This window comes from Quercus robur, chromosome 8 (genome assembly GCF_932294415.1).
Source record: "Quercus robur chromosome 8, dhQueRobu3.1, whole genome shotgun sequence".
NCBI classification, from domain to species: Eukaryota; Viridiplantae; Streptophyta; class Magnoliopsida; order Fagales; family Fagaceae; genus Quercus; species Quercus robur.
The window spans coordinates 34,779,393-34,904,289 of NC_065541.1; the positions used below are offsets into that span (position 1 = coordinate 34,779,393).

Genomic DNA, 124,897 nt, shown 5'->3' on the forward strand with positions numbered 1-124,897 from the left:
CATTTGGAGATTTACATTTGGTGTGCTCTTTTAGTAAAAACAATAAAATAAAGAGTGGGAAGATATATAGACACAAGTCTATGTATGTCTCAAGATCAACAAAACCATTCACTAATCATTCATGGCAAGGTTGAAAATCTATTTACAACAGTCACATAGATTTCAAGATTTCTCCCACAATAATATGAGTGCATAGGGAACAAGCTATGCTCGTAGATTGACAAAGCCATTTGCACAAAGGTATAAGGTAAAACATATTGTGAGACAAAACTCAACAATGTCGATCAAACTTTTGAGATTTTCTACTTTTTATGTGGTTTTGGATTTTTGACACACAAGAAGGAAAAGATTAATCAAAAGAAACAATGTAAAAACATTTTAAATGAAAGAAAGCAAAGACAAACAAACAATTTTCAATTCTCATAATTAATAAACAAACCAACAGTCACACAACATAAGAAGTATTAATGCATGGACATGTTGTAATGCTTATGCATGAGTACCCTTCATCACCCACACGTCACATGAATTTGGGTGATATCTTTATGGGATTGGGTATGAGAGTTAGGACTTTCAAACCTTCTAGTGAAGCTTTCCAAGCAGTTGGTGAATGCACCAATCATTTTCATCACGTCATCATTCCGGGATCACCATTTCAATCTCTTGATGGCTCAATAGCCCAAGTCCTCTTGTCATTTATTGACCTTCTTAACCTTTGATCACTTGCATTCCTCAATGCTCTCAGCTTATGACAATTGGGTTGGGTGTGCCCTTGAAGTCCGCAGTGATGACACATATGGTTCGTTCTAGGACCTCTTTGCGATCGTGGAAGAGATTTTGCTCTGGCTTCAAACCTGACCACAGATTGATTACAGGGCTTGTTCAACACCCGCTGGTCAGTCACATTCTTCTTCTTCTCAACATTTGCCTTTTAAACAGTAGGGGCAACTACAACCGGCTGTTTGGCCTTCTCAAACTTCACTTCTTTGGAGATGTTCACAGCTGAACTACCTTCTCCGGTGTATCCTAATCTGGTTTTGTCAGAGAAAGTCTTTTGAGAGGAAAGGACATCATCAAGCTTCTTTGTGGAGACTCGCTCTACCTTGGCATTTGTTTGAACCACCTCAAGCTTAAGGAATTTCACCTTGGTGTAAGCTTCAGTTAGCTTGCCATTTAGCGTCTCTATCTCACACTTGGCCTCCTTATATCTCACTAGAAGACTTCTATAGTCCTCATCAGCTTTCTTCATCTTTTTCACAGCTGCGTTGGCCACCCTTGCATATTCTCCTAACTTCTCAAGTACAGAATTGTAGTTCTCTTTAAGACCAGCTGTATCTTCATCTTCTTCAACATCTGATTCTTCTACAATTCCCATGAATTCCTCATCACTATGCTCCCCAAGTTCTTCCACAAGCAAATTCAAGTCCTCTGAAGACTCAATATGAGCAACAGTCATGAATGCTGAGAAATTCCCTTCTTCATCACAGCTTTCTTCCGAATCAGAGGTGGAGGAATTTGAGTCACTGAGAGTGGTGACATACACCTTGCCCTTCAATCTCAGGTAATTAGGACATTCCTTTTGAAATGGCCCTGTCCATTACACTCAAAACAAGTGACTTCTTAAGTAGATTAGGACTCCTTCATTTCTCTCTTTTTGAAGTCCTTCTTCTCCTTTCCGGAACTCATGAATTTCCCTTTATCACCAAATTTCTCACTGTTCTTGAACTTTAGAAATTTGTGAAAATTCTTTGCGAGGTAGGCAACATCCTTTTCCACTACATCCTCATCCGATGAACCATGACCTTTTACCCTTTCATTTATTGTCTTAAGAGCCAGTGATTTGCTCTTTCTTTGATTTGGTAATGAAAGCTCATACGTTTGGAGAGAACCAATCGGCTCCTGGACTTTGATTTCATCAAGGTCTTTGCTCTCCTCAATTGTAGTCACCTTTGCACAGAAGCTCTCCAGCAATGAACGAAGAATTTTTCTTACAACTTTTGAGTCCTCCGTTTTCTTTGCCAAGTTAAACTTGCCGATGACCACTTCATTTAGCTTACTATAGAAAAAGTCAAAGGAATCACCCTTGCTCATCCTGAGCTCCTCAAATCGGGTTGTCAGCATTTGTAGCTTTGTGTCCTTTACTTTCTTTGTACCCTCATAAGTGGTCTCCAAAATCTGCGATGCTTCCTGGGCAACGGTGATATAAGAAATCCGATGGAACTCATCTGGGGACACACCACAAAAAATTGCGTTAAGTGCTTTACTATTAGCATTTGACGTCGCGAGGGCTGCCTTATCCCAAATGGATTTGGTTGCCTCCGACTTTGGCCAACCTATTTCAACAGCATCCCGAACAACCTCATCTATAGAACACAAAAATGCTCTCATCCTCACCTTCCAAAAGGCATAGTTGCTACCATCAAAATATGGTGGAGCATTTAAAGATTGAGGCCGGTCCATCTCAATTTGGGGTCAAGAATCACACTAAGGTAATGAAACCAATATAAGTGAACCCATTCTGATACCAATTGAATGTTCAATTAGTGTATAAAACACTATGAACGTTTAGACCCGCAATTAACAAATTACCAATTCAAGCTTAATATCAAACAATTAATGTGCGGAATATGAACATAAACTTAATACAAAATTGATAAACAATCTAAACCAAATAAAATCACATCCATAACAGAAATTCAATGGCAAAGATTAAGGGAAGAGAGATGCAAACACAAGGACAACACAACGATGTGTTATCAAAGAGGAAACCGAAGCCCTCGGCGTAAAACCTTTCCGCCGCCCTCCAAGCGGTAAATAATTCACTAAAGAATGTAGTTGGAATACATGAACAGCCGAAGACCCTCCAAACCAAATCTATCCAATGTACCTAAGCCCTCCATGCTCCTATTTCTTCTTTAGCTTACCGAATTCCGCTACTTGACCATAGCATAAACCAATATGAAATTGGTCCCATCTTAACTGCTTTCCAAAGCACCAAATAGCTTTCTCATAGATATGGGTATGGTGAGAAAAGGTTTTGGTAATGTACCTCTCAAGGATGTTACAAGGAAAGGAAGGGAGTAGAGGAATTTGAAGAGTCTCTATGTGAAGATTGTGGATGAATCAATCTTTTTTTTTCTCTTAGGTTTCTCTCTCAAAATTCTCTCTAGAAGCTCTCATATTTTGTGGGTATAAGGGTCTATATATAGTGAGGTGAGAAAGGAATGCGAAGTGTCAGTTTTTCCTAAACAGGTTGGTCTAGCAACTTGGCCTCGCGACTGGATTGAGTCGCGAGTTCAAGTCGCGATCTAACGGCCTGGCCAGCCTGGGATTTTTGTCCTGTAGTGCAACAGCTGGCATGACTCTTCAGCTTCCCTGCATGCTTCACACGTGTGCCAGCTTTGGCGGCTTACCAGTCGCGAGTCCTAGCCACGAGTCTCTGCATCTTTGCATAATCTTGAGCATTTCTTCATACTCTTTCACTCACTACCCTTACATGATTCCCACCTAAATATAGGGTTACTAATTGCTAAAATAGAAGCAAATTTGGCATGGAATAAAACCAACAAGATAGTTGATAAAATTCAACGTTACATAATCTACTAAAGAATGTAGTTGGGATACATGAACAGCAGAAGACCCTCCAAGCCTAATCTACCCAATGTACCTAAGCCCTCCAAACTCCTACTCCAATGAGGTTACGCCGAACCTCTTTCTTCTTTAGCTTACTGAATTCCACTACTTGACCATAGCATCAACCAATATGAAATTGGTCCCTTCTTAACTGCTTCCTAAACACCAAATGGCCTTCTCACAGATATGAGTATGATGAGAAAAGGTTTTGGTAATGTGCCTCTCAAGGATGTGACAATGGAGAGGAAGAGAGTAGAGGAATTTAAAGAGTCTCTGTGTGAAGATTGTGGATGAATCAATCTTGTTTTTCTCTAGGGTTTCTCTCTCAAAATTCTCTCTGGAAGCTCTTCATATTTCGTGGGTATAAGGGTCTATATATAGTGGGGTGAGACAGGAATACGAAGAGTCAGTTTTTCCCAAACAAGGTGGTCTGGTGGCTTGGCCTTGTGACTGGACTGAGTTGTGAGTTCAAGTCGCGAGCTAACAACCTGGCCATCTTGGGACTTTTGTCCTGTAGTGCAACAGCTGGCATGACTCTTCAGCTCCCCTGCATGCTTCACACGTGTGCCAGCTTTGGCAGCTTGCGAGTCGCGAGTTTTTGCATCCTTGCACAATCTTGAGCATTTCTTCACACTCTCTCACTCACTACCCTTACATGATTCCCACCTAAATACAGGGTTACTCTTTGCTAAAATACAAGCAAATTTAGTACGGAATAAAACCAACAAGATGGTTAATAAAATTCAACCTTACAATCTCCCCCTTTGGTTATTCCGTGACAAAACTCTAAAACAAACTTTAGACTTAACGTGTGAGTTGGGAATAGTTGAACAAAACTCACTCACACCTAACTCCAGAATCTGATAAGCTCTTGAATCATATGAACAAGAATCTCCTTAAACACAATAACACAATATGATCATTGTATATAGAAAAACGTGCAATGCATATGAGGCAAGCACAATGCGATCAAGCAAAATGGAATAAAGTAGTAAACCATGGCCTGACCAAACAAGCAATCACTATATAAATAGTGACCACAATGCTCATTCACACTTGGAATGAACATCCAGACATGCAAGCTAACAAGCTCAATGCAAATTACTTGCATGTCCAATACTCAACCAATGCACAATACATAAAGTATATGCATCTAGGAACAAGATCCTACTAGGGCACAAGAGTGAGAGTACTAAAAGAAAATGCATAACATTTAGCTAGAAGTACTAGGCAACAAAACAAAAAGGCTGCATAAGCATTGTACAAACCAGAAAAACCTACAAAACACATGGAAACAAACCCTAAAAGCTTAAAAAAGCAACATGGATACACAATGTACCATAAACAAGTTCCATAAAATGTTGAAATAGCATATGCTAATATTAACAAACCAAAGTATCATAAGTGTTTTAACAGTAAAACAAAACCATGAGTTTTAAACCAAAAAAAAATATTAACCAAAGTGTTTTAACATAGCAAACCCATAAACCATAATACCATAAGAAACATAAAGTAAAACTGAAAAACACTGTTTATGACATGCTCCCCCTCAAAAGCTGCCCCTCAAAAATTCTCCCCCTTTTTTACCAGAATGGCCAAAGGGTCACTAGTGGGTGTTGATGCTATCAACCTTGGCTGAAAGTATGTTGAGCTAATCCTGAATTGCTGTCATCCTATCAGTATGCTCATTCTAGACCTCTCTGAGTCCATCAATCCTCTCCAGGATGATCTGGAATGCATCAGGAGGTACCTCTGATGAGGTTGAAGCTCTACTCCTCTTGCCTCAGCTTCTAGGTGTTGAAGTTTGTCCTGTAGTCACTGTCTCAGTCTCCATTTGGTCACCTTCACCTTGATCACCTTCCTCTTCATCACCTGGAAGACATACTTGTATCCTAATAATGGTTAGCTTGTTGATGGCTGAAGGTGTAGGCATAGGGCTGATATCTTGAGGGATTTCATAACTTTTTGCTCTGAAAAAACTCATAAGAAGGCTAGGAAAGATCAGCTTGGGCCTAGAGGTGGTTTTAGTCTCATCCACAATAGTGTCAAAGATGTGAAAGCTGATGTCAATAAATGTTTTCTCCTTGAGTTCCATGAGGAAGATAGCTCTGGCATTGTTGATTGTAGTTAGCTTCCTCATTGGGTACAAGTTGAACATCATGATGGTGGTTAGGCACCTCATGTCAGTTGGAAATGCTATAGTGCTGAGGCATCTCCCCTCTCTTTGTCCACCAATGCAAGTTTGGACAGTTTCTATAGATAACATCCTGTCCTTGTAGTTGGTGAAGTCAAAGTCCTCTAAGCCTTTAAGCCCTAGCACCTCATCTATGTCATGGGCATCTATAGTGAATTCCTTTCTTCTAACCAAGTAGCTCAACTCATCCTCCTTCTTCAAGAAAGAATCTCTATATCTCTCAAAGTGTTGAACCGACCTAAATAGGTTATGGTCCATTTTCACCCTTTTGTCAGCTTTCTTAGCAGGAGTCTTCTTCTTTGTAGGAGATAGGGCCATCTGTAAACAAGCAGAAAAGGCCACAATAACAGAGCATAATAGATGAACACAACCATTAATAACAGGTTAGTAACAAAAAAATATTGCACCAAAACACTTAGTCTAGACACAGTTCAGAGTCAGAAGTTGAATGAGAAAGCTCAAATCAGAAAGGTATAGAACAACTTATCAACACAACAACTCAAACACAAACACTTTAGGGCACATTCCCAAGCACAAACTTCAACAACCAATACTCAGCTGTATTGAAGCAGTGTATACCACATTTATCCAAAAAAATACATGTCTATGAGACATATCTTAATGATTATGATATGATCAAACCAACACAAACATTAACCACAGGGCATAAGCAGCAAACATGATATCAAGAAACTATAGCAACTAAAAGTCAAAACATTGTAACCCAACAATCAGAACTCAACCATATTGAACCAAAAATACTCACAAATAGAGTATATCACCCAAAAAAAAAAAAAAAAAACAAAAAACAAAACAAATATCATATTACATTGAGACCAATAAACATGGGTATGAGATTTGCCAACCAGCATAGATCAGTTTACAAACTCTAATAGTGAAATTAAACATGAAGGCAACTGTATTTAGCATCCTAGAAGCAAGATCAACCAAGCCCAAACACCCAAACTCATCAAACATGAACCCAGCCCATAACCGAAACCACCGATATCACAAAACTCAATAACGACTCACAAATCCAAGAAAACAAAGCTTGAAACACGAAATATGAAGTGAGAGAAAGAAAACCCATACCTTTTTCTTGAAGATTTGAGGTTGAAATGAAGCAAAAATAGAGGTTTGTTTAAGAGTGACACGGTGAGTTTGAGAGTGTTTCAGGTAAGGAAGAAGATGAACAGTTAGAAATGTTCGAGAAAAAACTGAGAAGGTTTAAAAACTGACCAATTTTGCGCAAAACACGCGATTTTTGCGACTGAATTAAGTCGCGTGCAAGTTGCCAGGGCCACCTGCCAGAACACTTGAAAGGAAAACTTTTGAAAAAGTTTCTAAGTGTTTTTCACGACTGGAAGTTCCAACGTGAGAGAGTCACGAACTGAGCCACGAAAATCTCTGTGTACCCCTCACGACTGGACTTTCCACCTGCGAACAAGTCGCCAACCTGAGCCGCGAAAAGCATGAAAAACTATATTTTTGAAAAATATTGTAAGTCTTTTTCGCGATTGAAGCATTTACCCGCCAATGAGTCGCCAGTGAGTTACGAAAAATCTCTGTATTGATTCGCAACTGGAGCATGCGACTGATTCTACCCGCGATTGAGTCGCCATAATAGGGCAACACAGTTTTTGAATTTTTGACAACTTTTGTAAAACAAAATACTTTCCAAAAACAACTAAAACACTCAAAAATCTTTTTGTGAATGATCAACAAAGATTGAGCATGTGAAAGCACATTTAAACAAGTACAATCACACGAATGAATATGGCATTCATTGAACGTAGACATGTGTGTTGTGTGTGGATATAAAAAATAAGATAGTCCTTAGTCTAATGTGAAGCTTCAATGATCAATTCAATCAAGACATACACAACTAGCACTAGATAATGTGACCCATCTCAATTATAGAAATATGCATATATGACTTCCCACAAAGACTTAAGTACAATATCTTTGAAGCTTTACATTTGGCTCCATGTTTGAGATATCATTTGATCTTTTTGAATCAGCACATCTCATTGTGAGATTGATGCCTGAAATTTTGATGAGTTAGCCTTTGGCTTTTTGGGCATCATATAATTTCAATTTTTGGTCGCTTTCCCTTTTTCCTAATCAAATTCTAGTATGTGCGACAGGCTTTTGCAGTTCAATATCTCTTTTCATTTGGAGATTTACATTTGGTGAGCTCTTTTAGCAAAAACAATAAAATAAAGAGTGGGAAGATATATAGACACAAGTTTATGCATGTCTCAAGATCAACAAAACCATTCACTAATCATTCATGACAAGGTTGAAGATCTATTTACAACAGTCACATAGATTTCAAGATTTCTTCCACAATGATATGAGTGCATAGAGAACAAGCTATGCTCGTAGATGTACAAAGCCATTTGCACAAAGGTACAAGGTAAAACATATTTTGAGACAAAACTCAACAATGTCGATCAATCATTTTCAATTTTCTACTTTTTATGTGGTTTCTGGATTTTTGACACACAAGAAGGAAAAGATTGATCAAAAGCAACAATGTAAAAACATTTTAAATGAATTAAAGCAAAAACAAACAAACAATTTTCAATTCACATAATCAATAAACAAACTAACAGTCACACAACATAGGAAGTATTAATGAATTGACATGTTGTAATGCTTATGCATGAGTACCCTTCATCACCCACACATCACGTGCGTTTGGGGTGATATCCTTATAGGATTGGGTACGAGAGTTAGGACTTTCAAACCTTTTAGTGAAGACTTTCAAACCTTCTAGTGAAGCTTTCCAAGCAATTGGTGAATGCACCAATCATCTTCATCACGTCCATCATTTCGAGATCACCATTTCGATCTCTTGACGGCTCAACAGCCCAAGTCCTCTTGTCATTTCTTGGCCTTCTTGACCTTTGATCACTTGCACTTCTCAATGCTCTCAACTTATGACAATTGGGTCAGGTGTGCCCTTGAAGTCCGTAGTGTTGACACACATGGTTCGCTCTAGGACCTCTTTGTGATTGTGGAAGAGATTTTGTTCTGGCTTCAAACCTGACCACCGATTGATTACGGGGCTTGTTCGACACCCGCTGGTCAGTCACATTCTTCTTCTTCTCAACATTTGCCTTTACAACAGTAGGGGCAATTACAACCGACTCTTTGGCCTTCACAAACTTCAATTCTTTGGAGATGTTCTCAGCTGAACTACTTTCTCTGGTGTACCATAAACCGGTTTTGTCGGAGATTTTCTTTTGAGGGGAAAGGACATCATCAAGCTTCTTTGTGGAGACTCACTCTACCTTGGCATTTGCTTGAACCACCTCAAGCTCAAGGAATTTTACCTCGGTGTAAGCTTCTGTTAGCTCGCCATTTAACGTCTCTATCTCACACTTGGCCTCCTTATATCTCACTAGAAGACTTCTATAGTCCTCCTTAGCTTTCTTCATCTTTTTCACAACTGCCTTGGCCACCCTTGCATATTCTCCTGACTTCTCAAGTAGTGAATTGTAGTTCTCTTGAAGACCAGTTGTATCTTCATCTTCTTCAGCATCTGATTCTTCTACAATTCCCATGGATTCCTCATCACTATGCTCCCCAAGTTCTTCCACAAGCAAATTCAAGTCCTCTGAAGACTCAACATGAGCAACAATCATGAATGCTGAGAAATTCCCTTCTTCATCACAACTTTCCTCCGAATAAGAGGTGGAGGAATCTGAGTCACTGAGAGTAGTGGCCTACGCCTTGCCCTTCGATCTTAGGTAATTAGGACATTCCTTTTTGAAATGGCCCTGTCCATTACACTCAAAACAAGTGACTCCTTGAGTAGATTGGGACTCCTTCCCTTCTCTCATTTTGAAGTCCTTCTTCTCCTTTCTAGAACTCATGAATTTCCCTTTATCACCAAATTTCTCACTGTTCTTGAACTTTAGAAATTTGCGAAAATTCTTTGCAAGGTAGGCAACATCCTTTTCGACTACATCCTCATCTGATGAACCATGAGCTTCTACGCTTTCATTTATCGTCTTCAGAGCCAGTGATTTGCTCTTTCTTTGATTTGGTAATGAAAGCTCATACGTTTGGAGAGAACCAATCAGCTCTTGGACTTTGATTTCATCAAGGTCCTTTCTTTCCTCAATTGCAGTCACCTTTGCACAGAAGCTCTCTGGCAATGAACGAAGAATTTTTCGTAAAACTTTCGAGTCCTCCATTTTCTCTCCCAAGTTAAACTTGCTGATGACCACTTCATTTAGCTTACTATAGAAAGAGTCAAAGGACTCATCCTCGCTCATCCTGAGCTCCTCAAACTGGGTAGTCAGCATCTATAGTTTTGTATCCTTAACTTTCTTTGTACCTTCATAAGTGTTCTCCAAAATCTGCCATGCTTCCTTGGCAACGGTGATATGTGAAATCCGATGGAACTCATCTGGAGACACACCACAAAAATTTGCGTTAAGTGCTTTGCTATTAGCATTTGACACCGCGAGGGCTGCCTTATCCCATGTGGATTTGGCTGCCTCTGGCTTTGCCCAACCTATTTCAACAGCATCCTAAACAGCCTCATCTATAGACCACAAAAATGCTCTCATCCTCACCTTCCAAAAGGCATAGTTGCTACCATCAAAATATGGTGGAGCATTTAAAGATTGAGATCGATCCATCTCAATATGGGGTTAAGGATCACACTAAGGTAATAAAACCAATATAAGTGAACCCGCTCTAATACCAATTGAAAGTTCAATAAGTGTATAAAACACTATGAACATTTAGACCCCCAATTAACAAATTACCAATTCAAGTTTAATATCAAACAATTAATGTGCGGACTATGAACATAAGCTAAATACAGAATTGATAAACAATCTAAACCAAGTAAAATCACATCCACAATAGAAATTAAATGGCAAAGATTAAGGGAAGAGAGATGCAAATACAAGGACAACACAACGATGTGTTATCGAAGAGGAAACGGAAGCCTTCAGCGTAAAACCTTTTCGCCGCCCTCCAAGCGATAAATAATCCACTAAAGAATGTAGTTGGGATACAAGAACAGCAGAAGACCCTCCAAGCCTAATCTACCCAATGTACCTAAGCCCTCCAAGCTCCTACTCCAACGAGGTTACGCCGAACCTATTTCTTCTTTAGCTTACCGAATTCCGCTACTTGACCATAGCATCAATCAATATGAAATTGATCCCTTCTTAACTACTTCCCAAACACCAAATGGCCTTCTCACAGATATGGGTATGGTAAGAAAAGGTTTTGGTAATGTACCTCTCAAGGATGTGACAATGGAAAGGAAGAGAGTAGTGGAATTTGAAGAGTCTCTATGTGAAAATTGTGGATGAATCAATCTTGTTTTTCTCTAGAGTTTCTCTCTCAAAATTCTCTCTGGAAACTCTCCACATTTCGTGGGTATAAGGGTCTATATATAGTGGGTTGAGAAAGGAATGCGAAGAGTCAGCTTTTTCCAAACAGGGTGGTCTGGCGACTTAGCCTCGCAACTAGACTGAGTCGCGAGTTCAAGTCACGAGCTAACGACTGGCAGCCTGGGACTTTTGTCCTGTAGTGCAACAGCTGGCATGACTTTTCACCTCCCTTGCATGCTTCACATGTGTGCCAGCTTTGGCGACTTGCCAGTTGTGAGTCCCAACTGCGAGTCTCTGCATCTTTGCACAATCTTGAGCATTTCTTCACGTTCTCTCACTTACTACCCTTAAATGATTCTCACCAAAATACAAGGTTACTAATTTCTAAAATACAAGCAAATTTTTCACGAAATAAAGCCAACAAGATGGTTGATAAAATTCAACCTTACATAGTGGATAAGGGAATTCCATGCTTTCCTTTCCCGAATAGTCCTTTCAAAAATGGCCAAAAGCATAGCACCAACCACACACTACACAAGACCTCACCTAGCCCTGAACCAAGCCCATCATGAGCTGGCGGTTGCAGATTTAACAAGCTCACAACGAGCATAGTCAAGTGCACCATTAAAATGGATGTGCCTAGCACAAAAATTGGGGACTCGTCAAAGGTGAACCTACCAGCATCTACATCATGAGCGCCATTACTAGAAGTGGATTTGTCTTTCTTTGTAACTTCAAAGACTGTCTCGGATATTCTTAAGAGTTTGAGAATGACACTTAGAAATCCAAACAACCATGCAGTCATTGTGGTTATTCTTGCCATTCTCTGGTTGTTCCACCAAGCTCGGACTGAGAGGCCAGCTCTTAGGTACTCGGATAGAGTGTAAAGGTGGTAGATGACAAAAACAACTATTGCTATATAAAAGGCTTGCTCTTGGACCTGCATGAACACAGTTTTAGCTTCCAATAATGTAAATAGCTGTATCAAGTTGATTGACCTCTATTTATGACATTAAAATGAGTGATTTATATTTCCATTGTCACAGCATCAATATGATTTGTCAAATTTGGACTTATTCCACATGTATTCTATTACTATATGATGAACATGATCATTATGCATGATATAAGATATTAAACAACTTGTTTAGCAAAAAAAAAAAAAAAAAAAAAAAAAAAGATATTAAACTACTTTTTTTTTTTTTTTTTTTTTTTTTGAGGAACATGATATTAAACTACTCAAATGTATATAAAAAGAATAAAATGCATGGGAAGTACCTTGGGCAAGAAATGGGAGTTTGTGATGATACAATACGCGGGCAGAAAAGCATAGCATAACTCTGGGATAGAGCGTAGGCCCCACGTGAAGATCCATAGATAGGCCAAGCATTGCCTCCAATGGAGCTTTGCAAAAAGGGTGGCCAATATGGGACAGTCTTTGCTTAAGAGAACTTCAAGCAGACCGGTAGCCCACCTCTTCTGTTGGGTCATTGCTGCAGGCCCACCAGAAGGTGCACACCCTAAAAAGGCCTGTGGGTTGGGGCTTAGTAAAGCTGACTTCCAACCTTTACTATGAATCTTTAGCCCAGTGAGAATATCCTCTGATGTGGATCCATATAACCAACCCAGCTAGAAAAAATTATAATAATGATGAGAGTGGCCCAACCAAAAGAAAAAACTAACAAAAGTATGAATAATATCACGTCAAACTAGATTTCGAAAAAATAAAAAATTGAATGTTTACAACAATGAGAGTGGAGGATTCGACTCTAAATCTGTTTATATAAAATAATAATAGGCAATGACACTAAACTACAAGATTTTTTACTAAATTAATTCAACCATAAAATAAAATAAAATAAAAACTATTCATTAATATTGTAGGGACAAAGGCTCAAAATCATGTAGTAGGCTTTGGGCTTCACCCAGGGCAATTGACAAGTCCGAGGAGAGGTAAATGGTTGTAAAAGAGACTCACAGTTAAAGTCCCATAAACAGGAAATACATGAAAGATGATCCAAGGAATACCTCCACGAATGCGATCGATGTAGCGCAAATACGTAACTCTAGAAATTAGAGGGCCCCTCCGAAAGGCCCTAGTGATGGGAGTGTGCCATATAAACATACAGGGAATAAAGAAACACAAAATATCTAAGGAAAAGTTGCTACCACCGCATTAAATGTAATACAGCTACTTTTCTGACCGCATTTATGTGGAGAGGATCTCTGAACAGTGTTGCCTTGGCTACCACAACTCACAGAAGGCTGAAGGGGGTGTCTGACGGGACGGATACTCAAGTAAGAATTTGGATGATCAACAAGTGTGGGATCAAGATGGCTCAAAGAATGCTATACAATGTGAGAGATCCCCATGAGATAGGGATTGGAAAATAGAGAGAGTACACTGTAACAATCTAAACTGTCTTAGTATCCAACTGTGATCAATATACAATACCTGTGGCCTCCTCAAACTGAAAGTCCATTGATATCAACATTTATTATTTGTGTTTGATTGTCATTTAGTCCAATACTAGCTGTTGTCCAATTCACTAGTACCTAGTTCTTTGACTCATTCTCTACAAATTCATTGTATTGGGCTCATTGGACCAAGACTCCATACAATTTGGGCTTGGGCTCCAAATTGTGACCCTACAAATATAATGACTACCAATTCCAGGTGTTTCTAATAGTGATAACTAGAATTTAAAAATGAGGGAAATTTTAGATATGAATATCAATGGTTTCTATATTATGTCTTATATAAAAATAAAATAAAATAAAAATGTAAATTTATAATGCATAGTTAGTATTTTTTTTGTTTTTGTTTTTGTTTTTTTTTTTTTGGTAAACGCATAGTTAGTAGTTAGTACCATTAATTTTATTCTCTAACCTGTCTACCCCAGCTAGTACCATGCTCATACCCACAACCGGCAACTTGGTATGCTGTGTCAATTGAGTTTGAAAGATGATCTGGTGAATTTGTCTTTCCCTTCAAAGCATGAGCAACTGATTTCATCAACTCCTTTGAACTCCCAACTCTTTTTAGTATTTCCTCTGCCAAACCCAATGTATTAAAATATATATACAGTTGATGATGCTATAAAAAATTTAAAAACAAAAAAAAGAGAATAGAAAATTACATAACTAACCTTATGCTTATCATTTCTAGTGTTACCAATAAAATTAATTCACATAAAACTATTAAAAATAAATTTTCTATTTATTTTGTTTGTAGAGGAATGGTAAATGAAAATGAAAATTTATTTTCTTACCATTTACTGAATCTATATTATCTAGCTGTAAGCCATATATAACTTTTCTTCTATGAAAACATCCTGTTCCCCCATAGAAGAATCCTTGCAGTCCAGAAAATCCGCATGCCATATTCTAGCTATACCAAACCAAACCATTAGTGAGTACTTTTCGTTAGTGCGTATATAGCACGCTATAATCTATATAGGGTACAAATTACATTGTTTGTAGTTAGGAGAGAAGGAAAAAGACTCTTGTTTGTAAAGATTTGAAAATTTGACTCACTTCACGCATAACCACCAATTGATTGCCATAAGGATCGTCCTTTAATCCATCATAGAAAGCCTGTGAGAACTGAACAAATGCTATTTCTTTTTCACTATTCGAGCCAAGTAGGAGGCACATTGCATAAAGAACAATCTTTGGATTATTGGCATACATATCGCAGTCTACATTCAGCATGTAGGGGCATTTGTCATCAACCCAGAGACTCTGGTCTAATCACAATATAAAAACAATAAAATGGAAATTAAATAAATATCAAAGCTATTAGGTTTTATAAAAATCATATAAGACGTTTTGAAATTTCTTTGGCATAAGAAACATCTTACTAAAACGTTCACAGCACCCGCTTTATAATGATGTGAATGATTTGGCCTCTTCTCTCTGGATAGATAGACCAAATCTGACAACCCATCTAAAAGACCTTTCTTGTTCTCCCATATAACCTACAATAACAAAACCAAAATAAGCCTTTTAGATGGTTGGCTTCATTACCATTTTACTAGTGATTCTTAACGTAAATTTGAATTCAATTTGAGTTTGTGCACTTTCATTCAGTGTTAACCATGGATTTTTGTTTTAGGGTATATATACATATACATAGTGTGTATACACGTCTTAGGGCTAGCTCGATAGAGTTAGGGCTTAAGATGATAAATTTAAGTGGTGTTTTATATTTAAATATCAATAAAATAAATTTATGTAACACTAACTAAACAAAGTTTAATTTGATATTGAGAAGGGGTTTATCACTTGCTCCGCGACATTAACTGTTGCATGTAGTTTTAGTGTTGGCGTGTGAATGTATTCCCTTATCTCATCCCCTTTTCCCTATATATATATGTGTGTGTGTGTTTCTCAAATAAAAATAAATAAATAAATAAACTATGCAAACTAAATTTAATTTTATATAGGGAATCAAATATCTTGATTCAATGGTTTAATAAAAAGAAATAAAAATTTATTATTTTTAAAGAAAAGATGTTTACTTTATCTTAATTAGATACGATGATGCATTATTATAACTTTTGATGGTGTTAAGAAAGAGATAGAAATTGTCTAGTGTGTGGCCATGTAAAAGATGAGTCCAAATCTTCTGTCTCACTTTTCCTGCTTCACTCTATACTTCACCAATAAAAACTTACCACGTGTTCACCTAATTAATTAAATACTATCATTATTGACTTATTAATACTGTCGTTATTAATTAATAGTAGTATTTAATTAATTAGGTGAACACGTGGCAAGTTTTATTAGTGGAGTATAAAGTGGAGCAGGAAAAGCAGGACAGAAGATTTGAACTCATAAAAGATTAGGTGACTAATATTGACAATCTACCATATATAATATTGATTTACAAAATTTAAAGCCAACATTTTTTCCCCAAGGTGCTTATGGTTTTCAATTGAGTTGAGTTTTTATTTTTGAGAGTTTCAAATATTTCATCAACCCTTTTGGATTTAAGAAAAATAGTAGATTAACTCTTTTTTTTTTTTTTTAAACCAATTATTATCATTAAATTTTGGAAAATGCTAAGGTCATTAAAACTCTTAGGATAAATTGCAAACCACACTCCTAAAGTCTACATGACTACACTTCTATAGTGTGTATATAAATCTTAGGGCTAGCTTAATGGAGTTGCCTAAGATGATAAATTTAAGTGGTGTTTTATATCTAAATATCAATAAAACAAATTTATGTAACACTAACTAAAAATAACCACTCTACATCTAAAAATAAAAATAAAAATAAGAATAATCACACACTACATCAACACTCTATAAAAAATATTGTAAAATAGTTAGTGATTTTAACATTTTTCATATTATTTTATAAGTAATACTACAACCACAAACTATTTTACAATATTTTTACAAATTGTTGTTATGACTAATTTTTACTGGTTTTCATATAAACCCATCACTAATATCACTTTTTTCAATTATTAATAACTACTCACTATATCAATAATTTGTAAAAACATTAGTATTTCTAGCATTTTCCGTTTTTTACACTAAAGAGGACGTGTGTCCTAAAATGATAGCATATTGATCCGGAATACTACCTAATGCTAGAGAAATTATACAATCCTCATGGTGAACCATGTCACTTGTCCACCATTCCACTAAAAAACTCACACCTATTTAAATTTCCAAGTTAGTTGATTTTTGTTGAAAATTTTTTTCTAATCCATTATTTTAAAACAGGAAAATATCTTTTAATGGAACAGTGTACAAATTACTTGGCCTATGAGGATATTATAATTTCTCCTAATGCTATATGCATGCACGCACTGGACGAAAGCCTAACTGCCTACACCCTACACTATAAAAGAGTACCTTGAGTATAGATGGATGATTTTTTTGTCTATTTTGGAGAAAATTGTTAAATCACATGGCACAATGTTTTGGTTTTGGACAACATCCTCGATTTTCCTATGATCAATGTAAATTCAATTGAAAATTAATAAAATGAGGAATTTTTCAATTTTGGTTTTCTTATTTTTCCAATAATTAAATAAGTGGTGACTCCATTGTAAAACCCTTAATTTAGAGGGGAAAATATAACTAGTCGAACCTCCATTTTGAGAGGCAATAACACAACTCCACCCATTCACGTGGGTTTGACCTAACATCCTATAAAACGGGCCGGGGGCGCGGTCTCTCACAGTGGCGACTCCACTGGAGACATTGAGGGCTAAGTTTCAATTAGATTATGGTGGCCAACCATGTCATTGTTTGTTTATTACTTTTTTTGTATATAATATGTCTAATATGTCATTATTTTGCATGTCATGCATTATTTGCTTGAATGAAATTTATTTTATTTGTGTGCTAGCCCGAAAGCCCAGTAGTATTAGCCGTGGATTGTGGTCTTCCTGAGACTCACATACCCAGCGGTGAACCTACCACCCACCGCGACAAGGATCATCATGGTTATACCATGGTGGTTCATAAGGACAAACTGTACCGTTCGGACTAGCACGGCACTCCTGACGTCACAAGTTGGGAGGTACGACGTCCTAACTTGTGGGGACCTTTAAACTACCTTCTACCCATGTTCTAATGACCCATAGAACCTATCTTTAGGTTGGTCCATGTTAATTGTATTGCATTATGCATGTGTTTAGCCGTTGTTTGAACCATGATGAGCCCAAGTCCAACGCTTGAGCCCATCATAATTGTTTGAACCTTGTATGCTATAAATGAACTCAAGCCCAAAGGCCTGTGATTGAACTCTACTTGGTATAGAAATCGAAAATTGTTTCTTGAATCATTTTAAGCCCAATACTCGAGCCTATCAAATGTGTATTCGCATGATTAACATCAAGGGCCAAAAGTTCACAAGATACATGCCTTCCAAGTGTAAGGTCAAGCCATTTCATCATAATCAAGGTTCAAGCCCACTAAGCCTCAAGAATCCTAAATGGATCAAGAGGAAGCAAGTGGCCCAACTTTGCCTCAGTCTACATTTGGTTTGCAACATCATGGTTAAGCCTAAAGTTTGTTTGTTTATTCCATGTTTCTATGTTTCTTTGAATTCAACTTTTTCATGTAGCATTTAATGAGCTTTGTTTGTGTATATATATATATAAAAAAAAAAAAAAAAAAAACAAAACAAAAAAATTCAAAAAAAAAAAAAAAAAATTCAAGATTTCCAAATCTTTCCCAAAAAAAGAGAAATTTTTTCAAATGAAAAAAGTCTTTGGACTAGGGGCATTGAGCCCTTAAGTCATTTAAAAAAAGAATTCCTTGAACTATGGGCATTGGACTTCCTAGTGACTTTTTTCAAAAAGGCCCTTTTTTTTTCTTTCAAAGATTTCAAGATTCTTTGAAGTCTTCTTTTCAAAATGGTACATGAGGATCCCTTGGACAAAACTTTTTCAAAATTGTGATGTTTAAAGGCTTGAACAATCAACTTGTATTGAGAAAGGATTAATTTCATTTGATTCGTGTAAACACTTTTGCAAAATTACTTTGAATAAAAGAAGAAATGGTCTTACAAGGCAATCAAAGAAAATCTATCCATCAGAAAATTCAAAAAGCTCATGCATTCATTCCAAATTTCTGAAAACTTTTGTGTCTCCAATAGAGCATTCATACTTTTTCTTTTAAGATGAATTTATTAAAAGAGCTTGAATCACTGTGCCTACAAGCAAGCATTACTAGGGATAGGAGGTCATCTTTGGTTAAACCAAATTATTTCCTATTACCTATAATGTTCATCATCCATTGCTAGCCCATTTGAGTCTTCAAACATTTAGCCTTGATTTTACATGAACCCACTAAAATCTAAACTTGGGGTGGGAAAAATTCAAAGTATGCATGCTTAAATCTCATGTTGAGGAGGAATCGACCTTGTAGCTTTGAAGCTAATTGATAAAGCTCTCCTAGAAGACATGAAAGACAAGTAGAGAATTCATTAAGCTAAAGATAAGAGATCATCAAAGTAAAATGAGTTTTCACTCAATCAAGGAAAGAGAAATGAAATTCCATCAATGTGAGAGAAAAAAAAATGTGCATCAAGTTTGAAGAACCTAAAATTCATCATGCCAAGAAGAGTAGAAGGTTCATCCAAAAGAAAGTTCATCAAAAAAGGAAAAGATTCATCAAGCACAGAAATGAATTGAGGCAAGAAAGAAGTCTAAAGAGTGCATCAAAATGACCAAAAATCATTAAGCTGAGAAATGCAAGGAGGGCAAAAGGTCTCCAAAAGTTCATTCAATTAAGAGATGAAAGACCAAAAAAAAAAAAAAAAAAAAAAAAGCTCGCTAGGCTGAAAACCCAAATGGGTGGTCTAGGCAAAAGTTAGGGCCAAAGAAAAGAAGAAAAAAAAAAGGGGGGTAAAATCCTAGCAAATTGGAAACTTGAAGATGTAATCTAAAAAGAAAAGGATTTTACAAGATGAAAGTCTAGAGGTATGATTCAAGATGAATGAGCATAAAAACAAATGTTGATAGAAATGACCAATGAAGACTAGTGAGAAGATGACAAAGAAGAAATGGGACAACTCCTCCAATACTTGATTTTTGAGTAATGCATACTTGAGGGAAACATCATAGGGAATTTTGAGCCTTTTATTTCTTTCATTTCATAACCTAAACCCGGCCTACATTACAACCCATGAATAAGTCCTCCTTGAAGTCTTGCTAATTGTAGGCGCATCTTAAACTCTAATAATATTTTCTCTTGAATTAAAAAGGAAAAATGCTTAAAATTGTCAAACCCCACAGGATGACATGTCCGAGAAAAAATTTCTCAAATTCTCAAATCCTCAAAATGACTCAAAAGAACTTCCAAACTTGGAGCACTCTCCTTGTTTGCACCCAACAATGTGATTCATAAATATTATCACATTTCATTTCTTGATTGCCTTTGGAGACTTAATCTGACTATGTTCAAAAGGATGAAGCAAATTTGATTACATGAGTTTAATGATCATGATCCTTCCTAATCAAAGAGATTTGTTTGATTCTTAAACATTTTGATTTGCCAAAATGGTTGTTTAAAGGATCACCTCTTGTTCAAAAAAATAAATAAATAAATAATAATAAAAATAAAAATAAAAAATAAAAAAAATAAAAAGAGAAGAAGAAAGAAAGAGAAATCTCATTTCCACAAAAAAAAAAAAAAAAATCATTCTTTTTCAAAATCCAGTTATCTTGAACTACGTCTTGACCTGATCCTCTATGAGAGAGGTACGTAGGCAGCCTTGCAGAGGCTCGGTCCCATTCACCCAAACAACCTTGGAGAACAAAGTCAAAACAATGTGACAAAATTGTTTGGATGCATGTTAGGCTAAGCTCATTTGTTTTGCTATAAGCATGTTTAAACTTAGAGCATTGGCCTATTTATATTGTATGCAAGTTTTCATGATAATTGGTTTCTAACAAGCTAGAGAAAGAAAGCCTTTTTTGCAGGAACCAAGGATGGTGGACCATGATCTTCTTTCATGTTCCCCAATGGTCACAACATCAAATGAATTTAGCTTCAATCTAAGCATGGAATATGCCTCAAACTAGGGGCATTGGGTAAGTACTTCCAATTCATTTCAATGAATAAATCCATTGCTAATTGAAATTATCTTTTTGCAAGAATTGAGCAAGGACTTATCTAGCAATCCGCATCAACTTCCAGCCAAAATTATTCTCATTCAAAGGATAGGTTTTTCAAAAAAAAAAAACAATCATCATGAAAAAATCTTCATCACTTTTACTCCATCTTCATCTTCATCTTCATCTTCTTCACTTTTTGATAATGAAAAAATCTTCATATTTCAAAAAAAAAAAAAAAAAAAAAAAAAAAAAAAAAAAAAAGGGAAGAAGAAGAAGGAAATTTTCAAAAAAGGCCTTAGGACTAGGGGCATTGGGCTTGTACTTCTTAGGTTGCTTTCAAAAAAAAAAAAAAAAATCATCAATCAAAATTTTCAATTCCTTGAAAAAAATTCAAGAGTACCAAATTTTTCAAAAAAAAAAAAAATTCATCACTCAAAATTTTCAATTCCTTCAAAAAATTAAAGTTTTCCAAATTCAAAAAAAAAAAAAAAAATCTTCATTAAATTCTTCTTCAAGAACAGAAAGCTATGATCCTCTTCCATATTTTCCAATGGTGCAACATCAAGTCAATTGTCCACCCTCAACATTCATCGAATCATGAAATATGTCCCAAACTAGGGGCATTTGCCAGGTATGCCAGCTTCTTTTCAATGAATAACTCCGTTACTAATTGAAAATATTTATTTTGCAGGTACTAGGTAAAAGGCCCACACACATCGGCATGAGTCAAGATCCCAAACCTTTGGTCCTTTGAAAACTTGAGCCAAAGCCCAAAAATCCTAGGTCCTCTAAAAACATGAGCTAGGATCAACCAAAGCCCAAAAAACCCTTGGTCCTCTGAAAACATAAGCCAAGATCCAAAAATCCTAGGTCCTCTGAAAACATGAGCCAGGATCCAAAACCTTTGGTCCTTTGAAAACATAAGACAAAGCCAAAGCCCGAAAAACCCTTGGTCCTCTGAAAACATGAGCCAAGATCCAAAAATCCTAGGTCCTCTAAAAACATGAACCAGGATCGAGAACCTTTGTTCCTCTGAAAACATGAACCAAAGCCTAAAAATCCTAGGTCTCTGAAAACATGAGCCAGGATCCAAAAACCCTTGGTCCTGTGAAAACATGAGCCAAGATCCCAAACCTTTGGTCCTCTGAAAACATGAGCCAAAGCCCAAAAATCCTAGGTCCTCTGAAAACATGAGCTAGGATTAGCCAAAACCCAAAAAACCCTTGGTCCTCTAAAAACATGAGCCAAGATCCAAAAATCCTAGGTCCTCTCAAAACATGAGCCAGGATCCAGAACCTTTGGTCCTCTGAAAACATGAGACAAAGCCCAAAAAACCCTTGGTCCTCTGAAAACATGAGCCAAGATCCAAAAATCCTAGGTACTCTGAAAACATGAGCCAGGATCCAGAACCTTTGGTCCTCTAAAAACATGAGCCAAAGTCTAAAAAACCCTTGGTCCTCTAAAAACATAAGCCAAGATCCAAAAATCGTCGGTCCTCTGAAAACATGAGCCAAGATCTAAAAATCCTAGGTCCTCTGAAAACATGAGCCAAAGCCCAAAAAACCCTTGGTCCTCTAAAAACATGAGCCAAGATCCAAAAATCCTAGGTCCTCTGAAAACATGAGCCAAGATCCAAAAATCCTAAGTCCTCTGAAAACATGAGCCAGGATCCAAAACCTTTGGTCCTCTAAAAACATGAGCCAAAGCCCAAAAAACCCTTGGTCCTCTGAAAAACATGAGCCAAGATCTAAAAATCCTAAGTCCTCTGAAAACATGAGCCAGGATCCAGAACCTTTGGTCCTCTGAAAACATGAGCCAAGATCTAAAAATCCTAGGTCCTCTGAAAACATGAGCCAGGATCCCAAACCTTTGGTCCTCAGAAACACATGACTAGAATCTCCATATATTCTTGACCTTAGGTAAGCATGTCTTGTACTCATTCAAAAAAAAAAAAAAAAAAAAAAAATCGCATGCATGAACTACGTTTGGACCTGATCCCCTCACCAAGAGGTACGTAGGCAATCTCCCCTGAGATTCAATCCACATTTTGATCGACTAAATGACCATCTGCATTTTTATCTACATGCATTCACCATTTTTAAATACTAATTGCAAAGTTAAGTATCTCTTTCATACATTGACATTTGCTTTTCAAGCTCTGCCAATGAGGGGCATTCTGTTGACACCCCATTTTGCAATCCGTATTTAACCTTACATAGAGGGTAAAAGCATAATTTCACCTTGGGCATATACATCTTGATTCTGGTCATTAGATCCTTAATCTCATTTCACCAAAATGATCTTGATGTTGTAACGATCAAATCGACAGTCATAAGCCCTAATCAGACTATCAGATTGAAAGTTATCATCAAATTAAGTTTTAATGGCTGAGATGCATTATCACAAATTGAGTCCGACTATATGAGATTATGAAAATTTGATTTCAATTGGTTATAAGTATAATCAATTTGAGAATGACGATGTGTCATAATTTGATTGGTTAGGATTACATTTTATGGTAGGGTTGCACACACCTAATTAACTAGATAGTTAAACATTAATTATTCAATGAGTAATTTGTGCAATTATCTTTTAATTAGGATAAATTTGGAACCAATTAAGTCTGAAATGGGAGTGATTGGAGCCATTTAATGTTAATTGGGAGCTAATTTGAGACATATTAATGTTAATTGTGCTGAAACTATTTTCTAACAAATGACCTCTGCTCACTATTTCATCAATATCTCTCAGAATATTTTGAATATGTAAGTAAGGTTAATTTTCTTAGAAACTAGACATCCGGGGCTTTAATTTGAGTACAAGAATGAGACAATTTCAATCAAAATTGAGTCAGATATGGTTTTTCGAAATTGGCTCTACAGGCTGTTACAACAGCTACGGGAAAACCGAACTTTGCTTGCTTCTCACTCTCATCAATCTCCACATTTAATGCACCAAATTTCCCCAAAGGCTAAAATGAGATCTAGGTTCATGATTCTTTATTAACTCTCATTAAATGACCTTCCATTCATATTTCCTCCACCACTACTATATAAACCCCTCATCTCCTTCATTTCAAAGCACACAGAAAAACTCCCCTCTCTTCTCTTCTCTTGAGTTTTAGTGAAGTTGAATAATCTTGTCATATCTTGGTCTTCCGAAGACTCAAGGTATTGAGTAAAACTCACTCTCCCTCTCCTAGCTCTTCTTTTCCTCCACCCTTAAGACTTCCATCAAGAGTCCCCTCCTCCACCATATAGATCTTCCATGAAGGTATAATCCTCTTCCCTAACTGTTTGTTTATGTTGCCATGATGAGAATATAAGATTAAAGCATGATAATCCCCTTGAATATGTTTGAATGTTCTTATGTTTTCTTCACATGTTTTTGGATTGTTCATCACATACTCATGCATATCACTAGATTTAATCTTAAATCCACATCAAAAATATGAAAAACATGTTTGTTTAATGATTCTTTCAAATCCTTGAATCTATCTATGATATCACGATCCACACACATTCACTAGAATTTATTTGTCAATCCAAATAAAATGCTTAATAAATTGAATTAGGGTTTATCACATGAACACACTTTAAATTCAACATGCAAATTGATTGATAGCATATTGGATGATATGATATGAATGTTGGCCACCATAGTCTTGAAGATCGGTTTTACCAAGCAAAGTGAGTGCCTAACACCTTCCCACCTTATAACATAGCCTCCGAGCTTAGATCAAGGATCAGTAGATCAAATGCTTAATCATGTAATTTTCGATTTTTAGATTGTAACTAGGAAACAAAACTATGTACTTTATCTTAGATTGTATCTAGGACCAAAGCTATGTAATTTTTCTATGATCAATGTAAATTCAATTGAAAATTAATAAAACGAGGAATTTTTCAATTTTGGTTTTCTTATTTTTCCAATAATTAAATAAGTGGCGATTCCATTGTAAAACCCTTAATCTAGAGGGGGAAATATAACTAGTCGAACTTCCATTTTGAGAGGCAACAACACGACTCCACCCATTCATATGGGTTTGGCCCAATATCCTATAAAACAGGCTGGGGGCGCGGTCTCTCACACTTCTTAACTGCTTCTTAAACACCAAATGGCCTTTTCACAGATATGGGTATGGTGAGAAAAGGCTTTGGTAATCTACCTCTCAAGGATTTGACAATGGAGAGGAAGAGAGTAGAGGAATTTGAAGAGTCTCTATGTGAAGATTGTGGATGAATCAATCTTGTTTTTCTCTAGGGTTTCTCTCTCAAAATTCTCTCTAGAAGTTCTCTACATTTCATGGGTATAAGGATCTAAATATAGTAGGGTAAGAAAGAATGCGAAAAGTAAGTTTTTTCCAAATAGGGTGGTCTGGCGACTTGGCCCTGCGACTGGGCTGAGTCGCGAGTTCAAGCCGCGAGCTAACGGCCTGGCCAGCCTAGCACTTTTGTCCTGTAGTGCAACAGTTGGCATGACTCTTCAGTTCCCCTGCATGCTTCACACGTGTGCCAGCTTTGGCGGCTTGCCAGTCGCGAGTCAGCCGCAAGTCCCAGCCGTGAGTCTCTGCATCCTTGCACAATCTTGAGCATTTCTTCACACTCTCTCACTCACTACCCTTATATGATTCCCACCTAAATACAGGGTTACTAATTGTTAAAATACAAGCAAATTTGGCACGGAATAAAGCCAACAAGATGGTTGATAAAATTCAACCTTACAATCTCCCCTTTTGGCTATTCCGTGACAAAACCCTAAAACAAATCTAGACTTAATATGTGAGTTGGGAACAGTTGAACAAAACTCACTCACACCTAACTCTAGAATCTGATAAGCTCTTGAATCATAGGAACAAGAATCTCCTGAAACATAACAACATAGTATGATCATTGTATGTAGAAAAACTTGTAATTGCATATGAGGCAAGCACAATGCGATCAAGCAAAATGAAATGAGAAATAAACCATGGCTTGACCAAACAAGCAATCACTATAAAATAGTAACCACAATGCTCATTCACACTTGGAATAACATTCGGACATACAAGCCAATAAGCACAATGCAAATCACTTACATACCCAACACTCAACTAATGCACTATATATAAGGTATATGCATCTAGGAACAAAATCCTACTAGGGCACAAGAGTGAGAAGACTAAAAGCATAACATTTAGCTAGAAGTACTAGGCAACAAAACATAAAGGCTGTATAAGCATGGTATAAACCATAAAAGCCTATAAATCTCATGGAAACAAAGCCTAAAAGCTTACAAAAGCAACATGGATACAAACAAAAAAAATACTGAATAACGACTTTAAATATTAATAATATCACAGTCAGACACATCCATGAGTTTAAACCAAACTATTAGAACCATATCCACACAAAAGTAGAGTTTATATAAACAACTATAAACATGGAAGAAAAATTAGACTACTTAAAAGTATATGTGAGTGTATATATGTATCAGCCTCTTCTTGAGTATATAACTCCCCCTTTTCAGTGTTCCCCTTTCAAAGTGCACATTGCTATCTCCCCCTGTCTATATGCTATCTCTCACCCTTTTTGGCACGAATAGCTAAACGATTTCCTCGAGATTTTGTTGAATAGCATTTAACTGTGCCTCAATTGTAGTGAGATGCATTTGAACATGATTGTTGGTGGAGTAGAGAGATCTTTCTAATCTGGAAATACGTTGATGTAGCCCCTCAAATAAAGTGCTCAATCTATCATCTTGAGAGCTAGGTGCAGATGGAGTGCTGGTAGTTTGCTTCTCAGAAGGAATGGATGAAACAGTTATGGTATGCACCAGTGTAGCAAAATCATGGCTGGATGGAGTGGCATGGGAGAATGGCTCACTCTTAGGTGATTTAGAGGAGTGACTCTTGCTTGCTTGGAGAGTTTTCATGGAAATTGGTCGGGGATGTGAAATAACTTTTCCATCTGTTGGTGGACGAACACCTTCACAAAGCAAAATCTTCATGATGAGACTACAAAAAGGAATATTGGTTCGTGTTGTTGATCAAGCCGTTGTTTTCCAAATTTTCTGAAAGATGTGAGCACAAATGTCAATTGGAACTCCGGTAATGAGATCACACAGAAATTGTGCTCTTCCAAGATTTATGAAGGCGGTGTTAGATAGTGGGTAGAGATTTGAGAACATGATCAGTTTTAGAGTCGTCAGTTCAGGCAATAATTGTGCAGTACTGATAGATGATCCTTTGCTTCTAACCTCATGATCAGGCCCAAGTACCTGGAGAATGTCTTGTACCTGAAGTGATATGTCATCATACGGAGTGAGGTTCACATTTGCTGGTCTAGTAATGCGAAGAACCTGTGCAATGTAGTCTGCATTGATGGAGAACTCGGTTCCTCTAACCCAACATTTCAACTCTACTCCTGTGTATCTGGCATTAGAGTAAAATTCCTTAATTAGTTCATCAACTGGGTCCTCGAAATTCCCGAACAGATCAGCCCAATCCCGTGCTTCAAAAATCCTAGGAACAAACATTGTGCTCAAGGTATCGAATTTTACTACACGTTCCATAATAGGAGTAGCATCTATAAAAATGCTTGAAAAGGTCTGTGAATCAAAAGGAGTCCTAAATCTCTCATTGTTTGAGACCTGAGACGACTGAGTCGATTGACGAGTCCTCTTAGCCACAGGGGATGGAACATCAGTGTCAATCTCCTTTCCATTAGATGAACGACGTGACATCTGCAAAAGACAAGACACACAACAGAGAACCAATTGCAACAGCACATGACACAAACATCAACTTGATTAGATTCACAAACAAAATGAAATTCAGAGAGAGAACTCACTCAATCAATCACAGAACTTGAAACAAGTCAGCAACAAGAAATCATAAGCAACACTTATGGATTGTATATTTATGAATTTAGTAGGTATCCAAAAATGATGATTGATCAATTACAATTCAGTGCAAAGTAATCAATGAGCATTACACAATCACAAATATCTATCATGGTGACATTCCACCATGAACATGATATGAACAGAGCAACACAGTCATTCTGAACCAATCATACTCACACTTAGAGTAAATCATAGAGAGCCCAAATACATATCTTATGGGTATGACATATTTCAAATAATCAAGGTTAGATAGCAAACTAGCTCAATGAAATATAATCATGATAGCAAACATATTCAACAGTCTAGCAACAAAAATAACCAACCCCAAACAACCAAAACCAATATTTGAAGCAGACCCAAGTTCGAACAATACAAAACACACAAACTCAAACAAAATCTCACAAAATGAGGAAATACACGGATAAATATGTAAAATAGAGTGAGAAAATAAAAAACCCATACCTTTTTTCTTGAAGATTTGAGAATGAAATGATTCAAAAATGGAAGTTTGTTTGAGAGTGAGACGGTGAGTTTGAGAGTGTTTCAAGTAAGGAAGAAGATGAACAGTCAGAAATGTTCGAGGGCAAACTGAAAAGGTTTAAAAACTGACCCATTTTGTGCAAAACACACGATTTTCGCGACTGAAACAATTCACGTTCCTGTTGCCAGGGCCAGCCGCCAAACACTTGGAAGAAAACTTTTGAAAAAAATTTCTAAGTGTTTTCGTGACTGGAAGTTCCACTCGCGAGAGAATCGCAAACTGAACCGCGAAAATCTCTGTTTACCCCTCGCGACTGGACCTTCCACCCGCAAACAAGTCGCCAACCTGAGTCGCGAAAAGCATGAAATTCCAAAATTTTGACAAATATTCTAAGTCTTTTTCATGACTGAAGCATTTACCCGCCAATGAGTCGCCATTGAGTCGCGAAAAATCTCTGTTATGGACTCGCGACTGAGGCATACAACTGGTTCTACCCGCGACTGAGTCGCCAGAATAGGGCAACATAATTTTTGAATTTTTGACAATTTTTGCAAAAACAAAGTACTTTCCAAAAACAACTAAAACACTCAAAAATCTTTTTATGATTGATCAACAAAGATTGAGCATGTGAAAACACATTTAATCAAGTACAATCACATGAATGAATATGGCATTCATTGAACATAGACATGTGTGTTGTGTGTGAATATCAAAAATGAGATAGTCTTTAATCTAATGTGAAGCTTCAATGATCAATTCAATCAAGGCATACACAACTAGCACTAGATAATGTGACCCATCTCAATTATAGAAGTATGTATATATGACCTCCCACATAGGCTTGAGCAAAATATCTTTGAAACTTTTCATTTAGCTCCATTTTTGACATATCATTTGATCTTTTTGAATCAACACATCTCATTGTGAGATTGATGCCTGAAATTTTTGATATTTCACTTTAATGAGTTAGCCTTTGGCTTTTTGGGCATCATACAATTTTAATTTTTGGCCGCTTTCCCTTTTACCTAGTCAAATACTATTATGTGCGACAGGCTTTTGCAGCTCAATATATCTTTTCATTTGGAGATTTACATTTTGTGAGCTCTTTTAGCTAAAAACAATAAAATAAAAAGTGGGAAGATATATAGACACAAGTTTATGCATGTCTCAAGATCAACAAAACTATTCACTAATCATTCATGACAAGGATGAAGATCTATTTACAACAGTCACATAGATTTCAAAATTTCTCCCACAATGATATGAGTGCATAGAGAACAAGCTATGCTTGTAGATGCACAAAGCCATTTGCACAAAGGTACAAGATAAAACATACTTTGAGACAAAACTCAGCAATGTTGATCAAACCTTTTGGATTTTCTACTTTTTATGTGGTTTTTGGATTTTTGACACACAAGAAAAAAGAGATTGATCAAAGGCAACAATGTAAAAACATTTTAAATGAATGAAAGCAAAAGCAAATAGTTTTCAATTCACATAAAAAAAACAGACCAACAGTCACACAACATAGGAAGTGTTAATGCATGGACATGTTGTAATGCTTATGCATGAGTACCCTTCATCACCCACACGTCACGTGCGTTTGGGGTTATATCCTTATAGGATTGGGTGCGAGAGTTAGGACTTTCAAACCTTTTAGTGAAGCTTTCCGAGCAATTAGTGAATGCACCAATCATCTTTATCACGTCCATCATTCTAGGATCACCATTTCGATCTCTTAATGGCTCAACAGCCCAAGTCCTCTTGTCATTTCTTGGCCTTCTTGACCTTTGATCACTAGCATTCCTCAATGCTCTCAGCTTATGACAATTGGGTCGGTTGTACCCTTGAAGTCCGCAGTGATGACACACATGGTTCGTTCTAGGACCTCTTTGCGATCGTGGAAGAGATTTTGCTCTGGCTTCAAACCTGACCATAGATTGATTAGGGGCTTGTTCAAAACCCACTAGTCAGTTACATTCTTCTTCTTCTCAACATTTGCCTTTTCAACAATAGGGGCAACCACAACCGGCTCTTTGGCCTTCACAAACTTCACTTCTTTGGAGATGTTCATAACTGAACTACTTTCTCCAGTGTATCTTAATCCGATATTGTTGGAGAAGGTCTTCTAAGAGGAAAGGACATCATCAAGCTTCTTTATGGAGACTCGCTTTACCTTGGCATTTGCTTGAACCACCTCAAGCTCAAGGAATTTCACCTTGGTATAAGCTTTGGTTAGTTCGCCATTTAGCGTCTCTATCTCACACTTGGCCTCCTTATATCTCACTAGGAGACTTCTATAGTCCTCCTCAGCTTTCTTCATCTTTTTCACAACTGCCTTGGCCACCCTTGCATATTCTCCTGACTTCTCAAGTAGAGAATTGTAGTTCTCTTTAAGACCAGTTGTTTCTTCATCTTCTTTAGCATCTGATTCTTCTACAATTCCCATGAATTCATCATCACTATGCTCCCCAAGCACTTCTACAAGCAAATTCAAGTCCTCCGAAGACTCAACATGAGCAACAGTCATGAATGCTGAGAAATTCCCTTCTTCATCACAGCTATCCTCTGAATCAGAGGTGGAGGAATCTGAGTCATTGAGAGTGGTGGCATACGCCTTGCCCTTCGATCTCAAGTAATTAGGACATTCCCTTTTGAAATGGCCCTGTCCATTACACGCAAAACAAGTGACTCCTTGAGTAGATTGAGACTCCTTCCCTTCTCTCTTTTTGAAGTCCTTCTTCTCCTTTCCGGAACTCATAAATTTCCCTTTACCACCAAATTTCTCACTGTTCTTGAACTTTAGAAATTTGTAGAAATTCTTTGCAAGGTAGGCAACATCCTTTTCTACTACATCTTCATCCGATGAACCATGACCTTCTACCCTTTCATTTATCGTCTTAAGAGCTAGTGATTTGCTCTTTCTTTGATTTGGTAATGAAAGTTCATACGTTTGGAGAGAACCAATCAGCTCTTGGACTTTGAATTCATCAAGGTCTTTGCTCTCCTCAATTGCAGTTACCTTTACACAGAAGCTCTCCGACAATGAACGGAGAATTTTTCTTACAACTTTCGAGTCCTCCATTTTCTCTCCCAAGTTAAACTTGCCGATGACTACTTCATTTTACTTACTATAGAAAGAGTCAAAGGACTCATCCTCGCTCATCCTGAGCTCCTCAAACTGGGTAGTCAGCATTTGTAGCTTTGTGTCCTTAACTTTCTTTGTACCCTCATAAGTGGTCTCCAAAATCTGCCATGCTTCCTTGGCAACAGTGATATTAGAAATCCGATGGAACTCATCTGGGGACACACCACAAAAAATTGCGTTAAGTGCTTTGCTATTAGCATTTGACGCCGCGAGGGCTACCTTATCCTAAGTGGATTTGGCTGCCCCCGGCTTTGTCCAACCTATTTCAACAGCATCCCAAACAACCTTATCTATAGAACACAAAAATGCTCTCATCTTCACCTTCCGAAAGGCATAGTTGCTACCATCAAAATATGGTGGAGTATTTAAAGATTGAGGCTGGTCCATCTCAATTTGGGGTCAAGGATCACACTGAGGTAATGAAACCAATATAAGTGAACCCGCTCTGATACTAATTGAAAGTTCAATTAGTGTATAAAACACTATGAACGTTTAGACCCCCAATTTACAAATTACCAATTCAAGCTTAATATCAAACAATTAATGTGCGGAATATGAACATAAGCTTAATATAGAATTGATAAACAATCTAAACCAATTAAAATCACATCCATAACAAAAATTAAAAGGAAAAGATTAAGAGAAGAGAGATGCAAACACAAGGACAACACAACGATGTGTTATCGAAGAGGAAACCGAAGCCCTCGGTGTAAAACCTCTCTGCCGCCCTCCAAGCGGTAAATAATCCACTAAAGAATGTAGTTGGGATAAATGAACAACAGAAGACCCTCCAAGCTTAATCTTCCCAATGTATCTAAGCCCTCCAAGCTCCTACTCCAACGAGGTTACGTCGAACCTATTTCTTCTTTAGCTTACAGGATTCCGCTACTTGACCATAGCATCTACCAATATGAAATTGGTCCCTTTTTAATTACTTCCCAAACACCGAATGGTCTTCTCACAGATATGGGTATGGTGAGAAATGTTTTGGTAATGTACCTCTCAAGGATTTGACAATGGAGAGGAAGAGAGTAGAGGAATTTGAAGAGTCTCTATGTGAAGATTGTGGATGAATCAATCTTGTTTTTCTCTAGGGTTTCTCTCTTAAAATTCTCTCTAGAAACTCTCTAAATTTTGTGGGTATAAGGGTCTATATATAGTAGGGTGAGAAGGAATGCGAAAAGTCAGTTTTTCCCAAATGGGGTGGTCTGGCGACTTGGCCTCGCGACTGGGCTGAGTTGCGAGTTCAAGCTGCGAGCTAACGGCCTGGCCAGCTTGGGACTTTTGTCCTGTAGCACAACAGCTGGCATGACTTTTCAGCTCCCCTGCATGCTTCACACGTGTGCCAACTTTGGTGGCTTGCCAGTTGCGAGTCAGCCGCGAGTCCCAACTGCGAGTCTCTTCATCCTTGCACAATCTTGAGCATTTCTTCACACTCTCTCACTCACTTCCTTTACATAATTCACACCTAAATACAGGGTTACTAATTGCTAAAATACAAGTAAATTTGACAAGGAATAAAGCCAACAAGATGGTTGATAAAATTCAACCTTACACAATCATTAGAGACTTTACTAATAGAGCTAATTGGAACCCATGAGATTTGAAATTCAAATGATGTTTATAAAAAATAAACTAATTGGTTTTTTTTTTTTTTTTTTCTGAGAAAATCTAATTAGTATTTTAGCATGATGATAAAGATCATTTATTATAAAGTGGATATTATAAGTTAAAATCCTATTGTATTTATAAAAAAAAAAAACAAAAAACAAAAAAAAAATCATTTATCCACTTGATCAAAAACCTACTTTGTCAAAACCTACACATATAATTATAAAAAATTAAAACAAATCTACAGTTGCATTTGACATCGGGTTAATTTTTTTTTTCCTTTTTACTATTTAGCTTATTTATACTACTATTCATAGGTCTCATTGCATTTTTTGGTACTATATGGGTCCCACTGACTATTTCAGCTACCTTTTAGTTTTCACTACAATACTTTCAGTAAAAAGTTTCCAATTTCAGCTAGATAAGCCGTTCCCAAACGGACTCGTATACAAATCACATGCTTTTAAATGCCTTGGACCTCCTAGATTAATCCTTGCTGGTACAATTTGAGATATGAATGGTCCAAATCTCTTTTGTATTTGTTTCTTCCTTTCGTCTTTCTCATTAAAGAGGAACTATTCACCAAAGAAGTTTTTTTTATTTTTTTATTTTTTTTATTTTTTTATTTTATGTAAATTTTTTATTATCTACTTATGATTTAAAAAATAGTGATGCTAGAGATACAACAATTTTATTACATAGTTACAAATTGATTTGTCACAAAACATTAAAAGAAAAAAATTATACATTCATATATTAGGTAGTTGAAGCTTACCAATCATATTTGTTGTTATATAATATTATTTTGTAAGTTCTATGTGGTAAAACTTTGCAAAAATGGCCAAATACCAACTTTGGCCGAAATAATTTGCATTTTACCATTGTTTAAGAAATAATCAGTAATCTACCACTGTTTTGAAACTCGAGTTCAAAAAGGTCAAGTTCTACATAAAACTCGAGTTTATAAAAATCGAGTTCCAAAAAAAGAAAATGACATGGTGGCACAAGCTAACTTGGAATTAAAAAATATAAAATGCCACTAGAACTTGAGTGGTACAAACTAGATCTCTATGAAGGGTGGAACTCACTTCTATAAAATTGAGTTCCATTCATACGCTTTCATTAAACACTCATTGACTCACTAACACACACACTTTCTCTCTCTCACTCTCCCTCTCTCTTTAGAACCATCACTCTAGTTCTTTCTGACTCTTATGGAGGCCAATGCAAGCTATGCTTTCAATGGAAAGATCATGCTAGCCATAGTGATCACTTTCTTCGTTGTTGTAGAAGTATAGTTGAACAAATTTTTGGCTGATAATGAGTGGGAATATGTACTAAGGTTGAGAATGACTAGGGTTGTGGTATAGGGTAGTTGGAAAGAGGTGTAAAAGTTATCATGTCATATGTCTCTTAATGAAATGTGGCCTTATGCTTATGTGTGTGGGACAAGCTAAAGTGAAAGAAAAAAAGCTGAAAGAGGGACATGGCATAAATTTGCTGCCCTTTAGGAATATGGACCTCGGTTTTATGGTACTCGAGTTTTATGAACTCAAAAAATACATTACAAATAACTCAAGTTTCACAACCTCGAGTTTCACGTGGCATTTTTTAATTAAAATAATCCAGGTCAGCGGGTGCCACCGTGGCAATTTTTATGGAACTCGAGTTTTAAAAAGGTGGTAGACCTCTAATTATATCTCAAACAATGATAGAACACAAATTATTTCAACCAAAGATGATATTTGGCCATTTTTGCTGGTAAAACTTATAGCATCTTTAGCATTTTTCTTTTGGAAAATTGTGAAGTACACCCCTAAAGTTAGGGTTATTTGGATTTTACATCCTGAAATTTGAAAAGTTAAATTTTACATCTTGAAGTTCCCAATTGTTAGCAAAAGTAGCCCTCCAATTGCCTTCATGTTTTTTTAGGGTAAATACAAAGTGCACTACTAAATTTTGGAATTGTTTAGATTTTATACTATGAAAATTTGAAATTTTGGATTTTACACAATGAAGTTCCCATCTATTAGCAAAAGCAAACCCTCTAATATTGGACTCGCATACATGACCATCAAGTGAGACATTGGCTACTAAGGGATATGACTGAAATAACCATTTTATCTTCTTTAGACCAACATTTAGTTTGAAATCTCAAGCCTTTTATTCCAGTGAGACTAAATATGAATTATTTGAATTCAAACTTTCAAATATTTGTTTATATATTCGAGCAACATTCAAGAAGGTGGATGGTCTCATGGTCTTCATGGTCCCCCTTGGTCCAAACTTCCCTCCATCCCCGTGAATAAATTTGTAAATCCTATAATTGGATGTATCACGTGGTATATTCCTCTAGTGTTATATTGTAATCAAAGTTCTATACAATAGTGGGTTCCAATTAACTCAACTGGTAAAATTTTTGATGGTTGAATAAGATATCTAAGATTCAATTCTCACTATGTACACCAAAAACTGATTGGTGTCTGGTTAAAACCTCTCCGCCGCCCTCTAAGCGGTAAACAATCCACTAGAAAATGTAGTTGGGATACATGGACAGCAATAGACTCTCCAAGCCTAATCTACCCAGTGCACCTAAGCCTTCCAAACTTCTTGCTCTAACGAGGTTGCGCCAAACCTTTTTCTTTTCTAGCTTCCCGGATTTCGCTACTTGACTATAGCATCAACCAATGTAGATTGGTTCCTTCCTAACTACTTCCCAGAATACCAAACAGCCCTCTCACAGTAATGAATATGGTGAGAACAAGGTTTTGGTAAAATGTCTCTCAAGGGTTTGACAATGGAGAGGAAGAGAGTTAAGAAATTTGAAGAGACTCTAATGTATAGATTGTAGGTGAATCAATCTTGTTTTACTCTAGGGTTTATCTCTCAAAATTCTCTCTGGATGCTCTCTTTCATTTGTGGGTATAAGGGGTATTTATACTGAGGTGAGAGGAGAATGTGAAACGTCAGGTTTTTCAAAATAGGGGTGGCTCGCGGCTTGGCCTCGCAACTTGACTGAGTCATGAGATTTAGTCGCGAGATAACCGTATAGCCAGTTGTCCTATTTTGTCATGTAGTGCTCCAACTAGCATGACTGTTCACCTTCTGGCATGCTTGGCACGTGTGCTGCATCTGGCGGCTTGCAGCCGCGAGTCACCCGCGAGATCAAGCCGCGAGTCTCTGTTTTATTGCACACTCTTGAGCAATCAACACTCTATCTCACTCACTACCCTTACAACAAAACCCACCTAAATACAGGATTACTAAATGCTGAAATACAAGCAAATTTGGCACAGAATAAAGCTAACAAGATGGTTGATTAAATTCAACCTTACAATATCTTAATCCTGATTTTTTGGATATTTTGATAGATGGTTGAGAGGGAATTTTAATCATAGATGTTTCCATTGAAAATACCAAGAAGTACAAGTTGAATTTCAAAGTTCTACCCTGATCCATTGTTGGTTTATTGGACCAAGCCTATCTGAACAAGTGAGATCGTGTTTAATTATTTCTCAAAATGTTGACCTGACCATAAACATTGTACCTCCTACATCAAGAGTTATAATTTTAGAGTCTCCACTTAATTAAATTATAAAAGAAGAAGAAAATCATACAACAAAAGAATTTTCATTTTAATATTGATTGAAAATACTTTAAAAATTTTAAAAAAATTACATGGCTTGGGATCTTAATTACATTATAAAAAAGGAAAATTATATGATAAGAGTTGGTCTATTAACTATGTTCTGATTTAAAAAAAAAAAAAAAAAAAAAAAAAAAAAAAAAAAAAAAAAAAAAACTATCTTCTAAGATACTAGGTGAGATCAATCTTTTATAGTACGGTAGTCACCATCATTACATGTCACCCATTCCCCCAACATGTCTAGAAAAAACATAAAAATGACATGTCATTCAATCAACCTATGTGCATTCGTACTTTTTTTTTAATTGAGAAAGAGGCTACTAATATTATTAGATGAAATCGGCAAAGAGAACAGAAGAAAGGTGAAGGGGAGAATCCTTTAATCACACCAACAAACTTCTAATATGTGTAGTTAGGTTATGAGCTACTTTGTTATTAAGTCTGCCTATATAAGAAAAGGAGATACAAATATTGGTAACTAATGTGGATTTAGCCAAAGTAATAATGCGACCCAAAGGAAGAAAGGGAGTCTTCGACAGAGTTGAGAGTGTTGATCACGGATTCTGAATCTCCTTCGAGGATGAAGGGTTTGATGCTAAGCTCATGAGCAAAAGAAATCTCCCTAGTAGCAGCCATGGCTTCAACAATATCTAGTGAGAAAGGGAGAGGACCTTGTTCCGAGAGTGATGCCACAACATTTCCTCGCCAGTCTCGAATGACTACTCCCAACCCTGCCCTGCCCAATTCTGGAAATGTAGCCCCATCGAAATTGATCTTGAAGCAGTCCCTTGGAGGAGGAAGCCATTGAGACCAAGCCCAAGAGTTGCTAATGCCGTCCTGTCAAGATGGGAGAGAAACATTAAATTGCTTGATATCTGAGAGAGCTTGCGAGGCTTGAGGACCTCTTGGGAGATGGGAAAATCCTTTGAACCAACTCTAAGTCGATTCCTTCAGTACCATATTGTCCACAACACCATTGCCAACAGCTCCAGATTCTTACCTTCCGCTTGTACGAAGAGAACCAGGTCCCTGAACCATGGGAAGTTATGGAGCTAACGAAACTCAAAACCTGGTATAGCTTCCCAAACTTCTGTGATCTTCGGACACTCCCCAAAAAGCATGGCAAATAGTCTCAGGGGATAAATGACAGTGCTCGCAAACATCATCAGTGAGGATTTTTTTTTCTTCCATAGACTTCGCTTGACAGGGATCTCTTCTCGACAAGTATGCCATAAGAAATTTCTGACTTTGTTTGGGACAGAGTCCACAAATCCGTTTCCAAATGTCATCATGCTGCGATTGGTTGACCCGCAGAGCTAGAAGAGTGGAATCTTTGGCTAGGAATTTTGTACCTAATTTCAGAGAGTATACAAATATCTAATATCTAATATTGGGCAAGCAATTATAAGTGCCAAAACATTGGTCCTCCCTCTTCTCTTCTCAGCTTAGTTTTTAATATTAAAATGAAGACATGTTAGTACACGAGAAAAAGTTGCTACAAACACATTTATAAAGTAACTAAAACTGTGACTTGAAGTTACAATTTTCAACAAACTGTGTGTAACAAACACCATTCTTAATATATTACCATGCTTCATATAGCTAGTAAATGGAATATTATATGCTGCACCAAGTGCAACTGCCCTAAAATAATTGCACACCTAACATTTTTTTTTTCTTTGATAGAAACATTTTCATTTACCTTAATTATTAAAGAATGAATAGATCATATATAGTTTGATGCGACTCTATGTATCCAACTATGATTAGGGTTTCAATTTAAGACTTTAGTATAAGAATTGCTTTGATAAAATGGATGAATCTTTGGCTGGGTGTTGGTACATTATCATTGCTTGCCACCCTCAATTTGGTGATCCATAGTTGGATTTAAATTCAATTGAAAAATTTTATATATCTTTAATGCAAGACTAAACGGTCGGATCTTAAATTAAATATAGGCCGTCAAAAATGGTTAAAATTGGTTAAAGTTTGGTCAAACTTAGTTAAACATGGTCAGACTTCATTTTTTATTCTAAAATAATTCTTGGATTTGACACAATTTGAGTAGGTTTAGCCCAATGGAGTTTTTTGAGTGGGTGGCATTTGGGGTGGAACTAGCTAGGGTTTTTTCTTGGTTTTCTTGCATTGAGAAAACTTAATTTATGGTAGGGTAAAATGGGGTCATAACACTCCTTTTTTGGAATTTTGTCCAATTCCATTTGGGTACTTTTCTGCTTTTTTTGTTTGGTTTTGTATGATCGTTGCTGCTATCATTTTCTATTGTGATTTAGCAACACCTAAACAATCCATTAAATGAGTCAACACTTTTGTATGTTGGCATTTTTTGGGAGATAGATGTTGAGAACAAAGTCAAAAAATATAGACAAAATTAACACAACAAAATTGAATTAGTCCTAAAATTGAGGATATCAAAAATACGTTGAATATGTCAGCATTTTATGTGAGTCAAATAAGGGTATGTACGTTGAAACTTGAAACAACTAAAGACTAAATTGATAGAATTAGCTTTGTGGCAACTAAAACAAAATTGGTCTTCAAAATTAAGGTCCATAAAGTAGTTTTTGCAAACAACAAACAAAATAGAGGGAGGGTGGTGAAAATTTTCTTTATGAAACAGAATTTTGTATCGAAGCAAGAACAAAACAGAGATTGACTTTGAGTATAACAGAGAGAGATAGAGAAAGAGAGAGCTGAATGAATAGAAAAATTGTATTTCTTGCTGATTTACAAATTGAAGCTAATCTCACTTTTATAGTACAAAGCTTATGAGAATAACTGAATTACTTTAGGTTCCACATTATGCGGATTAGCTCCGTGAAACCAAGGAGAAGAAACTATTTACTCAACTGATTTTCGAGCCATCTTCAACTGCTCTTCAAAGGCAGACACACGACACCATTTAGGTAGAGTTATACACAATCAAATGCATAAGTGAAAATGGGCATTTTGCATTAGATGCCTTTAGTAGAATAGTGCATTTCATTAAATTAGAAACTTCCTTCAAATCTCAACGGTAACTTCTGATTTCTTCTTCCTCCTTGGGCTATTCTTCAACCCAGATGAAGCTTCATCTACAACATCCCCCCTCAAACGACAGGAGGAAGAATCTACCAGGAGTTTATGCCGTTGATGAAGGAAAGAAGGAGTAGGTAGGGATTTAGTGAAGATGTCTGCAAAATTATCTTTACCAGAAACAAAATGAACACATAAATCTCTTCGCAAAACTTTCTCACGAACATAATAAAAATCGATTCCCATATGCTTTGTGCGAGAGTGAAAAACAGGATTAGCAGATAACACAATAGCAGAGATGTTGTCTCACTAAAGGACTAACACATGAGGAAGAAAATTCACAATTCCTTGAACAAAATTCAAAGCCAAGAGATCTCTACAGCTGTGGTGGCTAAGGCTTGATATTCGGCCTCTGTGGAAGAACGAGATAAAGTACTTTGCTTTTTGGCGAACCATGAAATAGGAGAGGGACCAAGAAACAAGAAGACCAGTGGTCGAGCAACAGTCAGTGGGATCTTCGGCCCAATCCACATTTGTAAATGCTATGAGAGTCAATGGACCAGGTGTAAAAGAAATGCCATGATGCAAGATTCCTCTAATATATTGGAGAACACGTTTTGCAGCTTCTAAGTGAGTAGATGTGGTCTACTCATAAATTTGCAAAGCTGGTGAAAACTAAAGGAAAGATAACATGTAAAAGTCAAGTACTAAAGAGCACCCACCATACTTCTATACTCAGTGGGATTAAAGAGAGAAACACCATCATGAGGAAGTAATTTGGTGGTGGACAGCATGGAGTCTTAGTAGGCTTCGAATTCTCCTTATGAAATCTATAAAGGATATCAAAAGCATACTTGGACTGAGTGAGAGTAATGCCAAATTTAGAGTGAGAAATCTGTATGCCCAAGAAATAATTGAGTGATCGGAGATCCTTCAGTTCAAAAATAGTACTTTAGGCTACAATAAGCTGAGCAATATGAGCAAAATTGTTCCCAGTTATAATGATATCATCTACATACAGTAGCAGATAGATGATGGTGCTTGTAGAATGAAAAATGAAAAAGGAACTGTCAACCATAGAAGCAATGAATCCAAGATGGAGAAGAAGAAATGTGAATCTCTCAAACAAGGCCCGAGGGGCTTGTTCAAGACCATAGAAGGACTTATGCAGTTTACACACAGCTTGGATAAGCAGGGTCCACATACCCAAGAGGCTGTTGCATATACACCTCTTCCTTGAGAAATCAATGCAAGAAAGCATTAGACACATCTAGCTGTCATAAAGGCCAATTGCAACTAGCAGCGACTGCCAAAACAAGCCTTACAGTAGCAGGCTTGATCATTGGACTGAAAGTTTCAGAATAGTCTATGCTTGCCTGCTGATGAAAAACTTTTGCTACAAGCCTTGCCTTGTAACGAGCAATTGAGCCATCACTGTTGAATTTAAGCTTAAAAACTCACTTGCATCTACCAAGTTTGCATGAGGAGGAGCAGGAACTAAATTCCAAGTTTTTTTGTTTTTTTAAGGCCTAAAACTTAGCATCCATTGCCTCACACCATTTGGGGTATTTAGATGCAATATTGAAGGACGGGGGTTCTGTGTAGGTGTAGTCCAAAATGGTTTTATAGCATAATTTGGTGTTAGGCTTAGTAATGCCATTCTTGGATCTAGTTTCTATAGGATACAGATTACTGACAGTGGTAGTGGAAACTTCAAGCATGATAGGAGGAATAGATGAAATAGCAGAGGAAGAAATTGTAGGTAATGCAGCAATAGTGACAGGGACAATAGGTAAGGTATCTATAGGAGTATGCGATGGAGCAGAGTAAGGGAGAGATGGGGTATTAGGCATAGCAAGAGGAGTGGATTGTGTAGTAGGCAATGAAGGAGTGGTTGGTGTGGCAGTCACAGAAGGAATAGATTGTGGTATATAAGGACCCAATAAAGAAAGTTGATTTGAAGAGTGAAGATAAATAAGATTTGATAACCAAAGTGAATTTAATATAGTTGAAATTGGAGAAGATGAAGAAGTAAAAGAAGTAGAAAAAGTAGTGAAGGGAAATTTGGACTCATTAAACAACATATGGCTAGAGGTGTAAAGATGCTGAGATTGAACATCAAGACAGAGATACCCTTTAGAATTAGAGGAATATCCTAAGAATAGACACTCCTTGGTTCTAGGCTCAAGCTTATGAGTAGTGTAAGGTCTGAGACATGGATAACATGCATAGCCAAAAACTTTTAACCATGACAAATCAGGATGAAAGGAATAGAGCTTGTACCAAGGGGAAACAATGTTCAAAACAGAAGTCGGAAGTAAGTTTATTAGTGAAACTGTTGTAAGAACAGCATATGACCAGTATGTAGTGGATATAGAGGCTTGAGATAACAGAGTTATTGTGGTTTCAATGAGGTGCCTAAGTTTCCTCTCAACCAGACCATTTTGCTATGGGGTGTAATGACAAGAGATTTGATGAATAATGCAATGTTGTAGAAGATAGGATTTAGAGGCAGATGAAGTATATTTACCACCTCCATCAAATCTGAATGTTTTGATTTTGGAGGAGAATTAAGTTTCAATCATGGCTTTAAAAAGAACAACCTTGAAAAAGACTTCAGCTTTAGACTTAAGCTGGTAAATCCAAGTAAATCTTATAAAGCGATCAACAAACAAAACATAATATCTAAAACCATTTTCTGATTGCATAGGTGCAGGACCCCACACATCAGAGTGTATAAGTTCAAAAGAAGAAGATGCAATAAACTAAGATTTTGGAAAAGGAAGATTATGCATTTTACCATACAAACAATGTGTACAAGAATAATTCAAATTAGTATACTTATTCAATATGGACTTGAAATCAGGAAAACGAATTCTAAGAACTTGATCATGAGGATGACCAAGCCTCATATGCCAAAGTGTTTTATTGAAAATAGTGGACTTAGCAACATTGTTACAGACTTTTGAAGACAAAGTAGTTGAGAAGCTTTGTGAGGATAAATGGGGTAAACTCCATCTTCAATCTTGCCTTGGTAGAGTACTTTCCCCTTGGTCAAAGCCTGAATTGAAAGGATATTTTCATTAAAATAATACCAACATTTGTTATCATGATAGATTTTATTGATAGAAGCAAGATTTGAGGAAATGGAAGGAACTCTAAGCACATTATTTAGATGAATGGTTGAATAGGAAGAAGGAATGAGAGTGTTATCTATATGAGTGATAGGTAGGTTTTGCCCATTGCCAACAATGAGGTGGTCTTGACCATTGTAAGGCTTGGGAAAGTTAAGTTGATTTAGGCTTGAAGTAACATGATCTATGGCTGCACTATCAGCAAGCCAAGGTTGCTCCTGTGCAAGACAAGCATTGGATGCAATAGTCATTGCTGCAAGTTTGGTAGGTGGATGCTTGCCTTGATAGGCATAATCGATCCTATGATAGCAATCTATTGCTAAATGTCCAAGCATGCCACAAATCTGACAAGTTGGCCTCTCTGATCTTGGACCAACAACAGTTGAATTGGACTGGTTTTGTTGGAAGTGAGTGAATTGATTATACTAAGGTAGTTGATTACTTGGACCTCTACCTCCTCTTCCACCTCTATTGTTATAGTTCCTTCTGCCCCTTCCTTTATTTTATTGATTGTAATTATTTCCATTAGGTTTTGAGGTAGCAGCTACTGCCATGGTAAAGATAGGATCTTTGAAATCCAAGCCTTCATTTAGAGACTTCTCTTCTGCATTTAGCATAGTTGAGAGTTCATCAAAGCTTAATTGAGTACTTTTGGTCCATATACCAGACCTGAAAGCATTGTACTCTTTAAGAGGCCCTTAATTGTAATATGTAGTAGCTATTCATCATCAATGATCGCACCAACTGATAGTAGTTTATCTCTCACTACTTTGGTCTTTGGTAGATAAAGATTCACAATATCTGCTCCCTTCTTGAGATTATGCAGTTCACCTTTAAGGTTCATTATGTGAGATCTAGAGATGGAGGAGAACCTGTTTTCCAAGACTTTCCAGACCTCCATAGCAAAAGTGCAATCAACTGTGAGTGCTAAGATGGAAAGAGACAAAGTAGAGCTTATGAATGTAAGCAAAGCATTCTCCTTTGATCTCTAGAGTAAGTAATTTGGATTCAAGATTGAGGTGTATTCACCAGAAAGATCCTCAAGGAATTTATCAGGGATCAATTATGGCTTTTCTAGTAGTTCAAACATCTTAAAACCATTGAAATTTGATGCTTCCACACAATATAATTTGTGTAGTCTAGTTTGACTGTCATCATATTCGCCATGTTAGACAAATGCAGAAGTGGCAGATTCATCACATTTATTGAGGAAATTAAAGATGTAGAAGAAGAAGTTGAAGAAGCCATTATAGACACTCGATCTTGCACCCATGATTTAATCAAGGAAGATGACTGGAATGACCATCCATGTACCCCAAAAATCATGATTGCATTACATGCATTCATTCATTCATTGCATGTCATAAAAATGATCTTGAGATTCTAATAATCACGACAATATGTCCGATTTCCAAATCGGACCGTCAGATTGAAAGATATCGCATGATCAAGTTTGCACAGTCAGCATGCATTGTGTCTAAGTAAAGTCGACCAAGCATGATTAGTTTAAATTAATTCTGATTGGTTAAACAATTAAAATTAATTAAATAATTTTGTGATTGGTTGATAATTAGTGTTTAAAACATGATTGCTTGCATAGGAAAAAATGGGATAATTGGATAACAATAAAATTGTGAATAATCTGAACTTTATCAAGATTCATTTTAGAGTATTTATCTACAAGATAATTGTTGCTGAAAAAACTTGAATTATCTAGAAAAGAGATAAAAATCTTAGAATACGAATTGAAAACACGTCTATGTGCAAGACTCGGCTCAAGAAAACCTAAAAAAGGAGTCCAAAACGCACTCGAACACGAAAGTGCGATCAACACCCAGGAGTACCATTCGGCACTTTTGGAGTGCCGATCAGCACTTTTAAAGTGCCGAATGGCACCCTTAAGGGCTAAGGACCAACTCTCTTCGGGTGACAATAAGGCACATCCTTTTCGACTTATTCGCAGAAGGATGCATCCAGATTCGCATTCTAATCGTCTAAGCTATTTTTTAGAGTCTTCCATCCTCTATAAATAAAGACTAGATCTCAAAATTCAAAACACTCTTTTACACTCTCAAGAGAGAAACTTTCTCATACCCCTAAATTTCTCATATTTCTAATCCCCATTTTGATATTCTCTCAAGCTAGGCTTTTTAGATTTCAAAGATAATTGCATAAATTTTTTTGAACCCAAAATATCCTCTCAAGAAGAAGAGTGCTCCATGCAAGAGGTTGTTTCTTATTAGCCCTTTATTTATTTTTTTTTTTTTTATATTGCTCTTGTTGTGATGATGCATGTTTATTTATTTTAGTGTAGTTGTGTCAAATATTCATATCACGAATTATTAACTTATTTTGTTAAAATATGTTCTTGATTCTTTTTGTTATGATCTCTTTCTTAGTTTCAAAATCTACAAGTTATCAATTCTTTTCTTAAATCAAAAACAGATTTGCATCTTCCTTAGATGCAAATCTAAATTTTTCTTAAATTAAAAACGGATTTGCATCTTCATTAGATGCAAATCTGAATTTTTCTTAAATAAAAAACGGGATATGCATCTTTCTTAGATGCAAATCTAAGTTTTTCTTAAATCAAAAACGGGTCTACATCTTCTTTAGATGCAGATTTGAACTTTTCTTAAACCAAAAACTAATCTGCATCTTATTAGATGCAAATCTGCATTTTTTTTCAAATTAAAAACTGATTTATGTTTTCATTAGATGTAGATTTGATTTTTTTTAACATAGCAGATTTTGAAATAAAAAAAAAAAAGGATCATGAATGGTTGTGTTTGTCGTGTTTGTTTTATTTAGTACATATAGCATAAATTTATTTTATGAATGAAATCCTCTTCTCAAGAAATCTTTTTCATTTTTTTACACATATAAAAACATATCTAATTTTTTTTTTTTATCACAAGACAGATCTGATCTTTTACAAATCAAAAACCATTTTTTTTCTCAGTTCTCAAAAAACAAATCTGATATATTTTAAAATCAAAAGATTTTATTTTCTTTAATAAGCACAGATCTAAATTTTTCTCTTCAAAAAGCCAATTTTTTTTCAAGTTCTCAAAAACAGATTTGATTTTTCTAAACCAAATTCAATTTTTTTACAACACAGATCTGAATTTTTTTTTTTTTTTTTTTTTTTACCAAAGACGAGGATGCATTCATAAATAAACTTGTGTATTTTTTTTTTTTAATGTGTGCAACATATCATTCATGTCATGCATAAAGGGTACATTGGTCACAAGAGTATAGAAGACCAAACTCTGTCTGGGCAGGATGGGTTCCTAACACCTTCCCATTCTGTAACCTAGCCTCCGAATTTAGAGTCTTTCGATAGGTAGACCTAGGCTTTATCTTTGTTCTTTATTTATTATGGGTAGATTGTAACTAGGACAAAAAGCCATGTATTTTTGGTAGTTTGTAACTAGGACCCAAACCCAAGTAATTTTCAATTTATCAAACATGTTTTTTTTTTTTTATTCAATCAATGAAATGGAACAATTCAGTCATGTATTTTGTATTTAGTTTTTCTTATTTTTTGAATAAAAATTAAGTAATAACTCCACACCACTTACCCAAAAGGAGAGATGCTCTGAAAAACACTCTAAAAATCTCTCTCTTTTTTTAGAGGCATCAAGTTTGGCAGTCTCTCACAGCCATTGTTGAGCTTGATGCTACCATTGATTTATTCAAAGTAGGGATTGTGGGCTCTGATACCATGAAAACTTTCTTTATGAAATAGAATTCTATATTGAAGTAAGAACAAAACAGAGATTGACTCTAAGTATAATAGAGAGAGAGAATTGAATGAATAAAAAAATTGTATTTCTTGGTCATTTACAATTTGAAGCTAATCTCTCTGTTTATAGTACAAAGCTTATGAGAATAATTGAATAACTTTAGGTTCCACATTATGCGGATCAACTCCGTGAAACCAAGGAGAAGAAACTGTTTACTCAACTGATTTTCACGCCATCTTCAACTGCTCTTTAAATGCACATACACGACACCGTTTAGGTAGAGTTATACACAATCAAATGCGTAAGTGAGAATAGGGCGTTTTGCATTAGATACCTTTAGTAGAATGATGCGTTTCATCGGATTAGAAATCGCCTTCAAATCTCAACGGTAACTTCTAACTTCTTCTTCCTCGAGCTATTCTTCAACCCAAATGAAGCTTCATCTTCAACAGGTGGGAGTAGATGTACTAGAGTAAATGACTACATAATATTATTAGCTAAGTTTATTGATAACAAAAGGCATATATGTTTTGAAGATGCAGATAATGCTAAATGGCAAATTAACGAAGGAAATTTCTGCTAGTCAAATTAAAGTATATATGATTATAACACTAAGTCAAAGGGAAACTAAACTTTATTGGTAATCATAAATAATAATTTTCTTTTTTCTATAATCCTTCCATGGGATGGGGTTGAGATGGAGGGGGAATCATATTAAATACATGCTTGCTTCAATAGATTTAAACTCTTGAACCATAATATCTCTCATGCATTAAGGAATATTATTACAACTTACGACTTTCTAAATTATAGTTTGAGCCTAATGTGAGAAACATCATAATTTCATGACCAAAACCTCAATCCATAATGGCCAGAAGCTTAACACCAAATACACACCACAAAATACCTCCCCTAGCCCTAACCCATACCCATCATGAGCTAGTGGTGGTTGCAACTTTAGCAAACTCACAACCAGCGCTGTCAAGTGCACCACCAAAATGGTTGTACCCAGCACGAAAATTGGGGACTCATTGAAGGTGAATCTTCCCGCTTCAGCATCACTGGCATCATCACTAGATTGGTCTTTTTTTGTTACCTATAGAGCACCTATTAAACTACTTTATCAAACAGAAGAAAAACTAAGAAAACATAGAAGGGAGAAAGAGAAATAGAGAGAATAAAAAAAGAATCACAGATGTAGATGTAGATCTGTTAGTTGTATTGGTGGTGTAATTTCTTGCTCATGAAGAAGAAAAGTGCAATGAAAAAAAAAAAAAAAACAACTCAATCTACTGTCAATGCCAAAGTCCCGAAGAGAAGGTTTATTATGATTTTTTAATGAATGACCAAAATCTTGAAACATTTTTTTTCTTATAAAATTAAATATTTTCAAAGTAGTTTTACTAGCATAATACTTTTTAAAAAAATTGCAACAAAATCTAGATGGGAAGTTGTTTAAGGTAAGTAAAAAAGTTATTATATTAGTTGTGGATCCACATAAAACTAGTTACAACTTATCGCTTAAATTTTATTGTGAAAATATTGTGAAAGTAGTACTAAGATAATCATGTTCAAGTTTATTTCAGCTGAGTTTAAAAAATTTTAGGATCAAGGTGTTCAAATTTTTATTTTAAGGGATCAAAACAAAAAATATATATAATTTTTTATATAACTTTTTTTGGTCTAAGCTAGGGGGCTCATTTGAACCCTCTCACTTGTCTGTAATGCTACTCCTGGTTGAACAAGTAAAAAAAATTAATTGAAATCCTCTTAAAACTCTCCCAAATACTCTAGAAAATTCCTAAATCCAATTCCCATAATCTAAATCAAGGTCTCTAAGGGTACGTATAATCTCTAAATTCTCCCTTAATATTGTCATTGTTTTCAAATTCTTTTTTGCTTAATTAAAGTGTTTGTTTGCATGAATAATGTGATTGAACATGTTTTCATTGACATGAATGGGTACTGCCATGCATGATAGGATTAGAATTTGATTTCAAGCTTATATCTATAGCCACGTTTTTAAAAAACGCTGCTATAGGTTTTTTCTCTTTTTTTTCCTGCCCAATCACAATACTTTCATTGCCATTTTTTTCTCCTTAGTATCATCTTCCTTTGCAAACATAACTCATATTATAAACAATGAGTCACAAACATTATTGTCCTCATTTTGAATTTAAATTCCTAAGAAAATAAAACATCAACTAACAAGAAATTATGCAAAGATAACTATAAATACACACATGCAAGCACTGGTATGGGCCAGTGGGACTGCCATTGAGGGGTAAATCCAGGATGCCTACATACCCCCACTGAGCTGGCATCAAGTAAATCACAAAATGCCTTAGCTAGGAGTTGAATGAAAGACTTCTAGGTTTACAGTTATCCAGGCACTCTCCCTTATTGCTGAGGCATCCCAGGTGGATGCAAAGTGATAAGACCTTTCCTCATTGGTAAGCTATACACATCTTGTGAGTCTTGAACTCACTACCTTACCCTCCATCCCGTTAATGAGGGAGGAGCATGTGTCATTTGAGCTAAAGCTCATTAGCTCTAGCCCAGTGTTAGAATTATCACTCATATCATATAAGCAATAACTTGCTTCAAACTTAGACTACATTACTGGTACCTGTCCCCTCAATCATTCCTTGTTCATGAAATGTAACAACATGCCACTAGTAGAATAATCATAGCACAAGAAATAATACAATTGGCTTGGTTCATAACGGACAAGACAAAACCAGAAAACTAACCTTCATCGGCAAAATTGGAGTCAAAGACAACATTTGTAAGATGCTGCTTCAGGAAAACCTACACAATGAAGATGATAAAAATAAGATGATGGAAATTTATGCAGATAGCACGTTAGCTTATAAAATCATAAATGAAAAGACTATCTACAATCCCTGCATGAGAATATTTTTCTATTAACTGCCATTGTCATTACGTCTCTAACTTAACCCTATTGGGAGTCTAATTTCTAATTGTAGTTCAGTCTGAATTTGGACAGCACACTAATCACACATCAAAACTTAAGTACTGAAAGCAAACAGAAAATAGTGCATAATGCTTCTGTAAGCAGTTTTTTTTTTTTTTTTTTTTTAATATAAAAATTTTATTTTTGGAAAAAAACCGGTATCATCATGCATAATGTAGCACCCCGCCATGCTGATAAAAACTAAAAGGAATGAAGACAACCAGATACCATTATTCAATAGAAGTCGGTAGATTAAATAACTAATATTTAAGAGCTAAAGCATCCGACAATCTGGCCCAAGAAAATTACACACTCCAATAAGATTAACCAATACTGCCTATTCAAAATAATATAATAAAATTCCACACTCCAATTACTTCCAATTTGGAATACCATTTCCTTATACTCACACAAAAACTAAATTAAAAAAATTTTGAAGATGGAAATTTATAGAAGCAGGAAATAAATGATTTTTGGAATAGCTACCTCTTAAACGAAGAGGTTGATTGACTAAATGGGTGACTTCCATGTAATGTGGGTGTTCAAGATGGCCATTTCTTGAGAGATAGTAAACAACTTGTACTTTTTTGATGGGTTTGACCACCCTTGGATGCATGTTGTAGACTTTGACCCTATTTGGGCTGCTCTCTCTTTCTCTGCCTCTTCTACTGGATCGAACCTCTATATTCTTCTTCTTCTTACTTCTTCCTCTCTTCTAGCCTAGGTGGTTGCAAAATGTAATACAAACACAAAACTCTGCTTTTGAATTTACTACTACTACAACTACTACTGCACAAGAAACAATAGTGACAAAGAGAGGTATATATATAAGAAGAGAGAGAGAGAAAGTCTCCTCAAAAGGCGTAGATTGGGTAATGTTCACTAGCCCAAAGCAGTTGGCTATAAAATTTAGGCCTAGAGACAGACAAATTTGTGTAAAATTAACATACAAATCCTAACCATAGGATTAAAAATAAAAGAATCAAAGAATATATGGAAGAGAAAGAAATGACCAACCATCAACACAAGAGAAGCATATTAGAACAATGCAATCATAATTAAGTTTAGGACAATGCAATGTTGTGTTTGACTGTTTGCCTGGTCTAACAACACCTTCTGAAATAAAAGTTGAAGAAATAAAGCCAAAATTTGTGTAAAATAGGTCATTCCACAACACTAGAGTAGAGGAAACAGTATTGAAAAATAAAAAAATTCTGTTAGTAGATTCCTTATTGTTTCTATAGTATTGAAAAGCCAAAACCTGAATTTTTCTATAAGGAAAAAAATTAGTAGATTTTTAACTGGATGAACTAGCTTGAAATCTTTCAGCCGCTTGAGAGTCGTTTGGATTTTTATCTAGATGAACTTGCCTAGCCTACACCAGAAAATTAGCAGCTCTCTTATTTATATCATTCACTATATGATCTCAAAGGCGGAAAAAAAGTACTAAATGAAACGCCAAAAAGGAAAATAAAAGAAAGTACTCCCCCATAATTTAAATGATATTTAATGAAACAAATACAAGGCACTATCTCAGACCTTCTTACACAAATGAGTAACAGCATCATCTCTCCATTACATGGGGAAAAAAAAATAGATCCAACAGGGGTGGGCACGTATCCTTGCATTTAACAATTTTTTTTTTTTTTTTATTATAAATTACAAAAGTAAATTATGTATATTCGTACACCGGCAGGGACTATCCTTACATTTAACATTTATAAAAGCTTTATAACATCAAGTTTACCATCATTCTAGATCCAGTCCAAAATGCAATTACACCAAATTTTGAAAATAAATGAGAAATAATATCCTTGCTTACCTGCGGTAGACATAGGCAGCCACTAATGGCACTCGAGCAATCAAATTAAGAGAGTCCTCATACGTTGGTTCCCAGTACCTAAAGACAAAGTACATACAAGCTTAGTAAATAAATAGGTCAAATTAGAAAAACATACACGCTTAAAAGAACCTTACTTAGATTTATGAATCCCCTTCTCGTATTCCTTCTGGAATTCACTGTGTTAAAAGCAAGGAAGAATGCACTCAAGCTATTAACAGATACAAGACCAGAGATGGAGAACAGGGCAGAGAACAGGGCAGCACTCAAGGAACTGAAATACAGAGAGATTGGATTAGTCCAGAACTGTTAGAAGTAATTGAATCGGTCCCTTATCATGAACACTTTATTCACATGCATGAAGGAGCCTTGCCACGTGGATAGGAGGATGACACGTGGATAGAAGGATGACATAAGCAAAAATACAGCTTGCACAAGTGGGACTGTTGTAACCATTTTTTCCTCTTTTTATGAAATTAGTTACTTTCCTTTACTTCCACAGATTGTATATATAGATAGCTATAGTGTACAGATTAAGTTGTATTCTCATATTCAATCAATAAAGCTCATTCATTCTATTTAGAGAGAGAGAGTTCCCAAATTCTTTATATGGTATCAGAGCTTCGGTGAAGCACAACAATGGCGTCCTCTGAATCCAATAATCCCTCTGATCCTCAACCATCACAGTCTGCCTTGAATTCCAATAATGATCCTCCTAATTCTACTCTTCCTAACCCTAATTCCATTCCTCCCAATCCCTATTTTCTTAGCTCGAGTGAAAATCCAGGCAGTATCTTGGTTACGCAACCATTGCTTGGAATGAGGAATTACCAATCATGGTCAAGGGCGATGATTCTTGCTCTTACAGCCAAGAAGAAGATTGGTTTTGTCAATGGCAAGATCATCAAACCAGATTTGGATTCACCTCTGTATGAAGATTGGGAGAGCTGCAATACTATGGTATCATCTTGGATGATCAATTCGATGCATGTGGATGTATCAAGCAGTATTATGTACTGTGAGACTGCGAGGGAGATGTGGATTGAGTTGCAGAACCAGTTTTCACAAGGGAATGGTCCTAAAATCTACAATTCACAGAAGCAGATTTCACACCTCTGCCAAAATCAGATGTCAGTTTCTGAATATTACACTAAATTCAAGAGACTTTGGGATCAATTGCTCAATTTTGAGCCACTTCCACAATGTTCGTGTGGTGCTATGAAGCTGCTAAGCACGTCACACAACAAGGCATATGTGATGAGGTTTTTAATGGGGCTTAATGAGAACTATGAGACTCTTCGTAGTCAAATTCTCACATATGATCCGTTTTCCTTCAATGAACAAGGTTTACTCTTTGGTTCTACAAGAAGAATCACATAAAAATCTTGGTCATGAAGGATCAAGCTCATCACAGGGAGATGTAGTAGCAATGTATGCTAATTCAAAGAACAATTCAGGAGGTTATTCTTCTTGGAACAAAGGAAATGGGAAGAAAGAAAGGCCATTTTGCACACATTGTAACATGTCTGGGCATACTGTTGAAAAGTGTTATAAACTTCATGGCTACCCGCCAGGATACAAGCCAAAAGGGAAAAATAATGCTAGTGCAAATCAGGTCTCTTCACATTTGAGCAATGGAACTGAGAATTTCACATCAGGAAGCAATTTGTGTCCTATTTCCAAGGCACAATGTGAGCAGTTATTGGCTTTTCTCAATTCTGGTTCAGGATCTGCTTCTGGAGGTGATGGATCACACCATGTAGCTAATGTGCGAGCTTCTTCAAGTATGGCTGGTGTGGAAGGACATTCTGGTGGCATTTTTTGATGTGTTTTCTTCACAATCACAAGTTAATTCCTCAGCCAATCCTTGTTCTGACCTCATGTCAGGTACTTCCTCTAATTTTCCTTTTAGTCCTAATCTGTCACACTCTATATTTTCTGCTAAAAATGTCAATAGAGATGCCTTTAGGAATTCTAATTGGGTCATAGACACAGGAGCTACAGACCACATGGTTCATTCTATTACTGTTTTTACCTTTATCACTGCCACTCTAAACACATTTGTGAATCTTCCAAATGGTGAATCTGCCTTAGTGACTCACATAGGAACAGTTAAAGTCTCAGAAAATCTTGTTCTTTCTAATGTGCTTTGTGTTCCTTCCTTTAATTTTAATATGATTTCTGTCGGTCAATTGGCAAAATCCATTCTCTGTTGTCTCATATTTTTTGGCAATCTATGCTTTATTCAGGACCTAGCTCATTGGAGCACGATTGGTCTGGGTAAGGAGATCAATGGTCTCTATTTGCTGTTAAAGGGAGAATCAGCATCAACTTCAAATTCTGTTTCTTTGTCTGTTTCTGCTAATAAGGTTCTGCCACACATATGGCATGCTAGATTAGGACACATATCAGATGCCAAATTGGCTTTATTGAATAAGACCAATGTACATTGTATCAATTCTAATGCAAATTTTCATTGTGACATTTGTCCACTTGCTAAACAGAAGAGATTACCCTTCAATATCAGTACAACTATTTCCAATGAATGTTTTGATTTACTTCATTGTGATATATGGGGACCTTTCTCTGTTCCCACCATTCATGGTTGTAGATTTTTTCTAACCATTGTAGATGATTGTTCAAGATGTACATGGGTATATCTGTTGAAGCATAAATCCCAAACTGCATCTTATTTAGACCAATTTTGTACAATGGTTGAAACACAATTTGCAAGGAAAGTGAAATGCATTATATCAGACAATGGTACTGAGTTTTTCCTTAAAGATTTCTTTACTAAAAGAGGCATCTTACATCAATTAAGTTGTGTTGAAACTCCACAACAAAATGCTGTTGTGGAGAGAAAATATCAACACATCTTAAATGTTGCAAGAGCTCTTAAATTCCAATCCAATGTACCTTTACACCTTTGGGGTTATTGCATCTTAACTGCTGTTTACTTGATAAACAGACTCCCTTCCTCTGTTTTAAACCATAAAACTCCTTATGAAGTTTTATTTGGTCATTCCCCCACTTATTCTCATTTAAGGTCCTTTGGATGTCTTTGTTATGCTTCCACTCTCTCTCATAATAGGACCAAGTTTGATCCAAGAGCTAAAAAATGCATTTTTTTGGGCTATCCTTTTGGGGTTAAAGGCTATAGAGTTTTGGATTTGTCTACCAAAACTGTGTTTACATCTAGAGATGTTGTTTTTCATGAAAATCATTTTCCTTATGTTCAAAGCAAAACTGATTTCAATGATCCTTTTGTTACAACTGATGTTGGTTCTCATTCTCCTACATACAGCAATTTAGATTCTTTTGTCACTCCTATTAGTATTTCAGAGGTCCATATTCCATCTCATACTTCAGATGTCATTGGTCTTCCACCTCATACTTCAAATATTCCAATTACATTGTCTCCATCTGTCCATGATACTGACAGCTCTACATCCATTCCCCATGACACTGTTTTGTCTAATTCAAATTCTTTAGAAATTACTTCTATTTCACCTATTGTTCCTATACCTGTTACTGCACTTCCACACACCAGAAAATCCACCAGGGTCCATAAAACACCTGCCTACCTGCAAGAGTATGCTTGCAATTCAGCTGCAATAGTTGCTGATCCGGGTTGCACTTCAGCTGCAAAAGTTCCTGCTTCAGGTTGCCCATATGATATGGCTGATTTTCTCAGTTATTCACACATGAATCCTTCCTATCAGTCTTATCTCATGACTGTCAATGCCTGTCATCCAGAACCTGCTACTTTCCCCCAAGCCGTTCAAATTCCTGTTTGGAGAGAGGCAATGGATAAGGAAATTCAGGCTTTGGAGAAGACTGGACCTTGGATTCTTACTCTTCTACCTGCTAGAAAGACCCCCATTGGCTGTAAATGGGTGTATAGGGTGAAGTTCAACTCAGATGGTAGTGTTGAGAGATACAAGGCCAGACTTGTGGCCAAAGGTTATACCCAAAGAGAAGGTTTAGATTTTCTGGAAACTTTTTCTCCAGTTGCAAAAACTGTATCTATCAGAGTTCTTCTTGCACTTGCTTCAGCCAAAGGTTGGCCTCTTCATCAACTAGACATTAACAATGCCTTTTTGCATGGAGACTTAGATGAAGAGGTATACATGAGTTTGCCCCCTGGTTTTCACAGTAAGGGGGAGTGTTCTTCACCACATTCTTCTGCCCCTTTGGTTTGTAAACTTGTGAAATCTCTTTATGGATTGAAGCAAGCATCAAGGCAATGGAATACAAAGTTGTCTACCACCATCCTACAGCTTGGTTTCATTCAATCCGAGGCAGATCATTCTTTGTTTATTCATTCCAATGGTGATTTGTTCACTGCATTATTGGTATATGTGGATGATATGGTTCTAACAGGTAATGATCCAGGTTGTATTGCCTCAGTTAAAGCTATCCTAGACCAGAAGTTTGGAATTAAGGACTTAGGTTCTCTCAAATACTTCTTGGGCTTAGAAATTGCAAGGAGTGATAAGGGTATTAGCCTAAATCAGAGAAAATATGTTCTTGAAATACTTAAAGAGGCTGGCATGGTTGGTTGTAAACCTGCCAAAACATCTATGGAACAATAGTTAAAATTGTCCAAGGGTGATGGTGAGTTACTTAAGGAGCCAGGTCAATTCAGAAGGTTAATAGGGAAGCTAATGTATCTTACACTTAGCAGGCCTGATATTACCTACTCTGTTCACAGACTTAGTCAGTTTTTATCACAGCCTAGAGTCCCTCACATGAAGGCAGCAACAAGAATATTGCAATACCTCAAAGGCACACCAGGGCAAAGAGTTTTCTTTCCTGTGGAGTCAAATTTGCAGCTTAAAACTTACTATGATGCTGACTGGGCAGGCTGCCCTGATACCAGAAAGTCATTAACTGGATATTGTGTGTTTCTTGGCAATGCATTGATCTCTTGGAAGTCAAAAAAACAGGCTGTGGTGTCAAGGTCTTCAGCAGAGGCAGAGTATAGGTCAATGGCTTCAACTACATGTGAAATTCTCTGGCTGATGTACCTATTGAAGGACCTTCATGTCACACATAACAAACCTGCCTTCATGTACTGTGACAACCAGGCTGCGTTACATATTGCTGCAAACCCAGTCTTCCACGAAAGGTCCAAGCACATAGAAGCAGACTGTCACATTGTGAGGAATAGGGTTTTAGATGGTACAATTAAGACCTTCCATGTTAATTCAAGGAATCAATTGGCAGATATCTTTACTAAAGCTCTAGGTGTGGATAATTTTCTAAGGTTGCAAAAAAGGTTGGGAGTTATCAATATTTTTGCACAAACCATTCAATATCCTGAGTATCCATCCTTGAATCAAGAAGCAAGAGCTTTGCTCTTGAGGGGGAGTGTTAAAAGCAAGGAAGAATGCACTCAAGCTATTAACAGATACAAGACCAGAGATGGAGAACAGGGCAGAGAACAGGGCAGCACTCAAGGAACTGAAATACAGAGAGATTGGATTAGTCCAGAACTGTTAGAAGTAATTGAATCGGTCCCTTATCATGAACACTTTATTCACATGCATGAAGGAGCCTTGCCACGTGGATAGGAGGATGACACGTGGATAGAAAGATGACATAAGCAAAAATACAGCTTGCACAAGTGGGACTGTTGTAACCATTTTTTCCTCTTTTTACGGAATTAGTTACTTTCCTTTACTTCCATAGATTGTATATATAGATAGCTACAGTGTACAGATTAAGTTGTATTCTCATATTCAATCAATAAAGCTCATTCATTCTATTTATAGAGAGAGAGTTCCCAAATTCTTTATACACTGTGAACCTGAAGGACAATAGTAGGCCGCTCAATGGTCGTAAGTATATCATCTACTTTCAGAAAATCAATAAATCCAACCAGAAGTATTGTTAACTCAATGTGTCACTTGGTTCACTTCCTAGTTTAGTAATTTAGCTTCTCATTATTTCATTTAAGAGCACAAGAAATATTTTTTAATACAAGTTGCCTTTATAACTGTAAAGTTGTGATTTATAACTATATTTTATGTTGGCTTTATTCCATGACAAAAGGTGTTGTAATTGCTCTAATTTTGTTCCTTGTATTTTGTGGGATTTTATTGTATTGGGTTTAGTATTAAGTTGGTAAAGACTCAAGCTTAAATGAAAAATTAGTGGATTTCGCGAGAAGCACACAAGAAGTTAAGCCGCGAAAGAGCATATGAGGTGCACATGACTAGAAGCTGAAGAGTCGTGTCAGGCTATCGTTTTCGCGAGTGTCTCGCGGGTAAGGCCTTCCTGCGAGACAGTCGCGAAACATTCTGCCTAGAGGATTTTTATGTGTGAATTCCTTACCCTTCACCCATACTATATATACCCTCATTACCCACAAATGTAAGTGAGGCCATTCAGAGAGAAAAACCCTAGATAGGCTTTCTACAACACACACACCCATCTTTTTGAGAAAGAGCTACTCATCCTTAGTGAGAATTAATTGTAGCATTTTCTCCTTCCCTCTCCCATTATCATACCTTGAGAGGAGATTTGTACCCAAACACAATCCACACATTTTCAGAGTGTAGTGAGTGTTTTTGGTGTTGTTGGGAAGTATTGGAAGATGCCAAGGTTGGCAGATGCAACATGGAGCTTGTTGCGGGATCCGAAGAGCTAGACAAGACACGGTTCCGAGAAGCCTTGTTGGAGTAGGAGCTTGGAGGGCTTAGGTACAGAAGGTAGATTAGGCTTGGAAAGTCTCTTGCTTACCCATGTATCCCAACTGATTGTCTAGTGGATCGATTACCGCTTGGAGGGTGGCGGAGAGGTTTTTCGTCGAGTTCTTCGGTTTCCTCTTCGATAACACGTCTCAGTATTATCTGTGTTTGCATCTCTCTTCCCTACTATTGTTCATTTCATTTTACTGTTGTGTTACTTTAAATATGGATTAAAGTAGCTCTCGTGCTTGTATGCTTGTGTTTACACTATTCCACACTTAGTATTAAGTTAGTGTAAAATCAACCAAGCCGTAATTTGAATTGGGGTTCTAAACAAGCTTCTGTGTTTTTACACATTTTGAGCTTTCAATTGGTATTAGAGTGGGTACACTTGATTTAGTTTCATTACCTAAGTGTGATCCTTGACCCCTTGTGTTTATTTGCCATGGATAGTGCTTTGTATACTTCTATGGATGTTGTTGATTGTAACATGCCATGTGTTTGTGAAAAGGCCTCTATGAGTGTTTATCCTCATAATTGTAATGTCATGTTACATGATTCTATGGGTGTTGTTGATATTCCTAACATCAAACTCTTGAAGAAAGATGCTAAGAAGTTTCAAAAGAATTTGAGCAAGTTATTTTATGAAAATGATGATTTGATTGCTAAGCTCAATGAATCCCATAAATTGGTTGAAAAATATAAGAAGCTTGCTGAAAATTCTCTTGAAAAGCTGAAAGAGTTTGAATGTCTGAATATGGACTTGGATGCTAAACTTGTTTTGTCTAACAAACTAGTTGATGATCTTAAATGTGAAAATGAATCTCTTAAGATACATGCCAAGTGTTTAATTGCTGAACCTATTGATAAAAATGATGATAATATCTGTTGCAATCATGTTGTGGTACCCAATTTTGTGCCTATTGTGAGTTCTACCTCAAAGGACAAATCGGTGTACATTCCTCCATATAAAAGAAATCAAAAGGTGAAGAGTAAGGCTGTTAAGTCAAAGCCTCCGTTTAGGTCTCAACCTAAGGCTTTGGATGGATCTAAGTTTGTTCCAACTTGCCACCATTGCAGTGTGATCGGTCATATAAGACCTTAATGCTCCAAGTTGAAGAGAGAACAAAACCATGTTGTTAGATCCCTTCCCAATCGCAAGTCCCTGCTTCTTTGCACAATCTTAAGCATTTCTTCACACTCTCTCATACACTACTCTTACATGATTCCCACCTAAATACAGGTTTACTAATTGCTAAAATACAAGCAAATTTGGCACAGAATAAAGCCAATAAGATGGTTGATAAAATTCAACCTTACAATATATAACAAATCTTACTTGACAGATTACTAAAATAGCCCTTGTAGATGTTATAGAATAGTATCAACACAGTGAGCACACAAAACAATGAGGGAAAATTTGGAAATCAAAAATTATAGTGTGAAAACCCTAAATGTGAGAAGAAGAGTCAAATTGATTAGTACACAACAAATGAAGAATGTGAAACGACGGCATATTTTCATAAGTACCTGGAGAAAACGATGGCGTCGAGGCTGTTGATGATCCAAATGGCTCTGATGCTGCAACCACCATTGCCGCCATGGTGATTTGAGGATTAGAGAGAGGTTGAGAGAGTTGGTTCGGGGATGGAGAAGACCACCGTAGTGGTGGTGCTGGTGATCGGAGTGAGAGAAAGTGATGGCTTCATCCATGGTGAGGAGGATCGGTGGTAGAAAGGGGTGGGTTGAAGGTGAGGGTTTGGGAGTCAAAGGGAGAGAGTGAGAGAGATGGTGAGAGATCGGGTTAGAGATCAGAGAGTAGGTTAGGGTTTTTTTTTTTTTTTTTTAATTTATACCAAACTGTAGCCGCGTTTAAACAAACGCAACTCCAAACATGTATAGGCTGCGTTTAATAATAATTAAAAAAAAAAAAAAAAAAAACTCTGAATGGGTCTATAGCCACATTTTTAAAAACGTGGCTTAAGTCCTACCCAGCTAAACGCAGCCTCAACATCACAAAACATGGCTTCAGAGCTGGTCTATAGCTGCGTTTTTAAAAACACGGCTATACATCCAGGGTGGAGCTGTGTTTTTAAAAATGCAGTTCAAAGTCTTGCCTGTAGCTGCGTTTTTGGAAAATGTAGCTAAAAAATGTGGCTTAAAAACACGTTTTTTGTAGTGCATGAATATCATTTTATGCTTGCTTCACATGTTATTATGATTATATGGCTTACCCATGTTCTTTTATGACTTACCCATTATGTTCTATCTAGTTGCCTCTTGGAATAATATGTGATGGTTTTTTGAATAATAAGCTTGACTGATTGGATCGATTTATCTTTACATGTAGCTATTCTCTTGATCTGATCTAATTAAATTTGTACATGGAGGCTAGATGGTATTTTATTTGCATATATATGACATGCATGCATATATTTCGATATTGAAATTGCTTGAGTCTTGGTCAGGATTCAAGCAATTCCAATATCTAAATATATTATGCATACATTGTGAACTTAATGTTTGGTTCATAGATCCATTTATACAAGCATGATTTTATAAAAAATTTCACTTCTTTAAATATGGATTTGCGTACTAGTTCTTTAGTTAGTATTGTAAATTCCATAATTCCCAGAACAAGTGGAAAGAAGAGAGAGAGAGAGAGAGGGGGGGGGGGGGGGGGGGGGGGTGGTGTGGGGGCAGGCACTGGAGTTAGCTACGTTTATTTATAACAACGAACATGTACGTCGTATAGATGCAAATAAGGCAAAATGGAAAATTAAAGTATGGAATTTTTGCTATTCAAATTAGAGTACATATTTTCATCAAAGAAAATTAGAATACATATTATTAAAACACCAATTCGAAGGGAAACTAAACTTTATTGGAAAGCATAAAGAAAAAAAATTATATAATCCTTCGGGGGTGGGGTAGGGATGGATGGGAACATGTTAATACATGGGCACCTACGTAGGGTAGATTTAGTCTCTTGAACCATAATATCTCTCACATCAAGAATTCATACAAGTTTTGATTTTCTAAATTTGAGTTTGAACCTACTGTGAGAAACATCATAATTTCATGACCAAAACCTCAATCGTAGTGAGCAAAGAAAATAATTTCATGACCAAAGTCTCAACCTATTGTAGCCCTTCTACAAAAGTACACAAAAAGTAACGCTAAAGCAGTTGACTTGCATATTGTAGATGAGGGAATCCCATGTCTTCCTCTCCCAAAAAATCCCTTCAAAAATGGCCAGAAGCATAACACCAAATACACACTACAAAATACCTCCCCTAGCCCAGACCCATGCCCATCACGAGCTGGAGGTTGCAACTTTAATAAACTCACAACCAACGCTGTCAAGTGCACGACCAAAATGGTTGTACTAGGCAAGAAAATTGGGGACTCGTTGAAGGTGAACCTTCCCGCTTCAGCATCACTGGCATCATCACTAGATTGGTCTTTTTGTGTTACTTCAAAAACTGTCTCGGACATTCCTAAGAGCTTAAGTATCACACTGAGAAATCCGAATAACCATGCATTCATTGTGTTTATTCGTGACATTCTTTGATTATTCCACCATGCTCGAACTGATTGGCCGCTTCTTAGGTACTCGGATAAAGTGTATACGTTGTAAATGATGAAGATAGCAGCTAGTACATATAGTGTTGGTTCTTGCACCTGAATATACATATGCACGTTTTAAGGTTGCAAAAACAGTATAAAACAAACAAACAAACAAAAAAAAAAAAAAAAAAAAACTATAAAAAATTAATTTTGAATACATTATAGTTTCATGCAAGGTTAGAAAAACAGTAAAAAAAATTAAAAAATAAAAATAAAAAAATAATAAAAAAACTATAAACTTAATTTTGAATATATTATAGTTTCATGAGCTTCGTCATGCAAATTTTGGACAATAGGAAAATTTATTACTTCGAATAGAGATTACCATATGCACATGATTTTTGTTTTGGTGGAAGTATGGAACACATTTGCAAAAAATAAAGAGGCAATAATGATGACATGCACAAGATTTATACAACACAAAGTTTTGGCATGACACAATTGTAGCTCTATATGTCTTGCTATAAATAAACATCAGCGTAATGGTTTAGGGTTGCAGAATGACTTTTAAATGCATTTTTTAAGTTTAAATGATTAGCTTTTTTTTTTTTTTTAATTGGATAATTCTATAGTTGATGGGAGGACTTTAATCTTGACACACAAGAGGTGCTTCACTGATTAAGCTATAATATTCTTGACAATTAACATTTCGTTCCTAAATTTAATAGCTAACAAATTGAGATTGTATATTTCTTTTTATAAGATGTTAATTTTTTATTAAAAATTACTCCTCTTATTATTTTCCATCTAAGGGGCTTAATTTTGCCACGCCTAAATTAGAGTCTTAAGAAAAAGAAAATTCCCCACCCTCAAAAAAAGCTATCATTAATTTATTTTAGTGGCAAATACGAACAGAAACATGCAATAAAAAGACAAATTAGACCTTGGAAGGAGCATATATGCAAAAGTAAAATTAGAGGCTTGCTGTGGTTTGTCCTCACCTTGGGCAAGAAGTGGGAGTTGGTGATGAGACAATACGCAGGCAAAGCAGCATAGCATAGCTCGGGGATGGAGCGTAGACCCCACATGAGGATCCATAAATATGCCAAACATTGCCTAAATTGAAGCTCTCCAAAGAAAGTCGCAAATATAGGACAACTTTTGCTAAAAAGAATTTCAAGTAGGCCTGTTACCCACCTCTTTTGTTGGGTTGCTACGGAAGGCCCACCTGAGGGTGCGCACCCTAAAAAGGCCGGGGGGTTTGGTGATAAAAGGGCCGACCTCCAACCTCTTTTATGGATCATTAGTCCAGTGTGGACATCTTCTGTGGTCGATCCATATTTCCATCCAACCTAAAATGGGGCACCCACAATCATCAGAGTTGGACCGTAAAAATCAAAAAACTAAATAAATAAATAAAAAGAATAAGGGAAGTAATTAAAAGTGCACCTTCCCATACATATTCAGTGAAATGTACTGGCTCAACACCTTATCAAAAAAAAAAAAAAAACACTGAAAAAATGCAATGCTTAAAATTGATCCATGCAGTCGGCTAAACTTCAAATATTTTTAAAAGTAAGGTTTACATACGTTTAATGGTCCTCCTAATTTGTGATTTGTATATATTTGTTGAAAAAATTTAGAGATTAAATTTTTTTTTTTTAAAACTATTGGTAGATACTAAAAATAGATTCAGTAACGGCCATATAATTACAATTTATTTAGCACCATAACAAGTTTTGAAAAAAGTGGCATATTTAACATTGCTGTTTTATGTTACTAACCTTTGTACCCCAACTAGTACCATACTCATAAGCAGAACCACTGACTTGGTATGATGCCTGAAATGAATTCGAAAGATTGGGTGGTGGATCTGTCTTCCCTTTTAAAGCATTAGCACCTGATTTGATCAACTCCTTTGAGCTCCCAAAATTTGAAAGAATGTTATTAGCCGTTTTTTCTGCCAAAAGGAAAGAGAAAAATAAAATATTAGTAGTACAAAAAGGAAAATCTCCACCATGATGATGAAGCGATTGTCCAATGGACCCAAAAGTTCACGTTTTGTCACTAAAAGTTAGTTGCTTATTGAAGTTGAAGAAAATTGAAACAAACATGTTATGGTTAATAGAGAATGACATTTTTTTTTTTTGGTTGGTTAAAATCCAAAATTAATTTACTTACCGTTTACTGAATCTACATCATCTGGAGATAGACCATAGATAACTTTCCGACTGTGAAAGCATCCTGTTCCACCATAAATAGGTCCTTGAAGTCCTGCTATTCCATGCCCCACATACTTTATATGCACATAAAAGGCAGTTAAGTACTTGACTAATCAAATGATAACTTTCTTCATATTATTAAATTTCCTTTAGTCACGTAACATATCCCTAAAATTTGATGTTTATTTAATTATAGAGTATGAAAGAAAAAAGAAAAGACTTATTTCGTAAGATTAAGATTCAATTTGACTCACTTTAAATAAAACCACCAATTGATTGCCGTATGGGTCATCCTTTAATCCACCATAGAACACTTGTGGGAATTGAGAAAATGCAATTTTGTTTTCACTCTTGGAATCCAGTAGTGGGCACATTGCATGAAGAGCAGTTTTTGGATTGTTGACAAACATATCACAGTCTACATTCAACATATAGGGAGCATTCGTCATCAAACCAGAGACTCTGGCCTATATATGATACAATCGGTTCCAAAAAAGGGGGAAAAATGTGTTAGCCAATTAGAATACATCAGTAAAGAGTGATAAGATTTATTAAAATAAAATCCTACAAATTTTATCCTCCGTAAAGAATATCTTACGAGAACATTCATGGCTCCTGCTTTGTAATGATGTGGATGATTTGGTCGCTTCTCTCTTGATATATAAACCAAATGTGGCAATCCATCTAGAAGACTTATCTTGTTCTCCCATATAACCTATTGTAAAATAATATAAATCAGAACAAAGTATCATACATATATCAAACATACACATATGTAATATTTCTTTTATATAGAAATGGTTTCATGCTTATGACATTTATTCTTATGTTTTAAATAAATCCAATACACTAGATATCTTTTAGAATTTACATGTAATTTTAATAGGACCCGGTTAATGTATGTTTTTAGGGTATACATTAATCATTAATTTTAGAAAAAAAAAATTATGAAAAATTAAAAAAATTGTTAAAAGAAATTAGTTTATTTTTCATTTTTTCATAAAAATTTTTTTTAAAATGATTTATTAAAAAAAAAAAAAAAAAGGGAAACACTGAAGTCTCGCTAGTCGGCAAGGCTATACTACGGTAAAGGTCAAAAATTAAATTCTGACAAACTACAATAGTAATAGCTGATCAATAGTCAAAGTGGCGGCTGCTATTTGGAAATCATTGGTTAATTGATTTCTTTTTTTGATGGAACATTAGTTAGTTAATTGATACGCTATGAGTATGTACTCTAATATATAAGCCGATTTTGTGAAAGGATAAGCCAACTCTTCAACTGAGTTTTGCTTTTTGTTTTTGTTTTTATGTTTTTTTTTTTTTTCTTTCTTTCTGTTTTGTGTTTTTTTTTTCCCCCGAATCATTGAGTTTTACTTCTTCTTCTTCTTCTTCTTTTCTTTTTTTCTTTATTTGGGAGTTAATGTTACCTTGATAATAGCTGGATGGTTTCTGCGTTCTATGTTCGAGAATTCTGCAAAGTCTCCATTAAAATCACTTGGCACGAACTTTTGGACCGCATCCTCAATTTTGTGGCTAAGTCGCTCATACTCATCCTACAGAAGAAAAAGAAAAACAAATTTGCATATAAATTGCAGGCAAAGATCTCATCGTTGTCCCATTTCAAAATTGAAAAATGCTATACTATTTCAGATTAATTTTTTACAAATTGATCTGCCAAATAACGTGATTAATAGACTTAAATAATATAATATATAACTTTTGAATTTTTTTTCTTAAATTTGTGATTGATGATATATAACTTTATAAATTTTATGTAACAAAATTTGTAATAATCTTACCATTAGATTACTGCAATATAGCAAACAAAAAGTTTTTTTATAAGATATACCAATATTGTGATTTAAGATGGAAAATAAATTTTCAGACACAACTCCAGATTTGGATTACCTTCATTCTCTTCCATTCCTGTTGAAAATCACTTGAACTACCCCCGAAAGTTTGGGGGTTACTAGAAAAGTATCTAAAGGGGGCTCGAACATGAATATTGTACTTCTTACAGAATGGAACCCAAAGCTTGGCAAACTTTGAGGCTTCCACAAGAGAGTAGTAAGTGATTGGAGAACAACCATCATCTGATACGTAACAAGCTAGCTTGTGAGCTGGATAATCAATTGCCAACAAAGAGAGCACGGTGTTTACTGTGATGATAGGTGGTTCTAGCACAGGGTCCGCAGTTGTCACAAACATGTCCACCGATGGAAGTTCAGGTACCCTATATCAAAGTTATGAACATGAATCAATCATGTTAGACACCTGACCAGGTAAAGAGATTGTAATAAAAATATATAGAAGAAGAACAGCCAAACACAAATTGTAGTGGCAACTAAAATTAAGTAACGTATTATTGGCACAACATCTTATAGGTTACCGTTGTAAGAGTCGGTCTGGATGCGTTTTATATTCAACAGGATTCCATTTGGTGCTGATGACGAGAGCCCAAGTGAAGGTGAACCATGACTCGCATAGGAAGGCAAGCAACCAAGTGAGACCATGATTTTTGAGGAAGAGAAAACGATAAATAAGAAGAGAAAGGAGAAGGAAGAAGATTAGGATATCAAAGAGTCTTTGTAAAGTGTTTTTACGTGGGATTTTTTCATACAGAGGGAGAGTGATCGGGTTGGCCATGGAGTAGATAGGAATACAATTTGAGCGGCACTACTATGCTGGTCTGGTATTTGCATTGATGGCCATGTATATATGTGGCAGAGATAGGCGAGGATCGTGTTTATTGTGGTCCCTCTTACATAGACGTGGATTTCACATGCATGGGTCCCTACTCCATTGTTACCACATGCATGGGTCGCTACTCCATTGTGCACAGTTTTCAAACTCATTGGAATGGAGTGTGGAGAATCCTCTAGATAAAGATTTTACTGTTTCCTTTTTTTAATATAATGGAGTGGACAATTTTCATTGATCCAACTAGCTTCCCACGTTGATACCTCATTGATGGTACAATACACAGAAAAGCGTTATTTATGTGAGTCGTAGGAGAAAAATACTGACGGGTGGCTTTCCATGATTACATGTGTGAGGAAGTGTGTGACCATTTAGAGGCTATCTAGATGGCTTTGTTTGTATAACTCAATTTTCTGTTTTCATAACTCATAACTCAAAAATGGTAGGACCCATAACTAGAAGTCCGTTTGGCTACACGATAACTCTGTTTCCATCACTCAATTATCTGATTTTTGAGTTATGAGTTATGAAAACTGAAAATACATTTTAACTGCTTTCAGTTTCCATAACTTATAACTCAATGATATTTTTGTAATTAAACACACATGAGGGACCCCTAGTCATAACTCAGCCGCACCTTTTGATCACCTTTTGACCTTTTTTTTTCCTTTCTTCTCTTGGGTTCGGTCTTCTCTTCCTGGGGTTTTTTTTTTTTTTTTTTTTTTTTTTTTTTCCTTTCACTGGGTTCAGGTTTCTAGGTACTGGAAAAAAAAAAGTTGCACCAAGTGACAAGTATGGGGCCCACAAATAGTGTGAAAAATATTGAGTAATGGAAAGTGAGTGATGGTGCCAAACAGGTGTGAAAAATTAAGTGATGAGTGATGAGTGATGGAAATTGAGTGACGGAAATTGAGTAATGAAATTTTTGCATCCAAATAGCCTCTTAGCTGCAGCTTTTTTATTCTCACTCTGTCTATTATTTCACTTTTTTTTCGCATCCACTTTTATATGTTAAATTATGGATATTTTTTACATCAATTTTGGATATCATGCATACAATTTTATCTATTTATTTATAATACCATGTACACAACTTGTTGTTGATGTGTATATAATTCGAAGTAATATTACATTACTTAATAATTTATTATTTGATGCAAATTTTAAAAAATCTATTGTTGGAATACATTATATTCATATATTCTCTATACTTACAAAATTTCAAAGTGATCTAAGATCAATAGTCATATTATCAATCAATTATTTAAATTCAAGTTTTAGTAATTTAAAATAATTCATAAAAGATGAGTTTATGAATCGCATGGTAAATAACATTTGATTGACATGAAAATTAACATGCATGTTAAATACATATAAAACATGTAATTTAACAGTGGGATTTTAAAATATGAATTTAATAACAAGTTATTGGGTAGTGTAACATTGTTTAGAGTTACACCAAATATAACTTGAACCCAACCCTCTCTCTCTCTCTCTCTCTCTCTCTCTCTCTCTCTCTCTCTCTCTCTCTCTCTCTATATATATATATATATATATATTTCACATGCTTAATTTGTTGGATTATATATATTATTACTTCGTCTAGATGTTAGTCACATGATTATAGTCATTTATGTGAAATGCTAGCCTTAGCTATTAACTTAATTATACTCCTAAGGAAATTGAGAAAATTAAAACACTTAAAAGTAATGGTACTTATTAAAGATATCAAAGTCCAAATTTATAAAAACTTCTAGATTTATTTTATCTTATAATATTTGGAATGCAAATAAAGTATCTATATTCATAATTCTACTTTAATTGAAAAAAAAAATCATAATCTTACTTATAGTTCAAGTCATGTGATCTTAAAATTAAATTACTCTCATAACAAAATTAGGCGTAAATGCACTTTTAGTCCCTACATTTTTAAGTTTTTCCATTTTAGTCCCTACATTTTATTTTTTCCACTTTTAGTCCCTAAAACCAATTTACGCTTTCCGTTTTAGTCCTTTCCGTCAGTCAACCAACGGAAATAGCTGAGGTGGCAGCCGGAACAATTAAAATATTATAAAAAATGCCACATCACCCTGACAAATCAGCATATATATTTTAAAAATTAATTTATTAATTTTAATTAAATAAAAAAAATAAAAACATAATTAAAAATAATAAAATCAAACCTAAACCCAGAAAATCAAATCCAAGAACACAAATTCAGAATTAAAAACAATGAAATCAAATGCCTATGAACACAAGAACACAAACCCAGAAAATCAAACCCAAGAACAAGAATTCAAAATTAAACCCATTTAAAATGAAGTCTTCACTCCTCCAACTCATTACATAACAAAACAAACTTCTCATTTACCATTTACTCGCATTTCTCCTTTCCCAACTCCCCATCTCCACTACCAAAAAAAAAGCAAGCAAAGAAAGACCCAAGACTTTTTATAGTCACGCACACACAATTTATACTGATAACATTTGAGAATCCATTGATTGATATTTTTATATTACAAATGGATGAGCATTCTTCAGGCGGTGAGGAGTACTTGTTGAAGATAGTTCTCATTGGTGACTCTGCTGTTGGCAAGTCCAACTTGCTGTCACGCTTCGCCAGAAACGAGTTTGATACTAACTCCAAGGCCACCATTGGTGTCGAGTTCCAGACCCAGGCTGTGGAAATTGATGGGAAGGAGGTGAAAGCCCAGATCTGGGACACTGCTGGGCAAGAGCGTTTCAGGGCTGTCACTTCTGCTTACTATAGAGGCGCTGTGGGTGCTCTCATTGTCTACGATATCACTCGTACCACTGAGACTCCGACACTAAGTGGGTACAGTTGGGTGGGATCTGACGGTTCTTGTTCCGAGCTAGTGGCCTTCGACCGCTTGATGAAGATGTGGCGTTGAGAGTTTGGAGGAGAAGGAAGACAACTAGGATTGAAACCAAGATCCGAAGACCAAAACCCATCTTCAGTCGCTGACAATTCTCACAAGTCACAAGTTATTGTGGCTGGCTCCACCCAGAAACTGAAAGGCCGAAAGTGAAACCTTCTCTTCCTTTATTTTTATTTTTTTTTGTTACTGTGAAAAGGCTAAAAGAAGAGGCAATTACCGCACCTGGTTCTTAGGTTGGTTTTGAAGTTTCGACGGTGTGTGGCGTTGTTTTGGTGGTGGGTATAAATTTTGGTGGTTGTGGGTTGCTGTTGGTGGGTATAAATTTCATGTTCTTGGGTTTGATTTTCTGGGTTTGTGTTCTTGTGTTCATAGGCATTTGATTTCATTGTTTTTAATTCTGAATTTGTGTTCTTGGATTTGATTTTCTGGGTTTAGGTTTGATTTTATTATTTTTAATTATGTTTTTATTTTTTTTATTTAATTAAAATTAATAAATTAATTTTTAAAATATATATGCTGATTTGTCAGGGTGATGTGGCATTTTTTATAATATTTTAATTGTTCCGGCTGCCACCTCAGCTATTTCCGTTGGTTGACTGACGGAAAGGACTAAAACGGAAAGCGTAAATTGGTTTTAGGGACTAAAAGTGGAAAAAATAAAATGTAGGGACTAAAATGGAAAAACTTAAAAATGTAGGGACTAAAAGTGCATTTACGCCACAAAATTATTGTATATTTCATTTAATGGTTATATTGTAGCATTTATTAAATAAATACTATTTTTTTTTTTTTGATACAAGATAGAATTCTACTCTAGCCTAATCTAAGTGTATATGTGTGTGAAGCTCCCTCCTGGAGACTTGAACCCCGGCCCTTGCCCCCCACACCCCACAAGCACTTATAAGGGTGTGCGGTGGTTTAAATAAATACTATTTAATATTAAAGATCTAACGATTAAGAACTTTTACTGTGAATGTAAGTTTCTAATACCAAATCATTCTTCCTTATATTCTCTCTCTCTTCATTTTTCCTATCAAATTTTCTTACTGTATAATAGTTATATATACTATTCCACATCTTTAATAACATAGCATCAATATTGTTCATAAAAAATAATAATAAATAATAAATAAATAAACATAGCATCAATTTTCATCAGTAGCAATAATCATTTTATAATCCTGGAAAACAAGTTTACCATAGGATTTTTATTGATTTTAACATTTATAAAGAAAGATTTGCCGGTTGATTTTACCATAGCATCAATTGTCGTTCGTTGCTTGCGTCATGGCATGCATAAGCTTTGCCGGTTTATCAAACATATTCCAAAAGTGAAATGACCTTTTTAAACCTCTACTTTTTGTTTCCTTAATTAAGGAGTACCCAAGAACATGTTTTTTTCCTTATTATATCTAAGCACATTGAAAATTTTTTCTTAAAAAAATAACTAACTCTTTCTTATAAAAAAAAATAATAATAAAAAAAAAAAAAAGGAAAACCCTTTATGCATTCAATTTAATCATGATTAAGTACCACGAGAAAACTTATGAACTCATTCCCAGGAAAATTCATTACAGGGTTTAATCCTGACCTCAAGGAAATTTTTACTATTTAGAATTAAAGTATTACAATTGAGATATACATAAATCCCTAATTGCTATCCAATAAATTCTTATAGACATGACCTCACAATGTACTCTGAGTCATTTGGACTCTTCTATATCATGAGACTCTCTCATCATGAACTGCATTGTGACAAACAATGAAGATTTTGTGGTTTAAGCTTGATCACCAATAAAAAAACACATCATCTTTGGATTATCTATTTTAACTCAAGGGTTGTGATGAAAGAGAGGTTTTGTGATTTCCGCTTTTTAGATGAAAAAAATGGCTTTCTAGCCTCTTTTTTAGTCAATTATTATGTGCTCTTTTATACTTTAGCAAGTATTTCATCATTACCAACTGAGACCTGATTAAAACTTAGGTTTCCCATGTTTTCACCAAACGAGTCACAGTCAAGAGACAATCAATAGGTTGATCTTGATTAATTGAGAGATGATGAGAGTCACTTGAGAATACAATGATTGCCCTCTCTTGAGCTAAATCATGAAACATAAATGTTATATTTTAAACCCCTGAACAAACAAGGATTAACCAATTTTAAGGCCAAGTTGTTAATTATATTAATTATGCAAGACTTAGGTTAAAAAAATAATCAAACATATCATGCACAGTGGAAAAGTAAATAATGCAATGATATGATAATTCAGGAAAACCAAAAAACAAACTAGTTTCATAGTAAAAAAACCTAGGGGGACCAATCCCAAGAAGAACAATCCACTATCAGATAGAAGTTTATAGTCAGAATATTTAATTCATAGTAAACCTAATTAGAGTTAACAAACTTAGCTCTGAATTCCACAGACTTCTCTGATATAGATTTGTTCCAAACGTGAACCTCCAATCCACGACTCCAAGACCACCCTTGAAGGTTTTGTTTAATGTAGACCTCCAGTCTATGACTCCAAGATCACCCTTGAAGGTTTGGATCCAGCACCTTTGATGACTGGTTTGTAGCAACTTCAGGTCTACCTGTTCAAATTGTATGTAGATTAATTGATTTCCGATAGTGACTTTGAAAGGAGAAGGCACAGAACCTTTTAAATTTCAAATGAGAAACTCCTAAGTCTTTGAAAACTTGCCTTAGGGTTTCCTTTAAATACTAAGTGAATTAAAACTGAAACCATAATCATCTGATGAGCTAATGGGCTGAAAACTGATTTGTAAATACGACTTTCAATTGTTTGAACTTAAGTTTTGATCAATCAAAACTGATGAAATTTCAATTCTTGAATAAGCAGCTTTCCTATTCTTGCACACTAACTAGCAGCACCTTGAGCATTGTTTAATACCCATATATAGACTTAGTAATCTATATTTAGACAAGTTTGTGATCACGTGAATTGCCAACAAATCTATACACATAGAAACTAACAAATCTAGTTTTTGAAGTTGAATTTGTTGAATAATTATCTATTTCATATTTACTAATGTATAAATAATGGAAATGCTAGATATAAAGAAAAAAGTGGGGTAAACATTTTACAAATGTCTGAAATTTTTGGGATTAAATAATAAAGCGTGAAAAGTTTTATTAACCAAGTTGGATCATTTTATATAAATTTAAGGATTTGAGTGACATTTTTGAAACTCTAGATACCAAACTAAAAAATTGAACAAACTTTCTTTTTTGAGAAAGGAGGAATCCCCTAGGGTTGATTTCAAGTAGGAATGGCAACGGGTCGGATTCGAGCCGGGTTTTTGCATACCTGGACCCAACCTGCAGGCCAAGAGCCACGGCCTGGACCCGACCCATTTACTAAACGGATTTTTTCCAAGGGCCTGGACCCGCTCCCGCCGGGCCCCACGGGCCCTATTAAGCCCAAGCAAAAAGGAAGCTTTTTTGAAACAAGGCCCAAACTCAACATCAAACCCACGGCCAACAACCAATCCCAAAAATCCCTTCTTTTCAAATCTCCATAGCCACACCCAAATTAAAATAAAAAATAAAAAATAAAAATCCCATTTTTCAATCCTCAAACCCAGAAATAACCAAACCAACGGAGGAAATTTCGGATCAAACAAAAAATAAATATAAAGAAGAAGATAAAAATAGAAATGGAAAGAGAAGAGAGTCTTGGCCCTGAGTTGGAGATCAGAGAGAGAGAGCTTGAGGTCTTCGGCCTTGGGTTTTAGATCTAGAGATAGAGGGAAGAGTGCTTAGGTAACAAGCAGATCACGACCCAAAACCAATTCAAGAGGAATGTGCTTGAGAGTGAGTGAGTGTCTGTGTGAGCTGTGAGTGACTTAGAGTGAGGCCGAGGAGTGACTCAGAGTGAGGCCAAGGCGTGGCTACGTGCTCTTGTGCGTGGTGGCATGCTTTTGTGCGTGGCTACGTGAGTGACAGAGAGATTGAGAGTTAGGGAGAGGCGGATGGGTACTGGGTTATTGACTTAGGGTTTACAACTACACACACACACACACACACACACACACATATATATAAGGGGGGGTTTTAGTAATTTGACTAATTTCATGGTAACCGGGTCTTATCCGGGTCGGGTTTCGGGCTGGGTCTCGGATTTTTTGATAAAACCCGGACCCACTTTGGGTTTTTTTAAAAAACCCATACCCGACCCTATTCTTTATCGGGCCGGGTAAAATCCGACCTATTAAGATCGAGTCGGGCCGGGTATCCGCGGGTCGGATCTAAATTGCCATCCCTAATTTCAAGAAAATTTTCTATTCCATATTTGATTAATGTAAAAATATTTGAAAAACACTAGAATAAAAACAAAGATAAAAAGGTCCATATTACAAAAAAATTATATAGTAATAATCCAGGTGGATTAAAAATACATCGTGGCGATTAAGATGGTTCACTAAACCACCATTACCATTTTGCGTTGATGCGAAACAAACAATGAAATATGGTTTTCTAGTTTCAGAACTTGAATTTGTTGAATAATTTTCTATTCCATATTTGACTAATGTAAAAATATTGAGAAAATACTAAAATATAAAAGGGAAAAATGGGGTAAGAATTTCACAAATTTTTGAAATTTTAAGAGCCAAATAATAAAATGGGACAAATTTTAGAAACCAAATTGGATAATTTTATAAATTTTTAAATATTTGAGTGTTATTTTTTAAACTCTATATAATTAAAAACCAAGCTGAAAAATTTTACCCTTTTTAATTTCTTTTAAAACAAGTTTAAGAGTGCCCCAAGATGTGAGTTAGAGATTTCAAATATAGGATCTTATGGATGTTATAAAACTTTAAAGAGAAACATTAAACCAACCCCATTGAATTACAAATAGAATATACTTTTTTTTTAGAATATAAAAATATAATAAAGTTTTATGGCTAAAGAAGTAGTGTTATCAAACTTTTCATAAATTATCTCAACTAAAATGTTATTAGCTAATGAGATTAAACTAACCTACAAATTTATTGAGGCACACCTATCAATTTAAAAGACCATCAAATCCTTTGAGAGAACCAATGTACTTAGTAACAATTTATGTCACAATCTCATTAGGATTGTGATTTGTGACTAGTAAACAAAAAACAAAAAATTAGATTAATGTGAAAGTGATATTCAATCACTTATTACAATCAGCCAAAGTCGAGAAACATATGGTAGACCTACAATAGAGCTAGAACAGTTATTGTATGAGGACGATTCCTATAATTGTGAGACCCCTTTTTTATAATTTTTGTAATATCTTCAATTTTAGAGCATATATTAATTTATATATCCTTTTTAGTCATTTCAATTGTAATTACAATTGGTTTGCTATATTATTAGTCTAGAAAAGGCATAAATTAATAAGAAATTGTAATAAATCATTAAAAAGAAAAAAAAAATCCAAAATTAATGATTCTCATTCCTTAATGTTTTGAATATATCAATATGAAATTTAAGTAGAATAAAGAGTTTTTTTGTTTACTAAATTTTTAAAATGATATATTTTGGTATGAAAAATTACCTATTGATAAATCCTTAATTTTAAGTATTTTTTAAATTGATTCTGTGGGGATTCGAGGACCAAGGAAGGATACAACAAGCTGTGAATATCATTATAAAAGAATTTCTAGCCCGAGGAGGGGATTCGCCCGAGGATAGGAGGAGAGGGGACAAAATACTTCCTGGAAGGCCAAATGGAGAGAATGGTGTTCAGTGAGAGTCAAGGTAGGTAAAGGAAGTTTCTAGTGAAAGCTCACCTACTGCCTCCACATTAAATGACTAGCAACAGCTTTATCAACTGTATTAATGAGGAAGTGACTTAAATAGTAGAATTCACAGATAAGCATCTCCTTCTACCACCTTCAACAGAAGTTTAAAGGGACAAGTGCCCTAAGAAGAGTCTTGGGGATTGTAGATGGAGGGTTAGGATACAGTAAGCTGAGGAGCATATAAAGAAAGAGGACTTCCAGATGAAATGGGATCTCCAGAAAATCAAGAGAAAGAGATTAGAACAAGAATAGTGATAGAGAGAGAGAGAGAGAGAGAGAGAGAGAGAGAGAGAGAAAGTACATCCTTATGCAAGAACATCATCCTCAAGCAAGATTGTAAAGAACCATTTATATACTTAATCTTTGGCTTTCGTTCATTCCTTCTCTGTCTGAATCCTCGGGCTAAGCCCAACTTGTTTTACCCCACTCTCTTTACAAATATCTATTGATTTGAGCCTAGCCGAATAGCACAAATTTCACTATTCTAAGTGAGTTTGGGTCGCCATGGTTTTTGTGTCCTTACAATTTGCGCCGTCTGTGAGAAAACAAGGTTTTGTTTTTGGTTATCCATGGCCAAACTAGAACAGAATAGGGAAGAATCTTTTGGTTCATAGAGGGAAAATCAATTTGTTAATCTGAAGCGAAGGAGAGACAGATATCATATGCCAAGTGTTATGGTAGAGTCCTATCATATGAAGCGTACTAAGAGGAGTCACTCAAGGACAAGGAGCCATGTTTCGCACAAGTAGGAAACGAAAAAACTGAAACTTGAGATAGATCACTTGCACAGGAAATTGCTGCGAAGGGAGAGTGGTAGAAGGAGTCCATCACCCCCATCAAGTAGTGGATCAGAGAAGAGTAAGGATCGCTCATATCGCCATAAGTCTAGAACCTCATCCAATGAGTCCTTCTCAGCATCTTCACACCGGGATAAACTAAAAAATGGCAAGTTCAAGTATGGGCAAGGATCATCTCACCCTAGCATGGGGAATGACGCAATGAGTAAGGCACTTTGTCAAATCTCAAAGTCACCTTTCGTTAGGAGAATCAACAAGGCCAGGCTTCCCCACCGGTTTTTATAACCAATGTTCACCATCTACAATGGAAGGTTTAATCCCCTCAATCTGAAGAAGGTAGTCTATTTTGGCAATGAAACCCTTATGTGCAAGGTATTCCCTTCCAGCCACGGGCCTGTGGTTATGCGATGATTTGATGCTTTGGAAAATGGGTCAATAAGGTCCTTTAAGGAGTTGACAAGAGCATTTGGTGCTAGATTTGTGATGTGCAGTAGGGTCCCTAAGCCTTTAGACTCTCTGTTGTCTATGGCAATGAGGGAAAGGGAGACCCTCAAGACCTATTCGAACAAATATTGGGAAACGTACAATGAAATAGATGGGGATTTCAAGGACATGGCAATGAAAACTTTTAAGGTAGGGCTTCCGACAGAGCCTAAGCTGAGAAAGTCACTAACAATGAAGCCTACCCTTAGTATACACCAGCTTATGGATCGCATTGATAAGTACAAATGAGTAGAGGAAGATCAGACCCAAGGAAAGGGCAAGGCAAAGGTTTTTCCTGAAAAGAGGGATCCTCGGGGAAGAGGATATCACAGTAACCGGCCAAGGAGAGATTTCCCCAACCAGACATCATTTGTGGGTGCTCAGATGGTTAGTTCATTGTTTAAAGAGCCTATCTATCAAATACTGCAAAAGATTTAAAAAAAAAAAAAAAAAAAAAAAAAAAAAAAAAAAAAAAACCATATTTCAAATGGCCCAATAAAATGGGTGGGGACCCATCCAAGAGAAACCAAAACCTTTACTGCCATTATCATCAGGAAAAAGGACACACAACTAAAGATTGGAGGAATTTACGCGATCATCTGGGTCAACTGGTGAAGGTGGGGAAGTTGAGGCAATTCTTGCACCAACCAGCTAGTCAATTTGAACAACCCGAAACTGGGTATCAGAGGGATGGAGCTCCTCGGCCAGCCTTGGGCACAATTAATGTCATTTTTGCTAAGCCCAAGGGTGATGCTGGAACCTGCTCGAGGGTTATCTCTGTGGTTTCAGGTCCTGACTTGGAAGACAGGAGTCAGGCTTCCAAAAAGGCCAAAATGGTGGCTATGCCCACTTTAGATTTTCAGAAGAAGAGAAGGAGGGGACGTTCTAGCCACATGATGATGCCTTGGTGGTAACCATTCGGATCGGGGGGGTATGATGTAAGAAGGGTTCTGGTAAACTAGGGAAGTGGAGCGGAGATTATGTACCCGGAGATTATTCACCATTAGTGGGCTTTGATGGGAGATTGGTAATTCCCTGCGAAATGATAAGGTTACCTGTACAGGCTAGGGATGAACAGGTTCAAGTTAGCTTCATTGTAGTTGAAGCTTATTCCCCTTACACGGCCATCCTGGCTAGACCATGGCTTCATGCAATGGGAGCAATTTTGTCAACCTTACATTTGAAAGTTAAGAATCCCACATAGGGGAGAGTAGGAGAATTAGTAGGAATTCAAGCAATGCCTAGGCAGTGCCTAATAGTAGCCATTACACAGCAACCTGGGGATCAAGTTGTGGCAGAAGAGGAACGAATCCCATAGCAATCAAAGGGTCCCCAAGTAGGACTTAGGATCAAGTTGCAGGGGGTGTTATTCGAGGAATTGGAAAAGGTTTTAATTGGTTAAGATGAGGAGAGATACTTTCAAGTGGGGTCTCAATTGCCACCCTTAGAGAAAGCAGCATTGGTGAAGTTTTTGGAAGATAATTTGGATGTGTTTGCCTGGAGTACTTATAACGTGCCCATGATTGATCCAAAGTTTATATGTCACCAATTGAATGTGAATTCAGATGTGGTTCCATGAAAGCAACCACCTCAGCGCTCGTTAAAAGAGCATGCTGAGGCAATAAAGGTTAAAGTGAATAAACTTAAGCAAGCAGGGGCAATCAAGGAAGTCTATTTCCCCGTTCCTCGAATTAACTAATTGGTGGATGCAACAATTGGGCATCCTCAGATGAGTTTCTTGGATGCTTTCCAAGGGTATCATCAGATACCTTTAACATTACACGATCAGGAGAAAACTGCTTTCCGAACTCCCACTAGCAATTATCATTATCGGGTGATGCCTTTTGGCCTTAAAAATGCAGGGTCCACATATCAAAGAATGGTGACATGGATGTTCGAGTCACAGATTGGGAGAAATGTGGAGGCATACATCGATGATATGGTGATAAAGAGCAAACAAGTTGAGGAGCACTTGGCAGACTTGGGGGAAGAGTTTTTTGTATTGAGGAATTGAAGTCAATCCCAATCAGATTAAAGCCATTAACAACTTGCATCCCCCTCAGAATCTTAAGGAGGTATAGAAGTTAACAGGGATGGCAGCAGCTTTGAATAGATTTATCTCTCGTTTAGCAGATAGGTGTCGTCCATTTTTCCAGCTCCCCCACAAATGGAAGGACTTTCAATGGACTGAGGAGTGCGAATTGGCTTTTGAGGAGTTTAAACAGTATTTTCATGCCCTCTTGTCCTCTCTAGGCCCGAGAAGGAATAAATATTATATGCATACTTAGCAGTCACGGATTATGCAGCTAGTCTGCTTCTAGTAAGAAATAAGAGTGAAGTACAAAGATTCGTTTACTATGTTAGTAAATCCTTGCACGAAGCTGAGACATGTTATTTACCCCTAGAGAAGGTAGTGTTAGCCATTGTACACCCCACGAGGAAGCTTCCACATTATTTTCAAGCACATACTGTGGTGGTGCTTACCCAACTCCCTTTAAAAGCTCTCCTACAAAAATTAAACTACATGGGTAGGATTGCTAAATGGGGGGCCATGCTGGGTGCCTATGATGTCAGGTACATGCCTCGTACTGCCATAAAAGGATAAGTCTTGGCAGATTTTGTGGTGGAGTTTACAGAATGCATGGCTGATGATAGGAAAGGAATAGTTAAGGCTATGATGCTCTCGGTTTCTGCTGTTGTCACCTAGGAAGTGTACACGAATGGAGTAGCTAACCAAAAAGGATCAGGAATAGGAATCGTGTTGATAACCCCGAAGAAGCTAGTGATGGAGAAATCACTTCATTTGGGTTTTTTGGCCACGAACAATGAAGCTGAGTATGAAACTTTATTGGCTAGGATGGCAATGGTTAAAAAGTTAGGAGAAGAAGTTGTGGAAGTGTATTCAAATTCTCGGTTGGTTGTTAGGCAAGTCAATGGTGAGTTTGAATGCATGCAGGGGTATCTTGTTAAGTTTAGACAGGCTCAATCCCATTTCAAGAGCTTCACTTTAAGGCAAATCTAGAGGGGACAGAATTCTCATGCAAATTCTTTAGCTATGTTGGCAACCTCTTTGGGATCAAATCTGCCACAGGTCGTCATTGTTGAAGACATGGTCCATCCTAACTTTATAAAGAAGCCCTTGGTTAGAGTGCATAGTATCCAGGTTGGACCAAGTTGGATGGACCCCCTGGTAATTTTCTTAAAGCAAAGACTGTTACCCGATGATAAGGGTGAGGCAGAAAAGATACGCAAGAAGGCCCCACGTTACTGGTTGTTTGAATGGTAGAAGTTGTATAAACGATCTCATTCGAGGCCGTATCTACTGTGTGTACATCCCAAGGCAGTGGAGCCATTGTTAGAGGAATTGCACGAGGGGATTTATGGGAGCTATACAGGTGGGAGGTCTTTGTCCCACAGGACCCTTACCCAAGGATATTGGTGGCCAAGCATGTAGAAAACCTCTCAAAATTATGTTAAGAAGTGCGATCAATATCAAAGATATACCCCAAATATTCATTAACCAGGAAGGGGGTTCTGAACCCACTTTCTAGTCATTGGCCTTTCGCTCAGTGGGGCTTGGACATAGTGGGGCCATTTCCTCGAGCCACAGGAAACCGAAGATGGCTCCTTGTCAAATTATTTTACTAAGTGGGTAGAGGCTGAACCTTTATCCAATATTAGGGTTGTGGATGCTAGGAGGTTTATATGGAGAAATATCATCACCAAGTTTGGAGTCCCACACACGCTAATCTCGGACAACGGGCTTCAATTTGATAGTAAGGCCTTCTGAAGATACTGTGGGGAGTTGGGGATTAGGAATAGATATTATACTCCTACTTATCCACAGGGGAATGGGCAAGCTGAGGCTACTAATAAGGCTATAGTGTCTGGATTAAAGAAAAGGTTGAATGATGCAAAGGGAAGGTGGGTGGATGAATTACCCTATGTGCTATGGACTTATCACATTACCCCCCGAAGATCAACTAGGCAGACTCCTTTTTCAATAACTTATAGGACTAAAGCAGTAATTCCCCTTGAGTCAGGGTTCCCAACCCTAAGAACTGATCAGTTCAGTGTCGAGGAGAATAATTGCTTGCTCTCGACCAACTTGGAATTGGATGAGGAGAGAAGAGAAGTGGCTGCAGTGAAAATGGCACATTACTAGCAGAGACTTAAACAAGGGTATAACAAAGGAGTGAAGTTAAGACCACTAGCCCTGGGAGATTTAATTTTGAGAAAGGTGGTTGGAACAGCTAGGAACTCGTCTTGGGGGAAGTTGGGCCCCAACTGGGAAGGTCCGTACAGAATAATATCAGTGGTGGGCATTAAGGCTTATTATTTGGAAGACCTAGATGAAAATGTGATTCCACGACCTTGGAATGTAAACAATCTGCAGTGTTATTACTATTAATGATATGAAGTTCCTTTTATTCATGTCTAGCTCATTTATGTCTCACTATTGCTATAGATTGTACTATTAGCACTTTATACAAAAAGTTTCTAAATGTTAAACAGAATCTTGGTCTTGTTCAACTTCTTGGGTCACAAAACTTGGGTAAATTAACCTTTATACAAAAATTTTCTAAGTGTTAAATAGAACCTTGGTCTTGTACGACTCCTCGAGTCACAAACATTTTTATACAAAAAGTTTCTAAGTGTTAAACAGAACATCAGTCTTGTTCGACTCCTCGGGTCACAAACCTTAGGTAAATTAACCTTTATGTAAAAGTTTCTAAGTGTTAAACAGAACCTCGAATCATAGACCTTGGATAAATTAACCCTTACATGAAATTTTCTAAGTGTTGGATAAAATCATAAGTCTTGCCCACCTCCTCAGATCACAAGTTCTGGGCAAATTGGTCTTTAACATCCTAAGTCCAAGTTAAGGTAAGTCTCACTTGAAATTTTTACTATATGCTAGAATATCATTGCAAGTAACATTAAGTGTCAATCCAACAACTTTATTAAGAGTCATTCAAAATTGGATGGAGTGGTGTTGGGAATAAATTAGGTTAAATATAGGTTAGCACGTTTCAGATAATATTAAAAAGGGAAATAATAGAAATTATACTTAGACAAATTATACTTGGATGAGTAAAAATTGGATATTCATTGATGCTTAGGAATGGGTTTACAATAAGAGAAAGATAAGGGCATCAACAAAACTTGGCCTGGGTACAAAATTTCATGATAGTTCTTAAACTAAGACTAAGGTACATCGAGACCTCTTTCTCTTTCTCTTTTCCCTTCTCTTTATTCTTCCTCTTTAGCTGCCCAACTTCAGTAGCCTCCTCTAAGTCCACATCCACAATAGATAATGGAGGAGGCAGATCTTGCTCTTTTTCCACAACAAGTGTAGCAGCTGAAGTAGTGGTGGGCTAGGTCGAGGCAGAGGCAGCGGCAAAGATGGGATCAGCTGCAAGTTGAGTGGGGCTAGGGGCAAGGAGCAAAGCTGGAAGATAGTATACTTTATCAAGAGCCCTAAGCTCTAATTCAGTACTAATTCCAGCTATGGTTAAGGCCTGACCCCACACCTCGAGGCAAAAGGCCTTAGCAATGTCCCGAAGCTGGGCTGTCAGACTTTGGGCATTCTTGGTTATGCCCGCGTCATAGGTTACTTGCTTGGCTTTAGCCTTCTTAACATCCTTGGCCTACAGCTGTTTCTGTTGCTATTTAAGCTTCACCATGGCTAAGGCCATCTGATTTTCGGCCTTTTTCTAAGTAGCCCTGGCCTCCTTAACCTGTTTCTCATAACTGGCCAAAGCAGATTTAGCATTCTTTCGAGATTTCTCTACCTCGGCCAAGTGGAAGAGAGCTTCTTTAAGCCTCTTCTCAGAATCAACATGGGTATTCTCAACCGTTTCTAGCTTACCCTCAGCTTTGTGGGCTTGACCCAAGGCATGGTCCACCCATTCCTCAACTACGAAGGTTGCTTGCACCGACTGCAAAAAAATGTTAAGTATAAGTATCTGTACAAATTTTGCATAAGTGTATAAGAGTAATGGATAGGTATATACCTTAACAAGGTCTTTCTTAAATGAGAGAACGACCTCACGCTTCCTCAAGGATTGCAGCTCATGCATATCATCAGGAAGGAGAAGAGCCTTTTCAAGGCATTCTGAAAGGATGCCCGACCTACCCTTCTAGGAATCCTTCAAGGTGGCGTCATCCATGACCGATTCCTCGAAACATAAAACAAACGAGGGCTTCCATACGGAAGCCTTTGAATGTTGTTCCCCTTCAGTGCCTTTAAAAGCTCTAGAAGGAGCACTCTTCTTCTACTGAGCCCTAGTTATTCGGGCCTCCTTGGCTAGGGGCTGCTACAAAGGGCATATAACCTCTCCCTCTTCAACATCCTCAGATCCCTTGCCCCCTTGGCCTCTTTTTCTTTATTTATCAGCGGCGTCACCAGAGGATGCACATGTAGGTTAGAAGTTGGTGGTTGGGCACCACGAGAACTGTTGGGGAGGCACCCTCAGCGTGGGCTATGAGCAATGCCAGTAGGTCTGGAGTCTTTTCCTCGAGCACCATTCCTTCAGGGATGTTGGCTTTTTCTTGGCTGGTGCCGATCTGGGTAAGAAGTAAACGGCACTGGGAAAGGCCATGGAGGTCTTCGGGGTCTTCTTGCTTGTAGAAGACTTCAAAGTCCTTATTTGTCACCTCCTGGGTGGCTTCGGGAGTGCGCTCCTCAGCTTCGTTGTTTGAAGGTATGGGCGGCTCTTGAGAGTAAAGGAGTTTGGTTATGAGCGAGGTTGGAAGTTGGGCGTCTTGTGTTTCGGATGGAGGAGAAGCTATTGTTAGGAAGCCCGGAACTGCTACGTCAATTAGAGCTAGCCTTGGATCCTTAGCTCTAATTATGTGTTTAGGGCTTTGGAAATGTTTGGAGATAAGGTTGAAACCAAGGATCACGTGCAACTCCCAAAGCTGACCGTCTCTATGAACAAAAATTTCTGACTTAAGGATGCAGTTTAGCTTAGGAAAATTCACTAAGCTCTTGTTCGAGGTAGTGTGATGTTCGTCTGCCAATAAACATGCAACATAAGTCATAGATTAGAAAAAATCCTTATAAAAGTTTTCTTTATCTGAATGTGAAAATCTTGCGTGCATCTAATGTTTGTAGGAACCCTACCTGGTTCCCCATCTTGGGTGGGACAGTGCAACCCATCATGCCAGTCTCACGAGACGATGAGAAAGTCCTCGTCCATGCACTTGTTTGACTCAGGCATACAAGAAATTAACCTAACAGCTAGGACCCTACATTTGATATAGTAGTTGGTTTCCTTTCCTTTTTGGCAGTTGTATATGCAGTTCACATCATGCTATGTGAGGTTAGTCCCCCATCTTATGGTTTATCATATCTACACTACTGAGGACCCTAAAGACGTTGGGGGAGCATTATGTGGGGGTCAACCTATAATTCATAAAGAAGTCTCTAGTAACCGTGCCCATGGGAATTTCCATCCTTCCTTCTATGAAGGCAATCATCGGAATCACTATTGAGTCGGGAGGTTTGTTCATGACCAGCCATTTGCCTAATTCACAGTGCTGGAGTTCAACACTGTTAGGAATCCTATATTGAGCCCTAAAGGCGACCATGCCTTCGGGGGTATCCACTAAACTAGCAAATCTACCCATGGAAATTTATGGTGTAGGTAACGAAGAATCTACGTATAAAAGTAAATGAATTTGGACGCACCTACAAGCAATAGAAGAATCTCTCCTTGGACTACTACTTCAACGAAAAAGTTGCAAAGTGAATAAATAGAGCAAAATCAACCTCAACCTCTCTTTATATAGGGGTGAAAAATGAGAGGTAAAATTCCCGCTCGTAAATATGGGTAAATGAGGATCGTAGGATCATCATCGCACCGTAGAACGTGGGGGGGGGGGGGGGAAGCAGCTGCCTGACACAATAAATACAAGATCATGGAGACTGAAGTGTCAGGAATGTGCTGAAGACAGATGAAGAGATGTTACCATGTGGGAACGTGTCTGGCACGTACCAATTAAGGTTGCACAACTAAAACCTTACTTTTTATCTCAGGTCTAATAGCAAGGTTTTAGGGGGCTATTGTGGGGACCCGAGGACTGAGGAAGGATACAAAAAGTTGTGACTATCATTATAAAAGCATTCTAAGCCTGAGGAGGAAATTCGCTTGAGGATGGGAGGAGAGGGGACAAAATACTTCCTAGAAGGCCGAATGGAAAGGATGGTATTCAGTGAGAGACAAAGTAGGTGAAGGAAGTTTCCAATGAAAGCTCACCTACTACCTCCGCATTAAATAATTGGCAACAGCTTTATCAGCTGTATTGATAAGGAAGTGATTTGAACAGTAGAATTCACAATTAAGCATCTCCTTCTACCACCTTCAATAGAAGTTTAAAGGGACAAGTGTCCTAAGGAAAGTGTAGGGGATTATAGATGGAGGGTTAGGATACAATAAGCTGAGGAGTATATAAAGAAAGAGGACTTCCAGATGAAAGGGGATCTCCAAAAAATCAAGAGAAAAAGATTAGAACAAGAGAGAGAGAGAGAGAGAGAGAGAGAGAGAGCCGAATGTACATCCTTGTGCAAGAACATCGTCCTCGAGCGAAGAACCATTTATATACTTAATCTTTTGCTTTCGTTCATTCCTTCTTTGTCTGAATCCTCAGGCTAAGCCTAACTTGTTTTACCTCACTCTCTTTACAAATATCTATTGATTTGGGCCTAGCTAGATAGCACAAATTTCATTATTCTAAGTGAGTTTAGGTCGCCATATTTTTGTGTCCTTACAGATTCAATTGTGAAATAAAATATCACGACATGTGTATCCAAAGAGAATTTGCTTTGCAACGACTATTCCCTAGATGCATCTCTACAATAATTCAATTTTAGATCAATTCTGAGTCATGGATTGTGCTAAAAATTCAAAACCCCCTTTTTTTTCTTTCTAAAATTAACAGACAACTAAGTCCAAGATCACCCTGGAGTCTGGAGTTGTCTTTTGCTTTTTATTCTATAGGTTGTGTTAACGGCGCCTATTAACAACAATTTTTTTTACTTTTTTTCTAGCAATTGTTTTGTCTTTTTTGTAGTTTTTAAGTACTTTTATGTCTTTTTCCTTTTATTTATCTCATTCTCTTATTATGTAGAATTCACATTAAGGAAGCCGCATAGTGCTTGTTAACATTTTCCATACTCTATTATTTTTGTTGTTTTATTAAACTAAAGGCCAAGGGGAGCTCAGAAATGATTTCTTATCTTCTGCAACTTAATTCGTTTCTCAGAGGCGGAGCTAGGGGGGGGCGAGGGGGGGCCATTGCCCCCCCCCCCCCCCCCCCCCCCCCTAGCTTTTCCAATTTTCCATTAGAGTAGTGAAAAATTTAGAATCTATACAAAAAAATGACTTACTGCCCCTTCTCAAATTTCAGAATTTGGTCCTTCAAAATCAAAAATTTAGACCTTACACATGCATAATTGCCCCTCAAAATTTTCAAGTAGTTTAGAAAAACCCAACAAATTTAATTAGTGCAAAAAAACCCAAAATTTTAAATTACTACAAAGATATAGCCCATTTCGTAGCCCATGGCCTTCAAGTACCAAAAAAAAAAAAAAAAACCCAAAATTTCCTTATTATACATCCCAAGTCACCAGATCAATCCTTCAAATATATCAACATAGATTTTTCTTTTCTTTTTTAAAGACCCAAAACTCTTTGAAAAAAAAAAAAAAAAAAACCCAAAACAAATCTAACCCATCGCGCCGCCAGTTGCCTTGCCATGAGTACGTGGTCGTCCATTGACTCTAGCTCCTTCAAAGCACCACAGGTATCTCTCCCTCTATTTCTATCTCTTTGTTTAACCTGTGAAGGCTATGAACACCAAGTAATGTAAAGCAAAGACACTAATTAAGTAATTATGATATACTGCTTTTGTTATACCGTGTGCTGTACGGTTGTATTGTTGTACTTCAGCAATTAAATTTTAAAGGATAACTTGTCTGAGTTTGTTTTGTGGTGGGTCCGCCGATTTCACACATAACTGGTGGCTGTGATTTTTTACCTATTTGTTTATAGCTTTTATATAATATATTAATAATAATAATATCGAGCTGGCGTGTTGTTGATTTTGCTCGTGAGTGAATGTATATGTTATTGGAATTTTTTTTTTTTTTTTGAGAGGATGTATTATTGAAACTTGATACATGAAAAGTGAATGTTATGTAAGAATCCTCTATAATATTAATAATGTTGTGTAGTTTATTAGTAGTGTAGACTTGATTGTTCATACATTTTTTTTTCTTTTTAAATTGACTGAATAACTCATTCATAAAATTTAATATTAATGTTTCAAAATATGAGTGATTTATGGAAAAAATGTTCACAATTTATGTATATTTTAAGGAAAGAAAATGTTTAGTATAATGAAGAATGTAGGGCACAATTTTGTTGAGTTAAAATTTATTTATGAAATAATTTTTTTTACTTAACAATTTCATTATATTTATTATTTAGTTGCCCCCTGAACAAATTTTCTGACTCCGTCACTGTCGTTTCTTGTTGGGCAATTGATTGGTATGACATAACCAGTGATGCTTCACTCTCCTGGACCATACGATACAAACAAGAAGAAGCGTCTAGATATCTTTCTCAAACAGAATTTCTTATGCGTGTATTACTATTATTATTAATTATTGACTTAGTCCGTGAGTGACAAGACAGTATGCTGTAAGGGAAAAAACCATAAAGATACGTGTTAAACTAACAAATCTCTCATGTTCAGTGAACATGCATGGTCTGGAAGACGCCAAATTCTTATTATACTGCAACTTCTTTTGACCTGTTCTTTATTTTACTTTTTTTTTTTTTTTTTTTAGAATACTTTTATTTCTTTCAAAGCTTTTGAGTTTTCTCATATTCCAAAACACTATAATTTGTTACAGCAAAGCAAACACTTAAAAATTTAAATTTGATTTTATAAATCAATTAAATTTTATATTAATTTTTTTTTTTTCAAAGAATTTGTCTTTACGGCACCGTCCGTATATATATTTATATACAGGTCTCTTTCTTCAAGAACAAGTCTCTTTCTTCAAACAAATGATAATCAATATTATTTTTGGAATAATAACTAGTATCTAATTAGTACCAAATTTGATATGTGTTGGGAATATAATAATCTAATAGTAAGAATTTTTGGGAATATAATAATCTAATAGTAAGATTTTTGAAATATTAATTCAATAAAAAGTTATTAAGCAGTATAATGTTGCTTAGAGTTATATTAGATATAATTCTAAGTTATGTTATACCACAAAATATTTTTTATTAGATGATAAATTCATAAAATTTACCGTTGGATTACAATTTTTTTTTTCTCATACTTTATATGCATGAAAATTTTCAATATGATTTGAGATCAATAACTATGTCATTCATCCAATATTTAGATTTCAAGTTTTTGTATACAAAATTCTGCATAAAAGTTAGGTTTCTAAATTGAATAGCAAATAGCATTCGATCGATTTTAACCAAAAAAAAAAAAAATAGCATTCGATTGACATAAAACTTATTATGGGTGTTAAAAATATAGAAAACATATTATCCAACAATGAGATTTTTAGAAATTAATCCAATAAAAATATATTAGGCAATGTAACATTGCTTAAAGTTAAATAAATCAGTTGTAACTTGAGTCCAACTTATTAAAGGAAAGAATATTTATTTAAAAGAAATTGTTGCAAGAGGTTTCAAATTTCAACAACTCATTTATTTTATTTTATTTTATTTTTATATTGAATTTCTCTAGTCTTCTATATTAATTATACTAAAAAATTATTATGTTAATACACTATTTATTAAAAAAATATTAAATATAAAAATTTATTTTTTCAAAAGTTTGTGTAATATATTTTTACTGGTAATTATTTCCTATGAGATATTATTATGTTGTCATTTTTAAAACTTTTTAAAAAAAATTCACAATAAATGGGGCCAAACAAACATTGTTCTGCATCGTACATACGTAATATTATCACAATTATGTCATGCTGGATAAAATTTAAAATGTTGTTTATTATTTTCTTAACTTTACTTCATATTTTACATACTACAATAGGTACACATGATGTGGATATTTAGTATGTAGAATCCGGTTTTTTTTTTTTTTTTTCTCTCTTTTAACAGAAATTATTAAAATAGTGAACTTAGAATAATAAATTGAAGAATTTATTTACGTTAGTTAAGATTTATATTTGAGTTTTTTTTTTTTTTTTAAATTAAACGAGAGACTAAACAAAACTCAAAATTTTTTTAGTTTTTTTTTTTTTGGCAAAAATTATATTTAAAATCTTATAGTTTTGGGATGTAACAAATCCATAATTTCAAAAGTAATAAATTAAACCTTGATGTTTTAAAATGTAACAAATTAAATTTTATAATTTTAAAAGTAACAAATTAAAACTCAATCTATTTAATTGAACAGAAATTATATTTGTGCATTTGTGGTTTAATATAGACTGATGAATGTTTAATTTGTGATATTTGAAATGGTGTAAGGGTCCCCCTTCCCTTAATGTACGTATCAAATTGTCAAAAAGAAATGACAAAGAGATCGTTAATAAGGCGATTGATTATGATTTTTATATTTTTTTATGATAATCAAGGAAGAGTGATTCAAATCAATTTGTCTTTCACATAAAGACAAAGAGCTATCTTGGCACATACAAACTTTTCCTGGCACCATTATCTCAAATTCCAAATGTCTAATCGGGAAATTATTATAAGTGCCAAAATGTTGGTCTTCCTCAGCTTAATTTTCAATATTTAAATGAACACATGCAACTATAATCTACAATATATATGAAAGCCAAACATAATTGAAAGCAAAACATTGTCTTGACCTCATGATATTATGTAATACAAGTTTTTAATACCTCACAATTTTATATATTATTATTTTAATATAATATTTTAATTGTGTTTAAATTATATTTTATATATAAACCTTGCTATATCATATTTTCTTTAAATAGTTTTAAGACCTCATAAGCTGTATCTGACCAAATAATTAAAACCTAAGCCCGACTAACTCTAACTATAGATACAAGCCATATCTTTTATTGTTGTACTAATATACTCTGGAGTGATTAAATTACTACAAGCTAAGAGACTCAAATTCCCCTTCCCTCAATGTAATTATCAGAATGAAATAACAGAGAGGTCTTTAATAAGGCGATTAATTACGATTTTTATATTTTATTATCATAAGCAAGTCCAGTGTGATTCAAATCAGTTTGTCCTTTCGCATAAAGACAAAGAATTGTCATGGCACTTACAAAATTTTCCCGACATAATTATTACAAATTCCAAATATCTAGTCGGGCACGTTGGTCCTCTCCAGCTTATTTTCAATATTTAAATGAACACATGCAGCTGTATGAAAGCAAAAGCGAAACATATTATATGTATCGTAACTTTTTGATACTTCACAATTTTATATATTATTATTTTAATATAATTTTTTTGTTTAAATTTTATTTGATATTTAAACCTTGTTACATTATATTTTCTTTAAATGATAAAATATATAATTTCACATATAAAAATATTTTTTATTAAATTTAAATTCTCTATAAATCTTGTCACATCATTTTTTTATTTTATTTAAATGATAGGGTAATAGTCAGAGGGGCGAAACTACCCTTGGACTTTTAAAAAATATATATTATTATTTATATGTGTATTAATTTTAGCAATTTTGTTCTATAAAATTACATTTTATTTCTCTTTAACAATATCATTGATTCTTTTAAGAGTAATGTTATATTCACAAACTTTTTTATAATATTTTTACAAACCTTTCTAGTAGCAAATTTTTATTGGCTCGCATATGGGCACACCACTCACATCATTTTTTTACTTACCAATAACTACTTATTACATAAGTAATTTATAAAATAAAATAAAATAAAAAATAAATAAAAATTGCAACTCTAGCATTTTCCTCATTTTAGTGACCATAAAAAAAATTTATAGATCTAATATCTAAAACAAAATATACAAGCCCAAAAATAATAATAATAATAATAATAATAATAATAATAATAATAATAATAATAAAGCACAGCAACAAAAATTACTAGTAAAACTTTAAAAAAAAAAAATTAAGCTCAATTAACTAATTTTATCCAAAATAAATAACCCTGCCCTTTAGAAAATTCTAAACAAAAATAATTTTGTTCTTACCTACAAAAGTAGCAGAATCAAAGGTTAAAATCACTGCACACAACCAATAGTAAAACCGCATCCCCTAACTCAAAGTTCTAACTCTGTCCCTGATAATAATTTATTAAATCATAATGAATGTATATTATTAATTATTATAATTATTAATTCATATTTAAAATTAATTAAAAGATAAAAATAATATTTTCTAAAGTTTTTTTTCAATGCATTGAACTGATTAGTGGTTAGTATTAATATATTCACTATCATAATTATTAAAATTCATATCTATTACTTCTCAAAAAAAAAAAAAAAAAAATTCATATCTATTAAAGAATGTATAGATCATGTATGGTTTGACACGCGTCTGGTTTTGTGTAGTCAAGATTTTGAATAAGGCTATGTTTGGTTCACGTAAAAGAATTTCCGGAAAATAGGGTTCGCGTAAAAGAATTTCCGGAAAATATTCCATTTTTCGGAAATACTATTTTCCAGAAAGGAAAACGTTTTCATGTGTTTGGCTGTCACAAAATTCATTTTACAGAAAATTAATTTCGGTGTTTGGTTCATTCAAACATTTTTACAGAAAATGCATCAAATCCGGCAAAAGAAACAAAACGCAGCAAAAGAAAATGAATCAATTCCACACTCATTCACAAAAGAAACAAAACCCAGCAAAAAAATTCATCAAATCCGGTCAAATTGAGATCGCGCGGCGGAGGAGAAGATGAGATCACGCGGTGAAGGCGACATCGATCGGAGGCGAGGTCGGTGCGATCATCTAACGAGCGGCGCGATCAACGATCGCGATCGCGCCGCTCGTCGATCGACAAGCGTGCTCGTCGGACGATCGCGATCGCGCCGCTCGTCGATCGACGAGAGATAAGCGCGCTCGTCAATCGCGATCATCGATCACGCCACTCAATCGACGATCGTACCGCGCGATCTCATCGATCGCGATCGTTGATCGCGCCGCTCGTCGGCACGAAGCGATCGTCGGACGAGCGGCGCGATCTGGGCTCTCTCTTCTCTCTCTCTCTCTCTCTCTCTCTCTTTTCGGAAATGATTTGAAGTGAAAATAAGGGTGGAAAATCATTTCCGGGTCAAAGGTGAAAATATTGGTCAACCGGAAGTCATTTTCTGGAAAATATCATTTTCCGTGACAGCCAAACATGCGGGTTTAGGGGAAAATGATTTCCTGAAATCATTTTCCCCCAAAACAAACGCACCCTAATATAAAAAAAATTCAAGCTTTCGGCTGTTTCTATGTGGAGTCTTTCTTTTTGTCTAGTGGGTAGGTACGTATTATCACCAAAAGCAGCCTCTGCTGGATGCTCTATCACAAGTGACAACTAGAACTGGTTAATAGTAAATTCATTTAAAAAAAAAAAAAAAAAAAAAGAAACATGAACAAATGGAGGAGAGAATACATACTCCTTTTTTTTTTTTTTTTTTTTTTTTTTTATGAACAAGAGAATACATACTACATAGTCGATATATTAATGAAAAAAATTTCCTGACACAATTATTACAAATTCCAAATATCTAGTCGGGAATGTTGGAGAAATTATAGAGTTTGTCACTTGTCCGTCACTTGTCCGTCATCTATATATTTATATAAAACCGAAGCTTTTGAAGTTTCTACAATTTTTCACGTCAGCACAATATTAAAATAATAATAATAATATAAACCGGATGCTTTGCTTCTCTATATTACATAAAAAACAACTGAGAGAGAGAGAGAGAGAGAGAGAGATATTTATATATAAAGAATAGAGAGCTTTTGTGACCGTGAAACATAGAAAAATCTGATACGATGCAAAGAGTGTTGGAGAGAGAAACCAGAGGGAGGCCTCTTCACTACTATTAGACCGATCTCCCTCCATCTTCCAGTTCCACACAGTTGTCGGTAAGTTTCAGTTTCAGTTTCATGTTCTGTTCTATTCTATTTTGTTTTTTTTTTTTTTTTTTATTTAGCTTGATATCTAGGTTATTAGACAAGAAGGTAGTGGAGTAAATTTCAAATCCACAATGTTTCTACTCTCTCTCTCTCTCTCTCTCTCTCTCTGAATCTTTCTATTATTTGCCTTCTGTTTTTTGGTTTTTGATCTTAGTTTCATATTCTAGGGTTTTTAGGTTTATTGTGTTTATGCGATCAAAATTTGGGTAGTCCTGACTGATTTATAATCTGGGTTTGCTTTCATTTGATTAAAAAATGGGAAATTTCGTTGTTTTTGTTGGGCAATTTGGGTTTTAATCTATGACTTATTATCTGATTTTTGTTTTCCTCCTTCCTGTTTGTGCTTTTGATTTTAATCCTATCAGGGGGTTTCTCTACTTGAAAAAAGGGTCAAAATTAATCAAGTCCTTGCTTTTTATGAATACAAGTATATGACCTTTGTTTTGACGCTGAGAAGAAATGCAAGCTTTTTGTTGTTAATTTTCTGTTCCAATTTTGGTTTCAGCTATTTAATTTTGATTTCCTTTTTTTTTTTTTAATTGTACAGAGAGAGTTGGAGAGAGAGAGAGATCTATGGGAGGCCCTTCACTACTGTTAGACTGGTGCCCTCTAATACTGATGAAGAGATTGTTGTATTAGAGGGCACAACCAGATGAAGCATGGAGTTGAATATTATGTATATGAGATTGTTCTGGTATTGGATAGATTCTTTTTCTTCTCTTTTAGTTTTATACTCTTGCACAGATTGTTTGTTCTTCTCTTTTCCATTATTATTGTTATTTTTTTATCTGAATGCAACCAAATGACCAATCTTTGGAACTCTGGTATATTTTTTATATATGTTTTATTTAATTATTAGGTGTCTATGTGTTAGGAGGAACTGGAGCATGACTATAAGAAGAAGAATGAAAAGCCACTTCAATCTGCATATTTTATAATTTTAATGAGAACCAAAGCAGTCACAATGAATCTAAGAGGAGATATGAAAAACTTGAAATCTTTGACTTTCAATTCTTTTATTCGTTTGTATGTTATATGATTAAATATGTGCCAAACATTGACTTTGTTATCATGTGATTGCTCATAATTGTTGGCTCATTCTAAGAAATCACAATGTGTATCACTATTACTCTTTTCTCTGTAAAAAAAAAGGGGGTATTTGGTATCGGATGTTGACTAAACTCTTTCCTCTGTAAAATAAAAGGGGGGGGGGGTATTTGGTATCAGATGCTGACTGGTAAAAATAAGCTGAGTGGATGTGTTTTGTTTGATTAAATGATGGGGATTACTAACAAATTGTTTCTTATGATTTAGTATTTATTTGTGTCTTACACATTACAATTAGGTGTTGGATTTTGAAAATTTTCTTGGTTTTAATAATTGAAGGATGGGAAAGAGGAAGGTGCTAGACAAATACTACTCACTTGTCTTCAACCTAGAGGCTTTTGAGGGGTCAAGCATGCATGATGCTCCCCATAAGTAGATGTTATTGGTAACAATTATTTAGGTATTCGAAGGTTCTGATTCTACTTCAAATGTACAGATGCTTTGCTGAGCTTACCATCAAGACTGACCCACAAAATTTCAACTATATTGTTGAGTCTGGTGTTACCAAAAATTTTGAACCTGTGTGAAGAGGATGAGGTAAAAGAAAAATAAAAGTCTTGCAATCTTTTGTACATATAACATGGTTTTTGACTAAATATTTTGATTATTCTTTTAATTCATTAGGTAGCAGCGACAATAACCATAAAAGAGAAGTTGGAGAGATGGAAGATGCAATGAAATCTTTAGAGAAGAAAAGCCTTGGATTTGAAAAGAAAAATGGACATCATTACTACATTGGATGGGATGAAATCTATGAAGGTATTATTTGGTTTACCAATTCTATTTTTATTTATTAGGGTAGGCTATCATCTCACAGTGCCACAAATTGAATCTTTAAGTCTCAAATAGCCTCTGTAAAAGATTATATGATTAGAGATCAAAGTAGGAGGCCATGAAGGTTGTCTCTGGCCTTTCAAGTATAGGTTTTTATTTTTTGGGATGCTCTTCAAAGCATATACTTGGTTATGTGATGGCAATGTTTCTTTTAAATTTTCCTTCAAATTCACTCACTTTCTTAAAGTAATTTTTATTTTCTTTAGTTTATAATATCTGGGTCTTTATTTTTCGTTCAACTTTTATGGGTTCAGATCTTTTTCTTTTATTTCATGGACTTAATCGGCAAACAAGGTACCCCCATGTGGTACTGCTCTTTCTTATCAATTTTCAGCTTCAATCTTCTTGGGTTTAATCCTTATTCAAATATGTTAAAACTTTTAAGGTTTTTGTCTTAATTAGTGGTAGTTGAGACTTGAGTGAGGATCTTGCAAAATATGCAAAAGTGTTAGTAGTAGGGGCTGATGGATTGGGCTATGAGCTACTAAAAGACTTGGCTTAGTCAGGTTTCCAAAATCTCAAGGTTATAGACATAGATAGGATTGAGGTTTACCAATTCATGTTTTTTTTTCTTTTTTTTTTTTTTTTAAATCATCACACCCATGTCATAGGTAATTTAGAAGATGTTACCATATAATAATAATAGAAAATCAAAAAAAAAAAAAAAAAAAAAAAAGTGATTTGGAAGATGTTTGCACTTGGCAAAGTAGGTAAATGAGATCTATCAAGTATTTATCTTCCTATTTAATGATTAATTGTAAGCATATAAAACAGGCAGTCATGAATGTTTCAGTTGCAATAGTGAAACTTGGGATAGTATTTAACATTTTATGGCTTTTACAGAAATTATGAACTTGAAGTAGAGGAATGAATTTTGTTGCCAAGTTGTGATGGGTGTGAACCCTCATCCCTCAATTTTTAGCAAAGACAACATTCTTGGTGGCTGTGAAGTCAAAGTTTACTTCATGCTTTTTCATTTCATTTTTTACAATTTTGTGGAAAGAGTAATGGAATTGAAGTTGAATAAGACGAAAGAGAGAATCTTTTTTATGGTATGGCAATGGTATCTTCTACATCGTCACAATTTGGCATTCCAACTTTTATGATTGGTGAGAGCATGTATTGGTAACTGTTTCTTTATCGTGTTGGCGTGCTTGACACAGCAATACGTGATGGAAATGTATGGTGCTGAGGACATAGATATAGTTGTTTCTTCAAGTAATTTCTATTTGAAACCAAGGTAAACTACATATAGTTTCGATAATGTTTTATAGAAAGAGAATGATTGAAACTTTACTCTTAGTTTTAATATAGAGCTACATTCCATTTGCAATGAGATGTTGACTCCAATTCCATTGATGATTTACGAAAGTCCCCTCTCTATATACCTGTTATCAATAAGTTATTTATGAAATGTTTTCCACATTGTCATTTGACCATTTGACAATAGATTAATAGTTTTGTACATGAGCTATGATGCTACTTAGATTGATTACTTGATGAACAAATTAGTCTCTTATTGGTTTTTTTAATTTTTAATTTTTTTTTTTACCATGTGGTTGATTAATTATCTTTTTATTTAACTAGCCCGTGCATCGCACGGGTTAGCGACTAGTTCTACTAAAAAACTTTCAATTGTTTAAAATTGCTAAGTCAGTAATTAATTTCTGTTTAAAAAAAAATTCGAACTAATAATTTTAAAATTCGAACTAATAATTTTAAACAGATGGAAGGCTTTTAGTAAAATGGTGGACCACATCACTTATCCACCATGTGGATCTTATAATTTCTCGGAATGTTGGTCCTCCCCAACTTATTTTCAATATTTAAATGAACACATGCAGCTATATGAAAGCAAAAGCGAAACATATTATGTATCATAACTTTTTGATCCTTCACAATTTTAATATTATTATTTTAATATAATTTTTATGTTTAAATTTTATTTTATATTTAAACCTTGTTACATTATATTTTCTTTAAATGATAAAATATATAATTTCACATACAAAAATATTTTTTATTAAATTTAAATTCTCTATAAATCTTGTCACATCATATTTTTTTAAAATGATAGGATAATAGTTTTATTAAATCATAATTAATGTATATTATTAATTATTATAATTATTAATTCATATTTTCTAAAGTTTCTAAAGTTTTTTTTAATGCATTGAACGGATTAGTGGTTAGTATTAATATATTCACTATCATCTATATATATATAAAACCGAAACCTCAGCCGCTCCCACAATTTCCACGTCAGCACAATTTTTTTTTTTTCTAAAAAAAAAAATATATATATATATATATATTAAAAAAAAAACTTTTCTGAAACCAAAAAAAATATATATATATATATATATATTTTCCAAAACCCGATAAATACAAAACCAGCCTTCTTTTTTCTCCAAAGCGCAGACGGCAGACCCCTACCGTTCCTCTCTCTTCTCTATTTCTCTACCCTCTCCTTCCCCAAAAGCTAACACTAAAAATCAATCTCGCCAAGAAGCCATCCCCACGCTGTTAGGTTCGAAATAGAAAGAAAGCATCACTAATCTTTCCATGGTGCTACTCACAAGGACCGATCTCCACCTTTGAGCGCTAACTACAGCCATCAAAACTAGGTAGATTGCATCAGATGGTTGAATTAGAACTTTGTTTCAGAAAATTAGGGTTCGTCTTCTTCTATTTCTTATTTTTTGAGATTTTCGAACCCTAGGTTTGATAATCTACCATAGTTGTTTGTCTCCATAACGAAGTCCGAAGGTTGTTAAAACCGCAATTAGAGTCTTCTAAGTAAAAATCCCAACCTAGATTGTGGTTTCTTTTAGAGAAACCTTCTTCTTCTTCTTCTTCTTCTTCTTCTTCTTCTTCATCTTCTATTTCTTATTTTTTGAGATTTTCGAACCCTAGGTTTGATAATCTACCATAGTTGTTTGTCTCCATAACGAAGTCCGAAGGTTGTTAAAACCGCAATTAGAGTCTTCTAAGTAAAAATTCCAACCCAGATTGTGGTTTCTTTTAGAGAAACCTTTAAATTTAACATAGTCCTAAAATAGGGACCCCAATTTGGTAGCATTTTTTTGGACTTCTCTTTTGGGTAGAGGGTGGAGTGGGGGAGAGCAACAACCCAAGTTCCAATGACTGTAAGTCCGTTTGTGTTTGTTTGTTTGTTTTTTTTTTTTTTTTTTTTTTTTTTTTTTTTTTTTTTTTTTTTTTTTTTTTTTTTTTCTTTTCCATTTGTTGAATAATTGAGGGAAAAGAAAGAAAACACAAAATTTAATTGAATCTAATTTTCTTGTGCTATATATAATCAACTATGGGTTTATTATATATTTCAATTTTCTATGTTCTTTTTTGGGTTAAGAATTATCATACTTGCTAAGATTCTTCGCATATTTTATTTCATTACAGCAATTACTACAATTGTCACAATCTCTGAGATTTTTGAAGAACAATGGACGGGCTACTGCGAAGAGTAAGAATCCTATTGTCCCAATGCTGATAATCATACCATGTACATGATAATAGTGATGATTTTTGTTTACGGAATTGAACAAAAGTTTTGACATCTACTGTTGGCATGAAAGACAAGAACAAGGGTCATGGTGTTCAAAAGGCCAAGTTGGTTTTTCTTTTTCTTTTGGGGAAAGGGTGGTGTGCATTTGGGTACCTTGGTTCAGTTTGTTGAATTTTCTTTTAAAAATTATGATTATTTCTGATCTCTTTCTTTTTGGTTTTTGACTTTCTATTCCCCTGAATTTAGATTGAAATTGTGCTGGGAAAATCTGAGAAATTTGACTCTCTGATGACTACTGCTGTGACTCCTGCTATGACTCCTGCTACAACTGAGCCTTCAACTGCCTATTTTTCTGGGTTTGGGGGGGGGGGGGGTTGGGGAGCTAGAATGACCGCTGTGTTAAGGTTTTGTTTTGAGAATCAAATGAAATACAATTTCTGCTCAGCTGCATAGTCTTATGTACATTTGATATATTGCAAATATTTTTGCAATTAATTTCTCTTGGTTTGATACTTTTTTACTTAGATTGATTTATATTTGTATGGAGGGCTGTCCCTTTGCTGAACTCTAATGCTAACAAGTGCTGGCATGAAACTTGAGAAAGGGGCGAAGTCTTCTTGCCAAAAACTATGTTTTGCTAATTTTGCTAATTTCATTTTCTCTGTTGCTATAAGGTAGGAACGCAAAGTGGAGGTCTCCACAAGCAACAGTATTACCTAATTTCCATCTTCCAATGCACAGTTTGGAAGTTAAAAAGAGGTAAATTATCAAATGACATTTTCTCCATATAGATGCATTTTTCATACCAAATATGTGGGCTGTTGTGTCATCTATAGTGCCTTGTGTTTAATGTTTTAAATGTCTGGTGTGTGAATGTGTATTGTACTTATAGTTTGTCAGTGCTACAACTGCTAATACTACTGCTACTACTGTTGCTAGAATGCAACCAAGTGTGTTGTTAATAAATCACTGTTGTTTGGTGCCCTTGCAACTTATTGAAGCATACAAATATATATGCGTTATTTAATCACACATCCCTACATTGTGCAATGCTGGAATGAATTTTTTAGAAGTTTTCTACTTTTATTTGTTATTGGCCAAAATTTGTGACTTTTTAAAAATAAGTGGCAAATATAGTAGGCACCCCCAAGGTTTTTTCCCTTTTAACTCACACCCTTTTAATTTTCATTATTAAATACCAATCTTTTCACATATTATCTGCATCCTTATTTATTTATTTAGGGTTCTTTTTTAGTTTGGAAGACCACACAGATTTTGATTCTTTTTTTTCCCCTTTTGGATTTTTTTGTTTGTTTGGAAGACTGCACAAATTTTTAAACACTACCAAGCCACACAGCCTTTGTGAATTGCACTCAGGCATGCCTTTAGTTTTGGTTTGGCATAAACTTGAAACAAATGCCATAAATATCTAGATTTGGGACTTTTGTATTTTTAATGTTTGAATAAAACCATATAGTACAATTTAAACATGTTTCACAAAAAGATAATACGTTTTTGTGTGTGAATAATCTATTTTGTTATTTATTTCTGAATTTCATGACAAAAACCAATGGAATACTTATTTTCATGAAGATTATAGACATATTGAACTTTTTTAATCATTCAATAGTTGGGGTGGAGTTATTATGAAATTTATTGACATTAAGAGTGTTTGGTTATACATTGTAAATCTTTGATGAATTGGTTTAATTTGGTATTATACTTGATACTAATTTGGCGAAAAATTAAGTAGCTTGAAGAAGTTGAGAAAAGAGAAGAGCCTAAGAAAGGGAGAAAATAGATTGTTGAAAAGTATTGGATAAAAGCTTGAAAATGTAAACACAATTGTATATTTATTCTATTTACTGGTTCTTTTGTAATACTTATTAAACCAAATGTAATAGCACATTATGATTATTGTAATATATTACTTCATAATATTGTATTTATCTCACTTTTAATGATTTTATATGTAATATTTTGATAGTTTCATCATAATTACACGTTTCATCTTATATTAGAGCCAATTTAGCTTTTAATAATTGAAATTAGAGAAATATTTAAACCTGAACATATTAACATTTGATTTAAAACAATCTCGTGCATCACACGAATTAGTTACTAGCAATTATTAAAATTCATATCTATTAAAGAATGTATAGATCATGTATGGTTTGACACGTGTCTGGTTTGGTGCAGTCAAGATTTTGAATAATATAAAAAAATTCAAGCTTTTGGCTGTTTCTATGTGTAGTCTTTCTTTTTGTCTAGCGGGTAGGTACGTATTATCACCAAAAGCAGCCTCTGTTGGATGCTCTATCACAAGTGACAACTAGAACTGGTTAATAGTAAATTCATTTAAAAAAATAAAATAAAATAAAAAGAAACATGAACAAATGGAGGAGAGAATACATACTACATAGTCGATATATTAACATCATTTGGCCTCCCCTTTAAAGAATGGTTGGAAACTAATTGCAAAGACCCTATGAATGCCTATGTTAAAGGCATACCTTGGAGGATTATCTTTCCTTTGGGGCTGTGGCAGCTGTGGCTGCATAGAAATAATTTCATTTTTACAACCGGAACTGTAGATAATCAATGTTGGAAAAAATGCTTGAGGTATAGCACTGAATTTTTTGCTATTGGGCTGGAAGTTAGGAGCAAGCCAGTCAAGTCTATCATTCCAGTGGGATGGGAAAAGCCTCCGTGGGGTTGGTTGAAGCTGAATTCTGATGGTTCAGCCTTAAATAATCCCGGCAAAGCAGGTGGAGGAGGCTTGTTACGCGATCATGAAGGTAATTGGGTGAAGGGATATGTTAGAGGCATCGGGTACACCAACAGCTTCATGGCTGAACTGTGGGCATTAAGAGATGGATTGAATATAGCTAGGGAGATGGGTGTGAACAACCTTATCATTGAGTTAGACGCGTTGAGCATTGTTTTACTTATGAACAATGAAGCTGAAAATATCATGATGGAACCTTTACTCTCTGATTGCAGGAGCCTCTTGAAGCAAATCCCAAACAAGCGTGTGCTTCATGTCTACCGTGAAGCAAATCAATGTGCGGATGCTTTGGCAAAGCTTGGAGCACAAACCGGCTCAAATTTTGTAGTTTTTTGTAACCCACCGCCTGTGGTGGAAAGTTTGTTAGCTTTTGATAATGCTAACTTGTTTTGTAATAGACTTGTTTTTTAGTTAATATTATATCTTGGTTTACCGAAAAAAAGATATATTAACCGAAAAAAAAAAAAAAAAAAAACAGTTCAAAAGAGGAGGAAGAGAAATCGAGGAGTATCATCCGTACCTGACATACTCTCACCGACATGCAGAACCCATGTAGAAGGCAAGCGCATTACGCCTAGATATTTATATAATCACTGTTTATTTTGTTTGATACGATTCTGTTTTTTTTTTTTTTGCCTCTTTGATACGACTCTGTTCATTTGGTTTTGAATGCGTTATCTAATTTGATGCATTCAAGCCGATATATTGGGACTAATATAAAATATTATAGCTTCCTTGTATTCACAGAGCATTTTTTTTTTTTTTTCTAAGAGGCAAAAATTATTTAGAACTCTTAGAAACACCATTTTATTAAAAAAAAATTCCACAAAAAACTAATATATTCTGTTGTAATTAAAGCAACATTATTGTTATTCATTTACCCCTACTCAAATCCTGCTATAGCTGTATGAGCCTTCCTACACAGGTCGATATACACACAATGCCTAGTATCTATCATTTATGGCTAACATAGGAATTAAAACTGAAATGAAAGGTATAAACCATAAATATTGAAAATTTTATTTTTATTTTAGTGATAGAAATTAATTTAATTTAAGATAGTAATTAGAATAATATCAAATTTGAATGGTATAAAATTAGAGAACTTGTGCTTCATTATAAGAATCATATTTATCTACTTGCATATTGGTGTTCTTTTATATATATATATATATATATATATATATATATATGTTGATGTTGGGCCTCGTGTGGCTTGAATTACCCAAGCCCAATTCGGTCTTCTAAACCGAATACAACTAGGAATATACATTCTAGTATGGCCGACCTATGACATATATATATATATATATATATATATTAGGTTTGGGTTGTATGGAAAGAGAGAATGAGACAATTCCTAAAAACCTAGCAGCAGCCGCATAAGAAGAAGAATAGAGTTTTCTTGTCTTGTGGGTGAGAGAAAGTTAGGGTGTATTGGGATTTGGGTTTCTTGAGTGTGTTCTTGTGTACTATTATATCTCCCTATTTTATAGTGAAATTTCTCCATCGTTACCGTGGAGGTAGGCAGTTTGCCAAACCACGTAAATTCTTGTGTTCTTTGTATGTGCTTATTATTTAATTTTCGCTTATTTACTGTTATTGATTTGAGTCTTAGGGTTCTATCTACACAACAATATATATAGTCGAATCACCCTTCCACCTCTCTGATTCTTTTGTCCAACCCACTATCAACATCGTATGCTTACTTTTCTTTGCCTCTTACAATTGATTTTTGATGCTTTATGCTTGAAAGTTTAAATAGTGTATAAAACACCTTTGAACGTTTAGACCCCCAATTACGGAATAACCAATTCAAGTTTTATGACAAACAACTAGTGTGCGGAAAATGAACAAAAGCTATGAATAGAATTGGTAAACAATCTAAGCCAATTAAAATCACATCCACAGTAGAAAATAAAAGGTAAAGATTAAGGGAAGGAAGATGCAAATATAAGGACAACACACGATGTGTTATCAAAGAGGAAACCGAAACCCTCGGCGTAAAATCTCTCCACTGCCCTCCAAGCGGTAAGTAATCCACTAAAAAATGTAGTTGGGATACATGAACAGTAATAGACCTTCCAAGCCTAATCTACGCAGTGTACCTAAGCCCCCCAAGCTTCTTGCTCCAACGAGGTTGTGCCGAACCTATTTCTTTTCTAACTTCCCGAATTCCGCTACTTGACCATAGCATCAACCAATGTAGATTGGTTCCTTCCTAACTGCTTCCCAGAACACCAAACAGCCCTCTCACAGTAATGGATATGGTGAGAAAAATTTTTGGTAAAAAGACCTCTCAAGGGTTAACAATGGAGAGGAAGAGAGTTAAGGAATTTGAAGAGTCTCTTATATGAAGATTGTGGATGAATCAATCTTGTATAACACTAGGGTTTCTCTCTCAAAATTCTCTCTGGAAGCTCTCTTTCTTTTGTGGGTATAAGGGGTATTTATACTGGGATGAGAATGGAATGTGAAGAGTCAGGTTTTTTAAAACAAGGCTAGCTTGCGGCTTGACTGAGTCGCGAGATCCAGCCGTGAGATAACAGAACGGCCAATTGTCCTATTTTGTCCTGTAGTGCTCCAGCTAGCATGACACTTCAACTTCTGGCATGTCTGGCACGTGTGCATCTTCTGGCGGCTTGCAGTCGCGAGTCGCCCTCGAGATCCAGTCACGAGTCTCTGTTTTCTTACACACTTTGAGCATTTCAACACTCTATCTCACTCACTACCCTTACAACAATCTGAAAATTCAAATATGTGTATAAAACACCCTTGAACGTTTAGACCCCCAAATACAAAATAACCAATTCAAGCTTTATGTCAAACAACTAGTGTGCGGAAAATGAACATAAGCTATAAACAGAATTGGAAATCAATCTAAGCCAATTATAAATCACATCCATAACAGAAAATAAAAGGCAAAGATAAAGGGAAGAGAGATGCAAACACAAGAACAACACACGATGTGTTATCGAAGAGAAAACCGAAGCCCTCGGCGTAAAACCTCTCCGCCGCCCTCCAAGCGGTCAATAATCCACTAGAAAATGTAGTTGGGATACATGAACAGCAATAGACCCTCCAAGCCTAATCTACCCGATGTACCTAAGCCCTCCAAGCTTCTTGCTCCAACGAGGTTGCGCCGAACCTTTTTCTTTTCTAGCTTACCGGATTCTGCTACTAGACCATAGCATCCGCCATCCTTGGCATCTTCCAATGCTTCCCAAAACTCCAAAAACACTCAACACTCTAAATGGGTGTGGGTAGTGTTTGGATAGAAATCTCCTCTCAATAGGTATGACAATGAGAGAAGGAATGAGAAGAGACTACAAAGATTTCTCTCTAAGAATGAGTAGCTCTCTCTAATTGGGTAGGTGTTTTGAAGAAACCTCTCTTAGGGTTTTTCTTTCTGAATAGCCACACATATTTTGTGGGAATGAGGGGTATTTATACTGGTGTGAGAATGGAATGCGAAGAGTCAGTTTTTCCAAAAACAGGGCTGGCTGGCGACTTGACCTCGCGACTTGACTGAGTCGCGAGTTCAAGTCGCGAGCTAACTTAATGGCCAGTCTGGATTTTTGTCGTGTAGTGCTCCAGGTGGCGTGACTGTTCAGCTCCCCTGCATGCTCTGCACGTGAGCAACTTTTGGTGGCTTGCAAGCCGCGAGCCACCCGCGAGTCCTAGCCGCGAGCCTCTGTCTTGAGCATTTTTTCACACTCTCTCACACACTACCCTTACATGATTCCCATCTAAATACAAGGTTTCTAAGTGCTATATTACAAGCAAATTTGTCATGGAATAAAGCCAACACATGGTTGATTAAATTCAACCTTACAATCTCCCCCTTTGGCTATTCCATGACAAAACACCCTAAAACAGACTCTAGACTTAAACGTGAGTTTGGGAACAATGGCAAAACTCACTCACACCTAAATCTAGAAACTGTGCAGCTCTTGAATCATATGAACATGAATCTCCTGAAACACAACAATACACCATGATCATTGTATGCAGAAAAGCATGAAATGCATATGAAGCAAGCAATATGTGATCAAGCAAAGATGGAGTTAAGAAACAAACCATGGCTTGATCAACCAAGTGAACACCACAAGGTAGTGATCACAATGCTCATTCACACTTGGAATGAACACAAGGACATACAAGTTAACATGCACAAGGCAAGACACTTGTATGCTCAACACTCAACCAATGCATAACACACAAGGCATATGCATCTAGGAACAATCCTACAAGGGCACAAGAGTGACAGTACATAAACCAAAATGCAGAACATTTAGATTAAAGTACTGATTTCAACATAGCATAAAGGCTGCATTAAGCAAGGTACATACCATAAAGCCTACAAACTATGCATAAAACATTAACCCTAAAAGCTTACAAAAGCACATGGGTACAAACACATTATATTGAATAAAAACTTAAACAATATAAACTAAAAGTGCATAAAGTTTCTCCCCTTCAAAGTGATGAGAAGCTGTGATGCACTTGGAACATATATACTTGTAACCTGAAACACTTGCACAAAACACATTAGACCCTCAAGGTAAAGTAAGTAATAAAAGGACAAGTATAATGTAGCAAGCAAATTACGATCAAGTAAACATGATGTGAAACATGTGAGCAACTTGATCATACACCAAAACAGTCATATAGAAATGACTACAATGATCACATAGCAAAGCAAATGATCATTCGAACATGCATTCAATGAAGCACAATAGCATAGGGATATATGCATGTCCAAAACACAAACACGATGCAATACAAGAAAACAAACACAATAAAGTTTTATTGTTAACACAATGTCTTCTCCCCCTTGGTATATGCATCTCCTCTATGGAATATCTCTCCCCCTACAAATGTGCATGAGAAATAGAATTTCTCCCCCTAAGGATGTGCACAAGAGTCATATAAAAATGACAAAATACTCCGGTATATATTCTAGAGTATACTGTCCCCCTTTTTGTCAGGAATAGACAAAGGGTCAAGAAGAAACGAGGGTAAGAGATGAAGGTACGAACAATGCTAATGATGCATGAGAGGTGCAAGATGAATGAGAAAATGAAGCTCAAACCCATGACAAAGTAAAATTCTACAAAGCATAAGACAGACATGACATGCTAGGATGAAGAAGTAAGGTATAAACCAATGCATGACAAGGGTAGCAAAGGTGTGTGCAAGAGGTGGCTAAGTGCAATGCATGACCAATGCATGAAAAATGCACATGTGGGGCAAAGTGTGCAAAATACACAACTAATGAACCAAACATGTTCCTAATGAGGAAACATGAGAAACCCCAAAGTTTGGTACTCATCGGAGTCCAAACAAGTGAGAAAATGTCTAAGAGGCATTTTATCAAACACCTAGCATGCACACTATGAACAATAATGTGAAACAATGCATGAATATCATGAAATCCACCCTTAATACATGTTCTTTCTGCCACAAGGGGCCAACATCCAATGCATATCAACAAAAGAAACCAATCCCATAAAGAAATTTGACAAAAATTAAGTTTTCCCAACCCCAATGATAAAAGTCCCAACCAAGAGCACAAAACTCACCAAAACATAATCCAAGGATCAAAAATCAATGAAAAGAGTTTATAATTACCTTATAGATGTTAATGGATTGAAAAACTATTCAAATTGGTTGGGTTTTGATGTAAAAATATTGAAAGAGGGGTTTTAGAGAGGATGGGAGAGGTTTAAAACAAGTTTCCCACGAAAAAACTCTTTAAAAAGCTGATTCTGGGCGACTCGCGACTGGCGAGTCGCGAGCCAAGTCGCGAGTGAGCCGCGAAACCTCTCTGTATGAACTCGCGGCTTAAACTCACGGCTTGCAAGCCGCCAAACCGAGTAGCCAAAACTGGCAGCTCACGCAAGTAGCCAAAATGAGTGGCCAAAAATTCTGACACTTGTTTTTCAAACCAGAACATGTTTAAACATTGAAAAACAAAGTAAGCACTAAACAAAAACACAAAAAGTGATAAAAATCACTTCCAAAAACATATAAAATGATCAAAAATATTTTTGGATTAATCCATATAAGATTGAGCACACACACATCACATTTAGACAAGTACAATCTAACAAATGAATAAGACATTCATTGAACATAAGGCAAGTGTGTTATGTGTGTGTATCAAATGTGGAATAGTCCTTAGTCTAGAGTGAAACTTCAATGATCAATTCAATCAAGTCATACACAACTAGTACTAAGTCAAGTGGTCTATCTCAATCATAGAAGTGAACATATATGACCTCCCACAAGAAAATAATTACATAAGATTGAAGCTTTTCATTTGGCTTCTTACAATTCATATCATTTGATCATTTTGAATCAATACAACTCATTTTGAGCAATACATCTCATTTTTGAGATTGATGCCTGAAATTTTTAATATTTCAATTTGATGAACAAGCCTTTGGCTTTTTGGGCATCATACATTTTCATATAAGTCGCTTTCCCTTTTTCCTAGTCGAATACTAGTATGTGCGACGGCTTTTGCAGCTCATTATCTCTTTTCATTTTGAGATTTACATTTATTGAGCTCTTTAAGCAATAAAAATAAAAGAGTAGGAAGAGATATAAGCACAAGTCTACGCATGTATCAAAACCAACATGACTATTGACAAATCATTCATGACAAACTTGAAGATCGATTTACAACAATCACACAAAGATGTCAAGATTTTTCCCACAAAGATATAAGTGCAAAAATAACAAGCTAAGCTCGTAAATGTACAAAGCCATTTGTACAAAGGTACAAGGCCAAACTCACATGTGATATGTGCTCAAACATATACGATCAAACTTTTTGAATTTTTCACTTTTTATGTGGTTTTGGATTTTTACTCACACAAAAAAAGAAACATAAAAGTAAGATAAAAAATGAAACAATGCATACAAATAAATGCAAGATGCACAAAATGCATGAAGATATGACATTTAATGCATGAAGAGTCCTACAAAGATCGAGAGAATTAGATCAAGGACCAAAAGAGCAAAAGCTCAACCATAGGAACCCTTCCTCATCCAAATGGAACGATTGTTTGGAATGAGTGTCTCAAGAGAAGCGAGACGAGGGTTGGAAGAATGAGAATCGGAGATGCACATAGTCAAGGAGTTAAGAGCATTAAACATTTTCTTTAACAACATGCTATTTTCACTCAAATCCAGTTTACTCTTTTTAGCACAACTTCCAAAAAGCTCAAGTTTCTATTTTCTTTTGATTCTCTTAAGAGCTTGAAACTTAGAGCAATGAGGTCTTAGATGACCAAAGGCACCACAATGGTGACAAACAATGTATTTAGGTCCACTAGGCTTTTTGGGAATGAATCTAGCAACATGGTTTTGTTCTCTCTTCAACTTATGACATTAAGGTCTTATATGACCAATCACACCACAATGGTGGCAAGTTGGAACAAACTTAGATCCATCCAAAGCCTTAGGTTGAGACCTAAACGAAGGTTTTGACTTAACAGGTTTTCTCTCCACCTTTTGATTTCTTTTATGTGGAGGAATGTACACCGATTTGTCCTTTAAGATAGAACACACACTAGGCACAAAGTCGGGTACCACAACATGATTGCAACAAATATTATCATCCATTTTATCAATGGGTTCAGCAATCAAACACTTGGCATGCATCTTAAGAGATTCATTTTCACATTTAAGATCATCAACAAGTTTATTAGACAAAACAAGTTTAGCATCCAAGTCCATATTCAAACATTCAAACTCTTTCAGCTTTTCAAGAGAAATTTCAGCAAGTTTTTTATATTTCTCAACCAATTTGTTGGATTCATTGAGCTTAGCAATCAAATCATCCTTTTCACAAAATAACTTGCTCAAATTCTTTTGAAACTTCTTAGCATTTTTCTTCAAGAGTTTGTCAACAACACCCATGGATTCAAATAACATGTCATCACACTTATGAGGATTAACACTTATAGAGGCATTTTCACAAACATGTGGCATGTTACATTCATCACCAACCAAATCATGCAAAGAGGCATACAAAGCACAATCCATGGCAAATAAACACAAGGGGTCAAGGATCACACTTAGGTATTTAAACCACAACAAGTGAACCTTGCTCTGATACCAATTGAAAGTTCAAATATGTGTATAAAACACCCTTGAACGTTTAGACCCCCAAATACAAAATAACCAATTCAAGCTTTATGTCAAACAACTAGTGTGCGGAAAATGAACATAAGCTATAAACAGAATTGGAAATCAATCTAAGCCAATTATAAATCACATCCATAGCAGAAAATAAAAGGCAAAGATAAAGGGAAGAGAGATGCAAACACAAGAACAACACACGATGTGTTATCGAAGAGGAAACCGAAGCCCTCGGCGTAAAACCTCTCCGCTGCCCTCCAAGCGGTCAATAATCCACTAGAAAATGTAGTTGGGATACATGAACAGCAATAGACCCTCCAAGCCTAATCTACCCGATGTACCTAAACCCTCCAAGCTTCTTGCTCCAACGAGGTTGCGCCGAACCTTTTTCTTTTCTAGCTTACCGGATTCCGCTACTAGACCATAGCATCCGCCATCCTTGGCATCTTCCAATGCTTCCCAAAACTCCAAAAACACTCAACACTCTAAATGGGTGTGGGTAGTGTTTGGATAGAAATCTCCTCTCAATAGGTATGACAATGAGAGAGGGAATGAGAAGAGAATACAAAGATTTCTCTCTAAGAATGAGTAGCTCTCTCTAATTGGGTGGGTGTTTTGAAGAAATCTCTCTTAGGGTTTTTCTTTCTGAATAGCCACACATATTTTGTGGGAATGAGGGGTATTTATACTGGTGTGAGAATGGAATGCGAAGAGTCAGTTTTTCCAAAAACAGGGTTGGCTGGCGACTTAACCTCGTGACTTGACTGAGTCGCGAGTTCAAGTCGCGAGCTAACTTAATGGCCAGTCTGGATTTTTGTCGTGTAGTGCTCCAGGTGACGTGACTGTTCAGCTCCCCTGCATGCTCTGCACGTGAGCAACTTTTGGCGGCTTGCAAGCCGCGAGCCACTCGCGAGTCCTAGCCGCGAGTCTCTACTTCACTACACTGTCTTGAGCATTTCTTCACACTCTCTCACACACTACCCTTACATGATTCCCACCTAAATACAAGGTTTCTAAGTGCTATATTACAAGCAAATTTGTCATGGAATAAAGCCAACACATGGTTGATTAAATTCAACCTTACACAATCCCACCTAAATACAGGGTTACTAATTGCTGAGATACAAGCAAATTTGGCACGGAATAAAGCCAACAAGATGATTGATTAAATTCAATCTTACAATGCTCATAACCAATATTACCATGTATTTAAATATTGAAAAAAATAACAATCCAATTTATTATTAATTATTTAAAATTGATAGGAAACTATTGTAGGGTTTTGGAATCTAAACAAGTAACTTTCAATCTTCTAAAACTAGTACAAGTGCGTGGGACAAAATGGGCTTCTGCCCTTTTTGGACAAATTAATTAACCTTTTGCTCTTCTTTCCAAACTAAATAGGGAAATGCCCCTCTTTTGAAAATCGAGTTTTTCAAAATCGATTTAAACCCTATAGTGACGTTTTCAAAAACCTATAGTGACGTTTATAAGGACCTATAGTAGCGTTTTGTAACTTGATATCTATGAAATCGAGTTATAGGCAATAAAATTGCCTATAACTCGATTTCCTTGATATCAAGTTATAAAACGTCACTATAGATTCTTAAAACCTCACTATAGGTCCTTAAAATCATCACTATAGGGCTCCAAAATTATTTTTTTTTTTACTCGATTTTGAGAAACTCTATTTTTAAAAGAGGGGCATTTTCCTATTTAGTTTGGGAAGAAGGGCAAAAGACTAATTAATTTGCCCAAAAAGGACAAAAACCCATTTTGTCCCAAGTGCGTGTATAAATAGTGTCACTAATTCATTTCAGTTATTCGTGCATTCTCATTTTTGTACATATATATAGTCACCCAAATGTGCATGGAGATTATTGTGCTTCTTATGTGTGTTGTGACCATTGTATATTAGAAAACAAGCACCCATACAAGAGACTCAAAACACAATTTATTATAGACGAAATATGTCTTAAGGAAATAATGACAAACACTATATATCTTTGATTAGATTTGCATCAATTAATTATTATGTTTTCATCCGTCTATGTCTATGAGTATACTTAATTGCTCTTATTTATTTACACATCATTCTATTTTCATCAATTATGTGAGCTAGATTATTAATTTTTTTAATATATTAACAAATTAAATATTATTTAATTTTAATATTTGTTGTTTATGTTTACAAAGTCACAAAAGTTTTTTTTTTATTTTTTTATTTTTTTTATTATGCATTATGTCTTCTCCTAAAATATAATTTTCAACATCTTAAGGACGAACTATTTCTTAAGGAAATTGCGCAAACACAATCCCATGTTAGGTTTGCATTAATTATTCTATTTCATCCAATTTATGAGTATATTTAATTGTTTTTATTTATTCACACATCATTCTGTTTTTATCCATTCTGTGAGTATTTTTAATTTTTATTTATCTATATTAACACATTAAAAAAAATTTGTTATGTTTGTTGTTGTTTACAAAATCACAAAACTTTTTTTTTTTGCATTATTTCCAATAGAAACTTGCACTAACAAGAAAAAATACTCCTACAGAACTCAAGGTTTAGAGGAGGGAATCAAAATAGAGCAACCAAATTCAAATTTGAAATAGCTACTTCAAATTGCATCAAAGTTCCTACATAATACTCAATGCTCTTACTTTTGCGAGGTAACTTTGAGGGCATTGGTGTTACAGGATCCATGTAAGTACATGAAAGTAGTAGCAAAGTTAATTGATGGCATATGATGCGTGATAGCACATAATATACATTCAGATCCCGTCAAAGTAAAATGGTGAAGAAATTTTCGGGTAGTTAACCTCAAGTTGTTAGATTTGAGTACATATGAACAACAAACAAATCAAATGGGACATCGAGCTTTATGATACGAACGTATAAGAGAAAATTCTTACCACGATTCTTTGGAGGGCCATTCAGAACCTAGCTATGAACCAAGGATAAAAACTTAATCCCTATTCCAGCTTAGTGGATTGAACAAATCTATACTGACCCTTAAAAATACCTTCCTCATCAAGGAGGAACATACCCTAAATCACCTACTTCAATGACTAACAACTCAGTACAGCTTTTGATTTTCTAAATTAAAGTTTCAATCCATTTTGAGTTTATAATTTCAAGGACAAAGTCTCAACCCACTGTGAGAAAACAAAATAATTTCATGACCAAAGTCTCAACCCATTATAGTCATTCTACACAAGTGTAGAAATAATAACACTAATGCAGCTGACTTGCATATAGTGGATAAGGGAATTCCATGCTTTCCTTTTCCAAATAGTCCTTTCAAAAATGGCCAGAAGCATAGCACCAACCACACACTACACAAGACCTCGCCTAGCCCTGAACCAAGCCCATCATGAGCTGGCGGTTGCAGATTTAACAAGCTCACAACGAGCGCAGTCAAGTGCACCATTAAAATGGTTGTGCCTGGCACAAAAATTGGGGACTCGTCAAAGGTGAACCTACCGGCATCTACATCATGAGCGCCATTACTAGAAGTGGATTTGTCTTTCTTTGTAACTTCAAAGACTGTCTCGGATATTCTTAAAAGTTTGAGAATGACACTTAGAAATCCAAACAACCATGCAGTCATTGTGGTTATTCTTGCCATTCTCTGGTTGTTCCACCAAGCTCGGACTGAGAGGCCAGCTCTTAGGTACTCGGATAGAGTGTAAAGGTGGTAGATGACAAAAACAACTATTGCTATATAAAAGGCTTGCTCTTGGACCTGCATGAACACAGTTTTAGCTTCCAATAATGTAAACAGCTGTATCAAGTTGATTGACCTCTATTAATGACATGAAAAATGAGTGATTTATATTTTCATTGTCACAGCATCAATATGATTTGTCAAATTTGGACTTATTCCCCATGTATTCTATTACTATATGATGAACATGATCATTATGCATGATATAAGATATTAAACTACTTGTTTAGCCAAAAAAAAAAAAGATTTAAACTACTTAAATGTACATAAAAAGAATAAAATGCATGGGAAGGTACCTTGGGCAAGAAATGGGAGTTTGTGATGATACAATACGCGGGAAGAAAAGCATAGCATAACTCTGGGATAGAGCGTAGGCCCCACGTGAGGACCCATAGATAGGCCAAGCACTGCCTCCAATGGAGCTTTGCAAAAAGGGTGGCCAATATGGGACAGTCTTTGCTTAAGAGAACTTCAAGCAGACCGGTAGCCCACCTCTTCTGTTGGGTCATTGCGGCAGGCCCACCAGAAGGTGCACACCCTAAAAAGGCCTGTGGGTTGGGCCTTAGAAAAGCGGACTTCCAACCTTTACTATGAATCCTTAGCCCAGTGAGAATATCCTCTGCTGTGGATCCATATAACCAACCCAGCTAGAAAAAATTATAATAATGATGAGAGTGGCCCAACCAAAAGAAAAAGCTAACAAAAGTATGAATAATATCACGTCAAACTAGATTTCAAAAAAATAAAAAATTGAATGTTTACAACAATGAGAGTGGAGGATTCGACTCTAAATCTGTTTATATAAAATGCTAATAGGCAATGGCACTAAACTACAAGATTTTTTACTAAATTAATTCCACCATAAAATAGAAAGAGAATTTTTTTTTTTTTAAATATCCATTAATATAATGAGGACTACCAATTCCAGGTGTTTCTAATAGTGATAACTAGAATTTAAAAATGAGGGAAATTTAAATATGAATATCAATGGTTTCAATATTATGTCTTATATAAAAATAAAATAAAATAAAAATGTAAATATATAATGCATAGTTAGTATTTTTTTTTTTTTTTTGGTAAACGCATAGTTAGTAGTTAGTACCATTAATTTTATTCTCTAACCTGTCTACCCCAGCTAGTACCATGCTCATACCCACAACCGGCAACTTGGTATGCTGTGTCAATTGAGTTTGAAAGATGATCTGGTGAATTTGTCTTTCCCTTCAAAGCATGAGCAACTGATTTCATCAACTCCTTTGAACTCCCAACTCTTTTTAGTATTTCCTCTGCCAAACCCAATGTATTAAAATATATATATACAGTTGATGATGCTATAAAAAATTTAAAAAAAAAAAAAAAAGAATAGAAAATTACATAACTAACCTTATGCTTATCATTTCTAGTGTTACCAATAAAATTAATTCACATAAAACTATTAAAAATAAATTTTCTATTTATTTTGTTTGTAGAGGAATGGTAAATGAAAATTTAAATTTATTTTCTTACCATTTACTGAATCTATATTATCTAGCTGTAAGCCATATATAACTTTTCTTCTATGAAAACATCCTGTTCCCCCATAGATGAATCCTTGCAGTCCAGAAAATCCGCGTGCCATATACTAGCAATACCAAACCAAACCAATTAGTGAGTACTTTTCGTTAGTGCATATATAGCACGCTATAATCTATATTCTATATATGGTACAAATTACATTGTTTGTAGTTAGGAGAGAGAAGGAAAAAGACTCTTGTTTGTGAAGATTTGAAAATTTGACTCACTTCAAGCATAACCACAAATTGATTGCCATAAGGATCATCCTTTAATCCATCATAGAAAGCCGGTGAGAACTGAACAAATGCTATTTCTTTTTCACTATTCGAGCCAAGTAGGAGGCACATTGCATGAAGAACAATCTTTGGATTATTGGCATACATATCGCAGTCTACATTCAGCATGTAGGGGGCATTTGTCATCAACCCAGAGACTCTGGTCTACTCACAATATAAAAACAATAAAATGGAAGTTAAATAAATATCAAAGCTATTAGGTTTTATAAAAATCATATAAGAGTTTTTGAAATTTCTTTGGCGTAAGAAACATCTTACTAAAACATTCATAGCACCCGCTTTATAATGATGTGAATGATTTGCCCTCTTCTCTCTAGATAGATAGACCAAACCTGGCAACCCATCTAAAAGACCTTCCTTGTTCTCCCATATAACCTACAATAACAAAACCAAAATAAGCCTTTTAGAAGGCTTCATTACCATTTTACTAGTGATTCTTAACGTAAATTTGAATTCACTTTGAATTTGTGCACTTTCATTCAGTGTTAACCATGAATTTTTGTTTAAGGGTATATATACATATACATAGTGTGTATATACATCTTAGGGCTGGCTCGATAAAGTTAGGGCCTAAGATGATAAATTTAAGTGGTGTTTTATATTTAACTATCAATAAAATAAATTTGTGTAACACTAACTAAACAAAGTTTAATTTGATGAATTAATACTATGCAAACTAAATTTAATTTTATATAGGGAATCAAATATATTGATTCAAAGGTTTAATAAAAAGAAATAAAAATTTATTATTTTTTAAGAAAAGATGTTTACTTTACCTTAATCAGATAAGATGATGCATTATTATAACTTTTGATGATGTTAAGAAAGAAACAGAAATTGTCTAGTGTGTGGCCATATAAAAGATTAGGTAACTAATATTGAAAATCTTCCATATATAATATTGATTTACGAAATTTAAAGCCAACAATTTTTTCCCCAACGTGATTATGGTTTTCAATTGAGTTGAGTTTTTATTAGTCTAATATTTCATCGACCCTTTTGGAGGTGAGAAAAATAGTAGACTAACTTCTTTTTTCTTTTTTTTTTAAACCGGTTATTTTCATTAAATTTTGGAAAATGCTAAAGTCATTAAAACTTTTAGGATAAATTGCAAACTACACTTCTAAAGTCTACAAACTACAATCCTATAGTGTGTGTATAAATCTTAGGGTTGGCTCAATAGAGTTGCCTAAGATGATAAATTTAAGTGGTGTTTTATATCTAAATATCAATAAAAAAAAATAAAAAAAATTATGTAACACTAACTAAAAATAACCACTCTAGATCTATAAAAAAAAAAAAAAGAATAATCACACACTACATCAGCACTCTGTAAAAAAAATTGTAAAATAGTTTGTGGTTTTAACATTTTTCATATTATTTTACAAGTAATATTACAACCATAAATTATTTTACAACATTTTTACAAATTGTTGTTATGACTAATTCTTACTGGTTCTCATATGAACTCATTACTAATATTATTTTTTTCATTTATTAATAACTACTCACTACATCAATAATTTGTAAAAACATTTGTATTTCTAGCATTTTCCATTTTTTACACTAAAGATGACGCATTTCCTAAAATGATAGCATATTAATCTGGAATACTGCTTAATGCTGGAGAAATTATACCGTCCTCATGGTGAACCACGTCACTTGTATATCATTCTAATAAAAGACTCATACCTATTTAAAATTACTAAGTCAGTTGTTAATTTTTATTTAAATTTTTTTTTCTAACTTGGCATTTTAAAATAAGTAAAAATCTCTTAGTGGAATGATATAATTTCTCCTAATGCTGTATGCATGCATGCACTAGGCAAGAGCCTAACTGCCGACACTATAAAAGAGGGATCTAGCTTTTGTCCAGTGACCAGTGCCACTGAACATGTTGAATTACGCACACATGTTTGTATTCTGATGAGTCCAGTAACCACCGGCTGCCAGACACCATACAGAAGCCGAACCCATAAAAGAGTACCTTGAGTATGGTTGGATGATTTTTTCTGTCTATTTCGGAGAAAACTGTTAAATCACATGGCACGATGTTTTGGTTTTGGACGGCATCCTCGATTTTTGCACTAAGCTGTTCATACTCATCCTACAAAACATGAAAGACAAACAAGTCAACAAACAAGAAGATAAGGCATTCTGTATCTGTTGTCCCTTGTATTAGAGACAAAACTAATTCCCTCCACATCTCACCTCAATAATTGTAAATAATTGTAGAAAATGTTGTCCTTAGATTTATTGTATTAAGATACCATTGACAACATATGCTCTCTAAGATATTCTAACTTTTTAGATTTAAGATAATAATATTCAGATCCAAGTCTAACTACACCTTCAAATTACCTTCATCCGTTTCCACTCTTGTTGAAAGTTACTTGAAGTATCACTGCCACTGGCCGTTGAGGAATCATCACCTGAAAAGTATCTAAAAGGAGCTCTCACTTGAACATTGTACTTGTTACAAAATGGAACCCAAAGCTTGGCAAACTTTGAGGCCTCGACAAGAGAGTAATAGGTGAGAGGAGAACAGCCATCATCAGATACATAGCAAGCTAGCTTGTGAGAAGGGTAATCAACTGCCAACAAAGAGAGCACAGTGTTCACGGTGATGATAGGGGGTTCCAGCACTGGGTCTGCGGTTGTGACAAACATGTCCACTGAGGGAAGTTCAACTTCGGGTACCCTTATATGAAAAAATCACAAATTAAAAGTTAGGAGCAACATAAAAAAAAATCATTCATATATGCTTCAAACCAGGTAAAATTCATAGCAAAAATGACACATCAGAGATTTCACTACGATGAAGGAAAAGCAATGCAAAATGATAGTGTAATCATTAAAATCATAGCATGATTGAAGATTAGAGAATTGTAGACAAGAGGATATTTTATACCTTTGCAAGAGGCGGTCTGGATAGGTGTTGTAGTCCACAAGAGTCCATTTGGTGCTGATGACAAGAACCCAAGTGAAAGTGAACCATGACTCGCATAGGAAGGCTAGGATCCAAGTGAAACCATAATGGTTGAGGAAGTAGAGACGATAAACAAGGAGTAAAAAAAGAAGAAAGAAGATAATGATATCAAACCCTCTCTGTATAGTATTTTTACGAGGGATTTTCTCAAATAGAGGGAGAGAGGTGGTTGTGTTCGCCATGAAGGAAATAAGAAAAGAATTCCAGTTAGATTTTAGTTTTACATCTTCCAAAGCATCACTACCAATTTATTTATCTCCCACTAATTCCTTATCATTAACTGTTGTTATTGAACCCTTTGAATTATTGTTGCACAGTACCATTGCTCTTGAAGTATTACAAGTAACGACAATGTTCTTGGAAGTACTACCACGCGGTAAGTACAATCATTTTTCTACGGTATTAAAAAAAATATATATATATATATATTTATATATAGTTCTAGTTAGTAGTTTTAAATTCAAATTTCGTCTAAATTAAAAATTAATTAGTATTTTATTTAATTGAAAAATAATATAATTATTAAAAAAAATTAGAAAAAAAAAACGTACAGTTATTTCTCTTTCTTTTATCTCACTGTAACAAATAAAAACAACAACAAACAAAGCATAATGCTGATGGTTGCATCCCTTTTGCAGCATTATATCACGTGCCGCTGTGACTGTGCTGAGTGTGCTCAATAGTCATTCAAAAGCGGATACATCTCCCTTTTTCACCAGTGGTTTGAAATGAGTTGGGTAACGGTGGCTTTTAGTCAAATCAATTAGTAAAATTTTAGTGGTCTAATAATTAGAGATTTGAAATTTAAACTATGTTTATAAAAAATAAACTAATAGATATTTTTTTTTAAAGATCTAATTGGTATTTTAGCATAATAATAAAAATTATTTTTTATAAAGTGAATATTATAAGATAAAATCCTACTGTATTTATAAAAGGAAAATAATCATTTATCCACTTGACCAGAAACCTACTCTGACAAAACCTACACATAAAATTATTAAAAAAAACAAAACAAAACTACATATACAAATCACATGCTTTTAAACGTCTCGGACCTCCCAGATTGATCCTTGCTGGTTCAGTTTGAGATATGAATGGCCCAAATCTCTTTTGTATTTGTTTCTTTCTTTCGCCTTTCTCGTTAAATAGGAATTATTCACCAAAGTTTTTTTTTTTTTTTTTAATTAAATTTTTTATTATCTACTTATGATTTAAAAAATAGTGATGCTAGAGATACAACAATTTTATTACATAGTTACAAATTGATTTGTCACAAAACATTAAAAGAAAAAATTTATACTTTCATTTATTAGGTAATTGAAACTCTCTAAAAAAAAAGGTAGTTGAAACCTACCAATTATATTTTATTGTCATATTAGTTTGTAAGTTCTATGTGGTAAAACTTGGCAAAAATGGCCAAATACCAGCTTTGGCCAAAATAATTTGCATTTTACCATTGTTTAAGAAATAATTAGTAATCTACTATTGTTTTGAAACTTGAGTTCAAAAAGGTCAATTTCTACATGGAACTCAAGTTTATGAAAATCGAGTTCAAAAAAAAATTGACACCTAGCCTGGAATTAAAAAATATATATATAAAATGCCATTGGAACTTGAGTGGTAAAAACTAGAGCTCTATGGAGGGTGGAACTCACTTTCTTTAAAATTGAGTTCCACTCATACACTTTCATCAAACACTCACCGACTCACTGACACACACACTTTCTCTCTCACTCTCTCTCTAGAACCATCACTCTAGCTCTTTCTGTCTCTTTTGGAGGCCAACACAAGCTATGCTTTCAGCGGAAAGATCATGCTAGCCACAATGATCACTTTCTTCGTTGTTGTAGAAGTACTATAGTTGAACAGATTTTTGGCTGATAATGAGCGGGAATATGTACTGAAGGTGAGAAAGACAAGGCCTATGGTATAGGGTAGTTGGAAAGAGGTGTCAAAGTTAATCATATCGGACATCTCTTAATGAAATGGTGGTCTTATGCTTATGCGTGTAGGACACACTGAAGTGAAAGAAGAAAAGCTGAAGGAGGGACATGCCATAAATTTGCAGCCATTTAGAAATATGGACCTCAGTTTTATGGTACTCGAGTTTTATAAACTCAAGAAATACATTACAAACAACTCGAGATTCATAACCTCGAGTTCCACATGGCATTTTTTAATTAAAATAATCCAGGTCAGCGGGTGCCATCATGGCAATTTTTATGGAACTCGAGTTTTTAAAATGTGGTAGATCTCTAATTATATCTTAAATAGTGGTAGAACACAAATTGTTTCAGTCAAAGATGATATTTGGCCATTTTTTCCAGTAAAATCTATTGTATCTTTAGCATTTTTCATTTGGAAAATTATGAAGTACAGCCCTAAAGTTGGGATTATTTGGATTTTACACCCTAAAATCTAAAAAGTTAACAAAAGAAGCCCTCCAACCGCCTTATGTGTTTGTTTAGGGTAAATTACAAAGTGCACTACTGTTGATACCGTATTTTGTTCGCTCTCAATTTGCGTGCCGAACTTTGAAAAATCCAAAGGATATTATTTTCTCTCTATGGGGCCGCGAGAACATCTAAAATGACGTAGCGCAACCCGTTCGGACATCGGAGTGCTCAAAGTGCCTTTTTCAACCAAAATGACCAAAATGCCCTTAGTCAACTCTGAGTTGACTGAATGTCAAACAAAGTCAAAATCCTCACAAAACAACATTTTTCATAGTTTTACATCAAACCTAAGCTTCTCGGAGACTTTTGGCAACTTTGACCAAGTTTGACCAAATTTGACCCCGGGTTGACTCTCAACGGGCCTTAGAAACTCTAATTTTGATCCAGCCATCAGAACGAGTTGAAACTAATGTCATTGCGAAGATTATCAAATTCTCAATCCAAAAACTATTTATGGGTCAATATTGGAGTTAGAACGACCAAAATATCATGAAAACCAGGTTAACGCACCGATTAATGCACCACTAACTTCTGAAAGCCATAACTTTTGATTCGATCGTTGGATTTTCAAATTCCATACCTTTTCAGAAATAGAAAGTCAAGATCTTTTCAGGGGTGTCAAGATCAATCCAATCCAACACCTTTTGAAGGTGGCAGCCTTTGAAGGGATGCCACCTAGTAAAGCGTGTCGGGGCTATAAAAAGGCCCCAGGCACCTCCAAACCAAAAAAAAAAAGGGAACTTCTGGGCTTTTTTCTCTCTACCTGGACGTCTTTTACACATTTTCACTCCCTTAAAAACACAAAAAACACATCAAAACCTTCTTCACCAAAAATATAAGTTGCTATTCATATACCCAATCTTCTTTTCCTTGGTTCAATACCTTGGGATTTGGGGTTTAGGGGTGTGGACGTAGCTTTTTAGCTACTATCCACACCCATAGCTTTTTAAATCTTTTTCTAGCATTTATCTTGTTCTTTTTGCTTGAATAACATGATTCATTGCTTTCTTTAGCATGTTTCTTGCTTTATTTGTGCTTCTAGCCTAAATCTCCTTGTTTTTTATGCCTTATGCCATGTTTCATGCTTAGATCTACATCCTTACATGTTTGTATGTTTAGATCTACATGCTTTATGCTATATGCTATGTTTTCCCATGCTTTGTTCCTCTTTTTGTTCTAGGATGATGTTAGGGTTACATGCTCACATGCTTGTATGATATTGTTGGCTATGCCTTGCTTGAATCTATGTGTCTACATGTTTATTTCCATGCTATATGGTTAGATCCTTGTCTTCACATGCTTATATGCTTGGATCCATGTTCTTCCATGTCTATGTGCTAGGCTTCTACATGTTTACATTCATGTTTCTATGCCTATATGTCTAGATCTATGTTTTCACATGCCTATATGCTTGGATCTATGTTCTCTACATGCTTTATGCCATCATCTATGTGCTTGCGTACTTCACGCCATGTTTATGTGCTTAAACCTGGACCTTGTTTGTCATGTCATCTGCTATTGTAGCCCTTTTGTTCATTTTATTGCATTTTCTTATGTTTTGGCCTAATGGTTAGAACCCGATCTAGACCCTATGGTCTTTGTCATCGTCCATACACCAAGGCCCACATAAAATGGTTTGGATCATCCTTATTTGCATGTCTATGCTTGCTTGTTTCTATGTTTTATGCTTTGTGTTAGCCTCTCATGTTCTAGGCTTTGCCATGTTTGGTGCCCTTTGCAGGCTTGACCTTGTGTGGTTACATCCGATGCCCATGAGGCGTTGTTCAGATGTAATCATTTGGGAGGCATCTCTGGATGTCGGGTTGCTTTATGCGTACCCTTCCCTTTTTCGCTCCGCGCGATGCTATGCTTACCATGTTTGTTTGTGCCACCCGTTGGCTTTTTATGCATCTTTACACACTTGCTTAAATGTTCATGCATAAGTCTTGCTTGCTAGTGTGTCGTCCATGCTTCAACCCAATGAAGTTATGGACATTCGATCCAAACCTACATTTGTCCCTCGTGAATACCATCTTTTGTTTACTTTCTTGTTTGTTTGCCTTCTCGCTTGTTTGCTTGCTTTCTTGTTTCTTTGTTTGCTATGTCTATCATGCTTATCTGCTTTTTTCCTCTTTCATATGCTCTTTGCATCTTTTTCTTTCATTGCTTGTTTACTGGTTTCTTGTCTTTGCCTTTACATGTACACATATAGAGTGAGAATGCATTGAGCTAAGGCATGGTCTCCCAAGTGCAAGCAAAAAGGGCGAAGACACAAGCATGTAGATATAAGCCAAGCGGCAACGTTCAATAGTTTTAGGGGTCTAGCCTCTCCCATTTGGTTATGTACTCTTTTAAAAACCCCCCTCTTTCCTCCTTCCCTTCTCTCTTAGATGGTTCATATTAGGTATATCATGTCATGTACCATTCATCCTCATCTCTAGAGTATGGCAATCCCTGTTTACTTTCCTGAACTTATATTTTTGGCCATGCTCTAGGGATGTAGGCATTTACTTTCCTGCTCTGTGTGCTTGTATTGTGCATGATGTATGTATATATATACCTACTCACCCTTTCCAATTTGATTGTCACAGTCCATGTCACCTAAGGCAAAGTAATGCCTAATTTCCGTCGCGAAAGTAAGGTGACATGTCGTCGAATTTTTGCCATGAAAATCTGGTACTTTGCCGAATGCCTTAGGAAAGCATAGATTAAGACTACACTCATTCAAAAGCCAAACCTCAAAGCCCCCATGCATGCAAAGCCCCGAAAGCCAATGCCAAAATCATGTTTTTACTGCCAATCTCCAAAAATTAAGGTTTTATCAAAATAAAGGACTGTCCTTGAACAGACGTTATGGGGTGTCTAACACCTTTCCCACACGTAACTAAACTTCCGAACTCAAGAATCAAGAATTTGTTTGCCATCCATATTAGATTAGGAAAAATTCCCTTTTTCTTAGCCTAGGATTAGTAATAAAATCAACTAGAAACAGGTGACCAATCACACCTTAGAAAACTTAATGATTGGTGGCGACTTCACTTATCTTTGGTAATTCCCTAAAAATTTGGCCAAGATTCCTGCCACACCTTCCAAAGGTAGACAAATACCCTCCTCCACCGAGAAAGAGTGAAAGCACCCGAAGCTCCGCACGAACAACCGCACAATCATCGAGAAGGGCCTCCAATGGGCCTCGCATGCGCGGGAGCGTTGCCACGGCAGGTGGTCGAATGAAGGCCCTAACAGTTCTCCATTTTGGGCCGAGCATTGACAACTACTAATTTTTGGAGTTTTTTAAATTTTACAACATGAAAATTTGAAATTTTGGATTTTACACAATGAAGTTCCCCTCTGTTAGCAAAAGCAAGCTCTCTGATATTGGACTCACATACATGGCCGTCAAGTGAGACATTGACTGCTGAGAGATATGATTGAAAGGACCATTTTATCTTTTAGATTCTTTAGACCAACATTGATGCAAACCTCAATCAACACGCTTTGAGACCCAACAAAAATATTGGAATACTTGCCCAAGAAAGCTAAAATTCAGATTTTTGATAGAAACCCTGACCCAACGTTTATAATCGAAACACGAACCAAAGGTATAAGTGTAACACCTTGACTCAATGATTATAATTGAATCACAAACCAAAAGTATAAATTTTGAACGCCACAAGGAAGAATCCTTGATAAGTTCACAGTTCTTGAAGAACCAAAAGAAGAGCAAAGCCTCACCTTTTTTCTGATTTTTATTCAATCATTCCTCTCTATTACAATGAGTGCATGCTATTTATAAGACATGACTGAAAATAGAAAATATAAAAACGTACTAAATAATAAAACCCTAATTAAAAGTTGATTTGGTTTGAAATTAGCAAATCCAAAATAGGAAAATAGCTAAAAAAACGTTCTAAATAATAAAAGCCTAAAATTAAGGTAGATCTGGTCCGAAATTAGAAGCTCCAGAATAGGAAAAATATCTATTAACTGATGTGGAGCTGGAAAATCAATCAGCCATTAATCCACACCATAAATCAAGCCCAATTAAGCCAAATCAGCCCTCAATAGCTTGAATTAAATTTATTACGCCTTCATCTTCCTCTGGGCCCAGCTTGGAATGTCCCATGTTTGAATCAGCCTAAATCTCTTGAATCAGCCCATTAAGTGCGTCTTTGATCTTCTTGGATCTTGCTTTAATAATAGGCCTAACTGGAATATGCAATGGATCCTTGAATGCTTGTTGATTCTCATCATTCCCCCTCGCTTCAAAAGGATTTGTCCTTGAATCGTCACCTACATCAAAAGGAGAAAGATCAGAAACATTAAATGTAGCACTAATATTACACTTACCTGGAAGATCCAACTTGTATGCATTATCATTGATTCTCTCAAGGACTTGAAATTGACCATCCCCTCTAGGATGTAGCTTGGACTGCCTACGGGCTGAAAATCTTTCTTTCCTCATATGTACCCAAACCCAATCACCCGATTCAAAGAGGACTTGTCGACGGCCCTTGTTGGTTTTGGTCACATATTGCTCATTTTTCTTTTCTATATGTTGCCGTACACTTTCATGGAGTTTCTTCACCATCTTAGCCTTCTTTTCACCATCCAAACTAGTCATTTCATTAACTGGTAAAGACAGCAAATCCAAAGGAGTTAGTGGATTAAAACCATAAATAATCTCCAATGGTGAAAAATTAGTAGTAGAATGAACACTTCGATTATATGCAAACTCGATGAATGGCAAACAATCCTCCCAATTTTTCAAGTTCTTTTGAATTATAGTACGCAACAAAGTAGATAAAGTTCTATTTACTACCTCAGTTTGTCCATC

At 35.6% G+C, this 124,897-nt stretch overlaps 2 protein-coding genes and 1 pseudogene across 3 annotated transcripts; 1 reads left to right on the forward strand and 2 right to left on the reverse strand.

Annotated features, from left to right (window-relative positions):
• Positions 1-11,638: 11,638 nt before the first annotated feature.
• Positions 11,639-117,906, reverse strand: LOC126695319 (cellulose synthase-like protein H1; annotated as a pseudogene).
• Positions 60,844-66,474, reverse strand: LOC126695318 (cellulose synthase-like protein H1). 2 transcript variants are annotated; one of them, XM_050392016.1, is made up of 10 exons: positions 66,166-66,474; positions 65,685-66,009; positions 65,204-65,329; positions 64,372-64,488; positions 64,028-64,240; positions 63,733-63,847; positions 63,336-63,511; positions 63,001-63,039; positions 62,553-62,903; positions 60,844-61,665 (listed from the first exon to the last, which is right to left on the reverse strand). In XM_050392016.1, exons 1-10 carry the CDS (start codon positions 66,420-66,422, stop codon positions 61,117-61,119), a joined length of 2,268 nt encoding a protein of 755 aa, XP_050247973.1. In that variant the 5' UTR covers positions 66,423-66,474; the 3' UTR covers positions 60,844-61,116. The 2 variants fall into 2 exon arrangements, with proteins under 2 accessions (XP_050247973.1, XP_050247974.1); XM_050392017.1 differs by lacking the exon at positions 63,001-63,039 and having other exon boundaries at positions 66,166-66,473.
• LOC126695320 (ras-related protein RABA5b-like) lies at positions 68,805-69,722 on the forward strand. The gene has a single exon (XM_050392018.1). It carries the CDS (start codon positions 68,999-69,001, stop codon positions 69,386-69,388), a length of 390 nt encoding a protein of 129 aa, XP_050247975.1. The 5' UTR covers positions 68,805-68,998; the 3' UTR covers positions 69,389-69,722.
• Positions 117,907-124,897: the final 6,991 nt, after the last annotated feature.

Bases quoted from the DNA above. Each gene is read 5' to 3' on its own strand.
- LOC126695318 (XM_050392016.1), bottom strand. From the start codon at position 66,422: ATGGCCAACCCGATCACTCTCCCTCTGTATGAAAAAATCCCACGTAAA. The intron at 63,512-63,732 runs GTAAGTAAATTA...TCCTTTTGGCAG, and splicing joins TGATGTAGATTCAGTAAACG to AAAAAACGGCTAATAACATT. The intron at 63,040-63,335 runs GTTAGTAACATA...TTTTTTGATAAG, and splicing joins GTACTAGTTGGGGTACAAAG to GTGTTGAGCCAGTACATTTC.
- LOC126695320 (XM_050392018.1), top strand. From the start codon at position 68,999: ATGGATGAGCATTCTTCAGGCGGTGAGGAGTACTTGTTGAAGATAGTT.